This window comes from Zeugodacus cucurbitae, chromosome 2 (genome assembly GCF_028554725.1).
Source record: "Zeugodacus cucurbitae isolate PBARC_wt_2022May chromosome 2, idZeuCucr1.2, whole genome shotgun sequence".
NCBI lineage: Eukaryota > Metazoa > Arthropoda > Insecta > Diptera > Tephritidae > Zeugodacus > Zeugodacus cucurbitae.
The window spans coordinates 60,847,683-60,969,191 of NC_071667.1; the positions used below are offsets into that span (position 1 = coordinate 60,847,683).

The 121,509-nt window shown below is 35.3% G+C and overlaps 5 protein-coding genes across 6 annotated transcripts; 1 reads left to right on the forward strand and 4 right to left on the reverse strand.

Moving 5' to 3' along the window:
* The first annotated feature begins 17,388 nt into the window (after positions 1 to 17,388).
* On the forward strand, positions 17,389 to 111,073 carry LOC105217212 (tubulin beta chain). 2 transcript variants are annotated; one of them, XM_054225917.1, is made up of 7 exons: positions 17,389 to 17,871; positions 76,856 to 77,090; positions 77,304 to 77,533; positions 99,939 to 100,106; positions 102,439 to 102,703; positions 110,027 to 110,349; positions 110,758 to 111,073. In XM_054225917.1, exons 1-7 carry the CDS (start codon positions 17,815 to 17,817, stop codon positions 110,845 to 110,847), a joined length of 1,368 nt encoding a protein of 455 aa, XP_054081892.1. In that variant the 5' UTR covers positions 17,389 to 17,814; the 3' UTR covers positions 110,848 to 111,073. The 2 variants fall into 2 exon arrangements, with proteins under 2 accessions (XP_054081892.1, XP_011190410.1); XM_011192108.2 differs by lacking the exon at positions 99,939 to 100,106 and adding an exon at positions 99,316 to 99,483 and having other exon boundaries at positions 17,391 to 17,871.
* A 257-nt stretch (positions 111,074 to 111,330) lies between these two features.
* LOC105217211 (116 kDa U5 small nuclear ribonucleoprotein component) lies at positions 111,331 to 114,899 on the reverse strand. Its single transcript, XM_011192107.3, has 6 exons — positions 114,743 to 114,899; positions 114,448 to 114,603; positions 113,627 to 114,387; positions 113,380 to 113,571; positions 111,812 to 113,314; positions 111,331 to 111,754 (listed from the first exon to the last, which is right to left on the reverse strand). Exons 2-6 carry the CDS (start codon positions 114,559 to 114,561, stop codon positions 111,397 to 111,399), a joined length of 2,928 nt encoding a protein of 975 aa, XP_011190409.1. The 5' UTR covers positions 114,562 to 114,603; positions 114,743 to 114,899; the 3' UTR covers positions 111,331 to 111,396.
* A 180-nt stretch (positions 114,900 to 115,079) lies between these two features.
* On the reverse strand, positions 115,080 to 116,101 carry LOC105217210 (mitochondrial transcription rescue factor 1). The gene is made up of 3 exons (XM_011192105.3): positions 115,693 to 116,101; positions 115,560 to 115,632; positions 115,080 to 115,496 (listed from the first exon to the last, which is right to left on the reverse strand). Exons 1-3 carry the CDS (start codon positions 116,025 to 116,027, stop codon positions 115,293 to 115,295), a joined length of 612 nt encoding a protein of 203 aa, XP_011190407.2. The 5' UTR covers positions 116,028 to 116,101; the 3' UTR covers positions 115,080 to 115,292.
* LOC105217209 (uncharacterized) lies at positions 116,073 to 117,323 on the reverse strand. The gene is made up of 2 exons (XM_011192104.3): positions 117,100 to 117,323; positions 116,073 to 117,032 (listed from the first exon to the last, which is right to left on the reverse strand). The coding sequence occupies exons 1-2, from the start codon at positions 117,186 to 117,188 to the stop codon at positions 116,180 to 116,182; spliced, it is 942 nt and encodes a 313-aa protein (XP_011190406.2). The 5' UTR covers positions 117,189 to 117,323; the 3' UTR covers positions 116,073 to 116,179.
* A 166-nt stretch (positions 117,324 to 117,489) lies between these two features.
* Positions 117,490 to 119,352, reverse strand: LOC105217206 (mucin-2-like). The gene has a single exon (XM_029043457.2). The coding sequence runs from the start codon at positions 119,173 to 119,175 to the stop codon at positions 117,571 to 117,573; it is 1,605 nt and encodes a 534-aa protein (XP_028899290.2). The 5' UTR covers positions 119,176 to 119,352; the 3' UTR covers positions 117,490 to 117,570.
* Between the last annotated feature and the right edge of the window lie 2,157 nt (positions 119,353 to 121,509).

The window sequence follows — 121,509 nt, forward strand, 5'->3', positions numbered from 1 at the left end:
CCTCGCTCCCGTATACCTAATATTAGTGTTTCCAACTTTCAATGGACTTTATAGCATACATATGACGGATAAGTGAGTCAAATTGTTTGCTAAATTAATAAAATTAAAAAAATAAATTGCGAAAGTATAAAATGTTCGGTTACACCCGAACTTAGATCTTCCCTATTTGTCAGTCATATTTTTGAGTTGATATGTCGTTTGCCAGTCGGTCTCAGTCTCGGCAATTACCACTTCATTGTCACCAAATTTTCTTACCATCATGTATTTTATTGAGTTCTGAAGACAGAAAAAGGTCGATGAGGCCTTGTTATCTGCACACTCTTCTATATAGTCTCTGTTCTGATACATTATCTATACCCACACCACTCTCTCTACAACCAATGCCACTACACCCGTTAGTTGTTCGTCGCATTATATGCCCGTTAAATCAACAAAATCAAAGGAAATTTATGGTCAATTGCTGGTTTGCTCACGCAAACAAACACACACACATCGACACTCTTATATAAACCAAACCAAATAGTGTGTGTTACTATTTACGAAAACCGCATAGCTTTACGGCCATTTTGTATTACTGCCCGCACATCGGCACGGACTGTTGTAGCTACCATTTGATTACATCGACATGGCGCATTTTGGTGCAATTTAAATTGCCGCGTTCAAATAAAATAAATGTAGAAAATGTGATTTCCGCTGTGCTTTTGAATAACTAAAGCATCGCAATATTGGCAATGCCCAGGCAGTTTCACACACACACACATACATACATACGCACATAGAAATGTAAAATTCACACGCTTTCCAACAACTCGCTTAATAAACCACAGAGCAACCGCATTACATATACATTTTTACTCTCTCACTCACACATACACACAAACGAATTCAACCGAATTTTCCATTAAATTTTTAGCTATTTGTTGTGTAGTTGTTGTTGTTTGTTTGTAAGCATGCAATTTGTAGTTGTTGTTGTTGTGTATATGTACAATTGACTGACATCAGCCAACATTTTATTGTTGTACCAATTGCAAATTGTAATTGATGCAATTGTTGTTGCTCTTGTTGTTTGCATTTTGCCGCCATTATTGCATTCATTGTTGTTTTTGTGTACACAAACACACTCGTGCGCTCATTGTTATGTTAACACGACTGTTATTACAGCAGTTAGCGTATGTTGTTGTTGTTGCACTGCCATATCGTTAGTTTCTATTATATTTGTGCATTTCGCTTTCGATTGCATTGCTAAATCAAGTAAACTTGCGCTGGTTGATTGGTTCAAAAATTGCCGCCAATAGCAATTTTCGCCGTGTTATTTTATTTTCGATATAAATGCAAAAAAAAAGAAAATCATTTTCATTTTTTAAAAATATGTGCTGAAATATTTGCCCAGGCACATTTCAGATTTTTGGTATGCAAGAGTTTACGCAAATACCCAGCAGCTTTTTTGTGCGGTTAAAATTTAAAAATTATTTGAATAATATAGATCCGAAAAAGCTTATATTTATAGAAACAAATTTCGCTCTGTAGACCTAGTCACCTAGTTATTGCCCTTGAACCTTTGTCGACGATCAATCAGATCTACTTAGTACCGAATCCCGTAAATGAGCTCAACAGTTCTTGGCACAAAATATACTTAATTTCTACCTTAAATACTCCTTATTAACTTTGGAATACTTAAATATTCAGGTTGATCTCTTTCCAATCAAAATCTGGTATTCCTTGTGTCTCCTTGATACCAGGAGACTGTAAAGTTGGGTATCGCTTCTATTCGATGGTTTAGTTTGGATATTGCGTTCAACAGTTGTAGCCATGTAAACATGGAGTTCACTAACGCCGAAATTCGCGCTATTTTAAAGTTTTCCTTCGTTAAAGGCAAATCGGCTAGAGAAACGTTCCGTGAGATTAATGGTGTTTTGGGGGATGTACTCTATCACTTCGAACTGCTGAGGAATGGTTTCGACGATTCAGAGCGGGTGAAAACGACACCATTGATAAGCCAGCCGGCGGAAGACCTGTGACGACGAATACCGATCAAATCATAGAAAACATCGAGTTAGACCGACATGAAGCGGATGGTAACTGCCGACGTAAAATGGATCACATACGACAATATCAAGCAAAAACGGTCGTGGTCGAAGGCCGGTGAATCGTCCCAAACAGTACCCAAGCAGGGATTGACGGACAGGAAGGTTTTGCTATGTGTTTGGTGCGATTGGAAGGGAATCATCCACTATGGGCTGCTCCTATATGGCCATCCTATTCTACCATCTACTGCGAACAACTGGACCCATTGAAGCAGGCGATCGACCAGAAGCGTCCAGAATTGGCCAACTGAAAGGGTGTAGTGTTCCACCAGGGCAACACAAGACCACACACTTCGTTGATGACTCGTCAGAAGCTACGGTAGCTCGGGTGGCAAGTTTTATCGCATCCACCATATAGCCCGGACATAGCGCCAAGTGATTACCACCTGTTACTGTCCACGGTGAACGCCCTTGATGGTGTAAACTTGAACTCAAAAGAGGCTTGTGAAAAGTGGCTGTCCGAGTTCTTCGCAAATAAGGAGGGGGCTTCTAAGAGTGGGGTATTATGAAGTTACCATCTAGATGGAAACAGATTATCGAACGAAACGGCGCATATTTGAACTAAATCCGATCACTGGTATTATATATACATTTGGAACCAATAAAGGTAGCGGAATAAAAGTACACAACACAAATACTGTATTTGAACTGAAGTATCACTTGTGGATCGGACAATAACTTTTCAAGGTCCCTGATATCGAACATACAGAACTCAGTGCCTAAGTGTAATTTTTCACCGATAATATCGGTAAATCTCTCAGATATTTGATAGAAATTCAGAGATAATGTTGTTCTTCCAATAATATATCTCTATGCCATAACTGGGTGAAATCGGTTCATAACTTTCCCTAGCTATCATGTACCTTTCTACAACTTTGCTTCCGCGGTTTTCCAATAGATGTCTCTAGGGTCAAGCACTGGTCGATTAAATCGATTAAATTATTTTACATCGATCTTGGATATTTGTGTAAACATTAACCCAACAAAATATTTGTAGAGATCTGTTTGCATCCCAAACTTAATCTCAACTGAAAATTTCACTTTTTGAGACGAATTCTCGACATATGCGGGAAATTCTGCTTTTCTTTTTTAATTGCAAGAAAAGTGCGGCTGAGGATCGAATGCTTTCGGATACGTACGTTGAGGCTGTCCTAAGTGAAAGAACATGTCGCGAATGGTTTCAACGTTTTAAGAATGGTGATTATGAAGTCAAAGACCTGCATGGTAATGCTGAATTAGAAGCATTACTCGACCAAGATACGTTTAAAACCCAAGAGGAATTGGCCGAATCGTTGCAAGTGACACAGCAAGCCTTATCAAAACGCCTCAAAGCCATGGGGATGATTCAGAAACAAGGAAACTGGGTTCCTTATGACTTGAAACCAAGAGATGTCGAACGGCGCTTATTTGCATGTGAACAGCTGCTTCAAAGGCACAACCGAAAGGGATTTTTACATCGCATTGTAACTGGCGACGAAAAATGGGTCCACTACGATAATCCTAAGCGAAGAAAGTCATAGTGAAAACCTGGACATGACTCCACGTCGACGTCAAAACCGAACATTCACGGCGCCAAGGTCATGCTCTGCATTTGGTGGGACAAGCTGGGGGTAATATATTATGAGCTGCTAAAGCCAAGTGAAACCATCAAAGGAGATCGATACCGTGTGCAATTGATGCGTTTGAGCCGAGCACTAAAATAAAAAACGGCCACAGTACGAGGAAAGACACGACCTCACGTCGCAAAGGTGGTTTAAAAATATTTGGAGACGCTGAAATGGGAGATCTTACCCCACCCGCCGTATTCTCCAGATGTTACTCCATCTGACTACCACTTGTTTCGATCGATGGCACACGGTCTAGCTAACGAGCACTTCAGTTGTTATGAAGAAGTCAAAAATTGGATTGATATGCTGCCAGAAAGATGGTCAAAAGTAGTAGCTAGCGACGGCAAATATTTTGAATAACATTTTTGTAACCGTTTTTATACAATAAAGCCTTTTTACAAAAAAAAACAGCGGAAGCAAAGTTGTAGACCTAAGAATATTAGGGTTTTTCAAAAATACGGTGGACTTTATTCCGCATATATCGGTTAATATGTGAGATATTTGAACAGAATTAGGTGGACGTATAGTCTTTGATATAAAGTAGCTTGGTTAGGAGAATTAATGAAATTGGTCCAGGTTGGTTACATATAATATATAGTAATAATTTTTTTCGTTAGAAAATTCCGAATATATGGCTCAACATATGTTTTCTTCATCAAATAAAGTAAATAAAGAATATAAAATGTTAGGTTATACCCGAACTAAGCCCCAACTTACTTATTTCAGCTTCTCTGCAGATCGTTTGGGGCGCCCATTAAGGCTTATAACTGTTGCAAATTTAACGATCATTGTCGCACTTCATGCTTCAGCTTCATTTCAGCACTTTATTTACTTTACAATTGAATGAAGCAAAAATCACAGCATCCAACGGTTATGCGGCCACTTGAACTAAAATATTTACATTTCGTCAAAAACGAATTAAAATATACGACGGTTATATTGAATATACAAATATGTATGTATGTATGTGTGTGCGTGCGCATTTCAATATTTCGTATATTTTCAGGCTTTATCATCATGAGTCCACCGAAGCATTTTGCGGCTGTCACACAATGTGGTCAATCCAATGTGCCATTTTGTGCAAAACAATTTTATTGCGAGTATTTTTCAGGCGGCCGGTTTCCCGTTAGCCAAACGGCATAGCTGAGCGTTAAGCTGAAACAACAACAACATGGAATAATAAGTGTGAAAACAAAGCGCCACAAATGCAGTGACACAAAGCTAACGGTTGTTAGCAGCTGCAGCTGCAGCGACTGGACACTGCGCACTTGATGCAGCAACAAAAACAAGAGCGGCAACAACAAGCGAAAGCATGTGTGTGTGTGTTTGTGTGTGCGGAGGCATTGAGGATGCAACAGCGGTAACAACAACATGGCTTGATGATATTTCGTTGTTTGTTCGTCGGTGCGGATGTGCAACTGTTGTGCCATTTACAATATTTTATTTTATTCACTTTACACTTGGTCACTCTGCCACAATACAACAGCACCAGCAGCAACAACAACAGTAGTACAGCGTACAGCGCATGCAACCAGCGGCGCTGACACCAGTGACACCGCTGTCACCCATATGTTGGTGTATTTATTTTACAAATGCATGCGAAAAATAACAATAGCCCGAGCAATAACAATAGCAATTGTTATAACAATAGGCATTACCACCACCAACGGTAAATAACAAGCACACACAAGTGTATGTATATGCGTATGAGTGTGTGTGTGTGTGTGATGTTCGAATTGAAAGCAAAATATTGTAAAAAGTTCACACTTGGAAGTTGACTATTTTCGAGCATTTACTGAGTGCTTTCGGTCACTAGGCAGCTGAGCAACCGAAATATTTATTCGGAATTTACATTACCCTTGGAGGGGTGGAGGATGGTATTGACTTACATGCACACAAACGAACATGTGAGAATTTAAAATGTTCAACTTGTGAACACTCAATTCAAGCAATTCTAATGTAAGTGGTTAGTTCACTTGTGAAGATGACATAATGTCACTTTAAATGTTCCATAGTTGTCCGAAATTGTTGTAGTCTGTCGACTAAGCAGAAAAGAGGTCTCTCAGGGTACAATATTATGATCAGGGCTTAAAATAAGTCAAATAAACAAACAATTCCCATGAGATTTCTACCAATCTTCAGTTGAGCTCCGTAATTTCAGAAATATTTTATATTTGGATTCCAGACAAGTTCTTAAGAATTAGCACCATCTTGCGAATAATTCGCCTGTAGAGGCAGTCAGAAGTATTTCAAGACGAATAAGCAGCTGGCATTGGGCCTACAAAAAGTAATGAGTCATTTATCTAGACCCAAAATTATAACACTCGTGGACATAGCCGGAAGGTGTATGGCCGCGAAAACTGCTATCAGGCTGAGGAAGGCTGGGTATATAAGAGAGTGCGTGCCTGGGCACTCTAGTATTCTCGGGCGCTTCGACTACATTCCGTGGCTACTGGACTACCATCTTGTCGACGATCCCTAAACTGGCGGTCTCTCCTCTGCTCTTATAACTTCAAGAGAGGGTTGTCAAGGTAGGAGTCGCTGGAGGAGGGGCGCGGTAAGCTTCTTTACGAATGGGTCGAAGTTAGCGGGGAAGGTTGGTGGAGGAGTTTACTGTCGGGAACTTCTCATCAACTTCAGCTTCAGGCTTGCGGACTACTATAGCGTGTTTCAAGCGGAAGTGGCTGTCATAAAGGTTACAGCGGATTCACTGCTGCTGACGATCCACTCTGATAGTAGGGCGGTAATATTAGCCTTAAGCTCAATGGCTGTGCGCTGCAGGCTGGTAAAGGTTTGCAGGTCCTCGCTATCAGTTGTATTGGAACACTTCGCAATCATACTAGTTTGGGAGCCTGGCCACAGCGGAATCGGGATTCACGCGGTCAAATTAAAACTTTTATCGGATGCTAGCTGTAAAAGCTTCCTGGAAGAAGATGAGGTAGAATCATCCCAGCATTTCCTTTTGGAATGCCTCGCCTTTGCAAGATCTAGACAAAAACTTGGAGACTTGGATCTCACTTTTTTGGTCACCCTCGAATTAGTGGATACAGAAGTTAAAAATCTCTGCAAATTTGTGGTAGGTTCTAAGAGCTTTGTCGATTCATAAAATAAGTGCGAGGGTTGAATTTTATGGTATCACAAAGGACTGCTCTTGATAGTCTAAGTGGCTTTCCCTTTCTAAGGATACAGCCTTCGTCAAAGGAGTTCAAGACAAGTGAAGAAGCTTCTTATAAACTTCATTCTTGTTTCCGAGTTGGCTTGAAACTTTTTAGATTCACTTGATCTCCACCGAATAACAACAAACTACACAATAATGACAGAAGCTGCGTCATATATTTACAAAGCAAAATTATGTCTCTTCAGTCAGCTGCGCACCAATTTACCTCTTTCTTTTTGCAGTGAAGACGTGACAAATCAATTGCACATCGTAAAAGCTCGAATGACTGCGTTTAAGAGTGAAACTTCTGCAACATTTTGAGCAGCGCAATAAACCGAAATGCAACTGTTTTTTTTTATTAAGCTTTGCGACATAAAAGATATATAGGCATATGAATAAAACAAATCAAGGCGAATGTGTGGCAAGTAATTTAGACGATACGCAAAATAAGCGACGGGATGGCATAGCAAAGCCCGTTCCATGGGACAGTTGTCACGAAGAACGCAAGCATGAGGGGCAGTCATTGGCGAGCGTGAATTGGCTACAAATGCAACATGCCACATAATAAACAGATGTCGCGAGTGGCCTGGGGGATGAGGTGAAGTAGCAAAGAAATGAACACATAACAAAATGATTGGCCACAAAAGCCAGAAATTTCGCGCTGTCGATATACTTGAAAATGCAGAACAGCTGCAAAATCGAATAAACACAAATAAAAGAGGCATTTGCGGCGGGCAGACGTGGCGGCATTAAAAACGCTAAAATATTGGTAGCGAATGAGCGGCGATATGTATGTGTGAACATATGAGCACGCGTTGCCACAATGCCTTTGATGGTGGAGCGTGTTGTGGCAAGTGCGCGTTTTGGGACGTGAGGTGATGCCGCGCTCTCGTTTGGCATACGAAATGAGCCCTCTATTACTGTCTGTGTGTGTGAGTGTGGCAACAATAGCAAATGTTAATTTTTGCTTAGCAAAATTTTCAAGATATGCCACACAAAATTGCTTCAAAAGCTGCTGTATGGCCTTAGACATATTGGCGCCACACACATGCCACAAATGGCGGCACGGCACGCGCAGCATCATGCCACATCAATACAAACAGCAGCAGCAGCTGCACGTTGGAGCAGTTGAGAAATGCCAATGTTTAATATAAATATGTATGTGTGTGTGTGTGTTTGTGCCACAATCACTTTGTTATATAAATTTTTGAAAAATTCCAGCTAACTCGCTCTCTAAAATTGCATAATTCTGCTGCATTACCACAAACGCTTATGCGTAAAATCATCGCACTTGCTCTAGAATATCTGTAACAAACGCGCAACATCAATGATGCAATATGACAAATGCAAAGATTTTTGTGGCATGCCACCAAAGCGTTCAAATGTATTACATCAGTTTCATAGACTGCTACTGCATACTTATATATATCCATTGTTGTTGTTGTTGCAATAAAAACTGTGTTGTTTGGTATTTGTTGTTGTAAAAAATTTTGTTGTTGTTGTTGAACATATTTATACCCCGAACTGGGTATATTAAGTTTGTCACGAAGTTTGTAACACCCAGAAGGAAGCGTCGGAGGCCCTATAAAGTATAGATATAAATGATCAGTATGTTGAACTGAGTCGATTTAGCCAAGTCCGTCTGTCTGTCTGTCTGTCTGTATATATACGAACTAATCCTTCAGTTTTTAAGGTAGCGTTTTGAAATTTTGCAGATGTTATTTTCTCTTCAAGAAGCTGCTCATTTGTCGGAACTGCCGACATCGGACTACTATATCATATAGCTGCCATACAAACTGAACGATCGGAATCAAGGGCTTGTATGGAACACTTCCGCATTTTACTACATATCTTCACGAAATTTGATGTGAGTCATTGTCCTTAGAAATAATTTAATCTCCGAAAAAATTTTTCAGATCGGTTCACTATAGCATATAGCTGCCATACAAACTGAACGATCGGAATCATGGGCTTGTATGGAAAATTTTCGCATTTGACGTGGTATCTTCACGAAATTTGGTGTGAGTTATTGCTCATAGAAATAATTTAATCTCCGAAAAAATTGTTCAGATCGGTTCACTATAGCATATAGCTGCCATACAAACTGAACGATCGGAATCAATGGCTTGTATGAAAAATTTTCGCATTTAACGTGGTATCTTCACGAAATGTGGTGTGAGTTATTGTTCATAGAAATAATTTAATCTCCGAAAAAATTGTTCAGATCGGTTCACTATAGCATACAGCTGCCATACAAACCGAACGATCGGAATCAATGGCTTGTATGGAAAATTTTCACATTTAACGCGGTATCTTCACGAAATTTGGTGTGAGTTATTGCTCATAGAAATAATTTAATCTCCGAAAAAATTGTTCAGAACGGTTTACTATAGCATACAGCTGCCATACAAACCGAACGATCGGAATCAAGGGATTGTATGGAAATTTTTTTTTTGCATTTGACGTGGTATCTTCACGAAATTTGACATGGACTACTGCTTAAGGTAATAATATAATCTCCGAAGAAATTGTTCAGATCGGTTAACTATATAACCTTAATGTTTCTAGCAAACAACCCGGCTAAAAAGTATTGGTAAAATGTTTTCTTTTTTTACTTATTTTTCTTACGTCTTTAGATTTGCTTAAACACATAGTTACTAAAAGAAATGCACCTGTGAAGGGTATATTAGCTTCGGTACAGCCGAAGTTAACGTTTTTTCTTGTTTTTGATTCCACACGTTTCCCTTACAAACTTTTAATGTTGTTGTTGTAATAAAATATATTTTGTTGTTGTCGGAATTTTTATTGCAGTCCCGCTGTTCTAACTACAACACGTTTCACTTCCATGCCCTTATTGTTGTTGTTGTATTAAAATATATTTTGTTGTTGTTGTTGATATATATTTTTATTGCAATCATGCTATTCTAACTAACACACATTTCACTACATGCACAAGTGAATTGAAAAAATTACAGCAACAACAACACGGCACATATCAATGTTGCAACTGCGCCACACTGCCAAAGCTGCCCAGTTGCCGAAAAGCCTGACACAAACATTCAATTTCTGTTGTTGTCTGTCAATTGCATTGTGGCATGTTGCGGTAAATGAGCATATGTGGCGTGGCAAGCACATAACTAATAATATATCAACTGAAAATATTTGCTTTTACTTTTAACTAACAACAGCAGCAGCAACAACAACAGCGCGCGCGGCCACATGCAATGTGTGTGCGGCAAGTGATGTGTCAACAGCAGGCATCAACTCGAAAATAAATATTTAGCCACCTGTGTGGCAATTGTGTTTAGCCACAAATATACCAAACACCGTATGCAAACAATGCAGCAGCCAACAGCAGCCAGCAGCGCTGCACACAAATACACACACAGGCTGCAATGTGTTGGTGCTTGCAATTGAAGGCGTTTTTTCGCATTCGCTCATAAAATATTAGTTCATTTTTTCGGCGTTATAAATTATTCAAGTGTCAACGATTTGAAAACCTCAACACCTGTCAATGTGGTAAGTGAATACAAACAAATGCACACACACACACACACATACATATGAGGGTAAACACGCATAAATATTGAAACCGTTAAATGTACAGCTGGAGCTTTAAATCGCAGAATTTTTAAAGATAAGCATATTATGTATATATTAACCATAAATTTGTTCGCAGTCGGTACCATAAAAGCTGATCTTGTAATCCAGCTAAGAACGGGATATAGAGAGATACAAAACTCTTAGTCAACTTTTTCTAGAAACAACGAAAGAGTTGAAAATTATACATATATGGTAAGAGGACGATGTTGTTGTTGTTGTTGTAACACTAAGTTGACAGTCTTTAGTCCAATAAATATGGACGATATGGTTGAAAAAATATTCTATTAACTAAAGTATTGCTTACTGTAAGAGCAGGCCAGTAGACAACGCCTTTCACTCTGTTGTGTCGTGGGAAGAGGTAGCCGCGGTAGGTACCTTCCTCGATATCAAGGGGGCCCTTAACAATGTAAGACCGGAAGCAGTCATTGGTGCACTCGATGATTTTGGGCTCGAAGCGAAGCTTAAGCATTTCATCTACAGTCTGCTCAGCGACAAAACTGTCATTGCGAAGTGGGGTAGCGCTCACGCGCTCCGGACTGTAAATAGGGACACCCGCAAAGTGGTGTTCTCTCCGATTTGCTCTGGTTTCTGGTGGTGAACGATCCACTGAGGGAACTTTAAAATCAAGGCTGTCGAGTGACGGCATATGCTGATGTTGTAGCCCTTATGGTTAAAGGAAAATTTCTTAATACCGTATATGAGATGACCCAAGGTTACATAGAAGTGGTAACCCGCTGGGCGCATAGAAGCGGCTTAGCCATAAACCCAAGTGAAACGGAACTCGTCTCATTTACAAGAATGCCACTCTCCCCTCGTTGGGAGGCATCAGTCTGCAACCCTGATAAGAAGCTCTCATGGAAGCTAAACATTGAGGAGAGAGTGAGAAAGGCTTCGGTAGCCCTTTACTGCTGTAGAGGGGCTATTGGGAAAACGTAAGAGGAAGGTGGGGGGTATTAATTTTCTGCCGCAAGCCGTCAATCAAGCAGAGGTCGCTGCGATTAATGTAGCTGTGGACACTGTGGTGGAATCGATGACAGTACGCTCCAGGCTAATTAAGGAGTGTCTTAGATTCTTATCAATATCTTCTAGTAATTTTGCTATCCGACTCGTGTGGGTACCCGGTCATCTCGAAATCGTTGGTAAGTGTAAAGCGGATAAGCTTGTAAGAGAGGCTACCCCAGCAACATTGACGTCGGAATGGGAACGGGTTGGTATTCCATAGTCCACCTGCGCAAAAGCGCTGGACATGCAGCACAACCAGCATCTGTGCAGTGGCGACGTCCTTTAGTCCCACTGGAAGGTCCTTTGAACTGTTTTCTCTTAGCAAGGTCCATCTCAGCGCGATCACTGGTCAATGGGCACCCATGCGTTGACACTTGGAATACTGGCAGAAGCAAGTTGCCAAGCTGTTTTTAGGATGGCGAGGTGGAATCATCTAAGCATTTCCTCCTCCACTGTCCAGCTTCTGTCAGACTGAGGTTGAAACTCTTTGGAAGGACCACCTTCGGCGTCCTAGCGAATTGGCTTGAATCGACACTAGCCGACTAAAGAAATTCGTAACAGATTGCAAGCGTTTTGCAGAATTTTAAGGGTCTTTGATCCATTAGGAGCTTATAGGTATCACAAGGGACAGCGCTCAAAACTGTCTGAGTGAGATCTTCTGTATTTGCAGAATTCTGCCGACAAACCTAACCTAACCTAAAGTATTTGAAGATCTGGACCTAAGGTTAAAACAAAGTACTCCCTCTGTTCGTTCAACACTATCTCAGTTGTGCAAGACCAATGGTGTATAGTACATAAACTAATTTACAAACTATTTTCATAGATATTCATGCCTTTCAACTGGACTTACTTGAAACACTGTCGTATCCATTGGAAAGAGAGAAATATCATTTATAATTGTAATCGAATATATTGCGTAAAGAACTTTCTAATGGAGTCCCACAAAGCGTTATACGAGCTATAGAATGTGAAGATACATTTTTGAAGAAGACCATAGAAAAGAAAAAAATGTTAAAGTCGGTTCCCCTTTCTAACCGTGAGCAAGTTTTTATTATTTTTTGATAAAAAATGGGGGTTTGTGTACTTAATAAAAACTTTTTTTCACATTTCTAAGAATAAGACTACTGAATTAACTGCAATTAGGCAGACACTTAATCCCGCTTAAGACGGTAGGTTTAATCTGAATCGCTGATATGGCCTCAATCCTTAAATTTCAAAACTTCGTTCATAATATATGCAATATGGAATAAAAATTCAAATCGGTACAAAATATGTATGCTAGCGAAATATTGTATACTTTTAGGCATAGGTAAAAAGTATCTGTCACACACACATACACGCATAAGCGTACATAGCAACAAGATAAGTGAAGAGAATTGAAATCGCACGAAAAGAGCAAACTACCTTTATCTAAGAGCGACTGAGCAAACACGCAAAGAGATACTTGTTGGGAAACAACAATCAATGGTACATATAATAATAATTGTAAATATAGCATATTTAAGTCAAATGGCGCTTGGTCGCAGCCAAATAAGCAAATAGTCAAATATCCAAATACGTTTTGTGACAAACCAAAGATCGGCCTTTGCTGTAGACAAGCACTTAATTATGCAAATAGACTATTATGAGAATTTTGAAAGATAATTTGGTGCTTAGAAAAATATATCTATGTATATCCGTACTTTTAATAAATATTTATTTAAACTATTTAATTGTTTTAGTATTTTTGAACTTTATAAAAATATTTTTTTTTTCAATTATTTATAAAAATGTTACTAAAAGTAATTCTTTACTGCAGAAATTTGCCGCAATTACATTTACACATGTTTTTCTTGTAAATACAAATATATTTGCTGTAAGCGGCTTAACACATTTGATCCGATTCCGCATCCTCTTCCAGCTAATGTGTGGGTTCATTGCTAAAGCTTTGAAAGGATTTTATATTCCTTAAGCAGCAAAGAGTAATTACACTTGCCGCTAATGCACGATTTTATGTATGTTTTTATGTAAACTTATGTGTGAATTATGTATGTGTTAAAATGAACTGACAACAACTCAAATTGCTTAAGTCAGTGGTAAGTTAATGGTTGACTTGCAGCACTTAAAGAGCTTCCGAGATGTCAATTAATTTCAAAAATTTTTCCAATACTATTTTCATCAGTATATTAATCAAGAAATCAAGCTAAAAATCTATTTCATATTAGACGACTTCCACATTAAGTTGAATTCTATCTACAGAGCATACTGGTAGCTTATTCAACTGTTATAAATTTACGCTTTTCTAAACCAAATTGACGGCATCAATGCACTTATTTTACTACTCTTAAATTCAAACCGATCTTCCATTTGCTACAATCCAATGTTTGTTGAATCGGAGCATATTTATAACGCTATTTAATTATGCCAGTGTGATCGATTTATACCAGATATTTGTTCCATTCAGCACTCTTCCTGTTTTGTAGTTTATTATACTTAGATTAGATTATTAGATATATTCTAGACAGTTGTATAGTTATGTACGTCAAAGTGGTCAAGATCGTGAAACGAATGGCTATCGAAATGTCTCTCTGTTTGTCCAACCGACCACTGGAAGTCCAAAAATTCTAATACTAGACGAAACTTAAAGCTCTATAAGCTAAAATAATTTCGATTTGTTATATGGAAAGTAAAAAAATTTCTAATGGACAAAATGAGACCGCAACCATGCCCACTTGCATTATAACGGAATTTTGAACACAATCAGCGTATTTGCCTTTACAACAATAGCTGAAGTATGTCGAACGGTCTGCTCTGGGATAGTGAAGCGATTATATAGCCTCTCCTATCCAACTGTCAACCTCACCTACACGTCGATAACGAAAGAGGCTCTGACGACCGAGTATGGGCGGTATATCCCTAACAGCTAATTCTCGAAAGATTATACAGGCGACTCGTAGTCTGGAGAATAGCAGACTATCCGGGACTGTTGGAAAAATCAACCTAGACGACGTTGGGGCGACAACTCACTCGTTGAAAATACTTTGTCATGAAAGCAAAACATAAGCCAAGGAATAAACTCGCAAACGTTGACGACATCATCAAGTCCAAACTAATCAACAGACCATGCAAATTAGCCTTGTATAAAACCGTAGTACGACCAGTCTTGTGCTATGGGGCTGAAACATGGTCAATGAGCGATAAGGACAAAAAAAGTTGATGACATTTCAGAATCGGACCTGACGAATGGAGGATAAGATGTAATAGCAAACTTGACCAACTAATTCAAGGCGAAAACGTGGTGCGATTCATCAAAACGCAACGAATAAGATGGCTCGGACATATTACAAGAATGGATGATTCAAGAGCCCAAAAGAAGGTATTGAACGCGAAAGCATACATTCGCAGAGCAAGAGGAAGGCCAAGAACAAGATGGATGGACGAAATAAACGAGGATCTGAAGAAGCTCCGCTTAGAAAACTGTAGAGAGACCGCAAGAGACAGAGCACCTTGGAGGTGTATTGTTCAGCAGGCTGTGGTTCAAAACTAATCGAAATTGAACCATATCTGCTCTTAGACCACTTCAACAAATTATGAGCATCTCTTCCAGAGACAATTACAGAAAGTGTATGCTCAAGATAAACAGAGAAAAGCAGACGTGTCATTCTTCATTTTGTTTATAGTTTCTTTTTATTTATTTCATTTAAATGTCATAAAATTCAATTCTTCCCCATATTGTTTTGAAATATGTACTTCCCCAAATATCTACTTATTTATGTATATATGTATATAAGTATGTGTGGACCTCTTAATTAACTAATGACACCCAAAACTGTAGCAACACCTAATAACTGCTTCGCTCTGAGCGCCCTTCAAATTAATATTTCCACGTAAAGCATTACAACAATAAACAGTTAGGCTTCGATTGAGTAATTTTACATACATACATACATATAATTCTTTCATGCTTCTAGTTTGTTCTACCAAACAACATTTACGAGATTCTTCAGCAATTGACGCTCTGCTTCCACAATTGCTCATCAAAACAAATCTGGCGGGTTTATGTGCCGCAATTTGCAGAGAGCTTAAGCGCTGAGTGATCGTGCGGCATGAAAGCAAACCAACAAACCGGCATTTAGCAACAATAAAAACAACATACCGACATACATACATACATACATACATACATACACATGCTCCTAATAATTGTACATATATAGTAATGTTTTTCTGCTGCTATGTGCGTCAGTGTGTGTATGTGCCGATTGTAGTTGTCGTCGACAATATATCACACGCTGATCGTGTTCGCTTTGTTCGCTTTTACTACAAATGCTTGCGCTCTTATCACACAGATAGCACATGGTGTGCGTGTATGTGTGTCTGTCTGTGCGGCGAAACCGGGCCAAATAAACCAGATATACAAAAACAAGAAATAACCAAAAAACTGAGCGCATTGAAATACAGCATTTTCGAAGACAGGAGCGGATTCAGCAGGGTTGGTGTTGCCTAAGCAAAGAAAGAGTTGAACAAAAGTAAGGATTGGACAAATGACGTGTAGATGAATTAATTATTTCCAACGAAGTATTTAATTAAAATTTAGCGGCTGCAACGATATTGTGTTACGTAACGAAATACCGTCACACTCATCTATGACCAATTTATTTTAAATCTTTATTTGTTTTTTTTATCTTTTGATAATAAAAATAAATTAGATAAAAATAAAATTAGATAAAAATTGTGCTAGAGTTACCACCTATTTTTAATGCAGTAAAATGTATAAAATGAGCAAATTAAATATAAAAAAATGAAGATATGATGAGCAAATTATTAACATATCTGTAAGAAACTAAGAAAATATATATAAACTAATAGTTGAGCATATTTATTGAATAGAGTTGCCAACTTTATAAAAAAAAATTTGCGAAAAAATTAATAGAATGAGCAATTTATTAAAATGTGGATAACAAACGTATAAATATTTAGAAAACTAAGAATTGCACTTACTTTTTAATAGGGTTGCCAACGGTTTAAGAAATATAATTTTAATAAAATTAATATTTAATAATTTACTATATAGATATGGGTAACAAACAAAATAAATTGAAGAAAATTTACATAAAAATATGTTTTTTGATGAAACAATATAAGTAGGGTTGCCAACAAAAAGTGAGAAAATAAATTTCATACTTTAATATTTGACTAAATGAATAATGTTTGACATTTTTTTTTTTGGTTTTAGGATTTTTTTTTAATAAAATTAAATATAGAATACTTGTATATCACTAATTATAAGCGAATCGAATCAATCTTAGAATGATATAATGTACAATTTTGTTTGTGAAATATCTCTCATTACTGAATTTATGCTTACGAGAAACCTTGGAACCCCAGTTCTATTGTTAAAACTATATTTTTCCATCATAAATATCCAGCTAATGAATTAGTAATGATAAAATATCGATTAAGCAATCAATATTTGTAAATATTTCCACAAATCATGCTCAATTGAAGACGAAAAAGTGAGAATTAATTGAAACTAATGAGGAATTGCAGTTCATTGAATACATTTTGAAAACCATAAAGTCATTTCCGTCGCTAATTTACTTATATTCATAAGTCTCTCTTAAATCTTGATTCAAATGTGCCACTGCAACACACAGGCCCCACACTTCCATTGCAACAAATCACACACTGTGACTTCTAACATACATATCTACACACATACAAACGTACATGTTAAATGTAGCACACTAACCCGATCATCAGACCGCTCGCAGTAGCTACAATTCTCCTCTTGCCTTCACCTTGTCAACTTGTATGCGGTGCATACATACACACATGCACATAAGCACATATAATTATACACTATTCACACAATAAACGCTCTCCGCTCTGCGGCGCGGCAAACGGCCACTGTGGCCCGTCCAAAGCATGCCAACCGCCCCGTACAATGCCTGTTCATTGAGAATTCCATTTCAGTAGTTGGTCGCATCTTCGAGATACTCGTTCGTACGGTTCGTTCTACGCTGCATACATATTGTGATAGTCACACGCGCTCACATACATACATACATACATACAGCATATAAGCAAAATAAAAGAAAATTATCGCTTTTGCTTATAGTATATTTGCGCTTGCAATTCGTTTGTGCGTTTGTTCGTGTGTGTAGTATTTTTGCGACGACGACAAGTGGACGCGTGACACGCGAGTGCCCCCACATACTAAACTCACATATATACGTTTGTTAATCGGCTGTTAAAAAGGCGTTGCAACAACAAAAGCAACAAGGAAGAAAAAAATCAATTGCCTTCAATTTGCCAGTGTTTTTTTTGTATTGTTTTTGTTTTGCATTGAAAAGTGTGTCTTTAGCACAAACCATACAAAATGAGGGAAATCGTGCACTTGCAAGCTGGTCAATGCGGCAATCAAATTGGCTCAAAGGTGCGTGGCGCGTAATTTATTTTTATTTTTCAGAAATGTTTAGATATAAATATAAGCTTATGCAGGCATTTAGTAAAAAAAAAATATTAAAATCAAAATTAAAAAAATATTTTTTTTTCTTTATATTTGGACTATTGTATATAAGCTTATGCAGGCATTTGATATAAAAAAATATTAAAATAAAATTTAAAAAAAAAATATTTTTGCTTTATATTAGACTATTGTGAATGCCTACAAATTTTATTTATTTATTTTTTTTAATTTTAAAATATTTTCTAATTATTAAAAAAATAAGCTTTAGCGCGTAATTTCCTTTCACAAAAAAATTTTAAATATTTTTTTATTACCACTTCCTCTTTTCTACAAAATCTACAACAAATTCTCATGAATTTCACTCATTTCTATTTTGAATATTTTGTTTTTTATTTATATATTTTTCAACATTTTTTCTGTGTTCGTGGCTCGCAAATACTTGGCAAGTCATTTCACCACAATAAATGACGTCTGCTCTGTTATTTTGTATTTCCCTTTATTGTTGTACAATTTTTTTTTACTCAAAAAAAATTTTACTCTCTAATGCCTTATAATTAGCTCGTCTCTAGTGTTCCGGTACTATTTATAAACAATAACAAAAACAAATAGAAAAAATGAGTATAGCTTTCGCTCATATTTCTTTGTTGTTGTTGTTTTTACACTTTCTTGTTCTGTTTTTGTGTGCACACGAGGTCGACCACCCGTTTGCCGCATACAAGCGAAGCGCCATTTCTAACCTCAAAAATTAATTATTATTATAAAATTACGACAAGCAACTGCAGTAGCTGCAGCAACAAATAGAGAAGAGAGGTGGAATGTAAAAATATAATAAAAAAATATATTTTTTTTAAGCCGGCTACACGCTGTTGCTCTCTTTACTACCATAATTGCGCACTCTTATTTTGTATTTAATACCCATGTATGTATGTATGCAACAACGCCATATATATATACTCATTTTTTCCATGTTTGCCATGTGAAAATCATCATGAGGTGAAAAAATTTCGAATGTGTTAAGTGTAGTAAAGTGTAAAAATGAGCAAAATCGTGCATTTGTATGTTATCGCGAAGCGCATAATTTTGCTTTGCTTTGCTTTGCACTATCTTCCTGTTTTGTCGCGTCAAATGACTAGCAGCAGAAGATACTGATTTTGTGTGGAAAACAGCTGCGCTGTGGCATAAATATACACACACACATACATATATATTATTCTGAGTGTGTTTGTCTTCATGTAATTCACTTGCTTTCTAATGGCACGTAAGTGTTGTTCGCTCGTTGGTCATGCGGTCGCCGTTGCCGTCACAACGCCGCTTTTCCTCATTACATTTTGCAGCCAGCAAGTGTTTTTCTTCAAGCGTGTGTGTTTAGAAAATTCTATTCTTCGCTGCCGCTACCGTTGCCGTGTCATGCGGCATTATTAAGCTTTTCACAGATTTCATTTTATAACTCACAGTAAATATAATTGCTGTCTTAATCTCCGCCTATTTTTTGTTTTGTTGTTTAGGCATTTCATTGCAATTAGCGGTTGTTCTTATTCATTTAGAAAGCCGGCAGTGCAATGACCCAGACTTTCGTATCTTTTGTGGCGATCTAGAGGCGGTATATGTAATATATGTGTGGAATTTAGATGATTTTCTTCTGAGAAGAATGACTTTAGACAATTCTAAGTCAACATGGAAACATTTTTCAATTTACTATCATGTACTATTCTGAAGGGATTGGTTCAGAAGTCTTTTGAAAAACCGAAGTTTTATAAAAGATTTATTTCATGAAATTATGAACTTTAGATTGCTATATGGAGCTCTATTTTATTGTATTAAGTGTTTTGATAATTTAGAAAAAGAATTACAATTTAAGAGATCTCGAGTCACCTGTGGTCTATTGACATATTTGTATGTGAAGTCTTTTCACTTGAAGTCTCAGAGCCGGCGCTAGTAGAAAATAAGTTTAATACTTTTAAATTTTGAGTCTGATATTAATATTGATTTTTCACATATTCAGTTCAAAATTATGTATAAACAACTGATGGTGAAGCGCGCTCTTGGGAACCATTGGTAGTAATTAAGAGTTCCATACTATAATTTACAGTAGAGATCCACAAAATTTAATATTTTCTTGTTAAACCTTGTTTCCTTGAAACCTAAACAGTTAGATCAGTTATAACCTAGATGGGTTAGGTAACGTTAATCTGGTAGGTGAAAAAGCCACACATAGACCGATTTGGGTCCTTTACGATACGAGATGGCGTGCCGTCATGTTGTCAATGACAAGTAGTCATTCTTTAGGATGCCTGCGCTTGACGCTAATTTCAAAAGGGGAAGTGGCTTCACTGACGACATCTCATCTAGATTATCGTACTGTGAAGTCTCAAAATGCTGAAGTCGTTGACTTTACACTGCAGGACAAGAACACAGGAGAAGTTCTATCATTTTTCTTGACACTTCCTGCATTCTTCGCTATCTGTCAGCCCCATCTAGTAGGCGAGTGCCGCCCAGTGACCAGTGAGTAAAACGACCATGTTCCAACATTTGCTTCTATCGAACGTCTGAACTCTGTAACAAGTTCCTGTCTAGATCATCATACAGCCTGTATATTCCGCGCCTACTCCGTCCTCCAATTACGGGCCATCCGTAAATATATTTATTGCAGCTGCTATAACTTTACGCCAGCAATCTCTTTTCATTTTTACTTTGAATCTTCTTTCCCATTTGAACATTGTTTTCATCAAAGAGATCTATAGGTGGCAGATTTAGTATTAGGTCAAGAAGCGCCGCTGGGGTAGTTCTTAGTGCCCCCGATATGCAAAGCGCAGCGAGCCGCTGAACTCCTGTAACCTATATACATATATCAAAAAATATATATATATAGAGATGATCTTTGCATAGATCTATTATAAAAATATTCTCTTTTTGAGTGAAGTGGGGAAAGAAAGTGAAACAGCTTTGACCTTTTCGAATGTGAAACAATTTTTTCTCAACTCTGACCGCATTTGTCAACTTAACTTTCTCTGATTATATGCGAACGTAATTATGGGAAATTATTCCAAAATTTTTTGAGAACAATTATATTACTCACACCTACAAATTAAACTGAATTCGAAAAGACTATACAAAACTATAATAAAATCGCTTTGAAGCAGGAAGAATGCATTAACGAATTCCTTTACCTTCAAAGTAAAATATTTTTAATTCCAATAAACCGCATTAATAAGTGCGAGCTTTAATAGCAAATGCCTGAAAGTATGAAAATATTTATAGCGCTTTAAATATTTATTGAAGTGAAAAAATGTACGCCAACATGTACACCACTGACGCATGCATTTGTGGTCACCTTTTGTTGACACGACTTACATATATGTATGTATGTATGTATGAAGCAAATGTGTGCGATACGCCCTATAATGCAGGAATTTGAAATAGTTTGTACATCTGTATGTGTGTGATAACATATAATTGTACTCGTATGTTTGCAAGTTGAAATTCTATAATCAATTAAATTATTTACTAGCGCTGACATCATTTGCCACTAACACGCACATTCTGAGAATATATATTATTTACTCTGATATATATTTATGAATATGTGAAATTACCTTTGTTTAATTTTTTAAACACATAAACATACAAAAATTTACAAAAACTTAGTGCTGATGTGTCAGCAGCAGTTTTAACCTTGCCAAGCGAGCAATTGTCACACGCAGGCAAGCGTCAGCTCATGCTATGTGTGTATGTATGTAAAAATAATAATATTTTTATTATGTCTAAAAAAATACTCCAATTATTTCCATTATTATAGCAATTTCATTGCGATTGCCAGATCGAGCAAGCTATTAAAACGAGTTTTACTCTCCAACTCTCTTTATGACACATTGTTTGTATGTGTGTGGAATTATTTCTTAAATTATTTTCCACTAGTCAGAGGTGCTACTTAACTCATTTTTCATTTGTATCATAAAGTCGATTTTTTTATAATTTTTCTATTTTGCCGGTGATAAGCTATCGCACTGATCGAGCTCCCTCGGTGATAACAGCTTTTGATATAATAAGAAAGTCTACACCTACTTACATGAATACACATACTCCCTATATACAACAGATACCATAGAACAACCTGAACGCAGCAATATCTTCAAATGCCACATTTATGATAGCAGCTTAAGTAATATATCAACCAAAACACTAAAAAGAGCATAAGTTGACTTAAGCTACTTGGCAGGTTTGCTGACTTTTAGCACAATTCTGAGCGCACCCATCAAAGACATTGCTTGCAATTTCATAATAGGCTGCATTCAAGTTATTACTTAAGGTAAAAACCAACTTTATTCTTCAATGACTCAGTCATTATAACTTCAAATATTCGCATTCACTTAAATCGATTTAAGCTATTTTTCTATAAGCATTATGATAACAGTATATTTACCGATGTTTGTTTATCAAGCGATTAGGTGAATGAGCGCATAAACTTGGATACCCACACTCATGCATAATTGAAAGCAGCAAATCGCCGCTGTTATCATAAAATCAACGAAAAAGTTATGCAATCAAGCGTAGAATTTCATAAATACTTTGTTTCCTTTATGACTGCAAACTTGATTAAAAGCTTTTAAATTGCTTAATGAATTTCAATTAATGCTAGTGGCTCTTAAACTCTTCTTATTAAAACATCACATGATGACTAACTTTTTTAAGCTTGTGTAAAACGTACTTTATAACGGGTAATAGTCGAACAGTTTACTTGCTTAACGATCATTCGAGGAAGCGATGGATTAAACTGAGCTCGTCTCTTCTCCGAAACCAATTTTATTTTCAATTATTGAAAATTGTTTCATACCTTCGTCCATTTTCAAACCATTTTCAAACAAAAAATGGATTCCAACTCATTGTAATTGAGTAAATGATCAATACCATAGACTACCAGTAACTTTGAGTAGGGATGCCATGCCATATGCCAAGACCATCTTCGACTCCCATATTTTGCTAAGCTCAGCTATACTCAGACTGTGGTTACAATGCATACTTTCGGGTTTTCAACTCGTTAAAAAGGTCTCTCACAGCCACAAATGAGATCATAAGTTACATTAAAAGATTTTACCTCAAATCTCAAACCTTTTTACGAAACTTTTTCTCGTCAATTGAAGACTTATCGCTACCATAGTGAAGATTTTAGTTTTAATCTCTACTGCTATTTTTAATTCCTTTATTATTAAGACTCAGATTACATGAACGAAGTTCGGGAAGTTTTTAAGGGAGCCCTTATTTGTGTCTTTGTCAAATTTTGTAATATTTAATGTATTACTCGGGCATTACCACTGCCAAAATCTTGATCTTCAGTAGGCATATAACCTCTCTACTTTATAGGTATAATATATTCCAGATTGACTCTGAAACAAGACTGAGCAATTTAATTGCCTTTTCCTACACAATATATTTATTAAGCTTAGATCCAAGATAATTGCAGCATTTACTTTTCTCACTATCACAAATTTTGTCAACAAAAATTTAAAATGTTTAAATCATTCTATATATTATATAATATACTGAAACTAGAGAACTAGTCATGTACCATATAGAAATGAAACTTTAAAAATGTCATTGCCTAACCTTCAGCCTCTACTACTTAACTTCCTGCTTTTTTGGACAACTTCCGGCTTTCAAAAAATAATAAAAAAATATTAAATATTATAATTTTTATGAATTTATGGACACCCTTTATAGGGTGATCTCATACTTTACTGAAAATACGAAATTTGTTGTAATTCTTGACCTTACAAACGTTGCTTATTTGTTTATAAACACCAATTATGCTTTTATTTGCGCACTTTTAGTGTTTGTTGTTTGTGGTTTCACACGACTAATATTACAGATTTTCGTCGACGTCATCATTTGCGCACGTAAACTTGTTTCTAACGCTACAAAGCAGAAATACTATCAAGAGTATACTCGCACAGATATGGCACAGTGATAGATAAAGAATGCGAAGCACAAATTGTGAACAACTGAACATTAGGAGTTTGTTATGATATTTGTGGAATAAAATTTTAAGATTTCAATTTTCTTAATAAAAATAGTTTGTAAATAAAAAGTGGTATAAATAATTTTTGGCAAACAAATCTGTATAAATTTCGCATAAATTAAATAAAATTTTAGACTTAATTTTTCTCAAATAGTGGTTTGTAAATAAAATCTGGTATAAAATATTTTTAGTATAAAAATTGGTACAAGTGGAATAATATTTAAAGTTGACTTAAAAGTTAAATAATGACTTGAGATTTCATAAAATTTTCCATAAATAATTTTTTTGTAAATAAATTTGGTATATAAAATTTATTTGGTATAAAAAATTGGTATAAATTTGTTAAAAAGGGAATAAAATTTTAAGTTTATTTTTTTCTTAAATAATGGTTTTTAAATTAAATATGGTATAAAATATTTTTAGTATAAAAGAAGGAACAAGTGGAATAATATTTAAAGTTTAATTTTTACTTAAATATTGACTTGAGGTTTTAATTTTCCACAAATATTTTTTTGTGAATAAAATTTTCTATAAAATATTTTGGTATAAAAAATTGGTAAAAACTTGGCATGAATTAAATACAATTTTTGGTTTAATTTTTCTTAAATAATGGTTTGTAAATAAAATTTGATATAAAATTCTTTTGGTATAAAAATTGGTATAAATTTGTTTTGACACAAAAATATCTCTGCTATGAAAATTTCATATATATTTCAGTGATATATAAAATTACTATCAGTTTATATTGGTATTATATAATTAAATATAAAATGAATCAAATTTTTTATAATCAATTATAAAAGTTTGCCTACAACACTGTTGAAAATTTCCAATTTTTTTAACAACTACTGTATATAAATAAGTACAGTACATTAAACAAGTTGTCTATTAAGATTCTAAGTAATCATAAGTAATTTTATGGACAGAAAGCTGTACCTAATCGGCTTATGCTTTTATAATTTCACACATTAACTACTTCTATTTAGTAATATGTAATGCGATTGTATTAGACACAGTCGCGTAAGTAGTGTTATCTGTAGTAATGACAAATAATGCACCCATATAACATATATACATAAACATATTTTTAAATACATACGAGTGCTATATACTACTACTTATGCTATTACTCGGCCGAGTGCATTTAATGCGGCTTATTATGGATTTTCTTTGCATTTGCAATACAAAAGAGTACAATAACTATATATATATATATATTATATTTTTACATATATAACTTTTTGTAGCCAACACTAGGTAACAACACTACAAAAGTAACAACTCAACTGTCTTTTTTCATTATACACCTTCATTGCCCTTTGCAGGTATATTCTCTATAAATATGTATCTGCGAATATGGTGTAATTTTCTGACCCTGCAAGACATGCTAGTGGTTGAACTAATTTTTAATAAAAATATCGTTTCTAAATTGAAAGCTCCAGAATAGACCCAAAATCACAGTCAAATAAAAGCAGTCAGCTCGGCAATATTTTTCAAAATTATCTGTGAAATATTTTTTGCTACTACAATAACAACCACCAATATTTAATTTTCCGTCTTCAATCTTAGTTTGTTTATTTGGGCTTATTTAGTTCAAGTTCTTCAGAGAAATACCAGATATCGTTAACATACTTATTTATGCCACTTTATATGTTTTATACCAGTTGTTGTTCTATTCGTCACTCAACAAGATTTGACAAATTGAAGACAGCTATTACATTTGTTCTATTTGTTCATGTAACGAATATTCTAAAACAAACTAGCTTCAATAGATGTCGAAGACCTCGTCAATAGCTGCTCATTAAAATCAGTAACCGTTAATGGGCGATTTCAAATATCTTCCACCCTTTATATATATACTTTTATAAATGGGTATTCTGTTAGCTTTACATTTTCGTACTGGGTTCATACTCAAATATATTAATTTACATCTGTATATATTTACATATGATTTACATATGATTTACACAGTTTTACACGAACTCGTGCGTTCTCACAAACTACTAGAAGCAGTGAGAGCCCTGCAAGTGTCTGACACATCTTTACATGCAACTTACTTACAGACTTAACGATATAGACTAAGCTTGTCGCTGTTGTACTTTGCACCCTTTTCCACTTTCAACCATACATATGATTTTTAACTTATAGTATATTAATAGATTGCATTTATTAAAATATACACCTGATGATGTAATTAATATTTTATAGAAAATTTCATAGAAAAATAGTGCTTAGAATTAAATTTTCTGAAACAAATAACTATATTAAGCAAAAAACGAATATGTTGACTTGAAACGACGGCAATCCCTTCTAAGTATATTATTTATTAAAAAAAAAATCAATAAACACCTTATTCTCAAGTTATCATTGGACTTTTTACTTTGTGCTGAGGAGTTCCTGAGAAGAAAGTGTTATGTTTCAAGAACAAATTTTGAAATTCTATTAGAGTTGTCTAGATAATTCGAAGGAAAGACAAAATTCAAAGTTTGCAATATATTTTGTAGAGGTTCTTGGACCCGATGATTGTTTTAGTGATACGAGACCACAGAATTATTGATTTATGTATAGCGAGCGGAAATTTAATGAGTGTCCATGATTTATTCATTTCTTTATCTGGTACAATTAGGTTATAGTTAATATATTATAAATTCTGAGAGATAATTATATCAATAAAAAATTTAAATATTTTTACGAGAGACCCAATTTAATGAATTTACTAATTAGACCGTACTCAGTATTAATTTTGCTCAAGATAATTTTCAAAAGTAATCAAATATAATCGAACAAATATTTGCATAATGGCAAGATATGAAAAAATATTATGATTAACCCACTTCTATTTGAAAGATATTATCGCTAATGGATAAATTAATATTTTCTTGCTGACTACCAGCCACAACTTTCAGTTTAACTTTATTAGAGTAAATTGCAGCAAAATATAAAAAAGCGTTAAAATGAGTACTAAAAGATTCAAAAATAAAATTGCACATATTTTGTGATAATTTAAATTATTTTGCATCACAACTTATTTCGTCATTAATATTAAATAATGCAAGTCAACAACATTATTCATCAAGTGTCTATTTTTTCGTCATTGCACTCCAACTCGTTAACGCCTTTTTGTCACTGCATTTTGCATATGAGTGCATATGTGTGGATATCGATATTTATATTATGATTTTCATAAACAATACTTAATTTGCATGAGTTTTTGCAGTTTTTTTTCACTTTTTGTATGCTCTTTCCCACACACAAAAACCATACCTGGTTCCATCATTTTTGTTGAAAGATGCTTTGTATACGGTGTGCGAAGCGCAAAAATATATTCAAAATTGTCTATTCGGATTTTATTTTTTCTGTTTTACTCTATTATTATTATCATTATATTATAATTAATGAGTCTTTTTTACACTTCAAAGTCAGATATACACAAAAAAGTAGAAAATTTTTATGTGGATACTTCTATGCTTGTTTAATTTGCAGAATATTGTGAATATTTTCGATAACCTACTAAACCAAAAAATGATAATAATATCAATTAATTCTTAAAAAAATACTAGTTTAGAGTTTGAGTGAGCAACTGTCAAAAAGCTTCGCTAAGAACATGTTAGGTTGGCAAATATCTCCTTTCCGCTTTTTTGCTCTTTATTCAATGCCTTATAAAAAGTGTTACAGTGATCGGATTTATTTGTTTCCATCTAGACGCCAACTTCATAATACCCCCCTCGTAGAAGCCCCCCTCCTTATTTGCGAAGAACTCGGACAGCCACTTTTCACAAGCCTCTATTGAGTTTAACTTTACACCTCAAAGGCCGTTCGCCATGGACAGGAACAGATGGTAATCACTCGGCGCTATGTCCGGGCTATATGGTGGACCTGGTGGAATACTACACCCTTCCTGTTGGCCAATTCTGGACGCTTCTTCCAAGCGGTCCATTTGTTCGCAGTAGATGATAGAATTAAGCGTCTGCCCATATGGGAGCAGCTTATAGTCGATGATTCCCTTCCAAACTAACCAAACACACAGCAAAACCCCCCTTTCGAAATGTTATCAAAAACTTTATAACTTTGGACTTTATTTAATGTCTCGAAAACCTCTAAAATTTGCTTGCTGGGTTCCTACATTAGTTGAATAGCAAATAACGGTAATTTATTTGACCCCTCTTGTTCAAACAATAATTATAAACATACATATTTATGAATATATTTTTAAATTTCAACCTAAATGGATATTGTTGTAATAAATTTTAATGAGCTGATTCTTGAAGTATTTCAATTCTATTCTTCGCTGTTGAAAGCATTTATACATTAATAAACATACAACAAATTAAGTGATGGAATGTAGACAAATACTGGCTTCATATTTAATCTAAAGAAGCATAAATACCTTTATGACTTTATTAATATTTTCATTTTCTCTTACCTTCAACTGACTCAAAAAAATCATAAATATTTTTTTTTTGTACATACAACCAATCCACTGCCGACTTTCTGCAAACCTCAAAGCGACATTTGATAGAGAATTTAACATATATTGGCAATATATCAGTAATTCAGATGCTTTGCGCGAAAATAACTCAGCTCAAATATTCATCACATTCCCAGCGGGATGATGTGAACATTATTTCAGTGAAAATCATTCATGCGCATACCACGGAAAGTCGCATATTTTAATTGCCTCAGATCAATGGAAAATCAAAAAACACTTTTGAGCCTCCATACCATTTTAAGCTGTCCACGGGATATGAATACAGTGGAGCGTAGGAATATATATTTTGAGTCATTTACTAGAAATACATAACGAACGAGGCTATCTATCACATCACTTCTCCACACCTCCACTCACACTCATTAACCCTCTTCCACTCGGCACTTTCTGGCCGGCAGGCCATTCATTTATATTGGCGTATTGGCTAAAAATTTCCCAAAAACGCCACTCAGAAATATGCTAAATCGTGCAAACCCGCCTGGATCCAGAGCGCATAACAAAATCCAATTAAATTGAAAATAAACCCTTCGCCATTTTATCAAATGCAAAATAGAAGTAGAAAAATTAAAAACTTAATACGAACCTAGAGAAAAATGCAGTTGAGTGCAAAAAATGAGCGCAACAACAACAACAACAAGTAAGTACGTTGGTGTACGTTGACAAAAGCTATGACGCGCCGCCACAGCACCACCACAGAGCGCGTGTGTAGAAGGCAAAAGCAATTTCCATATTTATGACATGCAATAGGTTGTTGTTGTTGTTGTTGCTTTTTTCTGTAGGTAAATATGTGTAGTTCTATGTGGATATTTATGTATGTAATGTGTGTATATTTAACGCAGCCCACAAAAGCCGCCTTTCTATCGTTCATATTGAACATATTTCTCCGACAAAAACAATTGCAACAAATGGCAGAGTGAAAGTGGTTGGGAAAGCAGGGGAAGTGGAGGCAATGAGGACGAGGCAACAAGCGTACGCTCAATTTGCATATTTGTGTAGAATTTCGTTATCGTTTTGCATGCATACGAGGCAGACTTTGAGCGGTCAGATATATATATAAGAGTATATAGGTATATACAACAAACATTTGCGACAATTAAATATCAAACTAGTCAGGAAAAATACACAGTAACCTAGAAGAACCCGACTAGAGTCGGACCAGTCAGCAAAGCAGCAGATTTTTACTTAATTTTTAATTTGTTCAAAAGTCAATTCAGAAGACAGCAAATTTTTAAACGATAATCAAAGGCCAAAAAATTGGAAAAAAAATGTTTTCCTAATAATAAATTGAGCTGTGAAAGGCCACATTTTTAATTTGTTTTTGGACTAGTTTGAAACTAGTACATTTCGGACCAAAGTATGACAACTAACATATCGTAGTACAACAACAAGTAAAAAACAAGAAAAAACGTTAACTTCGGATGAACCGAAGCTAATAAACCCTTCACAGATGCATTTCTTTTAGTAACTATGTGTTTAAGCAAATCTACAGACGTAAGAAAAAGTAAGTAAAAAAAGAAAACATTTTACTAATTCTTTTTAGCCGGGTTGTTTGCTAGAAACATTAAGGTTATATAGTTAACCGATCTGAACAATTTTTTCGGATATTATATTATTACCTTAAGCGGTAATCTATGTCAAATTTAGTGAAGATACCACGTCAGATGCGAAAATTTTCCATACAAGCCATTGATTCCGATCGTTCGGTTTGTATGGCAGCTACATATATGCTATAGTGAACCGATCTGAACATTTTTTTCGGAAATTAAATTATTTCTATGAGCAATAACTCACACCAAATTTCGTGAAGATATGTAGTAAAATGCGGAAGTTTTCCATACAAGCCCTTGATTCCGATCGTTCAATTTGTATGGCAGCTATATGATATACTTGTCCGATTTCGGCAGTTTTGACAAATGAGCAGCTTCTTGAAGAGAAAATAACATCTGCAAAGTTTCAAAACGATATCTTAAAAACTGAAGGACTAGTTCGTATATATACAGACGGACGGATAGACAGACAGACGGACATGACTAAATCGACTCAGTTCAACATACTGATCATTTATATATATATAATTTATAGGGCCTCCGACGCTTCCTTCTGTGTGTTACAAACTTCGTGACAAACTTAATATACCCTGTACAGGGTATAATAACAGTTTCTTCTCCAAAAAAAAAAATAATAATAAAAACAATCAGCTGACTAGTTACACTAGACCTTTATACTAGTTACAAAAGTAAGTACTTCCCAACTAGTTGATTTCACTGCTGGGTTGTTACGAGTATATGTGCTTATGCATCGATAAAAAAAAATCCAAATCCACATTCAAATCCAAATCTAAACCACACACTAATACCAAATGCAGCTAAATGAAAGAATAACTGGGCAGAACATGCAACGCTTTACCGTGCCACATTGCCACAGCCATACGTAATGCAACAATACCCCACAATCACCAGCGCGTTTGGTGTGGCATTTTAACTACACAGGCAACAAAAATAATTGATAGACGGCAGAAATTTAAAATGGAAGGATATTTTGCGCGGCTAAGGAAACATATGAATATGGATTGTGGACTTTGTGGGTTTTATTTTGTGCTATGCGACTCGCCACAGCGCTCGCCAATGCCAATGGCGTGCATTCAAGAGAAAAGCAAAATTTAAAAAATGCAAATTTTTATTGCAAAATTTCTCATGTTTATTCGCTCGCTTTTGTCTCACCCCTGCACCCTTTCCAAGAACAAATCCATTACGGTGTGTACGAAAAGAAAATAACTTCGAATGAAGCATATTTTACTTTATATGGAATTTGAGCCGAATGCTACTTCGTTTTCAGGCATGAAATAAAAATTTGATGAAATTCGAAAAATGGCCAAGTTTCTCTGCGGTCTTCATAAGCGCCTTCAAGTTATTCTTCAGAACCGAACCCCACAAAACTTAAATCGCCTCGGAATATCTAATCTGATAGAAAAAAATCTCACATTTTGTATGATAATCTTCGGAGATCGTGTATCTTCTACCAATATAAAAAAAAATTAAAAATCCTTTGTTTTGAACCCACAACCAACGCATAGTAGTCACATATCAACACATTTGACTCCTACAACCACCAGCACTACACTTACAGCTGTTCAAATGGCCTCAGCGCAGCTTTTTAACTTATAAAAACAATATCCTGATATATTCAAAAAATCAGCACAACATTCAACTGGTCCATCACACGAGCCACTCGGCGTGAATTTTAACAATTTATGCACAAATACACTATATTTACAGGAATATGCATATTTCTCACTCTCTTTTGCGCTGCTCTTTTTAACATAACCTAACTTACAAAATAAAAAGTGATGAAGAAGAAATAAATGCATTTGCATATTGAAATAAGCGCAGGTTGGACACAGCAGGCTATATACACATACACTCCTGATCACCCACACAAAGTTGAGAAAAAAAGTAACGTAGTCAATGGCAAATTCAATCAGCTTGTTATAATGTAACAACGAGAAAAATTGCCAACACTACACTTTGTAATCATAAACGAATTATACGCTAGCCTGGCTACACACACACATATGTATATATGAATTTCAAATTTGTTTGACTTTTTTTGCGAGTCTCTCAAAGTATTATTTTATCCTTTGGCGTTTTTGCGACGCTTTTGCGATAATCCAATATTCTGCTGTTATTTTAATGCCTATTAATATAGTATGCATACATATGTACATGAATATGCATTTACCTGAAAAAAGGAACCAACTGATGAAGTAGAACTGACTATGAACTCAGCAATAATCAGAAATTATTGAAACAGAACCATTGAGTTATACATATATATATATGAGTACTTATAGTTGAATATATAAATTTATTTTAATTGTTTTCCTTTCAAAATTGAAAATAATTAATAAAATAGTCAAAGTTTGTATATGACAAAGTTAAACTCAAGGAAAATGAATTGACGACAAAATGTTCGAGTATTTGTCCGCATATCATTTATTGGATACTAATTGACTTTAGTGATCGTGTGGTAATAACCTTTTCACACGGGAGCTAATTGATCAAATAACCGGTCTCTGCTCAATTAAAACGCTTATTAATATCGATTTACCATACAAAATAAAATCTCTATTTATTTTAAATTGAATTTAAATCGACTTTAAAATCAAAAGCAACTCTGCGACAAAGGCGTACGATATACGTTCTTTGTCTGCGATTGGCTGAATTTTTTGATAAAATATCATTATCTAATACTACTAGATGGTGGATGGCGCTGCTGAAAAATAATAATCAGCTGATGAAATTACCAACAAAAATGTATAACAGCTGATCGTAAATCGAGTAGTCGGCAGTATAAACGGCAAAAAAGGGTTTCTCGATTTAAATTTAAATTGATCAATTTATTTTTCTGTCTAAAATTGAAATGCAACTCTGCCACGAAGACCGTATTTGTAATTATATATATGTTCTTTGTCGTCGAGTTGTTGTTCACGCTACACAACGGTAGATGTCGCTGCTAAAAATAGCAATCAGCTGAAAATATTATGTTCGATCGGCAGAAGTATCCACAATGTCTAACACCGAATTACATGCAGTTTGTTAAACTAGTTCTCTAGCAGTAAGAGTACTTCTGGTTCTATTTTGTTTATATCACTTAGTTAACTAGGGCTTCTTAAAAACTAAAAAAATAGTAGTTTTTAGTTTCATTCCTGTAGATTTCTACCATCGTTTAAAGAATGAATAAATAGTCGGATTTATCCTCAAATTGAAAGTGATGCATTCCATCCAATCTAGCTCGGCTTTCCGAAACCTAGTGGCTAAGTTGAAGATATATTACCGCTAATATTAAATGAGTGTAGCTCATTTTGATTCCTTCTCCATCATATTACTAAGTAAACTGATTCACCTTGGAGTTACGCAGTATCTATCCTTTAGTGATAATATACCAATTCTCAACTGACTGCTTTCGAGAAAATCAAGAACTGGTATAAATACCGAAACGAATTGATCCGAATGGTATGTTGCCCACCTCTCTCTGAACGCGATGACTTGAGATATTTGAATATGAAACTTCGTACATGTCTTGGTTCTCTGGAGAACAATGAAGGAGCGCAAAGAGATAGGGAGTGGTGATTTCAAAAAAATTGTAATATTTAAGCTTTTGATTCGAGTCGTTTGGTCAATCGATTGGCGATCGGCAAATGGAACAAACAACTGGTAGGTATAAGTCGTGTAGACTGGCATAATCATAATATCAAGCGATTATACCATATTAATATCGTATACAGCTGCTATCTTTTCAGTATTCATCTACACAACTCTGTTTCTGATCTCACATGTAACTTGCAATAAAAGAGAACGAACCTCAAACTCAGCAAGCCATGAAACAGGTGAACCAAAAACCATGGAAAGAATATAGTTTAGATTGGAGTATTTTTCGAATTCATCCACATTTTCTATGACAAAATACTTTGAAGCCAAAAGAAAACTTATTTGAATGTGTGTACCTCAGTTGCTCGCTGTGGTACGGATTGGTATATTAGGTTGTCCGCTTTTTTGCTCTTTATTCAATGCTTTATAAAAAGTGTTACAGTGATCGGATTTATCTGTTACTACCTGTTTCCATCTCGACGGCAACTTCATAATACTCCCCTCGCAGAAGCCACTTTCCTTATTTGCGAAGAACTCGGTCAGCCTCTTTTGAGTTCAACTTTACACCACCTAGGGCGTTCGCGATGGACAGGAACAGGTGGTAATCACTTGGCGCTATGTCCGGGCTATATGGTAAATGCGATAAAACCTCCCATCCGAGCACCCGTAGATTCTGAAGAGTCATCAACAAAGTGTGTGGTCTGGCGTTGTCCTGGTGAAACACTATACACCCTTCCTGTTGGCCAATTCTGGACGCTTCTGGTCGATCGCCAGACTGAGCGCTTTATATATAGCTGAGAAATTCAAAAGACAAAAAGGCGGAAGGGAGATATTTGACAAACTAATACTTGACAATAAAAATAATGATTTTTCTCATAATAAACCCACTTCTTTGATGAAATTAAACTATCGTTATATAGTCTATTTAACGAAAGAAGTCTGATAATAAAACTATTAAACCCACAGCTTACAAATTGGTGGTGTATTAGCCGCAGCCGTTAATCACTTTGACCTCGTAGCTGCATATTATTTTAATTCCAAAAAAGAAATTCGAGTATTTACCGCTCATTTACGAGCATTTATAAGTTGATATACCAACAAAGTATACTTATTGTTGTAATGTAACACATCGCATATTAATGCATGTAAATGCAGCGCATACCATAAAACACAACCGATAATCTCCTGTGCACTTTACTGCGCATCATTAACGTTGCTCCTTTATTTTGGTTTTTAAGCCACAACACGAGAGTATTATTTGTTGGTTTTTCCTCACCAAAGCCGCTGCAGTGGAAATTCCATTGTATCGCCTGCAAGACCACATTGGCGGCGCGTTAAGTGTTTTCTTGCGCTGTGCAACATTGTTTATTTGCATTATTTTAAAAAGCATTTCGTTTGCTCATTAATTTCTCATAACGCTTTTTTAATGCTGCCGACCAAACGGCAATCAAGACTTTTGCCAACTTGAGCCGCATGGGAGCCACTCCATACCAACAGAGAGCAAGCAAGCGCATTACTTTCCACACAGTGGTAATTATGTATTTATTGTTGTTTTTGTTGTTATTGCATTTTGTTAATTTTATATTGACCGTAATTTTATTACAGCGATTGTAATTGAATATTTTTTGGTGCTCATTGGTGGTTTGTGATTTTTAATGCAAATTAAACATATATTGGTGGCAAGCGCACCAACAGGCTTGAATATGCTTGAACGTGCTTGAATATGTAATTATGTGCAGCAGCTTTATGCATTAAATCGTTTGTGCTGTGTGTGTTTTTTCCTTTTGCAATTTTCAATTTCGACCAATATGTTGGCTATCAGCGGCAAAGCGGTAAGCTGTTGCTGCAACAAATGTTGCCGAGCGGTCAATGAGCATCTGTTCGCTGTTTGTAAGTGTGCGTGAGTGTGTCTGTGCCACGAATATTCAATGAAAGTATTACGTACTTTGCGGTTAAGCCGGCATGTAATGCGCTCGCCGTAAAACGTTGCAAAAAAAGCGTAATTTTTTTTTATGACAGTGCGATTTATTTTAGCCATTTAAAATATTCATTAGCGGAAAATGCATTTAAGTGGCTGCACTCTCACAGACACATACACAAGCAGAAATGTATGCTTTTACGGCACAGCACACATACATGCATACCTTACATTTGTATGTGTATGCGATTGCCATTGTAAGCGATATATTTTCGATTTCATCCATAATGATTTCAAATGAACTATCGACATTCAATCGGATACGCGACATTAATGCGTCTGCACCATAGTAACTGTGTATGTGTTTAAATTTAATATTTTAAGTATTAATTAAATAATTTAATATAAGTCGATTTGCGAATTTTAATTTCATTACAAGCGGTCGCTATGATTTAAAGGAATACACATGTCTGCAATTATTTTCTGAAATATATACATTTAATGCTGCAACGAAATTGCACTAGTTCCGAACTGGTTGCTTTCGAGACAATCAAGAACTGATATACATAAGTTCTAGTTCTCTCCCAAAATAATGTAAGATTGTAGATTCTAAGTCCCCTAAATGATATGTACTCATACTCACGCAACATGTTGTATAGTATAACGGTTCTTTGTAACCGAAACTATTCGAGTCATACAAGGTTATGATCCGAGTGGTATATTAACCACCTCTCCAACACCGCGATGACTTGATATATTTGCATGAAACTAGTCTCCATGTGGAGTTCCTGCATTCCTTGGTTCTATGTGTAGTTTATTGCTGTAATTTTCAACCGACATTATTCGAAAGTTAGCAAATTTAGTCCCCAATTCAGATGAAACGACTAAAGATAAGGAGTTACAAAGGGAAGAGGTACAAATTGTTTTAAAATTATCGAAAAATAACAATCCCATAAACTCAGTGAAAATATTTAAATTTGAGATTTCTTCTTGCACTTTGAAAATGACCGAAATCAAGTTCAAACCACGCCCACTTTCTATAAAAATATATTTTGTACCTTTATCTTAGTCGATTGGTAAAGCTTTAATTAACATATCAAAACAAGCTTATAGCCTTTTCGCACAGGAGGTAATTGATCAATTAACTGGCCTCTGCTCGATTAAAACGCTTATCGATCGATCAATTTACCATACAAAATAAAATCTACATTTATTTCTAATTTAATTTTTATCGACTTGAAAATCAAATGTTGCTTTGTCTGTGATTGGCTGAATTTTTTGTTAAAAAAAAAGCTACGGTAGATGTCGCTGTCAAAAATATTAATCAACTTACCACCTTCTTATGAAAAGCAAAATAAAAATGTATAACAGCTGATCGGTTATCGAGTAGCTGGCAGTATAAGAGGCAAAAAAGGGTTTCTCAATACAAAATTTAATTGATCAATTAATTTGGCTGTCTAGAAACGCTAGTCGCACATGAGTTAATTGATAAATTAACCGACGTATGCAATAATGTAACTCTACGGTAGTCGCTGCTGAAAAAAATGGTTGTGGTTATTGATGAAATAGAAATCAGCTGATGAAGCTTACCAACTTCTTTTGAAAAGCAAGAACAAAAATATATAACACCTTATCGTTAATCGAGTAGCCTGCATACACATTAAGGAATTTTTAGCCCAGTTGAGTGTTCTTTTCACACTCGCTAGTAGACAAATGGGCTTTGGTTTTTAAGTGTAATACTCGTATATAAATATAATTGTACCACTAATTTCGTTAAATTAATTTTGTAATTTTTATTAAAGTATTGCCTAACAAATAATATAATTAAAAAAATATGATTTATTCAATTCTAACATCACTTTTATATTTCCTATACATATTCGTTTAATTCGAAATTAATTAATTAGATTTTAATAAAATAACACGCAATAGTTTAAATGCATCCAATCATAATGAAGCTCAGCAGTCGCATTAATTGGATTATTTTCGCCGCGGGATGAATTTGACAAAACAAATTTCAAATGTGAAGAGCATAAACTAACTAAATACATCGTTTATGGCGATATATTAGGGTGGTTCAAATAAAAAAAAATCAAACATAGCAAAGCAATTAATGATTCTACTAGCGCAATCATATCAAAATTTGTATTTGCTTAATTTTATATTTTTAGAAAATTTATGTGTGAAAAATTTAAAAAAATCAACTAATTAAGTACTATATAACTACTTTAAAAAAATCTACAATTTTGCGCACACCCTAATATTTTATGAAGGTAAATGCGTAATTGCGAATAAATTTTAATTACACTTTAACAAAAATCATTTGTATTTATTTTCCGGCTAGCTTTTGAGCGTTATTGGTTTGAATGTTTTGTTAAGCTAAAACAACTTCAACAAATCTAAAATAAATAAATCGTACTCACAAAGCAAATGAATTAAATATCAAAATTTCACTAAAATCAAACGTAAATATTGACCTAATGCTCGAAAATCAACAAAGCTGTGATTATAAATTTGCAAATTTATGTAATTTTAAACAAGCATACGCGTAAATGAAAAGAGTTGTGCCAAAGTGTCAAATGTTTGGTGTGGTTTTGACACACAAGTCACGAAACGGCAACATTTTTAATTTAATTCAAATAATAGTTAAGTGACCACAAAAATTATACAAAATTCTGTATTTATTTCCAAACTTAAAGTTTCAGTATTAAAGCTTTTCGCATCGAAGACTTTTCTTACCTACAATAGTCTTTCATGGCTTAACAACACACTTAGAAAAAAAAGCTCTTTCTCATAAAAATCTGTAAAGATAGATACATGTACTTAATTGCTTCATCTGGTCCTTTTTTCATGTGTTGTTTCCTCCTTTTTGATGTTATCCCGCCAATAGAAAGCACATGTATGAAAAAAGCTCCCAAAGCTCTGAGGGTTAAAAAAGCTCTTTCCCATAAAAATCTGTAGATGATAGATACATGTATTTAGTTCTAGATCTGGTCCTTTTCCATGTGTTGCTTCCCCTTTTTGATGTTATCCCGCCAATAGAAAACACATATATGAAAAAAGCTCCCAAAGCTCTGAGGGTTAAAAAAGCTCTTTCTCATAAAAATCTGTAGATGATAGATACATGTATTTTGTTGCTTGATCTGGCACTTTTTCATGTGTTGCTTCCCACTTTATGACGTTAGCCCGTTAATAAAAAGCTCATGTATATATGGAAAAAGATCCCAAGGCTCTGGAGTTAGTTATTGTTATTGCACGTAGAACGGCGGTTCAGATAATAGTACTACTTTTCGTGGATTTCGACATGATGTGTTTTCTAAAGGTTTATTTATTCGCATCGTAGGCCCTTATTAACTACCAAGTAGCTAGTGTTTTATACATTAATTCCTTCTTGATTGTTAACTTTTTGCATAACTAAGCTTAAAGCGCCTTGGATCTTTCACTCCCAGTCATACAAGTTAAATCGGGTATCACAATTAAACTGCAACGACAGATTTAGTGCGATCTTCAGAGCTCTCTTCGATATATGAACGTTTATATCCATCTTCTGCAATTGTTCGACCCACAAAAATCATAAAATTACTAAGTCGTGATCGCCCGACGGAAATCAGCTGACGAGTAGTCTTATCTCATTAATTTTTTCTTGACTGACATCTTTTTGCATGACTAAGCTTAAAGCTCCTTGGCTCTTTCACTCCCAGCCATACAAGGGAGTTACCGGGTCTCGAAATTAAACTCTTTGGCAAATTTATTCTTAGCTTTCATGGCTATATGAACAATTACATCCATCTACGGGAACTTTTCGGCACCACAAAAAAATATAATTATTATATCATGATCTCCCGGCGGAAATCAGTCACAGAAATCCGCTTTGGCATCTGAGAATCACGTTAATTGCTTATTCACCATTGAGTGCAGTAAGGTGACTTACCGATCAATTATAAATAAGTTGAATTTTAGAGCTTTAAGCTTTTTAAAAGCTCCACTAGCTATAGGATTTTCTCACATACCTACATACATATGAGTGTGTGTATGTGTGCGCCTGAGAACACTAGCAATCAGTTGCCAGTTACCAATTAATATTGAATTCATTGTCATTGGGCTTGCTTAAGGGAACGGAAAGATACCATTTCATATATACGAGTGTGCGTATAAAAAACCCCACCAAGGTACATGCAACAAATTATTATTCTGCGGTTTTCACCATATAATTTGCATTCTGTTCTCAACTCTTTTTTTATTTTATTGTTTATATTTCTGCATGTTATTATTGTTGTTGATATATTTTTATACGTGTCCCGCAGGGCGAACAGCTGTTCGCTGTTTTGCATTGCAACGCGGGCCAACAACTGTGATTATGAATAAACAATAATTTTTTATGATGAAAAGCAAATTATTGTTTCGCCGTGTGGCGAAAGTTTTTCAACAATTTTTAACCTCAACATCAAATAAAAAATACCTCCGTTACTTGCTGTTGTTGTTGCTGCTGTTAACAATCCCCCTCTGTGTGTGTACATGCGCAATTACACGTGTGCTTCAATGTGAGCAGATGAGTGTGAGGAAGCTGAGTGATATGGTAAAAGTGGAGTGAATTTAGTGTAACGGTTTCCAGCAAGTGGCGCTACCACCCCTTAAATGCTCGTATGTAAAACAGGAGTTTATGGTTTCATATTCATATAGTATATAGAGTATGTGGCATGAGAAGAAAAATATCCGCTGGTCGAATGAATATTAAAAGGCAACAACAAATTGTATACTTTTGTGCGCACATCCATCATAATTCACGCACACAGGTGCATATATATGTGTATCAGTATGTGGGGAATCGGTTACAACAGCCCCCATTGTGGATATGTGAGCGCTGGTAACCAAGCACTACCGAGTATTCTGCGGTCTCGTTGATGATGTTGATGCTGTGGCTGCTTTTATAGTTGTTCTAGTTGCTTTTGTTGTAAATATATGGTTACGTGGCATATGCCACACTGATGGTTATGCTGCTTAATACTTGCATGGTTGGTTAATTGGTAGATCGGTTAACTGTAACTTAACATACACATGCAATGTTACCTATACAAATGCACTTATAGAAAATCGGTTCTAAAAGAACTGTTACTCTCTGGTGAGCTTTTAAATGTTCTTCCTTAATTTTAGTAAATAAACGAAATTCCGCTAGAGCTTTTGGGAAACTTCCTCATAATAGAAATTTGTCAACGAGACCAGTCCATCATTCGAAAAAAATCTGAAACCTTAAATCCACCTTCAATTGAACCAACACCCTACAAAATGGTATTAAGACACTCAACTCACTCAACGACCGCCATTCAAAGAAAATCTCATTAATATACTCAATAGCTTTTGGCTAAATTAATATGGAAAAGTTAATTGAAACCAAATAAGCCACAACTCACATGCATTCCCAAGGCGAATACTCAACAAGTATTGGAGAAAAGTTTTTTAAATATGCAAAAAAATTTAATGGCATGAAGAGGAGTCATATTTAAGTCTAAGTGCGCATTTTACCTTGAGACATTACCATGGACAAATTACAGTTATTATTATTACCATCGCTCTATCTGAAGGTCGTGGCAGCTTTCTGCTTCTCTAATGAAAGCATTCAGCTCCTTGATGGGCAATTTACCAACTAAAACGAAATTCACTGCAGCTAGTTGTGAATATAGTCTCCAACTACCAGTTGGGACCGGCTCTTATTCTGCTCAGCAGTTACAGATTGGCTCTAAGTACTACAAAAACAAAAATTTAGATATTTATCGTCCTATTCTACTCAAGTATTACGAATCAATACTACTAAGTTGTCTGCTACCCCATTGTTGGTCATTCTTACTACAGAATATGCGTATACTTCTTCTCAGTAAAGACTGTTAAAAATTGTATTTTTCATAACCAATAAAATCGAGTCCATGAATTAAATCAATATAAAAGAAACGGCATCCAAGAACTCATAGTAAAATACCTTTAATCCATCAAACAATTCACCAAAATTCACAAAAATCTCACTGTTGATCCTAGCGCATAGCTGAGCGAAATCTTAGTATCTCAAGCACATTACATTTGATTTCGCTGAAATTCTAATGGAAAATTCGACAAATGTGAAGTTAGGAAATAAAGTTAAATAGCAAACATTATCGGAGCATACCAATTCAAAACTCTCATTCAATTAAATGGTATTAATGTTGATCCATTTACAGATTACAGATCTTGGACTTATACTATAACAAATACTTTGCGATAGCACTAGAACTAAATATATCGAGATTATGTATTGAGCATAAGTACTTTATATCGCAAATTTTGGAATCCTAAGGTTATAAATATCGCACTTGGACTAGAGGTCTAGGTCGCCGAACTATACCCAGCACAATAAGAAACATCGATGATCCTTAGAGGGTATGTCCATCGGATTGTTACACAAACTACTAAACATAGAAATGAATGAAGGAAAACATTTGGTCTCAATTAATTTATAAGGCATTTATTAAAATGGTGTAATTAACTCCCTCTTAAAAAATAATAGCTGAATATCTTCAAGAAGTGTCCATTTGGACCTGTACCCATGCGAGTACAATGGTATAATGAGGGGTCTCTATGTAAAGTAGCAGTTATAGAAAAATAATTTAATTTATTCTTTGATGACCATTAGAATGATAATTTTTGAAACATTCTCACTCTACGAATAGTGATATATTACATAGCTCACAAATCCATCGAATTCTTTGGTGACCCTCCATGCAGCTGAGGTGGTTCGGGATTCGTTTTGATGTGAAAAGAGGCCACCATTATTTCTTTCCCTGAATCTTTATACGGTAGGTATGCAAAGCTAGGTCGTGGAGGTAAACTCCACCCATCCCCGAGTTGCATTCCGCGATTAACTTGGCTGATGGACATTCCTCTTACATCATTCCCGTCTTGACCATCGTTTGGCAGTATGTAAGGGTTAATTTGTATCAGTCGAAATGAGCGAGATCGCATAGTCGGTGGCCCCAGAAAGGTTCCTGAACTTTTTACCGTAACCATGCGAGTACACTAAAAAGCAAGCTTACCGAACACTTTTTCATACCGTTTGCTTTATGTGTGTTATTTATTCTCAGAACTAGATGAGTTTTAAATGTTTTATTATCAAACTGAGTCCTAACTGTACCAGAGTTAAATGCTAACTGACTCACGAAAAATACAAAATTTACAAAAGTGAGCGCTGAGATAAGCGAATAGCGGAAAACGGGACCTCCTGTGTGTATACCGGAAATTATATATTTATTCATGACATCTCGCTGTATTATAGCCTGGCGCTTGCGAGCAAGATTAAGCTCCCGACAGCGTTTCAAAGAAGCATATTTTTCTGTACCCAATGTACTTGAATGGGATCGAATGGGTTAAGAACACACTGCTCTATCCAACATAAACACAAATAGTTACATTGTAAGCTTCTCTACACACTAGAGTAGAGAGACACATTAATGAAGCACTTTTTTAGATAAAATTATATATTCACATATTATTTCGAATCGTTTTTTGTTCACCTTATCATTTTTTTCGTCTCTGTAGCAAATTAAATATTTATTTAGGAAGCATTAAATGTTTCACTGAATAATCTATTATGTTAATTATTTTCAAATTAGCCACACAATAACACGAAAAACTGTATGCTTTCAATTATTTACGCATTCTTTTCGCCCAGCATAAATTAGTTTAATGTAATCTAAGTGATTTGAATATTTGATTGTAAAAATTATAAATTTCTCAACTTACATTTTGTTAATATTTTTTCGCCAATCTCTCTCTTCTTCTTTTTTTGCAGGTAACCGCAAATGCATTAAAATATTTTCCACAACATATTTTCACAGCAACAGCAAAATAGCAAATATTTGGCCACACACGCCCAGGCATGTTCACATATAACTGTAAAAAAATGCAAATTAAAACGATAATAATTAAAAAATGGTGGAAAAATGTTTGCGCGAAAATATGTAATGAATGTGTATTTGTAATTAAAAACCATTGCGGTGAGTTAATTACGCGAAAAAAACGAATCATTAATGACAAAAAACGAAAAAAACTGGAAATACAACAAACAGCAAGTGTGTGTGAGGGTAAATGAAAAATAGCGACTGCATAATTCATTTCGATATGTGCAATATTTTATTTGCCAACTGTAGGTGGAAGAGTAAATAAATTTGCGCTCACATATTCACTTATTTTTAAGCAAAGCAATAATTTTTAGCTGCTTCAATTCTCGCATATCTTGATAATATCTAAAAAAATATATTTATTACGCACGATTTGTATCATTAATTTGAGATTGTTCTCTAAAAATTTATTTCAAGTTGTCTCATTTTGATAAAAATTTAAACATTGCCGATAAAAATGTTAATTTCCATTTTAAAGCAAAAACAGCAAAAAAAGGCAAATACTGAAAAAATGTTTTACATTTATTGATAAACAATGTTTACATCTAAAATAGCTGATTGATATAATGAAAAAATTGACGTAAAAAAACGCGAGTAAGGAGTGTACAAAATCCAGCAAGACAGGAAATATTACAACGCTTATTAATGAATTTCACAAAATATTTTGAGCAATTTTTTATATAGGTATACGGCTGTAGTGATTCATTAAAAGAGTGAAGTCAAAAAGCCTCTAAAATTGTATGCACTGTAACGTCCACCTTTACATCACATCTCTTCACACAATTGTAGGAGCTCACCAAAGATTGCACCCGTTCTTGTATGTATGTACGTATGTGATTGGCGTTGAAACCGTTTAGCCGGTTATAGCTGAATCAATGACTAATTGGAGATTCCAAGTGTAACCAGGTCCCTCCAACGTAGTGGAGGCCTTCCGCTTCGTCGGCTTCCTACGGCGGGTACTGCATCGAACACTTTCAGAGCTGGAGCACTTTCGTCCATTCGAACTATAATACATGACAAAGGCAGCGTAGCCGCTGTCTTTTTATTCGCTGAACTATGTCAATGTCCATTGCCTACTAGCGCCAATGTAGCCCCTGTTGGCAAGAGTGATTCTGCGCTGAATTTCGAGGCTGGCATTGTTTTTGTTATTGATGCTGGTTCCCAGGTATACGAAAGACGCGAACGCGCTGACGGTTTGCTTGATGACAGGAGATATTTTGTCTTGTCCTCATTCACCTCCAGACCCATTCGTTTCGCTTCCTTATCCAGGCGGGAAAAAGCTGAACTAACGGCGCTGTTGTTGCTTCCGATGATATCAATATCATCGGCGTACGCCAGCAGCTGTACACTCTTATAAAAGAGTGTACCTTCTCTATTTAGCTCAACAGCTCGTATTATTTTCTCCAGCATCAGGTTAAAGAAATCACACGAGAGTGAGTCACCTTGTCTGAAACCTCGTTTGGTATCAACGGCTCGGAGAGGACCTTCCCGATCCTGACGGAGCTTTTGGTGTTGCTCAACGTCAGCTTACACAGCCGTATTAGTTTTGCAGGGTTCCAAATTCAGACATAGTGGCATAGAGGCAACTCCTTTTCGTGCTGTCGAAAGCAGCTTTAAAATCGACAAAGAACACCCCATCTCTGTGTCGTTGATCCTCTTTTCACGGGCCTTTTCCAAGATTTGGTGCATGGTGAAAATCTGGTCAGATGTAGATTTTCCAGGTCTAAAGCCACACTGCAATCAGTTTGTTAACGGTGGGCTTTAGTCTTTCACACAGTACGCTCGAAAGAACCTTATAAGCTATGTTGAGGTGGCTTATCTCACGGTAATTGGCGCAGATTGTGTGGTCTCCCTTTTTGTGGATTTTTTTAGCATTTTGCATGTGTATGTCTAACCCCCAGTTATTCTCATATAGTCAGTTTTCAGTGTGCTCAATTGATCACAGTGGCTATTTCGTCTGTATATTCGACGAAATTCTAATTCAATCTTTGAGAGTGTCGTTTCTTTGGCATAACTATTTCTGAATAGGATCAAGTTGAAAAATATACAATTAGTATTTAGAGCTATTGTTTAAGAAACTTCTCCAGTAACGTGATTTGGGACAGAGCTCTCAACTTTCATGCAATAAAAAGTACTTTTTTCGGGTATAAAGTTACTTTAAGATCCCATAAAATTTACTCTAAGCCCGATTCTTTGCTTTCATCGACAAAAACATTTGCATTCAAAAGTTACAAATAGTTACATTAAAAGTAATATATCATTGCAATATATATTTCGTTTTTTCACACAAGCAAAGCGTTCTAACGTATTATTTACTCATTCAATAAAAATTCCGAATCATAACCTTAATAACTGTGATCAGACAAATATTGTCTAAAGACTTCACAAACAAAGGTTGTGTCATATATGATCTCTTCAACTTTCCTGGTTCAAATTCTTGAACTATCGAATTCGAGATCCCTTCAATCATAATGTAAACCCTCTTTCATTGTTGAGGCAGTATTTCAACTTCATTAGAATTATATTTTTTGGTTAACATTTTATCAATTGCATATAACTGTCTCAGAGATTTGAGATGGGTGTTGTTGTGCAATCAACTTTTCCATAATGTATCACTAGATTTCGTAAGAACTGTTGCATTATTAGTATATCATTTGAGAAAAGAAAAACTGATATGTAGTATTTCCTGCCGCTTTGGTATTAAACCTTGTAATCCGAAGATTTAAAATGCGTAAAAAGTTTAGTATTTTTGAAAATTTCTTCGAGCTCTCTTAAAAACAATGGACAGTACCAGAGCGCTACCAAAAATGTGAAAATGGAAATATAATGGAAATAAATTTGTGTAGCAACGGAAAGTCTTCTGTAAGAACCCTCGATTCAACAAAGCTTCGTACATTAGTATCACTAATTTTTAATTAATCCTTGAAAGCATTTTACGTTGGGTATATTTATTGTACTACCAGCATTATATAAAAAGAATTACAACTATATCTACGATAATTGAAAAAAGAAATATTATTTTTACACAAAAATAGTTTTTTCAGCATTTTATTCCCTTTTCGCCCAGAAACACTTGTTTAATTATTATTTTCGCTTTTTTACATTATTGGTTAACCGAAAACTACAAATTGCATTTTTGCTTTGACACATTAAGCGTGCTCCGCAAGCCACAGGCGTTAAAAAATACAGTTCCGACAACACATGTAAATACAAACACAGGCGTGTATGTGTATGTGTGTGGGTGTATAATTTGCATATTGCCACACTTTGCCAACGCGCGCACGTCTAAAATTAATTTAAATGTCTAACTATAAAAATGTGAATTGAAAATTGAAATGAAATGAAATCGCTCGTGCGATAAAGTAAATAGAAAAATGTTAAAAAATGTTAAAAATGTTAGCTTTTTTTGAGGCATTAGTAAAATTGATATAATTAAATTTTGTATTGCCATTCAAAACTACTGTTGCTTTTGTCATTAGCCATGGTTCGCGTAAACAACGCTGGCTATCAGCGTATCGGTCATTTATTTGTTTGCTAAGTAGTTCGAGAGTACATATATTGTGAATTTAATTGCTTAACGGTTGTTTGTGATGGCGGAACGTAAACGATTTTGTTATAATTATATATATAAAATGTATATATATTTATCAAATCTAAATCATTATAATCACGAAAGTGATTGTAATATAAGTCAAATTTTATGACGCCACCATATTGATTTTTCAAGGGAAGTCTCACTTATGGATTTTGAAGACTCTCTTATTCGTATGAACAATACTGGTAGTAATTTTACTTGCAATTGCATTTGTATTAGATATAAATATTGTAATTATAAATGTAATTATAATTGTAATTGCACTTGTAATTGTATTTGGTGTTGTAATTTCAGTTGTTAATTATAATTACAATTGTTAAATACCATTGAATGAATGCATAAGACAAAAAATAAAAATTATAGTAAACAGTTAACCGAAAGTCGTGAGAAATCCCGTTAAACGCTAGTATCTACCAATAGTAGTTACCAAGTAATGGTAACTCATCCGCCATGTTGGTGGCCTTTAAAGTTAGAGAAATTTTTGTAGTTTTCAGCGAAGCGAAATCAATATATTCGTTCGACTCTCGCAGCTCTTAAAGTCGCTTAAACTTATAAAACATTATTTACATTTAAATCTATGGATATACACATGACTGTATGGGTTCCATGTTGGAATTACGAGTACTAAATAAAGGGTCTTTCAATAAACAGTTTTCCTGTGAAAGTACATTCGATGGCATTATGTATGGAACTCAATTTATTTCGCAAGTTTCAAGCATAAATCGGCCGATACTACAGCAATTTCACGTTCGATATTCGTACGAAGTTCATTAATCGTCGCAGGCATATTGGCATAGACCTTAGACTTGAAGTAGCCCCACAGGAAATAGTCTAACGGCGTCAAATCGCACAACCGAGACGGCTAATTGACTGGGAAATTTCGTGAGATAACACGTTCACCAAACATGGATTTTAATAAATCGTGTGTGGCTTGTGGCGCCGACCAGTTGAAACCACATATTGTCCATGTCCGTATCGTCCAATTCGGGTCAAAAATATTCGGTTATCATTGAGCGGTGGCTATTCCCATTCACAGTATCGTACCGGTCTTGATCATCACGGAAGAAGTACGGCCCAATGACGCCGCCGGCCCATAAACCAGACCAAACCGTAGCTTTTTCGGGATGCAATGGTGACTCATGGAGTACGTGTGGATTGCTATCTGAACAATAACGCATATTTTGTTTATTGACGAAACCAGTCAGCCAGAAATAAGCCTTATCGCTGAAGATGATTTCAAACGGCTTCAATTCTTGTGCCAATTTGACAAGATGTAATGATGTGGGCCAAGATCTTTTCGAAAAATTTCCTCACAATGACGTCACAGAGATGCCTAACGCTTGAGAATGACGTGTGAGAAACTGTGTTGCGTCTTCGTCCGGTGATGCACCAGCGGCAGCAATATTCTCGACTCTACGGGCACTTCTTTGTCTCACTGGCACAGGAACATTTTGTGCTGTGCCTCTGGATTCAAATTTTTCCATTAGACGCTCAATTGTTGATCTGACAGGACGATTATGACGACCAAACATTGCACGTAGCGCTTTTAAAGTTGAGTCCACTGACTCTTGATTCTTCATTCTTCAACGCCTGTGTCACAAGTATCTCTTTAACATCTACCGGATTGAAAACTCTGAGTCTTTTAAGCAAGCTTCACAAGTTAATAGAAGCACCCCTTCCTTACCCTGGGTAAGCATTTTATATAAGGTCTGTTAACTCTATTTTATACTCTATTAATACCAGATCAAAGATCGTTTGAATAGCTTAAAATTCACTGCATTACTCAAAAGCCCTTAAGCACTTATGCCTGATACAAATTACTATTTGCCATTTCCTACCGGATATTCGAAAGTAAGCACATTTCCCTACTATTTGGTTAAAATAACGCTTCTATCACCGCTTGTCATTACAGCTGTTAAACTGACCATTTGCGGTTGGCAGCACATCTCTGCTTTGCTCTCTACTCTCGTTGCACACACACACACCGTTGCTTTTATTTATTACTTAATTCTGTTGCATGCAACATATTTAAATATTTTGTTTTTGTTGTTGTTGTTGTAACTTAAATTACACAGCGTATTTTATTATTTTAATTTCATTGCAATTAGGTGTGAATTCGGTTTACCAAAGTAATGTAATATTTTTCACTGTTGGACTCTGTTGGAGTGTTTATGGCAAAAGCGTAGAAATTCAGTGCGGAATTTAAAGAGTACTTTAAAGTAAATTGTACTCTTTTTGATTATATTTGCTTACTGCTAAAGTTTTCTTGTAATATTTCTTATTTTTCTTTACATTAACACAATTCTTCACCTTTTCTAGGTTACTAAAAGGTTAACAGACCCTGAATCATAAGAGTATCCTAAGAGGGCTAAGTTCGGGTGTAACCGAACATTTTATACTCTCGCAATTTATTTATTTAACCACATATTCGTCATATATGTGGTATAAAGTCTATTGAAAGTCAGAAACCCTAATATTAGGTATATGGAAGTTAGGTGAAGTTATGACCCGTATTTTCGGCACGGAGACATATTATTAAATGAAAGATATTCCATATGAATTTCTTCAATATATCTGAGAGACATACCTATATTTCTAGTAAAAAAAAAATTAGAAGCCCTGAGGTCCTCATGTTCGATATATGGGGCTTTGAAAATTTATGGTCCGATTTCGACGATTTTTAGAAGTGCGATGCCACACTATAAACGCAGTATTGGTGCAAAGTTCTGTTCCGATATATTCACTAGTTCTTACTTTATATCATGTAAAGTAAACGATTTAGATGGACTTCAAAGTTATGGTATATAGGAAGTTGGTGTGGTTGTAAACCGATTTGGACTATTTTTACAACATATAATTGGGATGCAAGGAAAATATTACAAACCGAATTTCATTGAAATTAGTCGAGTAGTTTCGGAGATATGGTTTTTGACCCATAAGTGGGCGGAACCACGCCCATTTAATATTTTGTATACCAATTTGAGTGCAGCTCTTCTGTACCTTCTTTCGTCGTTGGTTTTCCTTACTGATTTAAAGCATTTTTAGTAGTTTTCAACATAACCTTTGTATGGGAGGTGGGCGCGGTTATATTCCGATTTTCTCAATTTTTTGACTATATAAGGAAATACCTGAAAAAAACGACTCCTGAAAATCTCGTTAATATAGCTTTATTATTTTACGAGATATGTACAAGAAACTTAGTTGGGGGCGGGGGCCACGCCCACTTTCCCCAAAAAATTGCTTCCAAATATGCCCCTTCCTAGAACAATCGTTTGTACCAATTTTACTTTCATAGCTTTTTTTATGGCTTAGTTATAGCTCTTTATGTGTTTTCGGTTATCACCATTTTGTGGGCGTAGCAGTGGTCCGATTCCTTCTTATCAAGGAACACGTGTTTCAAGTTTCATTAGGATATCTCAATTTTTACTCAAGTTACAGCTTGCACGGACGGACAGACAGACATCCGGATTTACTCATCGTTTACTTTACTCGTCACCCTGATTAGTTAGGTATATATAACTTTATACCTAACTCGTTTAGTTTTAGGACATACAAACAACCGTTATGTGGACAAAACTATAATACTCTCTTAGCAACTATTGTTGCGAGAGTATAACAATTGAGCTCTTAAATAAATTAACTCAATGTATTCAATTTACAGCGTACAGTAGCACCATCTAAGGTCTCACATATGCATTCCGGGAACCAGTCGTCTTTTTGATGATAGACAATGATTCCCTCTTTCTTTTCAATTACCAGCTATGAACGGCTCTTATTCTGGATTTGTTTCGGTTACGTGCAATATTGATCACCTCAAGACCTTTTGTGAAATCTGAATATTCTGGTCGTCTTTTATAGATTGGCCCTAAGTAGTGTTAGAAATAAATTTAAATTTAAATCTAAATTTCTAGTAAATCTTTGCCCAAAATATAGAAGGTTGCTTCCCAGGAATCTGGCATATCAGCTTTATGCTCAGGATTCATAGTGTTTTGATAGTTTTTTGAAATGATCGATATGTTCACCGTAGTTATCTTTCTGCAAAATGGATCCCTGATCAGAAGAACATCAGACTTGTGTCAGAGTTAATTGACTCTTGCAGCCTTATAGCGTTTTTAGACAGCCAAATTAATTTTTCAATTAAAATTTTTATTGAGAAACTTTTTTTCGCCTTTTACACTGTCGGCTACTCGATAAAAATTTTTGTTTTTGCTTATTATAAGATTGGTAAGTTTCATCAGCTGATTAATATTTTTAGCAGCGACATCTACCGTAGCTTCTTTATCTAAAAAATTCCGCCAATCGCAGACAAAGAACGTATATCGTACGCCTTTGACGCAGAGTTGCATTTGATTTTCAAGTCGATTAAAATTCAATAAAAAATAAATTTAGATTTTTATTTTGTATGGTAAATCGATCTTAATACGCGTCTTAATCGAGCAGAGACCGGTTAATTGTTCAATTAGCTCCTGTCCAAAAACGCTATTACAACCAATCCTGTACTCGTATGGATCAAGATTGCTCTATCTCCTTTAGAGTGGGCGAGTGTGGTCTAGATCCTATCGGCGAAGACAACTACAATTGCAACAACTTAATGTGAAGATTCGCAAACAGTGCTAGAACAGCCAGCGGGGTAATGGTGACAGCGGTCCCTTTTGTTCATTACTTTAATACAGTCTCAATAAGCAGGATTTTTTTCACATTTTTTTTCAAAGTTTTATAAGTTTTTGTTGCAGTTGGTGCTAGATAAGATCATTTCCACAACATATACAAATTTTTTGTGATTACAAGTAGCAGCTTGTAAAAATATAAATATCATAAAAAAAGCTCTACAGTAACTCTGAAGAGCTTTTATTAATTCTCTTTGAGGCAAATAGTAATTTTTATTAAACTTGAAATATGCCATAAAATAAATCCCACTACTGATTACTTTTTTAATTACTTTTCGTCGAAATAAATTTGAATTTTTAGCAAAATAAAAATAAAAATATTTCACAATTATATTTTGGCCAAAATAATAAATGAAAATTTCCAATCTAAATTGCAATAAAATACTAATTGAGTGTATGCTATGCGTTGTAAAATAACTACTTTGCTAAACCGTTAATACTCTAATGCACTTTTGAATAAATTTGCAGTTTAGTTAACAACTTACTGTACTTAATTTCAGAAATATTTGCCATTAAACGCAGAAAAGAATCAAATAAACCGTTAACACTTCAATACATCCAATACAATAAAATCGCACATAAAATAGTATTATTATTAATTTCGCACACAGCACTTGTGCTATTGAGCGCTAAATTAAATTCTACAAAACAATAAATTGCAGCAACAACAACAACTCGCACGAATTTTATCACAATTAGCGCACAATAATATTTTGATTAGAACAGATGATGTAGTTGAATAGATCGCGGCTTTGTTGATTTACGCTCGAGAGCATCGAGTACATGCAATACACGCGAGATAAGCAATAATTTTAACAAAATATTTTACCACGAATTTTCACAAACAATATATTTTATTAAGTGTTTGCATAATTTTTTCAATCCCCCCTCATTCATTCGTGGTATTTACGGCGCGAAATGCGATTTATTGTTTCTGGTATGCATAGTTTTCGCGGTCAGTGTATTGCCACAAATTAGTATAGCGCCACCACTCAACAATATTAATGGTTGCAAAATAAAAATATTAAACGTAAAAGATTTATTTCAATTGCTGTACAATTTAATGCCAGTAGTAGTGTTGGTGATAAATTCGTTACTCATACGCCATGGTGGCCAATAAAATTGTTTACCAGCTAACACACATGCAATATATTATCCGCATGCTATGCACACACTAATTTTAGGATTTCAATGATTTTTAGTTGTTTTTGTTGTTGTTGTTATTGCTAGTTTGCATATGTGCTTGTGCTAGTTAATCAGCATTTAATACCTGCTTTGTGGTGGTGTTAAACAATTTTTGCTGATAGATTATTGCAATAAAAATAAATTTCCGTGCGCCTAAAATTCTAATTTATTATCAATAGATTTTCGCGCGCGAATGTGTGTGTTGTGTTGATTTTCGCTAATATATTCCATATATTTTCATTCGAAATTGTGATTTGCTTTATTTATATTTATTTTTGTTGTTCTCGTTGTTGTTGTAGTTGGTTTTAGCGATTTTGATTACATATTTTATTGCTCGCAATTGCAAATGAGCGAATCATTTGTTTTGGGTTTTCGGGGTTTGGTTTGTTGAGCCAGGTTTTCAGATTGCGGCCATGGATTTTCTATCATCGCCAAACCAACAAACATGAAATTGCCACATTCGCTAACAAATTTTAATCACAAATCTCAAAATAATACTAACAATTAATTGTGAAAATATTTATTTGCATGCATATACGTAGCATAGGTAAACACATACACACGCACTTGCTAATCCATGATTTAATGTGCACCCGCAATTAGTAGGCATCAATCAATGACCCACCTTGTTTGGTTCGTTGGCGTAGAGGATGGAGAGGTTATGTATAGAGAATTGCGGGTAGTGAAATTAATGAGCTTTTAATATTATAGAAAAATATTAGCGTTGTTTAGTAAAAGGAAGTTCCAAAAAGTTTGAGAAAACTGAGATATAGGTAGAGATAGAGATAGAGATAGAGATAGAGATAGAGATAGAGATAGAGATAGAGATAGAGGTAGAGATAGAGGTAGAGATAGAGATAGAGATAGAGATAGAGATAGAGATAGAGATAGAGATAGAGATAGAGATAGAGATAGAGATAGAGATAGAGATAGAGATAGAGATAGAGATAGAGATAGAGATAGAGATAGAGATAGAGATAGAGATAGAGATAGAGATAGAGATAGAGATAGAGATAGAGATAGAGATAGAGATAGAGATAGAGATAGAGATAGAGATAGAGATAGAGATAGAGATAGAGATAGAGATAGAGATAGAGATAGAGATAGAGATAGAGATAGAGATAGAGATAGAGATAGAGATAGAGATAGAGATAGAGATAGTGATAGAGATAGAGATAGAGATAGAGATAGAGATAGAGATAGAGATAGAGATAGAGATAGAGATAGAGATAGAGATAGAGATAGAGATAGAGATAGAGATAGAGATAGAGATAGAGATAGAGATAGAGATAGAGATAGAGATAGAGATAGAGATAGAGATAGAGATAGAGATAGAGATAGAGATAGAGATAGAGATAGAGATAGAGATAGAGATAGAGATAGAGATAGAGATAGAGATAGAGATAGAGATAGAGATAGAGATAGAGATAGAGATAGAGATAGAGATAGAGATAGAGATAGAGATAGAGATAGAGATAGAGATAGAGATAGAGATAGAGATAGAGATAGAGATAGAGATAGAGATAGAGATAGAGATAGAGATTAAAATTATGCGATTGATTCATTAAGAGTTTATTTTTTACAATGAGGGGAATTTCTAATGCTTCAGATACTAAACCATGATCAATAACTTTCCGTAGTATAGACTTTTGTATCGACAATTAACCGTAAAAGCATAGCAGATTCCACTACCTTCCACTTTAAACTAATTTCATTGAAATTAATTGGATATGTTTTAACTTCTGACGGCTCTAATTGTATTTAAATAAAGTTTTTAATAATTTGAACAAAAATTCACACGCTTTCGCTATAAAATAATATTAAAACCCTGGTTCAGCATAAATAGATTTAATTTCCCACTATCAGCAAATTTAATTGAGCCAGACCTTCCACGAGTCAAGCACTTCGCATATAATTATTAAGAACACAGAAAGGCCACATAAGTGTACGCGGAAATTAGTATTTACATTTATTTATTTACAGTTATTTGTCACATAAAATATTGTAATTAAACTGAAATCACAGCTATCAGTCACTGTCAGCGTCCCGCACACAACCATATCAATGGCGTAAAGCCATGCTCATTGAAGTGCTTACATACAAACACCGCTTGTGTATCAATAACGCATCAAAAGGCATTGTATCAACAAACAAAAGCCAACCGTGCTGCATTCTCTGCACAAAACCTGGACAAATAGGACGTTGTTGAGTATCCCATTTGCAAGTCAGCCGTGGCTGACAGACAGCGATCGCCTTTGAAATGAAATACTTTACCGACAACGCAACGTTGCTATGAAAATATTTGCTCAGCACTTGCCACAGCGGCCTATAATAATACGATAGGTGGCTAGTGGAGGGGAGAGCTGAGATACGCAGTGAAATGTGCTGTTTGATTAGTGTAGTCCCTCTAGTAATTTGAGTACATACTACATTGATATGGGTTATATTTATGGTGTGGTTTAAATGTAAGGGACCTGATATGTAATTAAGAGATCAGCCTTTCCTTGTCATTTATGAACTGTAGATTAAACTAAGGAAAGGACTCACATGTTTTAAGTCACCTCTGTACGGAAAATGGTACTATATGAGAAAGTTTCACCTAGCACTATCGAAGGTTTATTATGGTAAACCTGCTTTGTAGAACTGATATCGAACTAAGATTATGATCTAACTACTACTCGGTTATTAAACTAGCTTATTTTCTGATATGTGGTATAAGCCCTGATATTATTAAATATATTGAAGTTACTATAAGAAACTTCTGATTTCTTTCTGTATATCCACAAGTGAATTTCATCCCAGGATTATGAAAGATTTTCCGCAGCCAGACCTGAAACTCAGAAATCAGACATTTTCACTTTATTTTATCGGCTCCTTACAACTTTCCTACGCGTTGTTGCTAGGTGCACTACCGTACATTTACATACATTGTCACACTTTGTGCATTGCATTTCAGTAAAAAACAAAGGCAAAAGGTAACACAATTCAATGTTGAAAGGTGTTCAATTGCGCAGTTCGTAAGGACACTTGCACTTTGTCAGCATGAAATATATCCTTTACAGTGGACACAGCGGACAACCAATATATCAAATAACTGTTGAAAACAGATGCAAACAGCAATTGCAAGAAATGACAGCGGCAACACGTACATACAATATTTGTCACATACCCAGCAACATATTATATGTACATACATACAAAAGTTGTTGTGCGTTGAAAGGAGAAAAAAATCTGACAATCAGTTGTCAGTGCAAAACAAAAAAAAATGCGAAAATAAAGAAATTAAAATATTCTTTTGACGAAGTAATATTATTTTTTTTTTTGTTTTGTGCGCGATGCTCTCCAACTGCAGATCTGATAATATATTGCGCTTATGTTGTAACAAATTTACAAATATGTAATATATATTTGCAATTGTAATTCACAATACGCTAAAAGAACAAGGTTTTTAGTTGACACTCGACCAATGAATTTCTTTCAACAGTCAACAATTTTGACATTTGACATTTGTGAAAAAAAAAATTTCTTTTATGAATATGATTATTAAATTTGTGTTCTTCTTGACTGGCATAGACACCGCTTACGCGGTTATAGCCGAGTCCAAAACAGCGCGCCACGTCTCCCTCCTTCTGGCAGTTTGGCGCCAATTGGTTATACCAAGCGAAGCCAGGTCTCTCTCCCCCTGGTCCTTCCATCGGAGTGGAGGTCTCCCTCTTCCTCGGCAAAGTTATGACTGTCAACAGTGACGTGGGAGCCAAGACGCGAATGCGCTGACTGTTCGTTTGACGACAGGAGATATTTCGTCTTGTCCTCGTTCACCACCAGACCCATACGCTTCGCTTCCTTATCCAGTCTGGAACTAAAGGCGCGGGTATTGTTTCCAATGATATCGATATCATCGGCGTACGCCAGTAGCTGTACACTCTTGTAGAGGATTGTACCTTCTCTATTTAGCTCTGCAGCTCTTATAATTTTTTCCAGCATCAAGTTAAAGAAGTCGCACGATAGTGAGTCACCTTGTCTGAAACCTCGTTTGGTATCGAACGGCTCGGAGAGGTCCTTCCCGATCCTGACGGAGCTTTTGGTGTTGCTCAACGTCAACTTACACAGCCGTATTAGTTTTGCGGGGATACCAAATTCAGACATTGCGGCATAAAGGCAGCTCCTTTTCGTGCTGTCAAAAGCAGCTTTAAAGTCGACAAAGAGATGATGTGTGTCGATCCTATTTTCACGGGTGTTCTCCAAAATTTGGCGCATGGTGAATATCTGGTCTGTTGTTAATTTTCCAGGTCTAAAGCCACACTGATAAGGTCCAATCAGTTTGTTGACGGTGGTCTTTAGTCTTTCACACAGTACGCTCGACAGAACCTTATACGCGATGTTGAGGAGGCTTGTCCCACGGTAATTGGCGCAAATTGTGGGGTCTCCCTTTTTGTGTACTGGGCAGAGTACACTGAGATTCCAATAGTCAGGCATGCTTTCTTCCGACCATATTCTGCAAAGAAGCTGATGCAAGCACCTTATCAGCTCTTCGCCGCCGTATTCGAATAGCTCGGACGGTAATCCATTGGCCCCCGCCGTCTTATTGTTCTTCAAGCGGGTAATTGTTATTCGAATTTCTTCTCGGTCGGGCAATGGAACATCTGCTCCATCGTCGTCGATTGGGAAATCGGGTTCGCCATCTCCTGGTGTTGTACTTTCACTGCCATTCAGCAGGCTGGAGAAGTGTTCCCTCCACAAACTCAGTATACTCTGGTCATCAATAAATAGATCACCTCTGGGGGTCCTACAGGAGTGTGCTTATTAAATAATTGGAAATAAATCTCGGATTCGTTCGTTTTTCCAAAAACAAAATGAAAACTCGATAAAAATAGATAAAAACAAGTAAGGAAGGGCTAAGTTCGGGTGTAACCGAACATTTTCTACACTCGCAATTTATTGATGTATTCGACCCATATATTCGGCATAAAGTTCAATAGAATAACGAAAACCATTATAAATAGTATATGGGGACTGAGGTAATTCCTAAACCGATTTTACTCGTTTTCACCACCAAGATACAATGTATCGAAGACTATACGATCACTTAATTTAATATTACTTATAATGAGGTATATAGGATCTGGGGGAAATTATGACCCGATTTTTACCATTTCAGGTACAGAGAGAAACTGTTATAAGAAAAAAATTCAGAGGGAATGAATTACATTAAAATACCTGAGGGATTTACCTATATTTTCGGTGAAAAATTAACCTTAGGCACTGAGTTCTTCATGCTTGATATCAGGGGCCTTGAAAAGTCATGGTCCGATTTTGACAATTTTTCCACAAGTGATGTCACAGCTCAAATACAGTATTTGTGTAAAGTTTTATTCCGCTAGCTTCATTGGTTCCTTATGAATACATTATAAAGTGAACGAATCAGATGGAATTCAAAATTGGGTTATATGGGAAGTAGACGTAGTTGTGAACCGATTTCGCCCATATTCCACCCGTGTCATCAGGGTGTCAAGAAAGTGTTATATACCGAATAGTTCTTGAGATATGGTTTTTGACCCATAAGTGGGCGACGCCACGCCCATTTTCCATTTTGTAAAAAAATCTCAGTGCAGCTTTCTTCTGCCATTTCTTATGTAAAATTTGGTGTTTCTGACGTTTTTCGTTAGGGAATTAACCCACTTTTAGTAATTTTCAACCTAACCTTTGTATGGGAGGTGGGCGTGGTTATTATCCGATTTCTTTCATTTTTGGACTGTATAAGGAAATGGCTAAAAAAACGACTGCAGAAAGTTTGGCTTATATAGCTTTATTGCTTTGTGAGTTATATACAAAAAAACTTATTTGAGGGGGGGTCACGCCCACTTTTCCAAAAAAAATTACATCCAAATGTGCCCCTCCCTAATGGGATCCTATGTTCCAAATTTCATTTTCATAACTTTATTTATGACTTAGTTATGACACTGTATAGGTTTTCGGTTTCCTCCATTTTGTGGGCGTGGCAGTGGTCCGATTTTGCTCATCAACCTTCCTATGGTGCCAAGAAATAAGTGTGCCAACTTTCATTAAGATATCTTAATTTTTACTCAAGTTATCGCTTGCAAGGACAGACGGACAGACGGACAGACGGACGGACAGACATCCGGATTTCAAATCTACTCGTCATCCTGATCATTTATGTATATATAACCCCATATCTAACTCTTATATTTCTTGGTGACACAAACAACCGTTATGTGAACAAAACTATGATACTCTGTGCAACAGGTTGCGAGAGTATAAAAAGGTCTTGGAAGTACAACTCGATACTTTTATCAACCATAAATGGACTGAACCTTTGATTAACTACTATTACTACATTTCTATTAAAATATTCCGTTATTAAAAATAAATTCGTGTCTCATTTGACAAAAAGAAAGAATAAAGAAACTATAAAGAAAACAAATGAATGTAATCTAATGGCACCACTTGCAAGTATATGGTAAAAAGAGCCATCAAGGATAGTAAATATAAATCAGCACACTTACACACACACATGCACATTTTTATTACATAAAATACAAAAACAAAGATAAAAAAAAAAAACAAAAAAGAGAGCGAGAACAACTTTGCAACTACGCCAATTTTACAAACCCCAAAACGCTGTAACTTTACTAGCCGCGGACGCATTGGGCGAAATATGGCAATCCATAAAGTGTCAACAAACCACATACGCCACACACACACACTTACAAGGGCCGCCAAATGTGTATGAGCATATGTATAAATTCATGATGCCAGTATAGTATTTGACAGCACTTTTATTAAAAGCGCTTACACACACAAGCAGACACATACGATAGCCATACTGTAGGGGTGTGTGTGTGTTGAAGTGTATATCAGTGTGTTGGTGCGTTTTAAAAGTCCCATAAAGCTCACCACTCAACAGCGTTGTAACCGAAAATCTGTTTGCTTTCATATTTTGTTTTTATACCCGCGTGCAAGGTGCTGCATATAAGGTATTTTAATTTTGCTAGTTCTATATCAATCAGTAGTTTTCGGAAAATTATTGGAATCACGTGAATAAAGAACAAAAAAGTAAGCTGCCTCCTGTAAAAAAATATTAAAATTTTAAGAAATTGTTAAATATAGAAACGATGGTGAAAGGATGTTAATAGCTTAAAGTTTAAAAAAAATTTAAAAGGGTTGCCACCTATTCAAAATTTTCAAGTACTTATTTATTTATGAAATGGTTCAAGTTTATTAATGAACTGTTTAAAATAAAGAAGTCTACAATATATTGAAAAGAAAAATTTAAGGGAGTTGCCACCTTTTTAAAAATGTTAAGTACTAATTTATTTATGCTAGGCTAAAGATATGATTAAATTAAAAAACACCACAATATGGTTGAAAAAAAATTAAGTAGCGTTGCCACCTATTCAAAAATTTCCAACACTTATTTATTTTTGTTAAGCTAAAGAAAGATGTTCATAGTTAAAAATATCTTTTTAAGGGTACAATATGGGTTGAAAAAGAAATTTTGGGGACGTTGCCACCTATTTAAAATTTTCGAATACGTATTTATTTTTATTAAGCTAAAGAACGATTTTCATAGTTATAAATATCTTATAAAGGGGGTTGCCATATGTTTTAAAAATTTAAGCAAAAGCAATTTAAATACTTAAATACAGTGAAAATCTAGGAGGCTTGCCACCGGCTTTGATGGAATAAATAAATTTATTTTAATGGAAAGGAAACCCCCTTCTCTGGTTGGATACGGTTTTAAAGAGGCGTAGTAAAAGCGATTTTCATTACCTAATTAGCCTAGGTGATATCTGAGGCATACATTTCCTCAAATCTAACGGTACTGAGGTTAGGCGTCAATGATCCACAGCCAGACCCTGACATACAAAGGTAATTTAAGAAAACAGACCAAATCTAAACATTTTTCCGGCCGGACATAGCTCTCCTTACTTATTGTTATGCTTATTTTTGTTATTCTAAAATCTTGTTGTTGTTGTTGTATTTATGTTTTACGCAGCTTTTCAGTGTTCGGCGCGACACTGACACTCTAGCCATACACCCAAAATGCGGTGCTGCATCAAAAATTGCTGTTTTTGTTGGTGGTACTTGATACACGAATGCCGGCAGTATTGTTGTTGTTGGCATATTACTTTTGCCCGGCGCTGCCATGACACTCTTCTAAATTACAGCATCAACTAGAATGCCGCCAATGAAACGAATTGGCAGCGTAGATCTCACGGCGCAGCGGTGTAGGTAGTTTACAAAGCCGCCGGACGCCACGCAACCAATGTGCCTTAAGTACCCTCATACACCTAGGTCCAATACAACTATATGTATGTGTGTGTGTGTGTGTCGCATGGCCGCATGTGCCACACGCAGCAAATGGGCGGGTGTAGTTCTGTGGCCTTGATTGCTGACATATGTGGCTTTGGCACGGCATTCTCTGCCCAGCCGCGAATAAGCCCTTTCGTGCGTCCACCGAAAAAGGTGTGTGCAGCATTTTCATTTACAAATGTTTATTTTTATTTTTGTTGTGAGATAGCTAGCGCAACGCGCTTCGTCGATAAAATAAACATTTTTCGCCAAGTCACATGAATATTTTACGCGCACAAATGCACTCGACTTTTCGGTTTAGGTGTTAATAAAAAATCGCATTTTATTTCTGCTGGTTTGGCAGCGTTCACACGCTCGTGTATATACATATGTATATGTGTGAGTGTGGGTGTGTGTTGTGTTTTTATTTATTTACGTGCCGGCTGCTAGCATTCCGCTTGATGAATTGCCAAAGGGAAACCAGTGAGGCACTTAGGCAATATTTTAGCGGAAAACTCGTTATGTTTATTTGAAAGGCATATGAGCTGTCATAAACGCAGTGTCATATTCGCCTCTTTCGAAATATTTAAATGAATAAAAATTGGCAGCAGTTATATGGCGCTAAGAAATTGCTATCGAATACGATTGAATGGTTTTAAAAAGAATCTTAAAAATGTATTCAATCCAAATGGCATATAAAATAAGGATTCAACAATATTTTTTGCTTGAGTAGGCCTTGAAGTTTAATGATGAAAGCTTCTGCACCCCAATATGTCGAACTATCGGAGCTCGTCGGTCTTGTAGCAAGAAACAGGTTCCATAAAATTTAAGTATTCCCAGTGAGGCTCGTGTGATGGCGAAGAGACAAGAGAAAGTAGCCCCACAGAAAATAGTTTAACGACGTCAAATCGCACTATCGAGACGGCCAATTGACTGCGCCATTTCGTGAGGTTACACGTTCAACAAACTTGGTGTTCAATGAATCGATTGTGACATTTTGCTGTGGGACTTGTGGCGCCATCCTGTTTGAACCACATATTTTCCAAGTCCACATTACCCCATTCGGGCCAAAAATATTATCATTGAGCGGTAAAGTTTCCCATTCACAGTAACGTGTTCTTGATCATCAGTGGATGATATAACTTTCCATAATGCAAAGGCAAACCTTACTAAAGAGAAAAGTCAAAATAGCGGGAAAAATATGGTTATCGATAAGTTGGTTGTTCCAGGATTACACACAGAGAATATTATGGTAAGAAATAGTATACTTGGCATATCCAAAAGAATTTTGAAAGCATTGATTAACACCAACGACATTCAAAAGAAAAAGAAGGCACCTGATATAAAAAGAAAACCATTTGACATTGGAGACATTTCTATAGTGGATATCTTAAGGAACTCAAAATATAAGAAACCTTCTTAGCTCACATTTAACCAAAATGAAAGCATTGAAAACTTACTTTATTGACGTCTACAGCCATGTGAATGGAAATGTATATATAGAGAGAATCCCTTATCCCTGATAGTCAGTTTTCAGAGATGTTTTCATATTCAGAAATATAAATTTATGACTCCGAACTACCTCGAAAAAAGAAATCACCTTTTTCGAAAAATAAGCGAACATCCAATAGCCACGCTGCTGTTGATAGGCAAACGATACTAAAGGTGTAGTGAGACGAAAGCTAAGTTCGACAACAAAAAAGAGGAGACCAAATGCGATAATGCAAGTACTCTTAGTGCTGTCTAACTAAATTTATAGTTTTAGTAATTAATAATAATTATTAAAGCTTTGAAGGTTTTAACTCTAGGACATTTACTCTAATACATAAAAAAGTTTCAAAAAAGTCCCCACTATATTACTGGATCTGAGTGTTTCTTTAAGGCAACGGTGTAAGCGAAAAAAGAGTTTCATGGATACTTCAAAAGCGCCAAAGTCATTGTCTACACTTTTTGCTATTGCGCACATACTCAACTCTCCACATGCAGCTCAGAACAAAGACAACCGATAAAGGATGCAGCATAACTTCTGCGCTCGCTTAATCTTCTCACCCGCAGCACTTCAAAATCATGTGCATGCAATTATACTTTTTTTTTTTTGCATTACTCAGAGCACTAAAAATGACAGCCACTTTGAGCACAAAAGCTGGACACGATTAAATTATTAGATTTTCTTGTTAGAACAAAACTTTGTCGGGATATCCTTTATAGCGCTTTTCTTCAGCTTTTACTTGAGCTGCTACGTTGCATATCCTAAATGCATTACTTAATAATAAAATATGAATGGTCCTTAGAAAAATGTTGTAGACAAGACACAATGCATGTCTTTCTCTTGCAGTTTTTGTATTTGTTCAAAGGGGAAACTTAAATAAATCAGTGAATAAAGGAGTGGCTTGATAAAAGCAAGTGAAGGGGTCTCTAACGCTGAATAATGGTTTCTGGTTGTAGCCGCTTTGAAGTTTTTAATGATGATTTCCTTCACTTTTCTAATTATTAATTGCGGTATGAAGGCATATATATATGTACATACCCAGATTCACATATTATGTAATAGTTTAATACACTAAAATAACTATATATGTAAATAAAGCTCTCGTGGAAGTTAAAAACTGTTATGTAGATCCCACTAGTTGATCTTGTTCATAAATTTCATTAAGAAAAAATCTTTTTAGCTCTCCATAGAAGCATACATTCTAAACTAAATCAACGGCTATTGTGCTATCTCGACAGTCACGATACTCCCAGTTATGTGCTCACCAAAATATACGACAATATATCCACATCTGGAAGATCTTATATCCGTTGATTCATAATAAACATTAGATAACCTTCGTCTCAGTTTCATCAGTAGATATTACAATCTTCATCAACTCAACAGCATTTTCAAAGGAAAGGTTAAGTTCGGGGGCAACCGAACATTTTACTCTCGCAATTTATTCATATAGTTTTATTAAGATAACACACAATATAACCCATATATTTAATATAAAGTCCAATAGAATAACGAAAATCATCATATATAGTATATGAGGACTGAGGTAATTCCTGAACCGATTTCTCTCATTTTCACCACCAATGTACACTATATCCAACATTAAATGCTCACATAATTTTGCTAAGATATCTCACGTACTAACCGATATATTCGGTATAAAGCCCACCGGAAGTTTGAATATCCGAATATAAGGTATATGTGAGCTAGGGGAAGTTATGGTCCGATTTGAACCCATTTTGGTACAGAGACACATTATTACAAGAAAAAGATTCCTTCTGAATTACAAAAAAAATCGGAAAGATTTACCGATATTTTCAGTGAAAAATTACGCTTAGACATTGAGTACTTCATGTTCGATATCCGGGGTCTTGAAAAGTTATAGTCTGATCTCAACAATTTTTCCACAATAAGGGAAATGACTCCAGAAAGTTTGGTTTATATAGCCTTACTGGTTTACGAGATATATACAAAAAACCTATTTGGGGGCGGGACCACGCCCACTTCTTCATAAAGAACCTAGGTAGCAATCAAGATTAATCAAGGAAAATTAATTGGTCAAAACTTGTATTGTCTTAGAAAAAAATTATCTTCGAAAATTAGCAAAAATATTTTACAGTGCTCCTATCGTACATCTCCTTTGTAACCGTTGTAAAAAACTGCAATTTTACAATGATTTTCCCTTAGAACCACAAAAATTGCTCCAAGCTTCACCGCCAAAAGCACAGTAATTACTTCCTTTTCACCACTAGTACAGGAAAAAACCGAAAAAAGATTCTGCACCACTTTCATTACGAAATGCTGTGACTTTTGACTTTCCAAAAGCACCAAATGAGCAAAAAATTGCGAAACTTTATTGTCAACGCATTGAATGCACTTCAGCGGGCCACAACGAGCGATTTCGCAAACTAACTTAAGTATAGTATTGTCATGCACATTACGCATTAGCACTGTGTGTGTGTGAGTGTGTTTGTGAGTGGATTTTTCTCTTTAACCGCAATTAATTTATGCGAACTCTCACCACAATGCCGTTGGCCTAAGAAAGCAATCGAAAAAATCACAAAAGCCATGGCTTGCGAAGAATAACGCAGAAAAAAAGAAGAGAAAAAAACGCAACAATAACAAATGCATAATGACAAACAATGAGAAAAGATCGGAAAGTTTAACTTTTGGTTCCTTGCATGCTTGAAAAAGTTTAATTTCGAAATTTCATACTAAATTAAAAACCAAAAAAATAACAATAACAAATAGTGTGTAGCGAGTTGAAGTGGTTGCTTGTAGCCGGTTAAGCCAAGGCCGGCAATTTGCTGGTGGCAATGAGCAAAAGAGTTAGTGGACCGCTACAAATTAGTGGTTTTTGCCCCCCAGTACGGTTTTGGTTTTGGTTTTAGTGTGGTTTGCATGGTAAAGCGATTTTTGTTTACTTTTAATTTGCCAGTAAAGGTTTTCGGGCGATTTCAATTTTTTCCAATGTTATGTGGAAAGAAACTGGGATTAATGTTGTAGCGTATGGATTTGTGGATTTTTTCTGTTGGAAATACTAGTTTCTGGCTCCATAGGAATTATGTGCGAAATAAATTCATTTAAATTAGTCGAGTTTTAAACCAACGACCCAATCAATGTTAAAGAAGCCCTGTACCCACTTAGCCATAAAGCTGAAAGGTATCAATTTTGGAAAATTGTCGGTTTAAAGTTTTGAATTTCTTTACTAATGGTTTGCATACCAAGTCTAGAGAGGCGATATAAATTTCATTAATTGTAATCTGTAGTCGTTACTAAGAATATTGCTTAATTTTATTCAAAGTTCTTCCCAGGAATCTTAATCAAATATAAATGAGTTTTATATTATATATCAGACCTCGTTTCAATTTTTGAGGTACTAAAAACCTTTTTCGATTAATAGAGTTTTGGTTCTTGGAAGAAAACATTATATAGTTAGTCATAAAAGATATTCAATGAATTCAACTGATATTCTCCAATGTGATCTCTTAGCACGGCTGTTACATAACGTTACCTAGAGCAGTTCAGGCACTGCACTTGTCACCAAGATGAGGAATCTAAGAAGTAAAGAGATTGAAGGTTGAAATTAACTGCTTTCAATCCATAGTAATTCTCAGATATCAAAAAGGGATTATCACTAGAACAAAGGATATCGGTAAATAACTTTTTGGGTAAAAAGCTTATAAATAAAACTTAATTTTGGTTGTTCCCTTCCGCTTTTTTGCTCTTTATTCAACGATTTATAAAAAATGTTACAGTGATCGGATTTAGTTCAAATATGCTCCGTTTTGTTCGATAATATGTTTCCATCAAGACGGCAACTTCATAATACCACCCTCCCCTCGTAGAAGCCACCCTCCTTATTTGCAAAGAACTCGGACAGCCACTTTTTACAAGCCTCTTTTGAGTTCAACTTTACATCACCAAGGGCGCTATGGATAGGAACAGGTGGTAATCGCTTAGCGCTATGTCCGGGCTATATGGTGGATGCGATAAAACCTCCCATCCGAGCTCCCGTGGCTTCTGACGAGTCATCAACGAAGTGTGTGGTCTGGCGTTGTCCTGGTGGAACACTACACTCTTCCTGTTGGCCGATTCTGGACGCTTCTGGTCGATCGTCTGATTCAAGCGATCCAGTTGTTCGCAGTAGATGGTAGAATTAAGTGTCTGGCCATATGGGAGTAGCTCATAATGGATGATTCCCTTCCAATCCCACCAAACACACAGCAAAACCTCCCTGGCCGTCAATCACGAATTGGCCATTGTTTGGGACGATTCACCGGGCTTCGACCACGTCCGTTTTCGCTTGATATTGTTGTATGTGATCCATTTTTCGTCGCCAGTCACCATCCGCTTCAAAATAGGTCGACTTCGTTCCGTTTCAGCAGCATATTGCAGTCGTCGATTCGGTCCAGAAGGTTTTTTTTTTGCGTCAAATCATGCGGCACCCAAACATTAAGCTTTTTAGTGTATCCAGCCTTCTGCAGATGGTTTGAAATAGTTTGGTGATTCCCATCTCCTGGGCGATGTCACGAGATGCCACATACCGGTCTAACTCGATGTTTTCCATGATTTGATCGGTATTCGTCGTCACAGGTCTTACGAGAGTATTATAGTATAGTATTGCCAAGGGAAATAATACTCTAATATATCCGAACTTAAAAAGCAGCAAGTGACTTTAGAGAGACCCATCAAATAGCTTATAAGCTGCTCAACTCCCTAGAAAAAAGTTTCAGGAGAATTATGACTATAATTAATTAAGGGGAATACGTAAGATACGAGCTGAGAAACAACAACTCTTGGTAGAAAGGGACAAAAGAGCGACCCCTTAACATTGGAAACACCGAATAAAAATCTCTTCTGTGTTTGTAAGTTATCTTATTTGTCAAAAGGCGTGAATTCAATTACAGCATTTATGAACGGATTGTACACAGCTTATATAATACAGTACAACAAAATCATATGCAAATATATTTAGTCAAATTAGCCGCATACTTTGCGCATTTGTTTAGCTCATTTATCTTGCTCAACATAAGTCGCGCCTGCAACACACAAAAACGGGATTGAGTATTGACGAAGTAAACAGACACTTTTATCACTTTCACAAACACATACACACACAAATACATATGTGAAAGCATTCCAACAAGTGTGAATACAAATTTATACAACATTCAATATTTATTTGTTTAACAAACACAGGCCTACAAGAGCTTTCATATGAGTGTGTATGTGGGTGTGCGGGCATTCCAATTGATGTGCTTTGATTTTTAACGCCTGCAACGGAATCACGTAGAGAAATGCCTATTTATTACAGTCGAACGGAAGCGATTTCAACAAAATCATTTTGCGGCTCAACAACACGAGCGTTGTAAATAGATATGCGGTTGCCGCACCTAACCGGCGCTGCGGTACGCCATAAACGCCATTATACTCTGTACTCGTATGGGCGATGAAGGTTTAGGTTAGACAGCGTTCATGTGCATTTTTCTGCTAACAAAGTAAAGGGAGAAGAGTGTGTGGCTGCTGGCATAAAAGGATAAATATATCAGCCTATATACATCTATGTATTTGTAAGGCCGTTAGCGTGATTGGCAGCATTCAAAGCGATGAGTTTTTATTTAATGTTAGTGAGTGTAAATCTAGTGTGAATTGAGTGACGGCTAAAAAAAAAATCTACAAATATGTAATGACGTAGGCAGTTTACTTTGTGCAAATACTTTTCTTACTTTTTATTATATTGCGGTCTATTTTGATTCATATGCGCTATTGGCTTGTTTACTTTATTTTTTCGCATAAATATAGTCGACTTTAAAGGCACTCGAGTATTAAGTAAACATTTATGGAAGAACCACTGAAAGGTTGAGTATATGTGAAAGCTCTTATGTTTTAACCTACTTCCTATAATATCGGCAGCATATGATATCTCATAGAAAACCCGAAACTAGTTATACTAAATTATAAGACGGATGCGTTTCACCTCATCTTTATTCGGTATCTATAAGGTCTGTTATAATGTTAACAAGTAAGGATGTGCTAAGTTAGGGTGTAACCGTACATTTTATACTATCGCAATTTGAAATTCAAAGAGGAAAGATTTCCAGGTAAAATGAAACTTTATTATAACCTTGGTCTAGACCATATTTACTACAACTTTGCTTCCGCCGTTTTTGTTGAAAATTTAAGGCTTTTTTTGTATAAAAACGGTTACAAAAATCTTATTCAAAATATTTGCCGTCGCTAGCTACTACTTTTGACCATTCTTTCTGGCAGCATGCGTATTCCGTGTAAATGTAAAGAAATTAGGCTCAAAAAGTGACATTTTCAGATGAGAATAAGTTTGGGATGCAAACAGATCTCTACAAATATTTTCTTGGATTAATGTTGACACAAGATCGATATAAAACGATTTAATCAATTTAATCGACCAGTGCTTGACCCTAGAGACATCTATTGGAAAACGGCGGAAGCAAAGTTGTAGACCAATAACACACAATTCGTCCCGTATATTCGCCATAAAGTCCACTAGAATTACGGTAATCATTATATATAGTATATGAGAGCCGAAATAATTCCTGGACCCATTTCACTCTTTCTCCTCGCCAAAATACATTAGATCCAAAACAATACATTAACCAATTTGGGTAAGATGTCCCACATATTAACCGATCTTTCCGGTATAGAGTCCACCGGATGTTTGAAACCCCTAATATTAGGCATTGGGAGCTAGGGGAATTAATGACCCGATTTTATCATAACAGGACACATTATTATCAGGAAAATTTGCCCCCTGAATTTCTTTAGCATATCTGTGAGACTTATTGATATTTTCGGTAAAAAAATTAGTCACAGATCCTGTGGACCTGGTGTTCGATATCTATAACCTTGACAAGTTATAGTTCGATTTTGAAAATTTCTAATATCGAAGGCGCTATTGACCCCTACTTTTTAAGATAAATCTAACGTTTTCATATAAGGTTTTAGTTTTACGTAATAGAAAATTAAATATTTGTCACATAAAATTAACAGTAGGCCGCGGTAAGCTTAGCCATTTCCTTCTGAGGTACTTTGATCTTAAAAAAAAAATAATACTTTGCTATCATTAATAGTTAAAGTAAAGTTGGTACTCCATACCAGAAAATGTTTTGCATTTCGACCTGTTCTGTTTCTGTGTAAGGGGTTAGGTGGGTTTCGATGCTAAAAATAATGGTATTTTTACAATTTTGTTTTAATATAAACAGTCAAATATTTTATTTAAAAATTCCCAAAACTCTCCCGTTGTCTGCTTTACAGGCTTCGAAAAATCGATTTTTTTGTTTTGTTTTAAATCTCTTCCAAAACTATCCAAGAATATGTCTTTAAAATTCCAGAGGCCAATTCGACATATTTTCGAAGCTAGAGCAGTTTTAGTGGCCGAGCGAAGAGCAGGTGCGAATGCTCACCGAAAACTTTAAAGCGCGTTTTCTCTAGTTTTCATTTTCACATAGAAAACGGTGCCGGCGATAGCAAAAAAAATATATGTCCGATCGAAAAAAACCAAAGTGATCTAGTTTCAGTATTAAATTATCTTCTATTTGAACTAAAAAAGTTGGACAATAGTATTATTTAAACTACCTGTTCTGCAACTTAAAGTAAATTAAAAAAAAACGATTTTGTTTTTTCAAACTACGAAAAAAATTGGAATTTTATAACTTCTTCGGTATTTTTTTAGTTCATAAAGAAAAGAAACTTATAAAAATTAAAAAAAAAATTGGTTCGACTGTTTCAGATGCATCGCACGACCTCCATCACCGGCACCGATTTACAAGTGCAGACTCCAGGCGCTCCAGAAAAATTTTGAAAAAATTTCAATATTTTTTAATAATAAATATTTTTTTTAAGCCTTAAATATAGTACACTATCGTCTTAAAATTCCGTTTACAGCAATCATTTCCTTCCCTTTCAAAAAAATTTGCTAAAAAAAACTTTTTTTTCGGCTTCTAAAGCAGACTACTGCCTTAATAAGCCATTAAATTTTGTTTCAAATTTTGAAATTTTGAAACCCACCTAACCCCTTAATCTGTTTATAATGGTAGCTTTTATATATACATACTGAAGATTACAATTTTTTTCGAAAGGGATGAGAAAACATACGTAATCAAGAAGATTTAGATTTTAGCTATATGAGAACTTAATATGCTGGCTCACATCTTAACCACTACTCCACAAATGTCTACTAGATTCACTACATTTATTTATTTCCGCCTATTATGCTCTCAAGAATTATGTTTTCTGCAAAATTTTACTTTACAACTTTTCAATAATTCACAGTTATGATAAAAGTGAAAAGTGTGCATATCTATAACGGAGAGCAATCCCTTTTTAAATATGCAACATTGATAAGAAGACGAGTACAAAACTTGTGTAGAAAAAAATAATAACAACAACAACAATACTTTTCTTTGAATACTGCTTGGATACTGCTTGAGCAACTGTCAGCTAAAGCGTCTACTTCACTTCTGCTTTACACAGACGCGTTGAATTATGAATGAGCAAACATTAGACACACACACGTACGCACACATATATGTATATATGTACACTGACTGACTGGCTTGCAAGTAAAAGCATTGGCGACAAAGTGGCAGTCAATTGGTCACTTGTGCACTTAACTGACAATAAAGCAAATTTGCATATGCACAAGCGAAACTAACGGGAGATATATCATATACTATATATGTATATATTAGATATGTATGTGTGTATTAGCAAAGAGAGTGTTTGTGTGTGTGTGTGTGTGTTAGACGCTTGTTGTTGGCCCTTAACTCTCACGCGCTGTGCCCGAGATAAGAAGCAAAGTTGAAAGTTTGCAGCTCAACTAACCGTACAACAACTACAAAAAGTTTTTTTGTTGTTTTTTTTGTTTTTGTTATTTTATTTTCAGTTTTTTTTGGTATTCTTGCTATTCAAAAGTTACTAGTTGGCAAATGTTTAGAATTTCATGATTGTCGTTGTGACAATGAAAAAGTTTTATGAAATTTTAAGTGCACGCACACTCACAGCCACTCAAAAACAACAACGGCACACACATGTGTACCGTTATCAAAGTTTGTTTTTTGGTAAATATCATATCCTTCAAATATTCCATGCCTTTGCTCATAGTTTGGCAAGTGTTTAGCGCTTGCTTTGCGTGTGAAGGGGTTCGAAGGTGGTGCGTATTCTCCCCATTTGGTTGACAACAATAAAGTGGCATGAATTATTTGTGCACAACCTAATCATATTTTAAACGCTTTTATCAGCACTCAGCGTAAACACTTTTCATACTTTGACAGTTGTAAAGTGACGCTAAATGTGCTCGCAGCGCAATTAAGTATTAAAAATTTATTTTTTTTTATTTTTTTAGAAAATATTTTTTATTATTTGCTGCAAGCTATAAAGCAGCTTGTCACTTTGCCGTAAGTATTTATGAACTACTCACCGTTTTATATGCGTCATTTAACTTGCACTTACTCAAAGTGATCTCACAGTGAACACACAGCTTGAAACATATCAATATCAATACCGTTACATTATTGATGAGAGCTGATTGCGCACTTCAATTTACCGATTTCCAATTTAAAAGCAAAGGATAGGCGCAACCTTTCAACCATATCCTGCCGCTTCGCTGCAAGTATAACGGTTATCTAAAGAAAAAGCAAAAACAACAAAAAGCACACACTTTAAATTGAAGTGAATCAAGCGTGTCACAACAGCTGGCGATTTTCGCACAATTAACATTTTTCTCTTTTGGCAATAAAAACAACAACAACAGCAAAGCAAGGTTTTGCTGAAAACTAAAATAACAAAACAACCTTACAATCAGCAACAATAACAAAAACAATGAAACGGTGAGCAGCAACACAAAAATTGGTTAAAAAAACAGCCAGCGCGTATAAATTGTTGTTGCACTTGTTGCTGCTTCATATTGCTTATTTATGTATTTATATATGCGCCATAAATCTGAAATTCATATTCATGCGCAAGAAAAGCATACATACGTCGACGCAATAACAACACAACCATGCAATTTGTGCTAAAATAATAATAATAATAATAACGCATAAATGTGTGTGGCGTATTATCAACAGCGGTTTCTGTAACGCGGTGTCTTGCAGTTGGAGTTGTCTGCGGTATAATATTTTTTTATTTAAATGATTCCAAATTCACGTAACAGATTATTTGTCTCACGATTTTTTTCTATCTAAATACAATTATTTTCAAATTTCACACAGTCCTTAAAAGGCATAAAAATTGCCAAGATCAACAAAGAAATGTCTTAACTACAACATTAAAGAGAAAGCTTAAGTAGATAATGATTTTTTTAATAGCGTCGCGTGTGTTTTGCAAAAGTTAAAATTGAAGTTAATATCGCTGCGAAATGTGTAAAGGAATAGCATTGCATGTAATTAAATGGGTTGGAGGTTACTCATACGCCATGACAACCCTGTTGGCAAGCGCTTAGCTGCTAGTGTTGGGATTAAACTTGAGTTTATTTTTGTTTTAGTTTTACTATAAAAATAACAAATTATGAAGACATTTAGCGTGACAATAAACAGGTTTTTTGTATGTATCTAAAGTGCTGTACTAGATTTTATAGCATACCTTAAGGCGCAATATTACATTTGCTGGTAATTTCTTGCATTATGCAGTAATATGAGTTTTTTGATGTTTGGTAACGAACCTAGAATACGATCATGACTATCATGCGATGATTTGATCGTTCTATTCACAACTGGGATGGAATTTTACATCATAAAATATTTGTTAAAGGTATGACCCAGAGATGGGTTCAAAAAAATTTTTTTTTTTTTTGTTTTGTTTTAATCGTAAATTGCTTTCTTAACATGTCTAGAATACGGTAGTAAAGTAATTTATTATTCGAAAGCGTTTTAAAGAAACAGCACTTCGAAGAAGGAGCTGTCCGAAGAGCTCAGTTGGCAGCTGGAAACTTTTTTTTTATCAAAACTGGGGTTCTTCCATCGTATCTCAAAAACGACTAAAATGGAATGACTTGAATTTGTTGGATGCACTCAGCACATGTTAACGCGTAGAACGCTCTATTATTATTTAAAAATTCCAAAAACTTCGATTTTTTTATAGTAAAAAACTAAAAAAAGGCACAAATTCGCAATTTTTTTTCAAATTTCTACAAAAACTCCAATTTTTAGTATATTCACTTGATCGTAGTGCGTTCCATGCATTTAAGCTTACAAATTTAAGCGTCATTTAATTTTTTGTTTCCGTTTAGCCACTCAGCTGGAATCTTGGAGGAAGTGCGAGCCAATTTTTTCGAGGCAGTGGTGTACAGAACGCTGTAACCCATGTTCTACACAATAATTTTAGCTGAAAATGTATACTTATGCTGTCGAAATATATGTTAATAAATGATAATAAACTTAAGGCTCTATCTACTTACTGGTCGTAAAAAAAAAATTCGAAAAATAATCATCAAAAAATGGGCCGTCACATGTGATGACCTCCTTAAGGAAACTAAAAAATATCTAAGGTCGGATACTTATTTCTATTGATTATAGTAATAGTTACATTGATTCCTATTTATTTTATAAATTAAAAAATATTTTCCTGCTAATGAAAATTTTACGATTTTCACACTTATGAAGTACTTCTGAGTTCCCGATCTATATGTAAAAAACCACAAAACATTTTCTTCTTGTTTTGTTTATACAAACGCACTTGTGCCAACAAAGAAGGACATTTTTCCATAGTCCCCTCAAGCTATGCAACGTTATCCGCGTACAAATAGCAGCAAAATAGAAATTTGTATTTTCATAAACACTAAAATTTGTTCCCCAGCAGTGAGGGTTAGAAAAATGTAAAAATAAAAAATGCAAAAAATATCCAAAGAATAGCAATAGCAAAATGAATATCAATTTCCAATAACGACGTTGGAATAAATTGCTTACATCGACACGAGCACAACGCTTGCAAATGGTGGAAAAACAGTTGTGGGCGCGACGCAAGCGATTGCAACTGGCGACAAAGCATCAAACAGCTATGCGGGCTAACGAGTTATGCACTCATGTGTGTGTGTGGAGGTTTGTGTGCCAGATAAACATATGTGCAGGTATTCGCAAGCAGCACCGTTTGTACTACAAAATGCCGGCGGCGAGATTGCTTGAGAACCAGCACAGCAGATCTATGCACAACATAACTAACGCGCACCGCTCGACCCAACGGCAGTTGTCGTCTGTGTGTGTTTTTTAAGCGGTGCAAAATGGAAATTGTTTTTTGCGTTAAAATTCATTGATCTATGCGGTATTTTTCTTTGCTCTATTGCTCGCTGTTTGTTTAAAATTCTTTTTGCGTTGATATTTTTTCTGCCACTATTTTCATTGTGCTACAACGTTTGCTGCTTGGAAATTGTAATGAATGCCCGCGGTGTGGAATTTTTCCAAGTATTTTTTTTCATTCACTTTACAAGGATATGAATTTCTGCAGCGTAAAATAATTATTCCGCTCGTTTTGCGTTGTTTTATTTTTGCGCGAGAAAAACTATTTTGCTACCGATCGAATTATGCGCTTATACAGTTATATGATGCTTGTATTTTATATGTATATATGTATTATGTACAGTGGTGGCGCTAGATGTTATGGCAGTAATTTTCTTGAAGGTATTTCCTTTCAAAAATTTTCACATATTGACGCATTCGAAATATAGATATTAGAGATATAAGTATAGATTTCGAATATTTTTAGCCCCTTTGAATTAGAGTTATCATTGCCTCATCCAAAAAAGACACTTTATGAAAAGTGGGCGTGGTCGTACTAATTTACCATTCTCAAACTGTTTAAGAGAACACAGTAATGTCAATATTAGGAAATACATTTTATTCAAATCGGTCGTATAGTTTTCGAGATATGAGATTTCTTTTACATGTGGGCGGTGCCATGCCCATCATTAAATTTTTGCTTACCATATATTTTGGTTGATATGAACGTTACTCAACTTACTCTGTACACATTTTTAATAGTTCTGAACATAATTTTCATACACGAGATGGGCGTGGTTATTAAGGGGCTATACCAGTGTGGTATTTTCAAAAATCGATTTTTTTATTTTTTACTTATTCGATAGTTTATACTATCAAAAATATCCTGTGAAAGCGGTAGAAGAAATAACAGAAGGAAGCTGCACTCCGATTTTTTTTACAAAATGGAAAATGGGCTTGGGGTCGCCCACTTATGAGTCAAAAACCATATCTCAGGAACTACTCGAACGATTTCAATGAAATTCGATATATAATATTTTCTTGAAACTCTGATGACACGTGTGGAAAATGGATGAAATCGATTCACAACCACGACTACTTCCCCTATAACTCAATTTTGAATTCCATCACATTCCTTCACTTAATTACATATACATAAGAAACGAGTGAAGATAGTGGCATAACTTGTCGAAAATCGGACTATAACTTTTCAATACCCCGGATATCGATATGAAGAATTCAGTGCCTTAGGCCTAATTTTTCATGGGTTACACTGGTAAAGCCCCTTAAATGATTTCATGAAATACTAGAAAGAAATGTTTTCCCAAAGTTAGTAGCTAAAGCTTTAGAAGTTTCTCAGATACTCACATTAAATCTATTAAATAATGAGACCATGCCCACTTTTCAAAACTTTCGAAACCTTATATGTCCCTGCCAAACAGTAGCCGCAGTTAAATTTGATAACAACTCAATTTGCAGCTGAGTTTGAACATTTTAAGGTTTTTAGTATCAAACAAATTTCTGGGTGTGGCAATTATAAGGCCAATGTCTAATTACCAAGCCACCACTGTTTGTATCTGTTTCTTTGTGCACGTATAATTTCAATGATTTACACGCGGCATCAAATATATTTGCATTTTCAGGTATTGAATATTCAGCAGGAGTATATTTTTTTAATACTAGATTTTTATATAATCTACAATGTGTGTGTAGTTTTATATTTACTCGTGAAAAGATGAAATGATTATTTTTGCGCTACAAAGTATGCAACAATGCTGTTAATCGGGTTGTAAAACAGTTATTCCAAGCGAATAATGTAGTAATAATTACAGCAAAAATCATAAAACAATTTCAGAGAATTCATGAAATTGTATCTTTTTATGATTTCTAATTTCATAAACTGCGAGTATTATTCTGAAAATTTATTTCTGAAAAATATTTTTAATTTTTTTTTTTTCATTTTAGTTCTGGGAAATTATCTCCGATGAGCATGGCATCGACCCGAATGGCATGTACGTTGGTGAGAATGATTTGCAATTGGAACGCATCGATGTGTACTACAATGAGGCCAGCAGTGGCAAATATGTGCCACGCGCTGTACTCATCGATTTGGAGCCAGGCACAATGGATGCTGTTCGCCAATCGCCAATGGGTATGCTATTCAGGCCAGATAACTTCGTGTTCGGTCAATCCGGAGCGGGTGAGTAAACGTTTCAAATGATATATAATGAAATTTTAGAATATCGTTGAACTGAAGATAGCCGTAGTGATATTGGCGCATTATAAAGAATATTGTTTCTATTAATTATAATGAACTCAAGACCGAGCAGTATAGCGAGCGAATAATATACACCATATTACTACTCTGCAAAATTTGATAACCTTGCAACGTAAATATTTTTTTTAATTCCAGGCAATAACTGGGCCAAGGGCCATTACACAGAGGGCGCTGAGCTAATTGACTCTGTGTTGGATGTGCTGCGCAAGGAGTCCGAGGGCTGCGATTGCCTACAAGGCTTCCAATTGGCACATTCGCTCGGTGGCGGTACCGGTTCCGGTTTGGGTACACTGCTTATTTCCAAAATACGCGAAGAGTACCCAGACAGGATAATGAATACATTTTCGGTGGTGCCATCACCAAAGGTCAGTGCAGAAAATATATAATTTATTTTTACTTTTTTTGAAAAATATTGTGGGAGTATGCTGTTACAAGCAGAATATTAGTGACTGTTTAATTAAGTGTGTGGTGTTTAATTAAGTATTACATTATTTTTTTCCACAGCAAATTTATTTATTTTTTTTCATTTAGCTGAATATTTTTTTTATTTTTATTAGTTATTGGATTTCAATATTTATTTTTTTATTAATTATTTTATTTTATTTTTTATTTTATTTTATTTTATTTTATTTTATTTTATTTTATTTTATTTTATTTTATTTTATTTTATTTTATTTTATTTTATTTTATTTTATTTTATTTTATTTTATTTTATTTTATTTTATTTTATTTTATTTTATTTTATTTTATTTTATTTTATTTTATTTTATTTTATTTTATTTTATTTTATTTTATTTTATTTTATTTTATTTTATTTTATTTTATTTTATTTTATTTTATTTTATTTTAATTTATTTTATTTTATTTTATTTTATTTAATTTAATTTAATTTAATTTAATTTAATTTTATTTTATTTTATTTTATTTTATTTATTTTATTTTATTTTATTTTATTTTATTTTATTTTATTTTATTTTATTTTATTTTACATTATTTTATTTTATTTTATTTTATTTTATTTTATTTTATTTTATTTTATTTTATTTTATTTTATTTTATTTTATTTTATTTTATTTTATTTTATTTTATTTTATTTTATTTTATTTTATTTTATTTTATTTTATTTTATTTTATTTTATTTTATTTTATTTTATTTTATTTTATTTTATTTTATTTTATTTTATTTTAATTAATTTAATTTAATTTAATTTAATTTAATTTAATTTAGTTTAATTTAATTTAATTTAATTTAATCTAATTTAATTTTTAATTTAATTTAATTTACTTTAATTTATAATAATTTAATTTAATTTACTTTAATTTATAATAATTTAATTTAATTTAATTTAATTTAGTTTAATACCGTTTTTAATTGATTTGATTTAATTATTTGATGAAATTTACTATTAATTAATTTAAAGTGGTACATTAAGTATATAAGTTAGTACTTAATTTTGTTTTATGATTTCTTTTTTTGCAATTAATTAAATTTTTGTATTACAATTTGATTAATTTAGTATTTTTTATAAATTAAATTTATTAAATAAATTAATTACATAAATAAATATCAATTATTGTTTAATAATAGCCAGTAATTTTTGTTTTTTAATCAGTTTATTTTAAAATTTTAATTTAGTTTGTAATTAAATAGTCTTTTTTTAGTATATATTAAATTAAATTAATTATTCGAGTATATTTAATTAATTAAATATTTTTTTAGCCAGCAAACTCACTTTTTTTACTTCATTTAAAATGAAATAATTGTTTTTATTAATTACGTAATTAGTTAAATCACGTTCTAATTAAAATGCGCGCTCAATTATTAATTACTCATTAATTAATTGCCGTTTATAATTAATTTGACATTATTATTTTATTTTTAATGCAAATTATCACCCTTTATTGATTAATACTACCGACTAAATTGACTTGCCACGCTCTAAGCGAATAAATGAAAAACAAATTTTGTAATTATTTTTACCGCTCTCCATTTGCGCATAATTAGTCATGTCAAATGTTGGCTTAGCAATAAATTCGTATGAAAACTACAATAAATATGTCTAATATTTAATGCGAAGAATTAAACGCGCTGAAAACGCGCAACAACAACAAAAGCACAAACACATTGCATAATCGAATGCAATAAAATATATATTTTAGCAGCTAATTAGTAGTGCAGAGCGCCTAATTTCTGATGATTATTAATTTTTGCAAATTCTTTGACAAATTTGCTTAATTTATTGACATTTATATTGTCGCACGCACGCACGCAATGGACCCGCTGGCGGCTTTACCAATTCAGGCGGCAGCAATCAGCAATGCTAATATTTGTAAAACGCTTAACCGTTAGTGTGTAAACAAAGGTCACAAACACTTGTGGGTGTGTGTGTCGCTATGAGTATGTGTGTGTCTGTGTGTGAACGGCCAGCTGGTCACGCAGCGGCTAATTGTCAAATGCACCACAAATGTCAACGCGCCTGAATTAGTTGAACAAAAATGTTAAGCGCACAAAAATTACATCAAAAATGCACAGCTCAAGCTGACACACACACACATACATTGAAAACAAATGTGCCTAAAAATATGTGTTAATTATTGTGTGACGCAATTGACTAGCAAAACAAAAATAAATTGAATTAAATGCAAAACCACAATTTGTCCACTTTATGTGTGTGTTGGGTGTAAAAATTTATGCGCTATACCAATAACTATCATATAAGCTACGTAATTGAAATTAATTATATACGCACAACGACACTCGCCAATTGATTTCTTGTTGTTTTGCTATTTTTATTTAAATTTGTATTATTTTTGTTGTTGTTATACTTTCAGCATAATTTAATTAAGGCATACACAATAGCTTTGGCCTTAATTTGGCTGTTGATTGATTGAAGTGCGTACACGCATAAATATGAGCAATACTTAAATGGCACTCCAACACCCACACAACCTAAGCACGCACACATGCACTCAAGCGTGTATACACTGCCATAAATACTTCGGTGTTTGTGTTAGTGCGTTAGCTGTACACCTGCTTTGCATATTAATTATGTTTAATATGCTCTGCTACGCTCCGTCACTTGCAAATGCGCGCAGCGAGTGTGTTTTGCAAAAATTAAAATTGAAATTAATTAGCTGCGAAATGTGTAAAGGAATAGCATTGCAAGTAATTAAATGGGGTGGAGGTTACTCATACGCCATGACAACACTGTTGGCAAGCGCTTAGCTGCATGAGTTGGGTTTAAACTTGAGTTTATTATTGGCGAAAAGGAATGTGGCAAATATGCAAATTAGTTTCATGATGGAAATACCAAATTATGAAGACATTTAGTGTGATAAGTAAAAAATAAATAATGTCTTTGTGTGTCCCTGAAGTGCTGCAGTGCATTCTGTAGCATATCTTAAGGCGCCAGTCGGTATTTGTAGTTATTTTCTTGTATGATACAGTGACATGAGCGTTTTGAAGTTCGGGCACGAATGCTAGTGTTATATAGAAGAAGTTCATGCATATACTGGCTTTATTATTTATTCTGTGCCATTGAGACCACCAATATAAATATAATAAATATTCTAGTACCATCTCTTAGTAAGACTACATTTTTTAATGGGTTTCAGAGGCTAAAAACAACAGTATTTTTTAATGCTTTTTTAATATATACAATTATATATTTCATTTAAACAATTCAGCGTATCAAAGATACATATCTAAAGAGTATTTGGTTAAATTTTTATTTAAAAATTCCGAAAACTCAGCCGTTGGCACCTCATCTCCCATGACGTGTCCAGAAAAAGGTCTTGCGGTGGACATTATAACTCATGATTGGTTTATTTAAAAACAATAAACCAAAAATATTTGCATAGTACATGGATACATCTAGTTAATGAACGAAGGAAAATAGAAAATATTGAATTTTGAATTTTTGACAGAGTTTTAACCAACAAAATTTTCGGCATATATTGACTCGAAAAAAATAGTTGTAATAAAAATATAAAAAAAACTTTCATTAACTAGATAATGTTATTCCAAAGATGTGTGCAAAATTTGAACAAAATCGCTTCATAACTTTTTCAGATATCGTATCCACCGACTTGAAAAATTGAGTTTTGAGATAAATCCGTTTAAAGTTTTACATTTATACTGACGTGGCCTTATGGACGGAACTTCCAAAGGGTATATCTCTTAGAATATTATTCGGATTGATTTGATATTTTTTGGAAAATATTTTAAAGATATTACACTATTTAATAAGACAATAAAGATTTTTTTCGATATTCTGAAATTTTGAAAGCCACCTAACCCCTTAAGTGAAATAAACATTAATCCATTACTGTTATTTTTAAAAATAGTTGCCGCATCAAAAATTTAATTTCATTAAAGCCATTTTAATTTACTTTCTGCATTAGCACTACTTTCATATTTACATATATATCCCATTTGTACTTATTATGTTTGCTTCGGTTTGCAAATAATTGAAACATATTATCTTAAATTAAAAATATTTTTCACTTCACCCACGTGAGTGCTTTCAATAAACATGCGATATCTTGTTCGTAATTAAGTGTGTAAATACATATATACATATGTATATATATCATTTTAATTTTAATTACGATTTGACATTTTATTAAATACCTTTACTGACACGTGTACAAATATGCAGGTGAATATATTTGAATTTTATAGCATGAAGTGTACTGTGAAAAAAGAATTTCACAAAATTGTAATACGCAACAAAAATATATATATGTAAGCATTATATTATTATAAAGTGTAATCCATTTCGAGGTTCCCTACTTTTTTAAAGAGAAAAACACAGCAAATTTACTGGGGAATATGTATTTTCATTCGAAAGAACATTCTTTGGCATTTATTTTTTAAAGATTATCACTTTCAAATATTAGCCGCGGCAACGTCTCTTATTGTCCATCTGTTGAGTCCAATTTTCGATGACTCGTTCAAGCATTTCGGCTGGTAACTGGCGAGTGACACGCGTGATGTTTCGCTCCAAGGCCTGAATGGAAGCGGGATTGTCTTTAGATTTTAGACTTTACATATCCCAACAGGAAAAAGTCGAACGGTGTGATATCACACGATCTTGGTAGCCAAACGACCGGCTATCTGTTCAGCAAAGTGTTCTCTCAATAAATCTATTGATTGATGCGATGTTTGGGAAATGTCACCGAGATCACGAGCAATTCAATTTCAAGCATCAAATGGTCGGTTATTATGGCACAATAACGATCGCCATTGACGATATCATTTTTGGAAAAATATGGACCGATGATTCGGTCGAATATTATCCAATAATGAATACTGGGTCTCAAGAAGGGTGATGGTGTTGCGAATAGTATGTTTTGTAGACCGATTATGTTGACAATAAGTTGAGCGAAGTGCCCGAAACACATTACTTACAAAACGTGAATTCTCGTAATAAAGTTGAACAATTTGTAAACGTTATTCAGGCGTAAGTCTTTCCATGATGAAATGCCAAGAAAGCGTCTCATACGTGATCTGTCAATAAAAGGCTATTGAAAAAAGTGCCCCTACTTGATACAAGGCTAAATTGCCTAGAATCGGCTTTAAAAGTTTCAGGTATTAGTTTAGTCATAGATGAGACTATAGCTTTCTCATAAGCACTTATTGGCCTTTGTCCATCCGTTAAAGGCAATAGGAGTTGAGTTGGTGAATTACGACGAGTCTTATCACCTTTATATGGAGTCTAAATCAGATCAGAAACTTTCACAGAAACTGATCATGATAAAGCTTTTTACTGAAACCTTTCGAAAATCTAAAAATTCTTACTGCATCGAAGGTGAAGCTCTTTTACAAAAGAGTAGAACTGTGATCACTGAATCTGCAATTCTTTCTACTCTCAGTACGAAATCTTCGTAAAATATCGCCATCAATGAACACATTTGATATATTTATAAATTTGAGTGATATTAAAACTTGATAATATTCAGTTCCGAGTACTCTCAAATTTTAAACAAATATAGTTGTATATCGGGACAGAAAATCAAACTAAGGTTATATTAAAAAAAATGAAGTTATTATATATTCACCTTACGCCTTACGAGGGTGCCCAATTTGAACGCAAATTAATTCTTAAAAATTTTCAATATTTTTGAATAATATTAAAACCATAAAATATAAAAAACGAAGTAAGAATCGTTGATCGTCACATGCTGCTCACTAGAATTTTTCAATAAAATTAACTGAGAGATTTTAATCTGGTGAATATATGAACTGAAAAACACCAGCTTGATCTTAGAGGTATCAAAGAAAATGTATCGACATTTTTTGTTAGTATTGTTTTTTTTTGAAATGCTATTTTTGGATGCAGGTCATTCAGCAGGATTTTGAGAATATGTTTTCAAGAGTAATAAATATGATCGTCTAGTAGGTTCAGCAGTAAGCAGTAAGGAGCAGACTCGACAAATTTAGTATAATTTATTGTAGATTTTGTTGTTGTAGACTATATCCAAATATTTTAGTAGAAACCTGCCGAGCGAACAATCCTTGTTGAATGAAAATGCAGGTTCGTTTCATTTACAAAGAACTCACTACAGCGAGAACATATAAAACTTCTCGTAGAATTGGAGACAGTTTAAAATTATCATTTGCGTGGATTTACACAGCCAATTTAATTGGTTAATCAAAATTCTTCTTGAGAAACCCTTTTTTGCCCTTCACACTGCCGGCAACTCAATAACCGATCAGCTGTTACACATTTTTTGTTTTTGCTTTTCATAAGAAGTTGATAACTTTCATCAGCTGATTGCTATTTTTCAGCAGCGACATCTACCGTAGCTTTTTTTAGCAAAAAATTCAGCCAATCGCAGACAAAGAACGTATAACGTTCAAGTCGATTACAATTCAATTAAAAATAAATGTAGATTTTATTTTGTATGGTAAATAGATCTTAATCAGCGTTTTAATCTAGCAGAGGCCGGTTTATTGATCAATTAGCTCCTGAGTAAAAAGGCTAAAACCCTCTTTAAGCTTCTCATATTCTTTATAAATATTTATATTTAAAGTAAGACCGACCGATTATGATTTATAAGAAAAAAGTATAACATAAAAGCCAAGTTTTTTTTCGTTGGAAAGGTAAAAACTAACAGTTTATTTAGCCCTTAGAGGTTTCAAATATTTTGTAAAATAATTCTAGTTTCGTTTCCAGTTTTAATCCCTACATATTTCCCTTTTTTAATTATATTTTCGTTATTAACCACTTCACTTATTGTCATAGACACCCACGTAAGTAAAAAAAATGCCTTTATTACAACACATCATAAATGCTGGGTCACATTTACAACACATAGCACAGCAGATCATTACAATTCACGAAATAATATTGGAAAATTTCTCATATTTACCAGCTGCATTTATTATCCAATTTATGACGCCACAAATCAGTGGTTGCAAGTCAAAAATTTTTACATTCGTTGCGCCTCAATTGGCGCATAATAAATGCAATCAAACACACGGAGGAAGAGAAGAGAGCGAGGCAAGCCGAGGCAAAGGACTACACAGTTCACTAGCAATTTCACATACTCAAACCAATATTTGCATTTAATTTACTGTTAACACAAAAACACACACGCACGCACACGCACACTGGTAATAATAACTGTAATTTTCTTTTTATGATAAAATCATGCAATTCGCCTATTTTACGTAACGCCAACACACACACACACACACACACATTTGCTTTTGGCATAGCATATGCAAATGTAACGAAAGAATACCGTAGAATGCATTGTAAGCAGGCATACTGAATTTACGGTTATTTACAAGCATGCAGCATGCAGCATGCATTTGCATTGAGCAGCAGTTCAATTGGAAATCATAACGGAATATTGTTAATATGCATACAATGGCAATTTGTAAATTATTGCTTTAAGATATTAATATAAATGAATGGACGCAAACAAATGAGCGGCCAGTTGCAATGACAGCGGTATAATATAATATTAACAACAACAACAACAACAACAATAAAAAATGCAAAAAAAACCGTACAAAAAAGCCCACAGCCATGACAGCAGCTCGCAGCGGTTTGTGTGGCTGTGTGTGTGTGTGTGCACCGTAATTGATGTGTGAATGGGCTCAATGTGGAGTAGTGAGCAAAAAAAATCACACATATTTGTTGTTGCATATCACAAAACCCATGGTAAACCACATTTGGACACCCATTGCAACCGCTGATGCGATTAAAAACTGTCCTTCAATGTAATTTGTTGAGCTCTCGCGCTTATCGCAAATGATTTACGTGTCATATGCAACATGTGCGCGCATACCGCCACTCCTCGAATGTGTGTGTGTGCCTGTGAGAGTGTGTGTGTAGCTGCTGCATCACATTAGCCATGCATGCAGTTACGCATCATTGCGTTTGCCTGGCATTTTATGCGGTGCAAATGTGTCATTGCGTAAGCATGTAAATGAGTGTGTAATTGTAATTACGTGGATTAAGTGGGATTTCACGTGCGCATTACAACAAAAAACAAAAAATCGCTCACTTGTTGTGGTGTTTGTTAATCTTTTTTCTCTCATTTAACTATTTAAGGCTCAAATTTAATATTATTAGTCTTATGCATGGGCTGCTGAACGCAAAATATTAATTTAATAAAATAATTTCTTTAATATGCAATATCCGCTTTAATTTGGTGGAATTAAATATTTTAGAATTGTAAAAACAACAATCAATAATGTAAAAGTATCAGATCAACTGTTAATAAGCATACTATGCTCCACGCAATCGCATTTCACATCGCGCAGGTGGTTAGACTTATTCCGCTCTGCAGATCACATCACTTACCCTAGGTTATATAACTACTTTGAATGGAAGGTATAAAAATGGTAAAAATTTGTAAAAAGGTCGAATGAATATTTTTATGGGTAATAGTGAAAGAGATAAGATGCTGTATTTACAGTATCGCGTTTACTTTAACATGGAATGCTAACTTTATTAAGAGTTTTTATAAACAAGTCCAACAAATGCAAAATTGTATAATGACGTCATATCCTCACATATCCTCTCTCTGGGAGGCTCCAGTCTCCTTGGGGTGATCCTGAACAAGAAGGTCTCATGGAGACGCAACATTGAGGAGAGAGTGAGAAAGGCAACGGTTGACTTATACTGCTGTACAGGTGTCGTCTCTCGCCCAAAGTTGTATTATGGCTCTAAGCTAGCATAGTTCTTCTTAGTTGGCGTAGGAAACGCTTACGCGGTTATAGTCGAGTTCACAACAGCGAGCGCAGAAGAATGAATTCCTTTTTTTGGTAATACCATGTGAAGCTGGGTCTTTTTCCACCTGGTGCTTCCAACGAAGTGGAGGTCTCCCTCTTCCTCGGCTCTCACTAGCGTGTACTGCGTTGAACACTTTAAAAGCTGGAGCGCTTTCGTCCATTCGAACAAGTTGACGTAGCCAGCGCAGCCATTGTCTTTGTATTCGCTGAACTATGTCAACTATGCCATTGTTTAAGGGACCGTAAATCTACTGCAAAACCTTCCTCTAGAAAACACCGACTCATCGGCAGGACGGGAATGATGAGGACTTGTAGAGTTTTGTTTTTGTTCCTCGAGAGAGGACTTTACTGTTCAATTGCCTACTCAGTTCAAAGTAGCACCTGTTGGCAAGAGTGATTCTGCGTTGAATTTCTAGGCTGACATTGTTGATGTGGTTGATGCCGGTGCCTAGGTATACGAAATTATCTACAACTTCAAAGTTATGACTGTCAACAGTGACGTGGGATAGCAAGTTAAATCGATAATATTTTACGGGGTTGTCGTATGGTGGAGAGCTTCCTCTCTAGCTAAGCAGCTTAAGGGTGTGCAGGAGACGACTCCATATACGGTCCATTAAGGACAACACCAACTATGGCTCTATATGCCATTTTACACGTACATCTGTCGCTATCTGACTCAAGGAGGCTGGGATATTCAAAAATCCTCTACACTTCGATTGTATCCCTGATAATCTGAACCATTGTACCGTGGAGGTCTTTCCAACGTAGTGGAGGTCTCCCTCTTCCTCGGTTCGGAAGGTTTCTTCTCTGCGCATATACCTGTGATGGATATGTAATATAGACGGGAGAGAGCCATTGGAAAAGGAATTGGTGCAGTGAGTTTTATAACGAATGAATCGAAGTTCGAGGGTAAGTGCCAGAGTGAGAAGTTCCGGAAGCTCTCAATTAGCTCTAGCTTTAGACTATCTGACCACTTGAGTGTCTTTCAAACAGAGATGGCTGTCAACAAGGTAGTACCGAATAGCGGCTTCTTTCAAAGGTTTGTGCGGTAATACTGACTTTGAGTTCGATGACACAATTAAATTATTATTATGACATAATTAAATTGAAAAATTCTTGCGCTCCACTTCGGTCCAGAAGGATTTTGTTGTTCAGTGATTACCGAGCTCATACGAGCTAACTTGTGGAGCACAGACTACCGACTTATTCTAACTTATCGGCTTTACAGTTTCCGGCAATTCCGCTTTGACAAACTAGCTAAATAAGACGATTATTGAAGTAGCTTGAAGTTACAGCTTAAGAGGTCATACACTCTTGGACTACACCCCTTGACTAACTTTGAGCGTACCGGCAAGCCGCCGAAGCTGTATGGAGGAAAGCTAGGTGGAATCATCTAGACACTTTCCCCTCCAATACCTTAGACGAACCCAGCGAACTGGCTGGCACTGTACTTAACCTACTTAATAAACATGAGAAAGACTCAAAGGGCTTTGTCGATACTTGAGGTTAGTCTTGCTGGGATTGTTTTCATTGTCATCACAAAGAAGAAGAATTGTTATCTGTCCAACTGATATCCACTGGGACCTCAAACACAAGGATCAGCCTTCTCACCTAATCTAACTCATCTGTTCATCAGTTTGCACCTATTTTAAAGCGTGTGCACCAAACAACTTAGAAACAGACATTTTAAATATATCGAAGACTTCTTCTTAGAGTAAAATTGTTCAATATATTTTTGGTTTGATCATACTCGTTTCATTGGTTCGCTTGTATTTTTATAATTTTCTACCCCTTGGAGCAATCATAAACTTCGAAAATTTCGAGAATATGATTAATGTATGTTTTATCTTATGGAAACTACTCCAAAAAACATGCAAAAAATAAAAAAGAATCGAGGCATCGAGTTATGCATAGGTTTTTCAACCGTTTGAACAAGCACATTTGCAGTTACAACTCCAACAATCATACAGCAAGGATAAGAATAACGACCGCCACCAACACATGACACCACACAACAACAAAACGGTCAAACCGCAAGTCAATTTATGCGGCCTATTAATGCGAGCGAATCATAAATTACACATACAAATGAAACTATTAGCATCATATGAATATAGAATCGGGCATTATATACACACATACATATAAAATATAGAGAGACATAAGCATATATTAGCATTTTTGAGTGCGTTGCAGGAGTGGGCAGGCTCGCCTTGTAGCATAAGTTAGCGGTAAATGCGACCGCATGCAATAACGCCTTTGGCTACCAGCAACGCTGCGCCCCAATGGGTGCTGTAGTGAGATGAGTTAACGAAATTTTAAAGCCACCACCACTAGGTGGGGGGAGAGGGGGTTGAGCGCCACTTGATGTGCTTGAAAAGCCAAATGCCAATCGAAGCATGCAAACGACTTAACCGATCAAGCGAAACAGCAATAAATTTTCAATGATTTTGAGCAAAAAAAAAACATGTTTGCGCTAAACGGAAATTTATGTGGCATATGCAAATACGAGTGCGAGTGTGAGTGCACATGTGTGACAAGTATACGTGTGTGTAACCACAAGCGTTAAACCGCGCATGTTTTTGAGCCGCTGTATATATATGTACATGTGTGTGTGTGGAATTGTGTGACACGCTGTCAGGTTCAATTGGCAATCGTGTCGCTGCTAATTTCACGGCTCATCGCGTGCACAAAGAAAATGTTAAGTGGAATAAAAATCAAATCATTGCTGTTTAAGGAAACAAGAAACGCCGTTCAAAGTGGTGAAATGGTGTAGGAGAAGCAAAGGAGGTGCGCTTGGCAGCGCTGCTAGTGTTTTACAAGCATTTAGTGGAGAAGAGTTAATTATATTTACTCGTGTTGCTGCTTATGTAACGGCAGTGGGCGCGTTGACGCTGCGGCTCACCGCTAAATGGCGAAATGTATCTTATTTATGTTTAGACGTTGCTGCAATGGCCAACATGATGGCTCAAACGAATATTTGCTACACTCCCACTGGCGCGCATCAAATGCAAACAAGCCTCTCTGCATGTATGCATATGTGAGTGTGTGTGAGTGCGCGCGTATTAGTCGGCTTGTGGTTGCGTTTGCATAATGCTAATAGCTTGCGTTCACACAGATCTGATCCACATTTGCCTAACTTCAGCGCAACTCGCAGCGCTGTGCACCACAAGCCGCGTGTCCCGCTGCAAATGTATTTTCTGCAGCTACCGTTAGGCATCAGACGCCAACGCAATCGCAGACCTTGTTCACTTGTTTGCGTCGCGCTAACTGCGCATTGTACTACAAGCGCACACATACACATACATGCATATATTGTACCGTATTTATTGTGGAAAGGTGTTAGCCGGCCAGCGCTGTTTTCCCCACTCGCTGTTGTTGTTGTTGAATTTACTCTCTAGCGGCGTTCCGTTTACCATATAAAGGTTGTTGTTGTTGTTATTTAAGTTGCCTTGGTCGCGTCGCCGTTGCTTGTAGTAAAACATGCTTTCGATTGCATTGCTGTTGTTGTAGTATTCGTTTTTGTTGCTATTGTTGTTGTGCTGATTATGCGCTTCTGCTGTGCTGCGGTCGTTCGTGGCTGCGGTTTATCGCACATGTTCAAATCAATCGGTTTGGTTTGTTGGTCAATTGCTTAAGCTGCAACTGATGTATTTGCGCTGGCCAGCGTTATTTGCATGAAGTGCCGAGGGGAGGCGGGTAGGGGAAATATATAAAATAGATACATATGTGACAACAAAAGCTTCCCAACGTATAAAAAATGGGAGATTTTGTGAACTCCTCATAAATAAAAAGTCCAACAATAATGTATGAAGACTTCAAAGGGGTTGGTTAGAGGTTTAGATATAGTTGACCATTTGTCTTCTTGAGAGTACATAAGATCTGCATCCCTAGATAATTGCAGAGGTCAGAAATGTTGGTGCGCCAACTCGGTGTCTGGAACAAGCTCCCGACCCTTATCAGTGTTCCAACCTGAGCTTAATTAATAACTCAAATCTCATTCATTATTGAACGTCGACAGCACCATCGATTCTTTTTAAGGACGCGGATCTATATTTTTTTTTTGGTCAAACATTGTCACGTCAGCATTCTTCAAGCTTATTACAGGAACTAGTTTCCATTTCAATAACAACAACAACAAAAATGTATATGTAACGATTATCTGACTACTCTCTCGAGTTCCCAAATAAGATTCACGATTCAGTGTGAGTCAGACTCAGAAGAGTCAGATCTTCTTTCTAAGCAAAATATGCGCCGGAGGTCATAGATCACAGGAGGATGAGCTTTATCATTAAGGTGTCGAACTCTGAGTAACTTAAGTAGTAAGTAAGGTATAGAATTTTCGACCACTATCCATATTCAAGATCAAAATATTCGAAAGATGTTCAGAGAGAATGGACACATTTTAAAAATTCGCTATATTGCATCCACCATTTTAAAATATGAAAAGCCGACAACGGATTCGTAATCAGCGACCCCGAAAATCCCCGAATAACGAGTTTCATGTGAAAGTTTAAAAAATGCTATCCACCATATTGGTTTTCTGGGGTTAGTTCAAAACCCTGGTCGGATGGGATCGGGATCAAAAACATAAGGCACACATACCCTCAGGTCATGACAAACATTTTTTTTGTGTGGCTGTTTACATTGACATTTTGCATATTATAGGGATAAGATTCTCTCAAATCAAGTTTACATAGTCTATATAGACCTTAATCATTTTATCCATATTCAACTAAAGATATTCTAATCACATAGTCTCTGAGTTTATGATCAGATTAAATATTTTCACATACTGTTATAGAATAATTAGCTTAATGGCTGAGCAAAAGTAGATAAAAGGAGGTCGAACCTAAACGAAGACATTTAGGGCACAGTAAGAGATCTTATTTCATATATTTTGATGTAGTAATCTCAACAATCATACAACTCAAATATCAGGGTTCAGTAATAAGACCAAGGATTTCATTTTCAAATAATTTCCATAATCGCCATTTACGTGACGAATTGACTGAAGTGATTCCCTCAAGGAAATTTATGCATTTACAGTGTTGAAACATATATCTGATATTGAAATCTCAAAAATGTATATTGAAGACTCATAAGAATCAAGATTATAGAGGGATATTTCCACTTTATGACATTTCAAATGCACAAAGAGCATCTAAACGACATAAACGCACTAATTTATTCTCTTTGATTGTCCAACGCATCGTAAAAAAAGCAATAATGCGTGTGTCTACACAACACAAATCTTTGCTTTTTCGTGGTAACACAAAGCAAAGACAGCTCCCATATTGCTAATTTATGCGCACACACAACTCTGCTTACATCCATACTAAGCTTAGCACATAACGGCGCATTATTGTTGTAAGCTGTGTGTTTATAAATTTTTCATTAGTACAGGTGATGCAAAGAAAATATTTCATTAAGCGTACAACAACACAGAGATAATAAATTTCTACTACCGAGGCATTTATCAGCATATTTACAACAAAAAGGACAGACTAAATGATCATTGAGTGAGTTACTTTGACGCTTTAATGGACTTCATAAAATGACCATTGCTTTGAGCTTTGACAGCTAATTGCAAATAAATGCAAATGTCTGCAGTTTGTTTGGGCTAATGCCTAAGCGCGTTTACATACAAATGTGCCATTTAGTGGCAGTTTCCAGAAGACTTTTCGTTAATCGCATTTGTGCTAATGTTGCAACGAAATTAGAAAGAAAGCTAGCAAGCAAACAAACTTTATTTGTATAATAAAGCACTTATTTTGCATATAAAACACATGCTTATTTTGGTTTGTGTATGAGAAGTCGGCACGTAATTAGATTTCTTTTAGTTATATTAGCATTTGCGAACAATACAATAATATAATTATTGGCAGTAGTAGTTGTTGTTGTTTATTTCAATTTGGCAATCTTAATTATACAACATTTGAGATGAGCAAAACTCCATTGCTTGCCAAACTTTTAATATACTTTTTAATTAACTGAACAGAACGTTAGCCGCTATTTATTATGATGGAATGAATGCGTCATGCCAAATTCTGTTTGTCAGTGCAAGGAAGTGTGGTGAGCTCTTCAGGCGAATTTCAAAGCTATTTCCTATTTGATTGTTTCCATCTAGACGGCAACTTTATAATACCACCCTCGTAGAAGCCCCACTCCTTATTTGTGAAGGACTCGGACAGCCACTTTTCACAAGCCTCTTTTGAATTCAACTTTACACCACCAAGGGCGTTCGCCATGGACAGGAACAGGTGGTAATCACTTGGGGCTAGCTTCAGACGAACTATCAACGAAGTGTGTGGTGTGCCGTTGTACTGGTGTAACACTACTTCCCCTTCCTGTTGGCCAATTCTGGTAGCTTTGGGTCGATCGCCTGCTTCAAGCGGTCCAGTTGTTCACAGTAGATGGTAGAATTAAAAGTCTGTCCATATGTGAGCAGCTCATAGTGGATGATTCCTTTCCAATCCCACCAAACACACAGCAAAACCTTCCTGGCCGTCAATCCCGGCTTGGCACTGTTTGGGACGATTCACCGGCCTTCGACCACGACTGTTTGTGCTTGATATTGTCGTATGTGATCCATTTTTCGTCGCCAGTCACCATCCGCTTCAAAAATGGGTCGAGTTTGTTCCGTTTCAGCAGCCTATCGCAGGCGTTGATTTGGTCCAGAAGGTTTTTTTGGCGTCAAATCATGCGGCACGCAAACATCAATCTTTTTTGTGTATCCAGCCTTTTGCATATGGTTTAAAATGACTAACTCCCATCTCCTGGGCGATGTCACGAGATGCCACATGCCGGTCTAACTCAATATTTTCCATGATTTGATCGGTATTCGTCGTCACAGGTCTTCCGCCGGCTGGCTTAACCATTATATCGTTTTCACCCGATCGTCGAAACCATTCCTCCGCAGTTCGAAGTGAGAGAGTACCATCCGCCAAAACACCATTAATCTCACGGAACGTATCTCTAGCGGATTTGCCTTTAACGAAGGAAAACTTTAAAATAGCGGGAATTTCGACGTTAGTGAATTCCATGTTTACAAGTCTATAACTGTTGTACACAATATCGAAACTAATCATGCATAGCGTAGTTTTTTAGGTTATGTCAAACCCTTTCAAAGGTGTATATAGTATTGCCATATACGAGCGCTGTAGCGCTTTATGTATTCATAGCCGCGAAATTGAAAAGACAAGAAGAAAGGGAGATATTTGACAACCTAATATTAACCGATATATACGTTACAAAGTCCACCAGAAATTTGAAATTTTGTATATGAGATATATGAGGGTTTGAAGAAGATTGAACAGATTTCGGTCATTTTTAGCAAAGAAAAATCCTATTATGAGGAAAGCATCGCTTCTGAATTTCCTTCGAATATCTGAGAGATTTGTCTTTTTATCTGAAAAGTCTCTAACAGATCATTATTTTTGGATATCCGGGAGTATGATGACCTTAATTCTCATAAAAATCTTCCTAAATATGCCTCCTACTTCAAAATGGCGTTGCACTTAGGCAGCAGCCTAATTATTATAATAAATCATAATATAGTTGATAATTGAAAACACTAAGATTCTTGTCTTATTTCCAACGGACAAAAGTAATAAACACAGACATTAGCACAATTAGCTATGCACAAATATAATAATTAAATGTGTTTAGACTATTTGGGCACGGACGCGTTCTAAATACAATTTGCAATTCCTCCAGCCTAATGAGCGCACCCATAATGCCAGCAAAAGCTTACAAAATACCTGTTTGCAGCTTTGAGTGCTTACCAAAATGGGTATTTCGCAAAGTTTGAGTTCAAAAGCTAAATAGAATGAGGCAGTTTTGTGTACCAGCCAAGCAAAGTGCAATCCCAAATTTATATTTAAATGCAGGCGGACAAACAACACAACAACAACTTCAAATATGTGAGTGTGTCTTTGTTTATAGAGCGAGTGTAGCTCGAGGCCAAATTATGTACGGAGTATTATTGTATATGAAATTCATTTCTAATTACGTGCGTGTCGTAGCGTTTACAAATTATGATAGATTTGTGTACTGCACCGTCCGGTTGTGTGCTGTGTGTGTGTGTATAATAGATAATAGTGTAAGTGAAAATGGAATTGGAAATGGAAATGGAAATGGACACCAAACAAGCGCCATAACAAGGCGAGTGCAGGTACGGAAAGTATTAGCAATAAATCAAAGAGCATATGCATACAGTAGAGCAATTGCTCACACACAAGCACATACACACACACATATAAGTGCACACACTAACCAGCACTTATATAAATATTAATATAACATATGCAAGCGTTTGCGCTCATATTTGTTAGCCTTTGGGTCATTTGCATGCGAGTGCAATAAATGTTGCTCATACGTCCTGCTGGACGTGTACAGCTAATTTGTACTTTCCACTAAGCTGTGCGGTCAGCGGTGCGAAATGTGTATTTGCAGTTGCTTGCAAATAGTACATTTATTGCTAACAGCGACTGAGCTCTATCCAATCACGCCATCAGCCTGCTGCAACCTAAATATAAACTCCCTAGTTGTATTAGCCATCCGGAGTTTTGTGTTTCTAGTTAAAGAGATACATATATATGTATTTGTTGTATTTTGTTGTAATTTCAGGCGTTAATGAATGCTGGAATATGCCCTTTTGGAAATGTCGGAATTGATAATAAATTTTAAGTTTTTCACTCAAAAACCCAATTGGTAGCTTAAATGGACCAGTCAATGGACCAGTTTATAAAAAGATCGCCAAATGTTATACTGATAAGTAAGGGAGAGCTAAGTTCGGGTGAACATTTTATACTCTCGCCATTTATTTTTCTAATTTTATTAATATAACAAACAATTTTACTCACTTATTCGGCATAAATGTATATTATACAAAGTCCATTGAAAGTTTGAAAACCCGAATATTAGGTATATGGGAAATAGGGGAAGTTATGACCCGATTTCATTCATTTTTGGTACGGAGACATATTATTAGAAGAAAAATATTCCCTCTGAGTTCCTTCAAATTATCTGAGAGACCTATATTTTCAATCAAAAGTTCTGGCATATAGGAAGTAGGCGTGTGTGTGAACCGATTTGGACTATTTTCACAACATATCTTTGGAAAGCCAGGAGAATATTATAAACCGAATTTAATTGAAATTGATCGGGCAGTTTCGGAGGTATGGTTTTTTGACCCATAAGTGGGCGGAACCACACCCTTTAAAAATTGTGTATACCAATTTGAGTGCAGCTCTTCTGTACCATCTTTATAATGAAATTTAAGGTTTCTGGTGGTTTTCCTTACTGAATTAAAGCATTTTTAGTAGTTTTCAGCATAACCTTTGATGGGAGGTAATCGTTATTATAATCCGATTTCCTCCATTTTTGGACTATATAAGGTAGTACCATAAAGAAACGATTCTAGAAAGTTTCCTTGATATAGCTTTAGTACTTTACGAGATATGTATATAAAACTTAGTAGCCGGCGGGGCCACGCCCACTTTCCCCAAAAAAATTACACCCAAATATGCGCCTTCATAGTGCGATCCTTCATACTAAATTTCACTTTAATATAGGTTAATTTATAGCTTAATTATAGCTCTTTATATGTTTTCGGTTAACGTCATTTTGTGGGCGTGGCAGGGTCCGATTTCTTACTTCGAACTTAACCTTCTTAAGGCGCCAAGAAATACGTGTACCAAGTTTCATCAAGATCTCTCTCTCTCTTTAGTAACTTTGTTGCGAGAGTATAAAAATATCACTTTAAACAGCCAAATATATTTAGAGATACGGGAAATTTTCTTGAGAGACTTTTACGAGCATGTAACTAGTCGCATACTAGTTTGATTTTAGTATTTTTTGAGCTACTTCAATTTCAAGAATAGACTCCTTTCCTAGTATAATATAGTATTTGCATACTGACTCCAATTTCCTACACAGCCTTCTCTACCAAACCTACATAAATATGAATAGATTTATGTATTGTAATATGTATGTCGTACAATTCATGCGAAATTCAGTTAGATCTATAACAAACAAATTACTAATGTTTTCCCATTACTAACCAAATAACCATTGGCCAATTTGATGAAAGGCATTCATTAACAGAAACTAAATGCTTGGAAATTTATTGTTTATTCTCGTTTTTGTGTGCTACTAAATGGATGGATAGGTATATATACATATACATACATATATAAATGTATTTATTAACAATTGTGCACTTGCTTAGTTTCTGGCAATGTAGTAATTGTATTAGTTGCTAAAAGACACGCCAACAATATTGTAGGCATTGTATTGTATTCTGCCTCAATGAAATCAAATATTTGTCATGTCAGTTGTCTGCTGCTGCTGCTCTCAAGCTTTTGAAGTTCAACATATTATGAAGAACACAAATTTGTGCTTGTAGTTGCAAATTATTATATTATTTTTATTTTGTGTGTATGTTTATTGGCGCAAATTCATGTAAAGATGAGATGATGTAATATAATTAATATTTATTGATTTTTCATATTGCTGCTTGAACAAATGCTTCAGTTAAAAGTGAGTTTTAGTTGGAATCAGAGTATATTGCTTTGTATGAAATTAATATTTTTTTTTTGGAAATACTTTTAGGTTCAATTTATAATAATAAAATTTGTTTCATATTAGTAGTGTTTTTCTCAATGTAGACTCCTTGCAGCCTTTTTGCAGATTTCAGGATTCAGAATATGTTTTTATACTACTATACTTAGCAATTTTGTTGTTTGTAAGTCGTAAAACTAAACAAGTTAGATATGGAATTATATATACCAAAAAGAAAGGGATTGCGAGGCGAGTCAAAATCCCAATGTCTGTCTGTCCGTCCGTGCAACGGAGTAAAAATTATGTAGTAGTAATGTTCCTTGGAACTGTGGGATGCTATTGAAAAAGGGCAAAATCGGATCATTACCACGCCTACAAAATAGCGAAAGCCTATAAAGTGTCATAACTAAGGCATAAATAAAGCTATAAAAGAAAAATTTGGTATAAAGGATCGCACTATGAAAGGGCATAAGAGGATGTATTTTTTTGGGAAAAGTGGGCATGGGGAACTGATGAAGATAGCGGAATTAAACTTTACACAAATACTGTATTTGAGTTGTGGCATCACTTGTGTTAAAAATTTTGAAATCGGACTATAACTTTTCCGATATGAAGAATTGAGTGTCTTAGGGGAATTTTTCACCAAAAAATGTCGTTAAATCTGTCAGATATTTTAATTTAATTCAAATGGAATCTTTTTCTTCTAATAATGTGTCTCAGTACCAAAAAAGGTTAAAATCGGGTCATAACTTCCCCTAACTCCCATATACCTAATTACACCGGTCAACAAAAAAATATTTTTTTTTTGAGGTTTCTGTTCTCATGGTTGAATTCTGATTCTAGACATGGAAAAACACTTAAATATTAATCTTTAGTTCTTTAAGTTTGCTTTGGGCTGATCTACATCGATAAGTATATTTTAATTTATTTCACAAATCAAAGATGGCAGCACTTTGATTAACCCGAAAGTAAACAGTAGTGAATGTTAACCTGTTTATTTTAGCTGTAACAACAATATTAGTGTATTATTCAGTTAAAAAATGGCATCAAGTCAGTGTAAAAATGATGTTGATTCGTTCTGTTTTATTTGCGGTGAATTTATTAAAGTTGCTTTATCAACAAATTTGAAACTTTGCGAAGCCTATGAAGCCTATTTTACCCTAAAAGTCAGTAATCAAAATAATATATAGTGAAATTGTAGAAAAAAATATAAAAATCAGTAATTTCTTCTTAAAAATCGAAAAATTGCTCTAATTTCTACAAAAGCAAACTTTAATCGGAAAAAAAAAATTTTCCTTATTTTTGTCATAGGAGAAACTAAAATTTAACATGTAGGTGTCAGACCCAAAATTTGTGTTGACCAGTGTTATAGGTATTTCAAAAATACGGTGGGCTATATTCCGCATATATCGGTTGATATGTGAGCTATCTTAGAAAAATTAAGTGAGCGTATAGTCTTGGATATATTGTACCTTGGTGGTGAACATGAATATGAATATAAAATTTTCGGTTGCAACCGAACCCTTTTTGCTTTTTTTCTAAATAATATTTTTTTTTTAATAATTCGAAACGAGATATGTATTCTTATATATTTGGAACCGATTTTCAAATCTTTAAAGCTATGAGTTTTTATTAGCCAAAGTCTTGGTCTTTCGAAGACCAAGCCGACAAGTTCTTGAGATGTATGGAAAGGACTTATATATTGTATATACTAATAGGAAGAGTTTGTCAGACCAACTGAATATAGGTCGATAAGACTACTTATACGAACTACGAAAAATTTAAGTTTAAAGTTAAGTTAATTTAAGTTTTATAATTTTAGTATTTAAGGTAAACAAATATTGAATATGACTATTTGACTTCTTAAACTAAATTTTATTGCATTTATTTTTCATTTTCTTCTATGCCACTAAAATACTACGCCACAATGGCACTGTATGCTGACGCCGCGCTTAATTTCAACGCCTGTTTACGCCTTGTGGCCTGTTGCACTACATAATGCTTCAACGCCTACTAACTGAACGACTGTGCAACGTGCAACTGCTGCTTTGCTGACTGCTGCTAATACCACTGACCGCACATAACAACAAAAAAATATTACGCAATATATATGTGTGTGTGCGCACAAACAAACGACAACAAATCAACAACAAACTTCAACAATACGCTGCCATTCATTGCCCGGACCATCTGTGGCACTTGCAACCAAATCGGGGAATACTTCCTGGCGATCTGACCGACTGACTGCCTATTTGCTTGCCTGCCCGCTTGCCTGCCTGCTTGTGTGCGCTTGCCATATTGTGCGCTGATTCATTGGTGCTTTTGCAGGTTTCCGATACCGTCGTGGAGCCGTACAATGCCACATTGTCCATACATCAACTTGTCGAGAATACCGATGAGACATTCTGCATCGACAACGAGGCTTTATACGACATCTGCTTCCGCACACTGAAGCTGACATCGCCCACCTATGGCGATTTGAATCATCTTGTATCCGTAAGTTGACCAATATACCAAGCAATACTAATGGATTCTCTCTTCTTCTTCTTCTTCCCTTTCGCTCTCTCTCTGTCTCTGTCTCTCCCACGCTAACTGTATCGCCTTAATGCTGCCCCGTACTCCCCGCCTCGTCACATACATTTCCTGTGCACGTTGACCAACCAACCAACGAACCAACAACCATCACCACCGCCAACAACAATCACAATAACAACGCCAACAATTGATGACCCGGTTGCATGGCTGAACGGTAATGCCGATTGCATGGCATTTACGAGTGCGTACCGCAATACGTTTGCGTCCGTTATGCATACATACAAACGCACACATATATCATTGTATATGTTTATGTGTGGCTGTGTTGTGCATTTTCGCCTGCCTGCCTGCCTGTTTGCTTGTGGCCACACCGCTTCCTCTGCCCCTACGGTGGTGCTACGTTGGCGATGGCCCAGGTATCCGAGGTAATTGTTGAGCCCTACAATGCCACACTGTCGGCACATCAGCTGTGCGAGAACACCGATGAAACATTTTGCATCGATAATGAGGCATTGTATGACATTTGTTATCACAAGTTGCGTATGCTGTGCCCCACCTATGAAGACCTGAATCATCTGGTGTCCGTAAGTACGATTTGTTTGTGGTCGTGCGAATGCCTAGTGCAATGCAAAGCAAGAAAACGCTTGTAAAGCGCAAAATTAATTGCAGATACTGCAGCCGCAAAAAGTATATTTACATACTTGCATCGATGGAAAAACGCTTGTGCCCTTGTCATATGAAGCGAGATTTTTGTTTTCGAAAAATTTGTTTTTTATGTTTTTTTTCACAGTTTTTCAAAATATTTTTCCAATTTTTTTTTTCGGAATATTTTTCCAAAAAAATTTTTCAAAAATAATTTTTCAAACATGCTCATTCAAATTTTTTTTTTCAAATTATTTTCCAAAAAATTTTTTTTTAATATATTTAATATATAAATATTTTTTCATAAAAAAAATTTGGAAAATTTTTTTTTTTTCAAAATTTGTTTCCAAAAATAATTTTCCTATTTTTTTTTCAAATTTTCCATTATACAAAAGTAAGCGAATTTTTAGCTTATAAAAAAATTGCACTTCATTTTTTTTCAAAAAAATTTCCAAAATATTTTGTATAATTTTTTACCAAAATATTTTTTTTTCGATATTTTTTTCAAAATATAAAAGTTACCAAATTTTGAAGCTTATGAAAATATTTTGAAAATAAAATAAGAAAAAATATTCCGGAATGTGTTTTCAATTTTTTTCATAAAAAAATTTTCAATTTTTTTTTTCAAAAATTTGTTTTCCAAAAATAGTTCTCCAAATTTTTTTTCCAATATATAAAAGTAAGCGAATTTTAAGCTTATCAAAAAATTGCACTTCAGTTTTTTTTTTCAAAAAAATTTCCAAAATATTTTTTATAATTTTTTTCCAAATATTTTTTTCGATATTTTTTCAAAATATAAAAGTGACCGAATTTTGAAGCTTATGAAAATATATTTTGAAAATAAAATTAGAACAAATATTTCGGAATGTTTTTTTAAATTTTTTTTTCAGAAATATTTTACAAAAATTTTTATTAAAAATTTTTTTTTTATTTTTCTCAATTTTTTCGAAATATTTTTCCAAAATTTTTTTCTGGAATTTTTTCAAATTTTTTTTCCAATATATAAAAGTAAGCAAATTTTAAGCTTATCAAAATATTGCATTTAATATTTTTTCAAAAAAATGTCCAAAATATTTTTTATAATTTTTTTTTGATTTTTTTTTTTCAAAATATACAAATTACCGAATTTTGAATCTTATAATAATAAATTAGAAAAAATATTTCGGAATGTTTTTTCAAAATATGTTTCCAATTTTTTTTTTTCGAAATTATTTTTCAAAAATTTTAATTTCAAAAAATTTTCTTTCATTACTTTTTCCAAATTTCTTTATCATTTTTTTCAAAATTTTTGTGTACTATTATAATTTTAATGGTATTTATACACATACATTCAATTTTCATATTTCACAATATTTTCCCAAGGTAACCGTTAATTTCCATCACAGCCTTGTGTCGCTGCTAAAACACTATATGTTAATTCTAATTTATTTTTGACACTGAGTGGCAACCATGGAATTGTAGCAATTAAAATTTGTGCGCCACGTTCTGCATTTTAATAATCTACAAAAAGCGTATTTTTTCCCGAAAAATTTATTCAAATTTAGAGTGCTCTTTAGTCAATACTTCTCGCATGTACAATTAATTTATATGCATTCGCGTACGTTTTGTGTCAACTTTTTTTTCTGACTGCACGAATTTCTAATTGGTTTTTGGGTGCTAAAGGCTGTCATATTTTGACATTTGTTGACAGTTTTTTGGAAATTGCAAAATATTACATTTGTGCTTTGTGCACTCCCGTGGCGTATACGTAACATAATTTTCAATTTGCTTATATTGCCATGGCGCTGTAAAGCGCGTGTGTAACATTTCCCCAATGGTATTAGCTTTTATTAACTCTTGCTTAGCATGCATTAGAGCATATTAAAAGCACTCAAGCCGACGAATTTTGAAGCTTATTGGTGTTATAAAGTTATATTATAAAGCTTACAACCTTTTGGACAACCAAGTAGACAAAATTCATACTCTACTACTACTACTCTCTCTCTACTTTCTATAAGTACCTTCCTTTGTATACACCCTGATTTTCTTTTGATATCAAATCACCCACAAAATCTGCACTTTTTTCCACTAACAACCTTTTTATACCCAGCAGCATATGCCTACATATTTAGGTTTCACTAATATCTCCACCGCCTTGTCGTATACTTAACCCGTGCCTAATGACGCCTGCAAGTCACCAACTAACACAAACTATACTATTTAATTAAAATTCACCTTTCTTTCTTTACTACTCTCTCATCGAATGCCAACAAAAAATCGCTTGGTAACAAATAGGTCACAATGTCCGGCGTGACAACCTGTCTACGTTTCCCCGGCCAACTGAATGCCGATCTGCGCAAATTGGCCGTGAATATGGTGCCATTCCCACGTTTGCACTTCTTCATGCCCGGCTTTGCTCCGCTCACCGCCAAGGGTTCGCAACAGTATCGCGCTTTGACTGTCTCCGAACTGACTCAGCAAATGTTCGACGCCAGGAATATGATGACAGCATGTGATCCCCGTCACGGACGCTATCTAACAGTGGCGTGCATCTTTAGAGGTAAGTGAATGTAAAAAAATAGATTTACGACTATATTTACTTACTTACTAATATAAGACTGGGATAATTATAAAGCTAAGTAGTATATATTGTCAAAGACTATAGGTGGTTAATACCATGTTATAATGGGCAGCCTTATCCATCTTCAAGACAAGTCTACGCAACGGTCCCGGGGTCCCATTGGGAGAAAGACTGACATCTTGGCAGCATTCTTCAAAATTAACCGCTACAACAACAAAATTGTACTCTTATAAACCATATTATTCTCTCATTTACCTCTCTCAAATCCTCTCCTCTCTCGCTCAAAAGATGAGAGTGCGTAAAAGTCAAAGGCACAGCCTAACAACCCACAAAAATTCATTTAGAAGCCGTCGAGCTCATTAAATCAACTCCAAGCACTGGGTTCTACTCTAAAGCATGAGGTTCGTTGTTGTTGTAACACCTTAAAATATTCCTAAAATGAATTTCGGGGAGTTCGCCGTGGTAACAGTCATTGGGCTGTATTTAATTTCCGGGTACATATACCCCGAATATTGGATCAAATATGGAAAGTAAAGCCCGTGAGGAATCAATCTCAATGAAGTGGATCTCAAAGAATTTAGCGATTTCAGCCACCGCTAGAAACCTTGACTTAGTTATACTCAGCGATATTTAACGATCTATATAACCTTACTGAACTTTTGGCATCTCCAAAATGCCTGTTTTATGTTCTCAAAAGTCAAGAACTTTGAATTCCGTGAACTTAGACCGAGATTTCGAGGCAATAAGAGGCTTAGGTTCAGAAAACAAGCGTCAGATGTTAGATTAGATCATTGTACTACTGATTGTAGCTGGAGGGAACTTGTGGATCACAAGTCCATCTAATAATATCTAATCACGAACTGTCCATTGTAAATGTTACGCTTATCCTCCAGTAGAGAGATCTCATCCGAGGCACTGTGATCTATTTCGTTGGAGCAGTATTTCACATGGCGGGCCTACCCTTCGAGTGGTCTTGATTGATTGCTTTGAGACAAAAGTTTCAACTTTCCGTGGTTCCGTCATAACTCTTCCTCCTGCTCTCTCTCTCTCTATCTCTCTTTCTGTCTCTCTCTCTCTATTAGATTTAAGACTCGTCCAAGGTTGTTTACCGCATCTCACAAGCGAAGAAATAATATAACTCCACAAATACCGAATTCAACATGGATACGGCGCGAGCTTAAGCCCTTCTTATATAAAATAGTTTACTATAGCTTGTGTCTTAGCTTCGTGACAATTGAAGCGTAAGCAAAATTTCATGTTTAATTGCACTACACAGGTTGTACTCTGATTAATTTAGTTGAGGAAACCAGCAGAATACATACATATATACAACTACATTTCCTCAGACATTTATTTAATACCTGTGCTTGTGCCATTGCTTGATGAGCCATGCAAATCCCTTATACTGACAATGGCTTATCCGTGTGTCAGTCGCTAAAGCGACGCCTTAATGCCACGCGTATTTATGCAATTCATTGCGAATGATTAATTAACAACGCTCGGCGTCTGGACAAACTCGCGCGTCACGCTCGATACTGAATATTTGTAGAATATCACTTTGGCTCGTGGAGGGCTCAGCGCGCAGCTCCAGCTTATTAGCTGCGGGTGCCAGCCAGCGCTTTAGCTGATTAAAATCTGCTGCTGGTACTCCTGCTAATTCGTGAGCACCCTTTTTTTGGAGCATATTGCTCGTGTGTATTGAATGAAAAATACGCTTCACTATCTGCTTGAACGCCTGTTGCGCCAGACTTGTTGTTGGTGCCTGCTGATTAGCGTGTTTAGGCGGCGATTTGTCAAAGGTCCGAAGTCCATTTTCATTTTGCTCCAACTTACGCTTTCCTTTTGCAGCGATGATTTGTTGCGTGTGCTTTTGTTGTCTAACCCCGACGCTGCTCTTCAGCAAGCAATTGACCGATTGCTTAGTAAAAAAAACTGTGTCTGAAGTGCGGTTAGTCGTAGATATGCCCTACAACAGCAAAGTCAACAAATGATAAATAAAAAACACTCGTCTATTCATTTTCTTTTTTTGTTGTCTCTTTCTTTGCTTACGCTTTTGCGCTGTCGGTCGAGCCTATGACTTTTCAGCTCCACTTTTGTTGTGGTTGTCAACATGTGCCATGCCACAATGCGCAACAAAATGCGGTCGGCCACAATAGATAATACAAACTTGAAAACAATAAAGGCATTTCGAATACAAAAAAACGCAAAAAACGCCGGAGAAAAATAGTTTTTTAACAACAACACATAAACACTCGTTTATTTATTTTGTTGTTGTTGTCTTTTTTTTTGCTTTTTGCGGTGTTTTTTCATAACCTCCGTCTGGCAGCCGAAAAGTAGGCAATGTAATAATAATAAGGCAAACGGAAACTTCGCCACTTTGTCATTCCATTTAGCACTTAAACTTCTTTGAGTCTGAGTACAACAACAACACATACCCGATACTATAGCGTATATATATTTTAAGTATAAATAATAGTCGCTTTGTACGCTTGCTGCCACAGTCACGTTTCGCCGTTGACAGCACAACAAGGCGGCCAAAAAGGCAAAGCCTACTTTTGGGCGCCACTAAAAATGATTAATGAATTTGAAAATTTTTAGCAAACTTACGCCTCCCCGTCTACCCTCTCGCACACAGCGCACGGTCTTTGTTTGTTTTTGTTTTTTTTTTTATGAAATATACTGTTCGTGCTCAGTAAAAAAAGTGTGACTTGTGCCGAACTACCGCGCTGCTAACAAGCATATGCCTCTCACTCCACTGTCTCGTAAGACTAATTCCGAAAATAAAAAATTAAGTAAAAGTGGAAATGAAATAATTAATAATGTGCCGTTAAAAAGGTGTTGCACGTGCGTGTGCTGGCTTTTTGTAATCCTTCTTTGTAGTTGTTGTTGTTCCCCTTCATACTTAGCTAACCGTCGGTTTAATGTTACAAAACTGTGTGTTTTAAGGGGCGCGAACAATTGACGAAATTAATTAACACACAACCGCGTGGGATTTCGGTGAGCGGTTAAAGTTGTATATCAAAGCTCATATTTAGCCTTGATCCTCAAAGGAGTTATATTGCAATGCCAACAGTCCTACTTATAAGAGGTTATCATCGACGTCATCTGAAGTATGGTCTAGTAAACAACCTTATTTGACTGGATGGACTTACAGGGCGAGCAGAGTTAGACGACCTACAACAGTCAGATCTACATGAGCGGTACGGACTTACGGATTTTCATACGTCAAGGACTATCAAATCGGCAGATATTCTCAAAAGTATTTTGGGAATGCTTTCTAACGTTACAACAACAACATTATAAATTGATCATGTTTCGGAGACGCGTAGGACACTTAGTATGGAATTATAGAGATCGTGAGAGGAGAAGAATACCCAAAATGGCATATATAGACATAAATGAGACAGATCTTTAGTAAACCAAGGACTAATATGGTTAAATAGGGTTGAAAGGGTCGGACTTCAGGAAGAGAAATGTAAGATAAGTAGTATCAGAAAAGTGAGACATATATACAAACTTCTAAAGAGGCATGGTTACTTTCGTCTCATGCGGTAACTCATGACATAGTAATGGTAATTGATGGTAATGGTTTGACATAGACCTGACCTGTGAGAGTACATTCGATGCCATTATGTATCTTTTCTTTTTCATTTCTCGATTACTTTCTCTTGGCCACCACGGCACGCTTGCAGAAGTCCAATTTTTTACGGTTTCCATGCATAAATCGGTCGATACTGCGGTAATTTCAATTCGATATTCCCACGAAGTTCATCAATTGTCGCAGGCTTGTTAGCATAGACCATAGACTTGACCTAGCCCCACAGCAAATAATCTAACGGCGTCAAATCGCATAACCGAGGCGTCCACTTGACTAGGCCATTTCGTGAAATAACTCGTTCACCAAACTTGGTTTTCAATAAATCGATCGTGGCATTCGCTGTGTGGCTTGTGGCGCCGACCTGTTGCAACCACATATTGTCCAAGTCCACATCATACAATTTGGAGCAAAATTATCATTGAGCGGTAGCGATAGCCATTCACAGTAACGTGTCTCGTCTTGATCATCACAGAAGAAGTATGGCCAAATGACGCCGCCGGCCCATAAACTGCCATTTTTTCGGGATGCAATGGTAACTTATGGAGTACTAATGGATTGCTATCTGACCAATAACGCATATTCTGCTTATTGACGAAGCCATTCAGCCAGGAATGAGCCGACCATAAATAGGACCTAGCGCTCTTAATGTTGAGGCCTCTGATTCCGAATTTCAGTAGTAAATTTTAATAATTCGAATCGTTGTTGGATCGTATATCTTTCCATGATGAAATTGCAAATCTTACTGAAGAGAAATGTCAAAAGAGGGGATCTACTTTTGAAGCATCCCTTTTGAAAACCCATTTACATATGTAGATATTTGGTAAGAACTCCAATGTATAGCCAAAAATGAAATCAAGAAATCAGCAATATTTTTGAACCCATCAAAATTTACCTGAATTTTCGAATTACATAAAAAATATTTAACAGTTTACAACCAGTGCAAAGTATTCAAATAGTCAACCATTAAAAAAGTAACCCAGAGCTGAAGCCACTCCGTGGAGAGTAACTAAACGAAACTTCGCCGAAGTAAATTATTGTCAAAACACACAGCAAAGAGAATAATCAAACGGGAAGCGTGCAAACAGACTATAAATGGAATTTGTATTATTCAAAAACCCTTGGAGAATTCATTTGCTACGATTTACAAGCTACAGCACCTGTATTTAATATGTATGTGACCATAAACACAACACGACTGTAAAGTTGCTGCAGATCTGGTTAAGACGCAGCAAAATAATTAATCAAAATATGTGTGGAAAATAAAAACGAAATGAAATACGAGCAACAAACAAGCATTTCAGTTGGCTTCAGAGATTTGCGCGACACAAAGCGACAGTTGCTTTTTCCATGCGCTAGTAAAATTTCACAAAAGTTAAGACCAACTGACTAGAGCTTAGCCTAGATGAGCTGAGCTAAAAGATGTTGGCAGCCAAGGCACATAGTGCCGGGTGTGAGAAGGGGTACGCAAAGGTGAGCAAAGGTTGCCGAGTCAGTGAAGCTAAGCGTAGACAAATCGCACGCTGTGCAAGACATTAAACGCGATCCCCGAGGAATTACATAGAAAGCGGCGTAGAAAGTACACAAATAAAATGCAATGAAGCGGCAACTTGTTGGTTGTGAATTTTCGTGTTTTTCTTTTATTTGTTTTTTACTTGGCGCTACGGAAATGGCAGCGTAAAAGCTGACATTAGCAACAGTTTAACATTTCATATTTGGGGAATTAGGGATACCGTTATATGAATTTTTTTTATTACTTGTATTTTCACTCTGCTGCCTTTGCTTTGACATTTACTTGGTTTTTACGTTGCCAGTACTCTCCCCTTCATTCACCGACTTATGTATATTAAGAGTTTTAAATATGAGTAACATGCGAAAAGAGATGATTAAATTATATGAGTGATCTTAAATAACGGTTATGGTCCTAATATTTATGTATTTTCTCAGAGTTCTTAGAGTAGGACTTAAACTTAAAATGATGATTCCACTACGACCTGTGATCGAAAGATACCTCCCTTCTTTAAGGTGTTTGGTCCCACCCCATCAATATTAAAAATTATAAGCTTGTGCTGCCTTTTGGGTTTTATGGATCCGAGAATTTTCCCATTCTCCTATGGATATTCAACAGAAACAATCACCGATATATTTTCAGAGCAAGTTGAATAATGAAGCATTCTGAAGTCTCTTCATCTCATGACTTAGTCGATTATACAAGTTTTACCATTTCTATGAAGTCAGAAAAAGGTTATATTCGACTGGATATGTCTCATACAACGCGAGAGATTATCCGTTATCACTCAAAAATATAATCACCATTTCGAATTGTCGGTTCGTTCACGATATTCGACGCAAAACCCATATGTATCTTGCAAATATCCACATGCATGCTTAATAGCATTAGCTTGGTTCAGAGTGTCAATTGTATCTTCCATTCCTCCATTTCTCGGTATTTAAGTATGCTTTTCCGCACCTTCAATGACCATAATAAAATAGCCACTATCCAAGTCTCTTAACTTCTTGTTGTTGTAGCCACACAAAAACTTTTCTATAAAATGAGATGATTGTGCGGAAATAAATGGGGACCTGCTTCGGTTACGAAGCAGCACTATCTACAATAGAAGGCGGAGAAAGTTGGGCCTCTGTACCGGTCCATATTCATACTTCATCAAACAAAGAGTCAGCGCACTCGCGGATTGGCTCACACGTCACCGTTGACAGTCATAACTTTGAAGTCGTAGATAATTTTGTCCTGAGAACCAGCACCAACAACACCAACAATGTCAACCTTGAAATCCAGCGTTGGTTTTCTCATGCCAAAAGGTGCTACTATGGACTGAGTAGGCAAATGAAAAGTATAGTCCTCTCTCGACGAACACAAACTAAACTCTACAAGTCGCTCATTATTCCCGTCCTGATGTATGGCTCTGAAGCGTGGACGATGTCAGGATCCGATGAGACGCACTAGGAGTTTTCGAGAGAAAGGTTTTGCGGAAGATTTATGGTCCCTTAAGAATTGGCAACGGCGAATACCGCAGACGATGGGACGATGAGCTGTACGATTTATACGACTTCATTGATATAGTTCAGCGAATAAAAAGACAGCGGCTACGCTGGCTAGGTCATGTTGTTCGAATGGATGAAAGTGTTCCAGCTCTGAAAGTATTCGATGTAGTACCCGCTGGAGGAAGCCGAGGAAGAGGAAGACTTCCACTCCGTTGGAAAGAACAGGTGGAGAAGGACCTGACTTCACTTAGTACTACCAATTGGCGCCAAACTGCCAAAAGGAGGAATAAGTGGCGCATTCTTGTAGATTCGGCTATAATCACCTAAGGGTTTCCTACACCAAATATATATATACCCTGAATAAACTTCTTTTTTAGAATTTCTCTACGTTATATACAAGATATGTCTATATAATTCTAGAGACTCTTGCAAACGAAGAAATTTTGCAAACGCTCTATAACACAATTGTAAAACGGTCATTTTCTTTTCTATGCACTGGGAGAGATATGGTATGATATATATATATTTCCTCCGAATAAGCTCCATTATTAATTATACCCAATGGTTTAGCAATATGAGATTTTCAATTTTCCCAGTAATTATAAACAATCATAATGCATTTCCCATTTCTAAGAGATTATTTACGAAATTCTTAATCACTTACCACTACTAACTGTACAAATTGTGTGCATTTCATGTTGCAGGCCCAATGTCAATGAAGGAGGTCGACATGCAAATGTACAACATACAAAGCAAGAACAGCAGCTACTTCGTCGAATGGATACCAAATAATGTTAAGGTGGCCGTTTGCGATATACCACCGCGTGGCCTCAAAATGTCCGCCACATTCATTGGCAACACCACAGCCATACAGGAGATCTTCAAGCGTATATCCGAGCAATTTACGGCCATGTTCCGGCGTAAGGCGTTCCTGCATTGGTACACCGGCGAGGGCATGGACGAAATGGAATTCACCGAAGCCGAATCGAATATGAACGATTTGATTTCGGAATATCAACAGTATCAGGTAAGAAATTTGTGCATTTGCCAGCGACCGAACGAACATCCATACGTTCGAGGATATTCGTTGTTGATTATGTGTGTTGTTGAATGCGTGATGATGATTGTGGTCGATGGAAATGGAAATGGATGGAGGCATGTTAGCTACTCCTGATTGTTGTTTATGTTTGCGAAAGTCCACACACATGTGTGTGTGTGTATGTGTGGCATAAGCGGCAAGTGAAATCGATTGCGTTTAATTAAAAACTGCTTCTGATTCTTGTTACCAATGCTTGCTTGCTTGCGTTGTTGTTAGTAATGCTTTGGTAGTTATCGCAGTTTGGTGCTGCGGATTGCCTCATATTGGAATGTTGTCGAATCATTCATTTCATTTCTTGTTTTTTTATTTTTCTTTCTATTTCATTTCACTTCACAGGAGGCCAGCGTTGAGGATGATGTTGAATTCGACGACGAACAAGCCGAGCACGACGCATACGAAGAGAATGCCATACAAAATGGCCTCTAATGTCCATTGCTGCGTAGAAAATGTCGTCGTCAAGCTGTGTGTGTGTGTGGAGTTGATCGACGTTTCGCCCAAACTGTAATGTTTTCAGAACAATAATTAATTTCGCTGTTGTTCACTTTACAAATGTAATTTGCATGTGTAATGTTTTGTTAAGCATAAAACATTTAGAATAAAATTTAAATAAAAAAAATAAAGTTGCAAATATTTTGTACAAATAAAAAAATAATATTGTTGTTGTTTTCTTCGTGGAAAAACGAATATATTTGTATTTAGGGTGGACCTAAAATTAAAAAAAAATCAGCGCTCGTAGCACCCTCTACCGTTGCTTAAGTGAATTCGTTAAGCTTTTTAAAGCTATAAGCTAAATTAAGCTTTCAAAAGCTTTTTAAAGCTATAAGCTAAATTAAGCTTTCAAAAGCTTTTTAAAGCTATAAGCTAAATTAAGCTTTTACAGCTTTTTGAGGATTTATCAAACTTCCAAAGTTTATTTATTTTTATAGCACGAAACGCTATTTCGTTTATTGTAATGTCTTATCAAAAGTATATATTTTATAGCGGATAATTGAGAAGCACATCCTGTCGCGCCAATTCCAACAACATAGGATCGTCGAAGAATTTGTTGATGGAAACATCTTCTGACAAACCCTTGCGACGGCGCGTCTTAATCATAAATTCACGCGCCAGATGTGAAGCTTGTTGCGGTTCCAATGGTCTTATCACTATAGACTTATCCAGCGGATCGCCAGGTACAATCTGCCAATGATGGAACACCGACAAACAGAAGGCCTGACCCTGTGTATGTGTACGTAAATCAGTCTCGAAACCGAATGAATCAATGGCTGGTATAAATGCTTTGATGGTGTACAGTGGTGAACCAGAAACGGGTGCATCTTGCGTTACATGACCTCTGAAAGTTATAAAAGTTTAATAAAATTCAAAATTTATGTTTTACTCCATAACTCACCTTCTTCTGGCTAAAACTGTGTACACCGCCGATACGCAATCGGCTGGCGCTTGTACTTCTACAAACAAATAGGGCTCCATTAGACGCGGTGTGGCCATGAGGAATGCTGAGTATGCAACACGACGCGCTGTGGGTATGACCTGGCCACCACCACGATGCAGCGCTTCACCAGCAATTACAGCGTCCAGTATTTTGAATTTCACATTACGTATGGGTTCCTCACAAAGCGGTCCCTCACGCGTACCCCATTGGAAGCCTTGTACTATGGAATCTTTCACCGAAGTAAGCAAATTCTTATCCACTTCGGAAGGCAGTGTATCATCGACTAAAATGTTAGGACCAGTTGTATCTGGTCCGAATGCCCAAATTGAACGTGCTGCCAACAAATCCCAATCATAGTTGACCTGGAAGAATTCGCCGAGTCGTTTTTTATTCCAGTTAATTGACACCACTTCATTTTCGATATCCTCTGCTAGACCTTTTTCCAATGGTTCGGATATCATAGTGATCTTGTTCTTCTTATTTGGCGTTTCAGCGAAACATTTCAATGAACTCGTCTCCACTACAGTCTCGCAGAATGCTACCACAGGATCGGCAACTTTGATGTCGATTTCTGAATACATTTTACGCAAATCATGCATAACACAATCCAAATAAAGTTCGCCGGTGCCCAGTATGACGTGCTCACCAGATTCCTCTACACGTGTCGATAGCAAAGGATAGGATTTATTAGCTTTACGTAAACCATCCAACATTTTCGGCAACTCCGAAGGGTTTACAGGTTCGACGGCGATTTTAATTATGCTCTGTGTATTAAATTTCAATGGTCGGAAAATGTACAAATCTTCAGGCGCATTTATGTCCACTATGGTGGATGTCTTAACAATGCACTGATCGATGCCCTCAATTAACACCCAATTGCCAGCCGGTACACGGTTTAATTCCACTTTGTAACGTGCTTCATATACCCACAGCCGTCCCACTTGCAAGACACGCGAGTCTTCTTCATCCTGCAGCGTGTAGTTTTCACCCAACACACGCACTTCCTGTCCAGCATGTAACGTGCCGGAAATAACACGCGCCATAACTTGGAAAAATGTGCAATCGTCAGTTGGATACATTTTAGCGCTGTGCACCATTAATGTGCCATTTTGATTGCATTCCATCATGTCCTTATAAATTTCACCTTCTTTCGGTCCCGTGTATATGTGATCCACTTTCCGTTTAGCGTTATCCAGTGGCGAACTAATGTGCTCCACACACATATCAGCAAAACCATTGAAATCACCCATAAACCGATTGCAAACCAGACGTAGCAGTGGACGTATATTCGATTTCATTTCCTCCTTAGTGATACGCACATTCAGCTCAGCCAAGGTATCGGAGAGTGTAGTGTCAACATCGCCGACGACTTGAGCGATAACCTTATACATGGGTTCCAAAATAAATTCGACAAAACTGCGCTGTGCTGAGTTGTGTGGTGGCTTTTTGGTGAACTTGCGTCTTGAATAAGAGAGAATGTATTGTTAAAAAGGATGAATCAGTTGTAGTATATTTTGTAAACTTACGATTTGCTATGGAAGTACATATCGCCCCACAAACGCTTTGCGAATTCTATATAATTAACACCATCATAAGTGTCTGCATAGAGCTTTGCGAAGGATTTCAAGGTGAAACAAAATCCATACAGCGAACTAGCGAAGCATACATTACCCAAAGCAGGCGAAACCAGCAAATTGTCGTTGCCATTGCCATAAGTGCTGTAATAAAACCGCGATTAGTTCTATTATGGAAAAATAGTAAACAGTTACATACCTTAACAACGCATTTATTTCTTCCACAATATGTTTGAGCTTGAAATAGGCATCCTGTGGTGGCAGTTTCAATTCCAAAACCAAACGATCAATTTTATTAATGCAGACAGTGATGGCCATTTTCTCCTGCACTGCATGCTTCAACAAACGTTCAGTGTTCAACATTACACCTTCGGCGGCATCCACAAACAACACTATACCGTCACACATACGCATAGCAGCGGTGACTTCATCCGAAAAGTTCACATGACCCGGTGTATCAAAGACATTCATTAGAAAGCTTTTTTGCTTCACGTCCTGCAAAACTAAAGTCACCGGCGTGGCTTTGATACTACAACCGCGCTCCTGCTCGGTGAATAGTGTATCAGTGTAGCGTAGTGTGCGTTCTTCAGCTTGTTCGAATTGTGGATGTGTTTGACGTATAAGACAATCAACAAATGTTGTTTTGCCATGATGTAAATGGCCGACCAGTGCCACATTACGTATTAGTGGTGGCGTATCCATCAAATCTGCCATGAATTCCATGTTATATGTGGTTTCAGGCAGCTCTTGTTCTTTAATTTGAAATTTTAGTTTCTTAATTGGTTCAATAAGCGGCTTATCGAGTGGTTGCGCATCTTCTTCTTGCACAATGGTCTCCACGTCGGGCCCATACACCTCGATAGCGGTGGGATAGTAACGTTTATCCTCATGCAATACAACAGCAGTTACTTCTTTATCCTCATCGTCTTGATGTTCCTCCTCCTCATCCATAGCATCTTCCTATTTTGGTTTTATTGTATTAATATTCTGCTGCTAAAACAACAACAACAACACACTTACATCTTGTTCATCCTGTGGTTCTTGTTGTCCATAGATACTTTGGTCATCATCTTCATCACTATCCAAATCGGGCCCAATGTAGTTGCCAAACTCGTCATACAAATCAGCATCCATATTTATAATTTAGTAATTTGTTATTTTAAACTTCTGCAACAACTATTCAAGTAAAATTTATTCGTAAACGTTTAGCAGTCGTTAGCACTTGGTCACATTAACTTTCACAATCAACAACACAAATTATAAAATCTTAAAACCACTATTGTTTCACGACAATTGAAAATGTGTTTTTACTTACTTTTATTTTAACAAAACTCTTAATTTTCGATATTATTGAAGTAAATATTATTTTGTTGGCGCACGATGTGTAAAATTTCTTTACTTTGCGCGTTTCACACATTTTAAGCAAAAATTACCGGCTGTTTACAGGGTTGCATTTAAATATTTAAAGAGCACATTTCGAAAAAAACACCGAACACAGCAACACTGAATCTAAAGGTGGGCACAGATTAAACTCGCTTAACGTAAATAGGAAAGGTTGAGAATTTTTGAAGAGCACATGAGAATATAAATATTCCAATGCACCCATTGTCACGCCCAAAATTCGTAATATCCAATATGCACACAAAAAGGCATTTTTTAATAAATATTTTTTTAATTTAAAGATATTTGCATATTTGCTAAACAATATTCGTTTTAATTATAATTTCACTGCTACTATACACATTAAGTTATAATTAAACAGTTGATGAACTGAAAATCATTTAGGAACACTGAGTCAATTATAATTTTTCGCTATTTTTTGGTCTACTTAATGTAATATTGTAACTTAATTTAAAACATAACTATTAATGATGCGTGCTCTCGGATGATTTGAAGGCATTGAGACCTGAATAATTTTCTATAAGTAAGGATTTGTAGCGCCTCAACTGTACGCTATAGCCTTCATCACGCTCATCGACGTCGAGTATAACGACACGGGATACTACCAAATGTGTGGGATTCGTCTGACTAAAGCCACGAACGACGTCGATCTCATCTCCAACATCAAGCTGTGATTATAAGAAACATACTTTAGAGTCTCAAGAAGAAACAAACTACTATGTTTATTATACCTGTACACTTTTCTTGTTAATTTTTTTGCCATTCACACGCACTTTGCTTTCATAGAAAATAGTCTCTACTTTGCTGCAATAATAAAAGCTATGAGTATTTAACATTTGTTATTTTGTATGTATTGAAATTTACTTCCTAGCCATGGCCAACCCGGCTTTCAGTAGCAAATCAGCACGTAAGGAATTTACACTAGCCTTCAATACTTTAGAATCACGTTCATCTTTAAATTCAGTACTTCGCTCATCATCACTGTCTTCATCGTCATCCTGTTGTCTAGACTTTTTATTGTACTTTTGGAAAACAGCTCCCACATAAATTTGGCGGTGAAGTTGTAGCTGCTGACTGCTACATGATTTGCTGACAATATCACTGGTTTTTGTATAAATAGTTGAACTCACTGATATAACCGGAGCTTGAAGTGCTCTGGTTAATCTATTAAAGCTTTTTAGATGTCGTAAATTGAACATTTTTTATTTTATTTGTACTGAACGACTATCACACAATGTAAAATGTTATGAAAATACAGCGCAAAGCATAACCTCAAATTAACAGCTGATCATTAGCAGCTGAGTATGAAAGCTACCATATGAATTATTTAATTAAACTAAACGCATAAAATTTAGTTTTTATTTTGTTTATTCTTTTTTTGTTTCTTATTTTTAGGTTTTCTATTTGGATTTGGTTGTATTTTATGAACAGTAAGTGGTTGATAAACAGCTGGCAGAAAATCATCCGAATCACTACATGTATCTACATGTCCCACATGTTCCACCTCGTCTTGCGGTGTAACGTCGTTAGGTTTCATTTCGACATCTTGTTGAATAGTTGCTTGTTTTTCAACGCGTTCAGCTACTTTGTTTAATGTTGCAATCAAATGTTTTTCATCCTCTTCTGAGTCGGCTTTATCTAACTCCATTCCTTCCGCGAATGAAATAAATTCATTGTTGTCCTTGGTAGTATTTTCAATTTCTAGTTTCTGTAGTTCAACCACAGACGACTCCTTACTAACTTCAATTGCAGGAACCGGCTTACTTTTTGTAATTTTTTGTTTCTTCTTTACAACTTTATTTTTAGGTATTATTTCCTTTGTGTGCGCCGTAATCCACTTTATAAGTGTGTCATCCACGTTAGTTTCTTTCATTTCATCAACTGTAGGAAATACCACACAAAGCGCTTTGACACCAAATACATCTTTCGTAAAATCTTCCAACTGATTTTGTACAAAAACTGGCACTGTTGCATTTTTAGCTTCAACATTACGCGCTATTAATCTGACCAAAACGCGTGGTTGTATACTACGCGAAAGTAGAACGCAGGAACATTTCGAATTATTAATGGCACGCAGACTGCTTTCCAAACCCAAGTGAATGTGACTTGAGGTTACAAATGCTTGTGGCTTTAGGCCGCTTTTGTTGATGATATCTTTTAGTAAATTGGCAAGCTTTTGTAATGCCTCTTTTTCTAGTGAAGGACTGGAAAAACAAATCAAAAAGCAAATAATTAATACAAATTTTAAACCACATGAAACGATTTACTTACCATTTCTCCTTGTTTGGATTTGCCAGAATTGTTTTGAGTTTAGGCAAAGCCTTTCGCTTTCCCTTTTGTTTATTGGTGTTTGCACTCATTTCTCTTCTCCGTCAATATTCTAACTTTATTTATAGTAAGCACAAAAATATAAACGCTTTTATTTAAATTTGCTAAGTAAAGAACATCAAGAATTTATGAATGCGGGCAAACGAAAACACACACGCCTAAACAGCTGACTTTGTGAGTATACAGTGTTGCATTTTTTAGAGAACTAGCAATTTTGTACAATCGATAATTATTGTATATCGTTTTTAATTCTTTAATGAAACAAATCGCATAAATTTTTGTTAAATTTATATATTTTTTTAATATTGTTATTACATTTGTTGAAAATTAATTTCATATACACTCACAAATGTGTATTATTAAATATTCATAATAATTAGAAACTATAAATTATACTATTTAAGAAAAAATAAATCAAAAATCGTCTAAAGTAGGCATCACGTCACTATCGTAAGTATATCTAACAGGTGTCTTAAATACATCCGCAACCATAAGTCCTTTACCATTATTATTAACATGATCTGTCGTAGTTGTATTGTCAGGAGTAATTGTGGTTGTTTCTGTGGTCTCAATCGTTTCTGCAGTGCTCCAAGTACTTTCGGTATTTGCTTCCGTAGTGTCTGAAGTGGATTTTTCTGTGGTCTCAATCGTTTCTGCAGTGCTCCAAGTACTTTCGGTATTTGGTTCCGTAGTGTCTGAAGTGGATGTTTCTGTGGTCTCAGTCGTTTCAGCAGTGCTCCAAGTACTTTCGGTATTTGCTTCCGTAGTGTCTGAAGTGGATGTTTCTGTGGTCTCAGTCGTTTCCGCAGTGCTCCAAGTACTTTCGGTATTTGCTTCCGTAGTGCCTGTGGGGTTTTCTGTTATAACTGTTGTGTCTGTAGTCGTTTCATCCGTGTTACAACATATTATTGTAAATTCTGAAATTTCCGAAGCTGTGGTGCTATCAAGACGGAATGAAGTACTTGTAGTCTCTTCGACATCCCAAGCATTTGTTGTGCTTTCCGTTAGAAAGCTTGTCGTTTCAGTACTTTCAGGCGATTCTGAAGTTGTATCTAAGTTAGTTGTCGCTTCCACTCTTTCAGTACTCGCCGAGTACGAGGTGGTCGATTCCATGTCTGTCGTCGATTCATTAACGTTTTCTGTTGTTGTTTCTTCCGTAGTATACTCATTTTGTGTCGTTGATATACTTTCTGTCGTAGCAGTTTCCGTTGTGGGTGTTGATTCAGTTTCTGTTACGCCAGAAATATATGATGTTGTGGAAATAGTTGGATCGGTAGTACCTAGCTTTTCATCCGTTGTAACTGTTTCCTCACTCGTATTTTGTGTGAATTCTTCTACTGTAGTTTCCGTAGTTGAAGCAACCGCCTCAGTTGTAGAATCCTCAAATGTTGTTGTTGTCGTTAATTCAGTTTCTATTGTTGACAAGCTGTCCGTTGTAGTGTACACTACTGTGCTTTCAGTTGAATATATTTCTGTTGTTGTAAATATAGTTGGCACTGTTGAAACTGTTATAGTGCTAATAGAATATTGCGTTGTTGAGTCTGTCGCTTCAGTGGATTGATCCTCGTTGGTTTCAGAAGTTTCCATCACCTGTGTTGTACTCGAATTTTCGGTCGTTTCTGAGTGAATCGTTGTTGACTCATTAAATTGTGGGGACTCAGTGGTTATATCCGTAATATTAGGTGTGTTGGTGGTTACTTCATTTGGATATATTGTGTCAGGCTTTGTTGTTGTTGTACTGAACTTCTTTCTCAAAGGTTTATAAGGTGTATACTTTTTTAGCACAGGTGTTTTATAGTTTTGTAATTTTTCTTTTGCTAATATTACGAATTCGGCTCGTGTTATTGCCAAAGAGTTTCGTAATTTCCATGAGTTATAACGCGGCAAGCTAACTATTCCATTTAGTGATTCGCTGCAATTCATATGTTTATGTTGTTTTACATATTCGCCAATATTCAGGGCACTGTAAGCAACACTGAAAGTTGTCGCGCAAATCGCGAAGATCAGAATGGACCTCATTATGTTTTGAAGTCTAAAATTGCACTGAATTGACAAAAAACTGGCATCGAAATGAAAAGTAGGATATTAAAATCTGCGCGTTCTTGCCTACCTGCTAGGACACGCATTTTCACAATGGTTTTTTATTTGTCATAGTACGTAGCTTTACCTGACATAACCACAATTTTGGTTTTTGCATACCTAGAAATCATTAAAGCAAATATGAGCGTGTCCCTAAATACATATACATATGTATATGTATACGAAGGTGTATTCGTATTTATATTTCTAATTATATTGTCTGTCACACACTCTATAGCTCATTAGTTTCGGTATGGCGCCGCTGTTGACAAATTTTTACAAGGATTGTCGGGATGTCTACCTTGTTAATGACCGTATCTAATGTTAAAATCAAGTATTATATAGTAACTATACAACCATTATTGCTCAATTTTATTTTATAAATATTACATAATATCAAATTATTTAAAATATAACTGTTTAAATATAATAAACAAATATGATAAGAAAGTACTGTTGACTCCTTATAAAATCCGGAATCAAAAAGGCATATATTCAATATTATTTTAAAATATTAGATATTTTATATTCGTAAGATATTAAATAAAATCAAGTAAAATGTTCCAGTACTTAAGCTCTCAAACTGTCTTGAACATTACTTTTGAAAGAAAAATTCTAGATGTCGCCGAAAAGTATGCTACTAATTATGTTTTCCCCAATTAAAATATCTTATAGCTAGTTACTATAATTAGAGATGCTATAAGAAGGATGAAATGTATTTCCTACATACAACAACAAAATACATAAGCTGCAAAATTCTTACAGCATTTTTTTTTCTCGCAATGGTTTTGTTTAAAATAAGATTAATTATTTAAAGAGTCATCCAGCTTACCTTAGCAATTGCTCAAGATGAACTACAAACTTGAAACGTCTCTGCATCGACTGCTTATTGGTAACACATGTACACGCATGAAAAAACTAGCACAGCCTCCTCATTGCAACTCAATTTGAGGTACTTATGCGTAATATGTTATAAAGTCAATTAACCGAACAAATACACGACTTATCACGACCGAGATAACTTAACACGCAATTAATTTCATTTTAACATTAAATTTATTCCATTTTCACAATAAAAATCGCAATTTTCATTAAATGCGAGTCGGAAATTGATGCGCGACGCTTGAAATGGCGGCGGAAACTGGATAATGCATTAGAAGAAAGAAAGTTGCCAGTATGTCGAAAACACAATTGATTATGCGAATGCATACAGAGTTGCAAGTAAAATGAAATAAAATGCAACAAATAAATAAAATATTAATAATATAAATAATTATAAGTAAAATAAAAAGCAAATATAATTATTAATAACATTATAAGCATTTGAAAATAAATAAAAATATTTTTATGAATTTTTAACTGCACGGAATTAGCATTAATTAATTATAATTAATTGGATATTAGCGAATCTCTTGATAATTTTTAAAAAAGTTATAGCAAATAATTTAAAAATTAACACAATTCTTTTGGCTGGAAAAAAAGTGAAATTCTATCAAATATACTGCATCAACTAGACAATATTAGAGACATGATTACTGCTATTAAAAATTTTCGTATTCAATTAAAAGCCGATCTGGCATCACTTATTTTCTTAGTGCACTGCATAATCTAATTTGCAGTATTGCGCCATCTATTGTAGCCGGATTTAATTGCAAATGTATTGCAATAATTGCAGTTTTTAGACAGAATTCTTAAGCAAATAAGCGTTTAAATATTTATTTTGTCATAAAATAGTAATAAAATAAAATGTATGGCATAAAAACATTAAAAAAATTAAAAACTTTCACTGAAATACTTTTTTTTTCAAATATAATTTTAAAGTTTATAATTAATTTTATTATTGCACTTAAATATTTTTATTACAAGTTTTTTATTTATTCAAATATATTATATACTTATATTAATTATTTATATATTAGTAATTTTATTATTCGTTTAGCAAATTCTAAATCCAAAAATACAACTCTGTGTTTCTTCATACTTTCTCTCCAGTTTCCGCCGCCATTTCAATCATTGCGCATCAGCTTCCGACGGGCTCGTGAAAAATTTGTGAAAATTGTATTTTTTACCTAAAATATCATTAGAAATAAAGTTTTTTATGTTAAATATTGATGTAGTGACTGTTTTTAGTGAAAATGCATAAGCATAACTCATGGTTTATAAAATCTATAGACTCATCTCAGACGGTCGTGCAGTGGTGCAAGCGCTTCGCAGTTGCAGACAGAGGTAATCGTTTCAATATATTTAGTGCTAATATAATATATTTTAATTTTT

Coding starts and splice junctions, on each gene's coding strand:
- LOC105217212 (XM_054225917.1), top strand. CDS start 17,815: ATGAGGGAAATCGTGCACTTGCAAGCTGGTCAATGCGGCAATCAAATT. Junction 77,091..77,303: donor GTTCGGTCAATCCGGAGCGG/GTGAGTAAACGT, acceptor TTTTAATTCCAG/GCAATAACTGGGCCAAGGGC. Junction 100,107..102,438: donor ACCTGAATCATCTGGTGTCC/GTAAGTACGATT, acceptor GGTAACAAATAG/GTCACAATGTCCGGCGTGAC.
- LOC105217211 (XM_011192107.3), bottom strand. CDS start 114,561: ATGGATGCTGATTTGTATGACGAGTTTGGCAACTACATTGGGCCCGAT. Junction 113,572..113,626: donor GAAATAAATGCGTTGTTAAG/GTATGTAACTGT, acceptor GTTTTATTACAG/CACTTATGGCAATGGCAACG. Junction 113,315..113,379: donor ATGTACTTCCATAGCAAATC/GTAAGTTTACAA, acceptor CTCTTATTCAAG/ACGCAAGTTCACCAAAAAGC.
- LOC105217210 (XM_011192105.3), bottom strand. CDS start 116,027: ATGTTCAATTTACGACATCTAAAAAGCTTTAATAGATTAACCAGAGCA. Junction 115,633..115,692: donor GGGTTGGCCATGGCTAGGAA/GTAAATTTCAAT, acceptor TTATTATTGCAG/CAAAGTAGAGACTATTTTCT. Junction 115,497..115,559: donor TTAACAAGAAAAGTGTACAG/GTATAATAAACA, acceptor TTATAATCACAG/CTTGATGTTGGAGATGAGAT.
- LOC105217209 (XM_011192104.3), bottom strand. CDS start 117,188: ATGAGTGCAAACACCAATAAACAAAAGGGAAAGCGAAAGGCTTTGCCT. Junction 117,033..117,099: donor AATCCAAACAAGGAGAAATG/GTAAGTAAATCG, acceptor TTGTTTTTCCAG/TCCTTCACTAGAAAAAGAGG.
- LOC105217206 (XM_029043457.2), bottom strand. CDS start 119,175: ATGAGGTCCATTCTGATCTTCGCGATTTGCGCGACAACTTTCAGTGTT.